Source organism: Monodelphis domestica, chromosome 2 (genome assembly GCF_027887165.1).
Source record: "Monodelphis domestica isolate mMonDom1 chromosome 2, mMonDom1.pri, whole genome shotgun sequence".
In the NCBI taxonomy this organism is placed as follows: domain Eukaryota; kingdom Metazoa; phylum Chordata; class Mammalia; order Didelphimorphia; family Didelphidae; genus Monodelphis; species Monodelphis domestica.
In genome coordinates, this window is record NC_077228.1 from 191,980,035 (window position 1) to 192,123,370 (window position 143,336).

General features: G+C 43.7%; 2 protein-coding genes, 1 long non-coding RNA gene and 1 pseudogene across 47 annotated transcripts in view; 1 reads left to right on the plus strand and 3 right to left on the minus strand.

Annotated features, from left to right (window-relative positions):
• Window positions 1–1,387: 1,387 nt before the first annotated feature.
• ABCC3 (ATP binding cassette subfamily C member 3) lies at window positions 1,388–85,800 on the minus strand. Of its 2 annotated transcripts, XM_056816605.1 has the most exons (31): window positions 85,594–85,800; window positions 52,645–52,821; window positions 51,909–52,034; window positions 51,453–51,590; window positions 50,726–50,854; window positions 50,326–50,387; window positions 49,277–49,408; window positions 47,238–47,465; window positions 45,754–45,931; window positions 45,424–45,585; window positions 43,279–43,371; window positions 42,351–42,554; window positions 39,757–39,903; window positions 39,146–39,233; window positions 36,766–36,832; window positions 36,359–36,485; window positions 35,984–36,160; window positions 30,873–31,040; window positions 26,886–27,075; window positions 21,608–21,713; window positions 21,069–21,225; window positions 20,609–20,816; window positions 18,980–19,290; window positions 18,449–18,648; window positions 18,118–18,244; window positions 16,709–16,810; window positions 12,745–12,891; window positions 12,317–12,475; window positions 9,848–10,014; window positions 6,243–6,437; window positions 1,388–2,199 (listed from the first exon to the last, which is right to left on the minus strand). In XM_056816605.1, exons 1-31 carry the CDS (start codon window positions 85,636–85,638, stop codon window positions 2,091–2,093), a joined length of 4,626 nt encoding a protein of 1,541 aa, XP_056672583.1. In that variant the 5' UTR covers window positions 85,639–85,800; the 3' UTR covers window positions 1,388–2,090. The 2 variants fall into 2 exon arrangements, with proteins under 2 accessions (XP_056672583.1, XP_056672582.1); XM_056816604.1 differs by lacking the exon at window positions 85,594–85,800 and having other exon boundaries at window positions 51,909–52,030; window positions 52,645–52,765.
• Window positions 37,486–37,585, minus strand: LOC130457690 (U6 spliceosomal RNA; annotated as a pseudogene).
• On the plus strand, window positions 83,601–86,718 carry LOC130457214 (uncharacterized). The gene is made up of 4 exons (XR_008916349.1): window positions 83,601–83,839; window positions 84,248–84,330; window positions 84,765–84,964; window positions 86,553–86,718. It is a non-coding gene; the product is annotated as an uncharacterized LOC130457214 (long non-coding RNA).
• Window positions 86,719–124,972: 38,254 nt separating this feature from the next.
• CACNA1G (calcium voltage-gated channel subunit alpha1 G) overlaps window positions 124,973–143,336 on the minus strand; it is a 94,917-nt gene continuing 76,553 nt past the window's right edge. For 14 of the 44 annotated variants that reach the window (XM_056816626.1, XM_056816620.1, XM_056816624.1 and 11 more), the window contains 12 exons: window positions 141,285–141,436; window positions 140,344–140,453; window positions 138,767–138,900; window positions 138,160–138,230; window positions 137,888–137,966; window positions 137,634–137,755; window positions 135,905–136,261; window positions 134,603–134,746; window positions 131,016–131,150; window positions 128,881–129,076; window positions 128,431–128,603; window positions 124,973–126,047 (listed from right to left, as the gene is read on the minus strand). In XM_056816626.1, the coding sequence (XP_056672604.1) occupies window positions 125,292–126,047; window positions 128,431–128,603; window positions 128,881–129,076; window positions 131,016–131,150; window positions 134,603–134,746; window positions 135,905–136,261; window positions 137,634–137,755; window positions 137,888–137,966; window positions 138,160–138,230; window positions 138,767–138,900; window positions 140,344–140,453; window positions 141,285–141,436 (2,429 nt within the window). In that variant the 3' untranslated portion in view covers window positions 124,973–125,291. The remainder of the gene's footprint in view (window positions 126,048–128,430; window positions 128,604–128,880; window positions 129,077–131,015; window positions 131,151–134,602; window positions 134,747–135,904; window positions 136,262–137,633; window positions 137,756–137,887; window positions 137,967–138,159; window positions 138,231–138,766; window positions 138,901–140,343; window positions 140,454–141,284; window positions 141,437–143,336) is intronic. The other 30 variants (XM_056816646.1, XM_056816635.1, XM_056816640.1 and 27 more) reach the window with 6 other exon arrangements.

Sequence of the window (143,336 nt, forward strand, 5' to 3'; positions counted from 1 at the left end):
AAGATATAAAGGCCTTTCCTAGTGAACCAAATTTTGTGATAATCCCATTTACATCATAGAACAGAGACTGAATTGGGCTGACAGCTTCTGCCATGGCACCAATACTAGTCCAGAAGCCTCTAAGGACAGGAAAGGAAGTGCTAGCTTACACCTTCAGGTCTTTGCCATAGAAAGATGTAGAATTTATGTTGGTTTAAGGAAGCCAGGGCCTCAAAAAGCAGGCCTCATTCCAAATTGGCCTAATAAATCAGAATGCATCACTGAGACCTTTTCTTAGCACCATCAAGTGGCAGAATAATTTGGACATGTGTGCTCTCCTACTTGCTTTATCATAAGGATGGAAGTCTGCCCCATGCCCATAAAGATCTGGAGAGAAGCAGCCTGCCAAAAAAAAGCGTGATTAACCTTTTAACAAATGGTTCTGCAGCAGAGATTCTGACCCAGAGTATGTGGAAAAACTAGACCAAAGAAGATGTATCTGTACACCTGCGCAAATTAAAGCAAACCCAGAAGCAAAGAAGTCATAATATATTGAGAAGAAAAGAAGATGTGATGTAGGGCAAGGATTCTCCCCCTACTCTCCTCACCCCCCCACCAAAAGCAAGGAAGCCTTAACTAACAGCAGATGTATGGTATGCAAGGTATTTGAGGTGAATTTTGCCCCAAAGAAGATAAGCCTATTTTCATTCCTCCGAATAAAGATTTAGGATTTAATTTGTAGCCCTGACACCTTGTTTACCAACCTGAAATTGTTTAGTTGTATATAGGCAGAGGTATCAGCACATCCATGCTACATTTGGCTTCTAGAAATAAGAAGGAAGGATGTAGAGACCATATCAAAGCATCCCTCAACTCCCAGCCTCAGTGAAAAGAGAGCAGCAGGCTGGCTTGAGAAGATGATTGTAGGAATCCTTATGGCAGTCTGTCCCCAGGGTCAGATGTTTTCCTAAGTCCTTGCAGTCCAGGTTTCAGCTAGTTACTTTTAACTAGCTGAAAGGATCTTAAGATCCTTGTTCTTTACCTTTTTCCAGAATCTGCACAGGATAGCAGATGCTTTTGAGCTGGGTAGTCACATAAGCCAAAAGCTTCAGTATTTTAAATTTCCACACATTTGCAATCAAGTGGATGTGTTTGTGGCTCCCTCCCCTTTTTTTAAACCTTTACCTTCTGTCTTAGAAGTGATACTAAGTATCAGTTCCAAGGCAGAAGGGTGGTAAAGGCTAGGTCATTGGGGTAAAGTGATTTCCCCAGGGACACACAACCAGGAAGTGTCTGACGCCAAATCTGAACCCAGGTTCTCTATCCACCAAGCCACCTCACTTCCCCTTTACCCCTACCTTGAACCATTACACCCCACCCCAAATAAATAGCTCTTGAGTACAGTGGCTACCATATATCTTTTATTTCATCAGTGCTCTGTTCTTAAAAGCTTCACATCATCATTCCAAAGTGTAGGACTAGCTACCTGAGCTCATGGTTTTGGGTTCAATGTTCTTCCCAGTAGAAAAATTTTATTTTTAAATACTTTTGTATAGAAAATATGAGGGGAAAAAAAGCTTTTTAGGAAGGATGGGTTTGGGGGCATACACGGTTGTCATTCTAGGTTTCTTTTTTAATACTTTTGTATAAAAATTATGAGAATAAAAGTTTGAGGCTAGGTCTGAGGGCATTCAGGGGTATCATCCTGGCACGTGTTTATGTTGAAGGAGAGGTACTAGGGGAAAAAAACCACAGGACTGGGAATGAGGAGACCCATATTCTAATTCTGACATTGTCAATAAGCTCTGTGAGGGGGCTAAGTCCTTCCTGAGCTCCATTTCCAGGTGAATGACTTGCCACAGATTCCCCAGCTAGTGTTAGGATCTAGACCTTCTGACTCCCAGGCTGGCATTTTCTCCCATACCAAACTGCCTCCCTTTAAAACAAGGGGATTGGATTAAATGAACTATCAAGTTCTCTTTCTCCTCCCAAGTTCTGAAATTCTTTGCACAGTATTTTTTTTAAAATTGTGTTTTAAAAAGTCCATTCTGTGTTCTTTTCTCCTGCAAAGGAAGGCCAGTGATGACCAGAATAAAACGTGGAGAGTCAGTTTAGGCAAGCCCAGCATCTTTTGCCATCCCATAGAAGATGCCTCTGGCCGCGATGAGATTTGCTGGAGAATCAAATTCCGCTATCATCCCTTTGTCCAGAACCAGGACCCTGTGCCGGAGAAGGGAAAAGTCAGCCACTGATTCCTGGCCTAAATTCTCCACAAATCCCGGGGGGTGGGGGTGGTAAAAAATAAATCTACCCCCCTCCCCCCCACACACACACCTGCCCGCGGGCACGCCGGTCTGGAAAAAAAGATCCCATACACCATTCCCCCTCTCACAGAAAGCAGTGTGGAGAAGGCACGTCCTGTGCGCATGTGCGCATCGGAGAGCCTTTTTCTTTCCCTGTAAATGGGGTGATTTCAGGGATAAAGCACAAGGCCGATTCATCTCTGCCCGCTTAGCAGCTGCAATCTTCCCTAATGAGTCCTCCCCCTGCCCGGCTCCTTTCTGAACAGTCACATGGTACCACAGGGGACGGGGAGAGGCTGCCCAGGTCGGTAGCTGCAAACCCCAGCCCGGTTTTGCTTTTGGAGCTTGCTTTCTAAAGGCACACACAAAGGCGGAGGGATCGCTAACGAAGCTAACGAAGCCCGTACGGTTTCTTCTTCCCCGCGGGGAGGGAGGCCAGCCGGCTGCAGCGGGAGGCCGGGCTGACGACGTGTGCAGCGGTACCCGCAGGGGTCGTCTCTCTAACTAGACGGGGAGGTTGTGGCTGTGATCCCACAAGCAGCAGCAAAGTTCACCCCAACACCCACCGGGAGCGATCCCTCCGCCTCTCCCGGCTCCCGCAGCTCTTCCCAGTCCGCCTGCTACATTCTCTTTTTCTCCCTGTTACCAGCCAGCTTTGTTCTGCCTCGGGCACATGAATGGCACAGCCTGGCTCGCAAAGAAGCTGCCCGGGGACAAAGGCAGCGGAATCGCTGCCACTGTCCACCTGTGGCCGCAGCCTGGGTCCCCGAGGAAAGAGCTGGGGCGGGAGGTGGAGCAGGAAGGAAAAGTAGCTTCTCTCTGGGGGAGGAGAATCCTGAGCTGTGGCTTTTGTTCCTTTCAGAGGATGGAGGGATGAGGAGGAATCTGAATGTGGTTTTTGGTTCTCCGTTTAATCAGAAACACATCCCTGTTATCTTTTTAAAAAAATTTAAACCCTTACTTTCTGTCGGTATCAATTCTATGGTAGAAGAGCCGGAAGGCCTAGGCAGTTCAGGTTAAGTGACTTGTCCAAGGTCACACAGCTAGGAGGCACCAGAGGCCACATTTGAACCCAAATCCCCCTGACTCCAGGCCTTGAGCTCTATCCACTGTGTTACCTAGCAGCCCCTATATCTCTACTGTCTTAAGTTTGGAAGAACATGCTTCTCTGTGTAGGCATCCCACTCTCCACCACTACCAACCCTCACCTTGACTAAAGGGGATAGAGATTCCCCAGGCCCAGGGCTTTCAAATGATATCTGAAAGGTGGTCACTCTTGATTCTGCCACTCATTTACTATGTGACCTCAGGCAAGCCCCTTAATCCTCCCTGGGCCTCAGTTTCCTTCTCTGTAAAATGAGGTCAGATTAGATATTCTCTCAGCTCCTTTCCAGCTCCAAACCTAGGGTCTTTTGACCAGAGCCTGGACTGTTTAAGAAGCTGCTGTAGCCGCCAGGTGCATCCCACCACTTAGCTTCTGCTAAGGGGCACTCCTTATCTACAGCCCTGGCTGGTCAAGGGACTTCTCATGTGTTGGGGCTCCTTTGCTGGCCCCCCAAATTCACCACCCATGGAGCGTGGAGAATCATGGCTTTCCATTCTGGGGAAACCCCAGAACAATCCGATCCTCTTCCTAAAAGAACCCTCAGATCCAATGAAACTGGTGACTCAGAACATTCCTGCCTTTGAACCCTGGCTCACACACTCCTCTTCTTTCCAGAACGTAACGGGGAAGCATTTATTAAGCATTTACTGTATTCCAAGCACTGGACTAAGTGCTAGGGATACAAACAGAAGAGAGACAGACACTGTTCCCAGGGAGCTCACACTTGGAGTGAGATAACATAGGTTTCATTTCATGGCAGATGGGAAGGACTTAGGGTCTTCCAGGCAAGCAGTTGGGCCTCAAGGATCTCAGAAAGCAATGGCAAAGGCAGAGGGTTCCCCACTACCATACCTTTCCACTCTGCCGCCATTTCCTCCTATCTGTCTCTGTCTCTCTTTTTCCTTCTCTCTCCTCTCGCTTCTCCTCTTTCCTTCTCTCTCTCCTGTTTTTCTCGCCCCCCCCCACCCTCTCTGTCTCTCTCTCTCCTTTTCCCTCTTTGTCTCTTTGTCTCTGACTCTCCCCCACTCTCCGTCTCTCTTTCTCTCTCTGTCTCTGTCTCTCTCTTTCTCTCTGTCTCTGTCTCTCTCTCTCCTTTTCCCTCTTTGTCTCTCTCTCTGTCTCTGTCTCTCTCTTTCTCTCTGTCTCTCTCTCTCCTTTTCCCTCTCTGTCTCTCTCTCTGTCTCCCTCTCTCTGTCTCTCTCTCTCTCCCCCTCTCTCTGTCTCTCTCTCCTTTTCCCTCTTTGCCTTTTTCTCTCTCTGTTTTCTGTCCCTCTATCTCTGTCTCTGTCTCTGTCCTTCCTCCCCTTTCCCCAGCGGTAACCTTTCTCTACCCACTCCTAAGTCTGGAACCAAGAACCCTGATCACTACTCTGCCGGAGTTCCTGGTGTCTTCCCCTATGGCCTCACCGCTGTCCATCACTCTTTTTTTTTTAAATGTGTTCTCTTCCTCTTGGTTAGCTTTTGGAGAGCAGATACTGTCATTGTTTTTCCATTTGCATTTCCAGTGCTTAACTGAGAGCTTGGCATACAGTAATCAATCACTGAAATGCTTATTCATTCATTCATTGTTGGGAAAAGGGCAGTGGATCCAAGAGTTGGAGTAGAATGGGGTACTGAGTTACCTTTTTTTTTTTAACCCTTACTTTTTGTTTTTGTAAATCACCAAGACAGAAGAACAAGGGTCAGGCAAATGGGGGTTAAGGGACTTGCCCAGAGTCACACAAATAAAATGTGTCTGATGTTGGATTTGAACCCAGGACCTCTGATCTTCAGATATGGCTCTCTATTCACTGAGCCACCTAGCTACCCCAGCACCTGTGGCTTTTTAACGTGTGTATATATGTGTGTGTGTGTGTCCCTCTTCAACCATCCTCCAATTAACTAGACCCACTCAGCCTTCCCAGTGGCTGCTGCTTCCTCTGAATTCCTACCTCACTTATTGCCTGTATTACTCATTGGACACTTAGCATAATAAGTGCATTACACTGTAATTTATCTTTTCGTGCATGTGTCCCATCTTTACAAAGACAATGAAGACTCTCTAAGGGCAGAGACTGCATTTTTCTATAAATTCTTTATGCTCCCTCCTTGCAGGCCTTGCACATAGTAGGTGCTCAATAAATGGATATGGGTATGATGATAGCAAACTGAGACCCTCATTAAGATCTAACCCCGCCCCCTTGTGTTTTTCATGATAATACACATATATCCCAGCTCGAATTGCCAGCCAGCTCCAGGAGTGGGGAGGGAAGAAAGGAGGGAGGTAATCTGGATCAGATGACTTCAGAAAACATATGTAGATATTTATTATTATGTGTAATTGTTAAAAAAAATCTATCCAACCTTGGGGCAGGTGGGTGACTTAGTAGATGGAAAGCCAGGTCTGGGGTTGGGAAGACCCACGTTCAAATCTGGCCTCAGATCTTCCTAGCTGTATGACCCTGGGCAAGTCACTTCACCCCCATTTCTTAGCCTGTACTGCTCTTCTGCCTTGGAACCAATACATAGTATTTATTCTAAGGAAGGAGGGAAGGGTTTAAAAAGAAAAGAAATGTATGACCCTGGGCAAGTCACTTCACCTTCCCCCCCACTGCCTAGCCCTTACTGCTCTCCTGCCTTGGAACTAATACTTAGTAATGATTCTGAGACAGAAAGTGAGGGCTTAAAAAAAAAAAAGAAATCTATTCTCCACCCCCCACCCCAAGCCTCTACTCAATACAAACCTCTGTCATGTTTTGTTCATATTTTCAAGTTCAAATGTTCATTCATTTGTTCATATAATCCCCAATATTACCAAGTCAAAATAAAGCCAAATCAGAATCCCCTCATCTAAGTTATTGTCATGAGCCTCTCACCTGGTGTAGTCCATGATGGTGTTGAGTCTGTGGGCGATGGTCAACACTGTACACGCCTCAAACTGGGTCCGGATGGTGGTCTGGATGAGGTCATCCGTCTCCAGGTCGATGGCCGCTGTGGCCTCGTCCAACACCAGAATCTGACTCTTCCGGAGCAGGGCCCTGGCTAGGCACACCAGCTGCCGCTGGCCCACACTGGGAAAAGAGAGAGCATGTCAGGATATAGCGCAGCCCCCTCTGGCCAAGCCCCTTCTCTGTTCCCAATACCAGTGCAATAATCCAAAGGCCTGGCCCTTGGACCTCGTATTTTCCAAGTAACAACATGTCTCTCCCTTCCATTCTTGCCTACTCTTGATTCGATCCTGTAACTCAAGCTGGTTGGGGCCTGGAAGTCAGTCAACAAACATATTTTTTTAAACCCTCACCTTCCGTCTTGGAGTCAATATTGTGTATTGGTTCCAAGGCTGAAAAGTGGTAAGGACTAAGCCATGGGAGTGGGTGAAGTGACTTGCTGGGAAGTGTCTGAGGCCAGATTTGAACCCAGGATCTCTCGTCTCTAGGCCTGGCTCTCCATCCACTGAGCCACTCAGCTGCCCCCCACCCCCACCCAGCATTTTATCAGGCATTTGCTATGGGTCAGGCACTGTCCTAAGGACTACAGATCCAAAGAAAGGAGAAAAAAAAATCAGCCCCTCTTCTCAAGGAGCATCTATTCAAAGAGGAGGTGCCATATGAAAGTCGTGTTCCTGTGGCTAACTGTGGAGCCAGAAGGTTTGTGGCTGGGACAAATCCATTTTTTTCCCGTTAGAATCTAAGCTCCTTGACAGGCAGGGACTATTTTGCTTTTGGTCTTTGCCTCCCTGGTGCTTAGCACAATGCCTGGCACATGGGAATTGCTTAATAAATGTCTATTGATTAATTGATTGCCGTCATATTCTCTCCTTTCTCTGATCAAAGCCTACTTTCTGGGAAAGTCAGGTTTCCTAGTCATTTACAGCTTCATCTAAGCAAGTGGAAGTCAATTGCCTTAGATGTGTTTTATTCAGCCTACTTTCTATAGAATGAAGAACGAAGGGTCCCTTCTTAAAGAAACTGCCTACATCACCAGATCTGTAACGTATTTGGGGGGTCAGGAAAGGCTGGAGGTCCCTGAAACCCTGGCCTAAGAGGAAAGGCTGATGGGAGCTGTGGCTGTGTGTGTGTGTGTGTGTGTGTGTGTGTGTGTGTGTGTGTGGCAGCTGCAGGGGTAAGACCACAGGACTCTGGATCTGCCATCGTGCTCTGGGGACACATAAAGGTAGGACTGGCCATCTGTCTGAAAACTAGGCCACAGCAACCTTTGACCTTGGACGCTGAAGCCTGAGGAGGAAAGAAGCCTCTCTCTGTCCCCGAGGAGGCTCTTTCCCTGCCTGCCTGCCCAAGAGGACATTTCTCTTCTGTCTCTCGACTTGGGTGAGTCATTAGTACTTGAAAGAGAGCCAAGTCTCCTCTCTCTGTTGGCTGACCTCACCCCCAACTAATGAAGATTTTGGCTAGGGGTGACAAATTGTGTACAGAATGGGGCTGATTTATAGGTGGAAGATGGAGAAGGGCTGGCATAGGGCTTGAGCTGAATTTGCAGCATCTAAAATCTCAGGCGAAAGGGCGGGACATCTCAAAGGGACAGCACCGATTTCTTCAAATGTCCCCTGGAAACTCCCCTAGGGGAGGATTAGCTCAGGGTTACTAGTCCAACCTGCACTAATAATAACAACCACCACCATTTTATATAGTACCTACTATGTGCTAAGCACTGTGCTGAGTTCCTTACAGATATCTCATTCAGTCCTTAAAACACCTCCCCCCCTCCCAGAGGTAGGAGCTAATAATATACCCATTTTACAGTTAAGGAAACAGAAGCTGTGACTTGCTCAAGGTCACACAAAATATCCAAGGCACTGGCTTTGAACGTTTTACAGATTTTACCCTTAAAACAACCCTGAGAAGTAGGTGCCATCAATATACCCATTTAACAGTTAAGAAAAGAGAGGCTGAACCTTGTCCAAGGTCCCATACAAGATATCTAAGGCTAGATTTGAACTCAGATCTTACTGATTTCAGACCCAGTGTTCTAGACGCTTTGTTGCCTCTGCCCTAAGAGCAGCCCTAGAAGGAGTAATCTCAGAATATTATTATTACTAAAACAGTAAATAGTGTCTGGCACATAGTAGCACTATATAATGTTATATTATTATGAACAAAGTGATCGCAATATAACTAATGTTTCAATGGTAATTTTTTTTTTGGCTTACAGAGTTCTTTCTTTCTTTCTTTGTTTTTAAACCCTTACCTTCCATCTTGTGTCACCCCAGACAAGTTAATTAACCTCTGGAGCATCATATTTTTCATCTATAAAATAGGGATGACACCTGTATTCCCTATCTCTACAGTCATTATGAGAGAAGGCTTAGCAAATGTAACTTAAAGAACTATCTACATCACTGTGAGCTTTCATCCTTATCCAAGACATAAACTAACCACACCAGGGATATGTGTGATAGCTACTTCTTGGGGGGAAGGAAAGAGAAGAGGGGAAGGAAGATGAGAAAGAAAGTATCCCTCTGCAGAGACTGGGACTGATATGATGACATTTTATTTTATTTTATTTTTTATAAAAACCCTTACCTTTCGTCTTGGAGTCAATACTGTGTATTGGCTCCAAGGCAGAAGAATGGTAAGGGCTAGGCAATGGGTGTCAAGTGACTTGCCCAAGGTCACACAGCTGGGAAGTATCTGAGGTCAGATTTGAACCCAGGACCTCCTGTCTCTAGGTCTGGCTCTCAATCCACTGAGCTACCCAGCTGCCCCCTCCAACATTATATTTTAATGGAGGAAACAAGAAGTTCCTCTTTAAGTCTATAAAGGACAAATATAAGGTCTACTAAGTAGCACAGTGAATAGAGCATCTGGCCTAGAGTTTAGAGAACCTGTGTTCAAATCTAGCCTCAGACACTTCCTAGCTGTATGACCCTGGGCAAATCACTTAACCCTATTTGCCTGGCCCTTGTCCTTCTGTTACTAAAACAAAAAGTAAAGGTTTAAAAAAAAAAGAACAAATATAAACATAATATCTCAATTCACTCAACCACCCAGCTGCTCCCTCTAAAGCACTTTGTAGGGAGCAGCTGGGTAGCTCAATAGATTGAGAGCCAGGCCTAGAGACAGGAGGTCCTGGGTTCAAATCTGACCCCAGATACTTCCCAGCTGGGTGACCCTGGGCAAGTCATTTAACCCCCATTGCGTAGCCCTTACCACTCTTCTGCCTTTGAACCTATACACAGTGGTGATCCTAAGGGGGAAGGAAAAGGTTTAAAAAACAAATAAACCCATGACCATCAAGGTAAAAGGTCAAAACTCTGAAATAGTCTTGAGCAGACATGGTCCCTCCCCTGCCACTGAGGGATAGAGACCTGGAGGGAGAGAGCAAGTAATCACTTAAGCATATTGGGGTGAGCAACTATCCTCGACTTATCAAGCCTTGGGGGAGGAGGGAAGGGGAAGCTCTGTTTCAGATCCCAGAGAATCAAGGTTCCAGATTATTTCTCCTAGGGTCCCAGCTTTGTTACCTAAGGTTCTCTCCACCCTCAGAGCATTCAAAATTGAGGCCTTCTGGTTGCGAGCTCACAAACTTGTGCAGGTTGGAGAGTTCCAGGGCTTGCCACATTTCCTCCTCAGAATAATTGCCGAAAGGATCCAGGTTCATTCTGAGGGTCCCTGAGAACAGGACTGGGTCCTAGGGGGAGAGAGGAACATCAGTGAGGAACAATAATAGCTCACACTGACACGGCCCTTTAAGGTTTGCAAAGTATTTTACACACATTGTCATCCTCTGACCATCATAAGGAATTGCTAGGTAGATGCTATTATTATTATCATCCCTATTTTACAGATGAGGAAACTGAGGCTTGGAGAAGTTGAATTATTTGGTTAGTTAGCTTATTTGATTTATTAAGCTTATTGGTTTTTTTGGTTGTTCAATTGTTTCAGTTTTGTTCAATTCTTCATGACCCCATTTGGCGTTTTCTTGGCAAAGATATTGGAGTGGTTTGCCATTTCCTTCTCCAGCTCACTCTGCAGATGAGAAAACTGAGGCAAACAGGGTTAAGGGACTTGGCCAGAGTCACACAGCTAGGAAGTATCTGAGGTTGGATTTAAACTCATGTATTACTGACTAGAACAAGCATGCTGACATCTAGTTGACCTATTATTTTTTTATTATTACCTGCCTACTATGTATCAGCCAGGGCAGGTAGGTTGTCAGATAGTGTCAGATTCAGAGGCAAGAAGAGTTCAAATCCAGCCCTGGACACTTCTTAGCTGTGTGCCTCTGTCCAAGTCACTTAACCCTGTTTGCCTCAGTTTCCTCCTCTGCAAAATGAGTTGGAGAAGGAAATGGCAAACCACTCCAGTATCATTGCCAGGAAAACCCCAAATGAGTTCATGAAAAGACAGACAGGACTGGACAAACAAAAAACTACATGCTAGACACTGCTAAGTGCTTTACAAATATTATCTAATTGGGTCCTCAAAACAACCCCTGAGAGGTAGGTGCTATTATTATTGCTATTTTACAGATGAAGAAATTAAGACAAATAGAGGTTAAGTGACTTGCCCAGGGTCACACAGCGAATATATGACCAAGGCAAAATTCAAAACTACGTCTCCCTGACTTCAGGTCTCTAACACTTTATTCATTACACTATGCTACCCCTAGGAATAAGAGCAGGTCTGGGGCCCCACCAAGTCCAAAACAAGAGCCAAAGACGGGGAAGGAGAGAGAAAATGAGGTCAGAGCAATCCCATCTTCAGAGAACTGAAGAAGCAGCCAGCCCAATAGAAAATCTCCCAATGAATCCTGGCCCCCCACACCCTGCACAGCTGCGATAAACCCCAACAGGAACATCCCTTGCCAATCAGAAAGTCTTCTTGTTAACCAGGAACCACGAGCTGCCTAATCTGACTCCAAAATGTCCAGTCGGCAGAAAACAAATCCCAGGAAAGCCAGAGGGGAACCAAACAGGTTATACAGATGTTAAATCCCTAAGATGGAGAGACAGAGACTGCCTGGGCAGAGAGACGAGGGAAGTAGAGGGACCCACAGTCCTCCTCCCGGGAAATGCACTCCTCAGTCCTCTGAGCCAGGGCCCTGGATGGCAGCATCCAGACCCACAACCCTTCTTGTTCCTCAGCCTTTTCCGTCAGCAGCTTCCTATTGCCTATTGCTTCGTACCCTCAGGACTGAGCTACAGGGTCTGTTTGACACCCTATGACTGTGAATGCAGGAACAGATTAGAAGGGATCTTGGTCAGGCCCTTGGACCGTGGTCAGTGCCCTAAGCTTACAGAATCTAGGCTCAGCACAATATGGTAAAATTTGTTCAGTGGTTTCACTTGTGTCCAATTCTTTGTGACCCCATTTGGGATTTTTTGGGGGGGCAAAGATTCTGGAGTGGTTTGCCAATGTCCTTCTCCAGCTCATTTGACAGATGAGGAAACTGAGGCAAACAGGATGAAGTGACTTACCCAGGGTCACTGTGTTTGAAGCTAGATTTGAACTAGCAAAGATAAATCTTCCCGATCCCAGGGTGGATACCCTACTCACAGTGCCACCTTGCTGCCCTGCCCTAAATGTGAAATATCTACTGGATTTTGGAAAGAACCTAGGTCCAAATCCCAATTCTGCCACTTACTAGCCGTGAGACCTTGGGTTAGCCATACAAACTCTGTTTCTTCATCTGTAGCATAAGGGACCTTAAGATCCTTCCTGTCTCAAAATCTAGGATCATTCCAATCTGGCCTTAGCTATGTGACCCTGGGCAAGTCACTTCACCCGGATTTCCTAGCTCTTACCCTTCTTCTGCCTCGGAATCAATACTAGTATCAATTCTAAGACGGAAGGTAGGGGTTACGTCTTTGTTTTGTTTTGTTTTGTTTTAATTTTGGAAATGAAGATCTATGATCGTGTGTTGGTGTCAAGTCTTTCCAGTCTTCCAGCAGGAAAAGAACACGATCCCAGCTAGGAAGGAAGCCTTGTACCTGGGGGATGATGGTCAGCTTGGAGCGTAGGTCATGAAGGCCGATGGTTGCGATGTTGACTCCATCAATGTGGATCTCCCCTTTAGCTGCCTCCAGGATACGAAACAGACAAAGGGTCATGGATGACTTGCCGGCCCCGGTGCGGCCCACGATGCCCACCTGGGAGATGGGTGTGAAGGAGATGCAGAATGGTGAGAGAGGAATGCTGTACTGGGGAAAGGCAAGGAGGGCGTCCCAGAAGCCTCAGCAGCTGGAACCTCAGGGCACTAGCAGAGGGGAAGAGCAAGAATCGGAGCAGGAGCATTGAGTCTACAGGCATTACCTTTTCCGGAGCGGCATTCACAGGGGATGCGTTATGTAACTTTGGTTGCACATCCTCTGCATTCAACTAAGAACGGCATCATGCTGGACCCAGAGACCTCACTTACCTTTTCTCCACCCTTCACTTGCAGACTCAAATTCTTCAACACCAGCTCCAAGCCGTCCCGATAACGCACCGAATAGTTCACAAACTCCACCTTTCCTTGATGGGGCCAGCTAGGGGGTGGGCGGCTGCCCTCTATCACCCATGGGGCCTGGGGGGAGATGGGGAGAGGGAGAGACAGCAATGACCGTGGCAGGCAGGCACCTTCGTGTGCTCGTGGGGTCCCTGGACGCCTCGCTGCTTTCCCAGGGCACCAGCCACTTTCTGGTTTGCTGGACTTTCCCAGCCTGGATGACTTCTAAACAGTCATTTTAATGCAACCCAAATATGCTAGAATTTCTCATTCACTTGCCCTTCTGCTGGACTTGACATACCTCAATGTTCCATTCCCCTGCTCGACAACAGACTGCTCGACTGAGCGCTGCTGGGGGAAATTATAAAAAGATGCTGACTGAGGCTGCTATAAATTCAGGCTCTCCAGTCTGAACTGGACCCTCAATGCTGTTTGGAAATCCATTTAGGCATCTCTTATTAAGTAAGTTCCTATCCCCATTTCCCCACAACAGCTGCTCCAAACTCTCCTTCATCTCCCTCCCAGATGACCTTATTTTGGGAAGACAGAGACCATCCAGTGCAGTCTATTTGATATTCTAGGCAGCTGGTTGGTACAGTGGAATCAAATCCAGCCTTGGGCACTTACTAGCTGTACAGCCCTGGGCAAGTCACTTAACTTCTGTTTGCCTCAGTTTCCTCAACTGTAAAATGGGGTTACCTTCCCCTCAGGATTGTTGTGATGATCAAATGAGATAATATTTGGAAAGTAGTTAGCACAGTGCTTGGTCTATTATGGGTCCAATTTGAATATTTGTTCCCAGCCCTCTAACCTTTCTACCTGTCACCACATCCTTCTTTATACCTCAACAATTTTCTTTATTCTTGTCTCAAAGAAGAAAATGTTTCTTCTCCATGCTAAGTCTAAGCCCTCATCACTTCCTCTCTTCCTCAGACCTTAATCTCTCTACTACCCCCTCTTTCATTTCTTTTATCTTCTATTTTATAAAAAATTCTTTACTTAAACACCAAATAAATTGATCATTTCCATATATATGTAATATATATGGTAGGAGAGAAAAAGCAAATTCCACATGAAATTGAAAGTCTCTTTCCTGGATAGTTTTTTTTTCTTTTTAAGTATATATGTTCAACCTTTCTAAGCTATCCTGCTTGTCTATGTTTCTTTTTGGCCTTCCTTGCATTGTTTAAAAAAGATGTCTCAATAGTCCTCTTTTCTCCCCTGCCCCCACTTTGAACTCCCACCTGTCATAAGAAAAAAGAAAAAAAAAGAAAGCCTTTGTAATACATATGCATAGTCCAGAAAAACAAATTCCCCCACTGGCTAGGTCCAAAAAGGGCAGCATGTGTCTTCATTGGGCTTCTAGAATTACGATTGGACATTGCATTATTTCAAGTTCTCAAGTCTTTCAAAATTTCATTTCAACATTTATGAAGTGTCTGCTAGATGTCGGGCACCATACTAGACAAGGAAGACACAAAGGCAAGTTCCTACCCTTGAGAAGCTTATATTCTACTGGAAGGCTATGACAGGTCACACCAATAGTAACACTAATAAGTAAATTGAAGGCTATTTCAGGAATGAAAAAGGACTACTTCATGTAATGAAGAAAATTAGGGATTCTAGACTCGGAGGTGAAGCAGGCATGGGAGAAAGACACAGTTACAGAATGTTTGCTTCGGGGAGCCATCGGTTGCCTGGAATATGAAAAATTCAAAGATAAATAATATTAAATAAGACTATAAAGGTAGGTAGGAGTCAGATAGTAGTACAGGACTTTTAAGTTGCAAACTGATGAGTTTGTATTTTATCTGAGATGCAAAATAGAGCCACTGATTTTTGAGTAAAGGAATGATATGGTCAGAAATGTCTTAGGAATACTAATTTGTTGTAGTTTGGCTTTCATAGTTGAAGAGGATTAATGTTGGGTTGTGGGTGATGTCTTGACTTTCAAGTTAATTAGACTGAAGTGAGGCAGATTTGCACAAAGTCATTAGCCTCACTCTCTTCCAGAGTCATCAAAGGAAGTCCAGTGGCAAGACAAAAATCAAGATGACTGGTGATGGGCTGGGATGCAGTAGAAGGCCTTGTCATCTTTGGTGCCTGACTAAGCATTAAATACTTCACAACACTCATTTCAGCTGCCTTCATGGCTTTTGGAACAAATTATTCTCATCCTGCTGGAAGAAGGCTTCATGTTTGGGGAAGATATTCCCCTAATTTCACTGGCAGGTTTGAAAGTCTGGGTTGCTTAGAGAAGACTAGCTCTTCTGGTGTGAAGGTTTGGGGGGCCCTCTGGGGTCCACCTTTCACCCAACTCTCACCTATGGCTGAGAAGCAATAGCATGCAAAGCAGCCCCATCCCAGTAAAACCAGTTCCCCCAGTCCCATAAAGGCACTCAATTCCTTAAACTTCTTCCATGAATAAACATTTGCAAGTACCAGAAAGTTCTTAAGCTGAACTGAACTTTGATTTCCAACAATTTCCTCCGAGCCACAGAGAACACAATGTACTACCCTCTCTTCCACAGAAACCCTTTAAACATTTGAATATACCTATTATTTTTCCACAAGTGGTCCAACCAGTGTGACACACAATGGCATTATCACTTCCCATCACTGACTTCTATTAGGGTACCCCTCAAGGGTGTGGATTTGATTTCTTTTAGTAGCTACCTTCATTCATTTATTTATTCCTTTACTTAATCACTCACTTAGCATTCTATTCATTTGATACAAAAAAATCAACAATACTAAGTTGCCATCCTTGGTACAAGTTTGTTGCTTTGTCACATTGTTGGCTCATTACAATACAAGTCAATAAATATTTGTCACTTTGCTGTGTACAAAAACCTTCCCAAAGCACAAAAGAAGATGTAAAATGTAGATAAAATTAGCCTCTGAGGAACTCGGCCTTTCACAATGTAAGCCTGTGGGTAACAAAAACAACCAGATCTTCATCTTATCAACTTGGGGCCAAGTTATGTCTCTTCCATTCTCTACTTGTGAGATTGTTTGGTTTTTCTTTAACTTAAAGGAAAGTCTTTATGTGAAACCTGAAAATATTTTGTTTCATCAACTTCAATTAGCTTTGACTTCCTTCTTCAGCAGCTATTACCGCCACCGTCTTAGTTTCTCAGATGCATAACCTCTGACTTTTCTCCTTGCCCCTTTTTCACATCCAAGCTCTGCCCTCACAGTGTCTAGCCCGTTCATCTTTTCCTTATCATGCCTTCTGCCTTCAGGAGGCTTTCCCACCTCAGTATCCTTGATCCTGCTGTTTCCTTTCTTGGTGATGCCCTCTCCCTTCTAGCTTTGTCTACTGAAATTTCAGCCATCCTTCAAAGCCCATCTGAAATGCTACCACCTTGAGGACACCTTCAGTGACCACCCAAGTCAGAAGTAAGCCTTTTCTCATAATTCCTACAGGACTGCATCCTTTAAGCAGCACTCAACTCATTCTATTTTGTATTATAAATAATTGTGCATTGAACCCGGCAGGTTATCCCTCATAGTAAAGTGTAAGCTCCTCGGGGCAGGGACCACATCTTCTTGTACAACTTCATTTAACTGGCTCAGTGACTAAAGAGTGCCAGGCCTAGAGTCGGGAGTACCTGGGTTCAATTCTGGTCTCAGATACTTCCTGTTTGTGTGACCCTGGGCAAGTCACTTAACCCTAGTTGCCTTGCCTTTACCACTCTTTCTACTTTGGAACTGATACTTGTATTGGTTTTAAGAAGATAAGGATTTAAATTTCCTATTTTTTCTTCTTCCAAACCTACTTTGTTTAACCCCATGGCATGTAGCATGGAGCCTTGGACATAGGGAAATAGAAGGTAGTTGTGAACTCCAACTTGGGGTCCCTTATGGAGTGTAGCGCGCTCAAAGCCCCCACCTCAGTCTTGGTCTCTGAGTACTCTCTAACTCTCTCCACAGCCACAATGTTGCTTTCCAGGTCTGATACCATCCGGACCATCCAGTTAAGAGCCATTGTGACCTGAGGGAAAGAGGAAGTGAGGTTGAAGAACAGACTCAAACAGCATCCCAGACCCTTCTCAGACTCCTTCCTATTTCAAATTCCCAGCCATGACAGACACCTGAAAGTAAATATATCTCTTGATGTGTAAATCTAGAGATCAACGCACAACTTTAAAAATAGGTGGTTAAAAATAAAAATAAAAATCTGGAATCAGGAAGACCCAAGTTCAAATCCAGCCTTAGAAACTTCCTAGCTGTGTTACCCTGGGCAAGTTACTTCACCTTGTTTGCCTCAGTTTCCTCATCTATAAAATGAGCTGGAGAAGGAAATGACAAACTACTCTAGGATCTTTGCCAAGAAAACCCCAAATGGGGTCAAGAAGAGTCAGACATGATGGAAACTACTGAATAACAATAACCACTACCACCACAGCAAAATATGATTTAAATAAAGACTCCCTGATCATCTGGATTGGTCATGGACCAATTAGAAATTTTTATTTTATCAAAGAATTCATAAGAGTCCTCAAAAATGAAAGCATATGTCAAACATTTATTTTTTTAAATTTTTTAATAAAACCCTTTACCTTCCATCTTGGAATCAATACTATGTACTGGTTCCAAGGCAGAAGAGTGGTAAGGGTTAGGCAATGGGGGTTAAGTGACTTGCCCAGGGTCACCTAGCTAGGAAGTATCTGAGCCTAGGACTTCCCATTTATTGGCTTGGCTCTCAATCCACTGAGCTACCCCAGCTGCCCCCATATGTCAATCATTTAAAATATCCACTTGAAAAAAAAACAAACATCATTAGCCCTTAGCTTTTCTTTCTTTCTTTTTTAAACCCTTACCTTCCATCTTGGAATCAATACTGTGTATTAAAAAAAACACTCTTGTCTTCCATCTTAGAATCAATACTATGTATTGGTTTCAAGGTATAAAAGTGGTAAGTGCTAAGCATTTGGAGTTAAGTGACTTGTCTGGGGTCATATTGCTAGGAAGTATCTGAGGCCAGATTTGAACCCAAGACCTCCTGTCTCCAGAGCTGGCTCTCTATCCACTGAGCCAGTTAGCCGTCCCCTGCCCTTGCCCTTTCAATGGCACATGTGTTATATAAAGCAAGTCCTATCTGTACAAGCACAGGCAGGTACATCCATCCACTCTGAATACTTCTGGTGCAAGCGCTTGTGTATGAGCATGCAATTCTGTCCATGTGGGAAGGTGGGGACCTGGGCCATGCGTGGCGATGTGTGTGCATGGATGGTACATGGTAGTCCTTGCTCTGTGGCTGTGGCCTCCAAACTCCGCAGGACTGAAGAATGCGCCCACCTGTAGTGCGTAGGACACAGAGAGGCCGACTAATCCAGCATTTAAGCTGTTTCTGCTGATCACGGCAAAAAGGGCAGCAAAAAGCACCACACAGGAACCCACAAACTCGACGCGGATCCCCAGCCACCTAGGAAGGGATTCATAAATGGGGAGGTCAAAAATCAAGATGGCCTTCGACACGATCCAGAGTCAGAGATGGTCCGGGGCTGGGGGGGGGGGGTCGGAGGTGATGGGGTGTCACGGTAAGGAGCCCTGGAGGGGGAGGGGACAGGGTGTCAGAGGTCATAGGGCAGATGGAGCAGGAGTGAGGGGAGCTGGGAGCACTTCTGACCGGTTAGAAATGATGGTGGTATAGTAGCTCTTCTGATTGATGTCCACCTTTGCATCGCTGAGAGCCGTGAAATCGTGAGCTCGTCCAAAGGCACGAATGATACTGGCCCCTGTCACAGACTCCGTGAAGTGAGAATAGATGGGTGATCGGCTGATGGATTCCAGGCGCTTCAGCTGCCTTGAAGTGGCCACATAGAACCGCTGACCGGGTTGGAGAGAAACATTAGAAAGAGGGCCGACAGAGAGCTCATCAAACTCTCTCAGGGACCTACTTGGCCCTCTGGCCATGCCCTGAAACTCCATTTCTGAAATGCCATGTTGGAAGCTTAAATGTCAAGGTGGACAGCAACAGAGCTCCTTCCCCGTCCTCCAGACCCACAGACCAACCCAGAAGCGTCATCGGACGTCAAACAAAACCTCAGTGTAGAGCCACTGAATACCCTCCCTGCTCCATCCCTGAGACACAGTCTCCTTTCTTCCAGCCTGTGTCCGCCGTAATTGTCTTGTCCTTCTCCCCAGCAGTCCCAGGTACCTGTACAAATAAGTAGAGTGCAGCCAAGGGTATGACAACCACAGCAAAGAGTGGGGTGCTAGCTATGATGACCACAAGCGTGGATGTGGAATTGAAAAAGGTCCCGAGTAGCATCAGAATGCTGGCGGGGATGACTTCATCAATAACGTAAATGTCCTTGGAGAACCGATTGAGAATCCGCCCAATCGGGGTTGTGTCATAGAAGGCCTGGGGTGAATGCATCTTGTTGGTCAGTAGCTTGCTATGGAGGGTCTGGGCAGCCTGGATGCCGCCTATGGCCAGTGTGAAAGCCGACATCATCACCAGGAGACCTGGCAAGGAGGAAGAGAAGGGGGGTACCTATCAGAACTGGGCTGCTATGCTTTGTTTGATCATATGCATGTAGAATCCAAATAATAATATAGTCCTGCTAGTGCCAGAAGTGGGGAGGGAAGAGAGGGAGGGAGATAAGTTTGATCATATAACTTAGGAAACCTTATGGGATAAAAAATATATATTTTAAACCTTTACCTTCTGCTTTAGAGTCACTACTGTGTATTGGTTCTAAGACAGAAGAGCAGAAAGGACTAGGCAATGGAGGTTAGGTGACTTGCCCAGGGTCACACAGCTAGGAAGTGTCTGAGGCCAGGTTTGAACCCACTCTCATCTCTAGGCCTGGCTCTCAATCCACTGAGCCACCCAGCTGCCTATATATATATATATATATATATATATATATATATATATATATATATATATATATATATATATATATATATATATGAATCTTTTTAAAATATTTATATATAGATTAAAAATAGGGGAACTGGGGGAAAGGCTTCTGCCCTCCCCAAGCAGAAATATGTCATTTCTTATCTTTGTTTCCCTAGCAGTTAGAACGATGTTATGTAAGCTGCCAAGATAAGGTTTGGTGGTTAACCTTTTTCTGTGGACCCCACATGAAGCCTATTCTTCTCAGAATAATGATTTTCTTTTCATTTCTTTTTCATTTTTTTCTAATTTCCATATTATTCATTTTTGTAAGTGAGTCATCTTATAAAACCCAAACCATAAGCTCAAATAAACCACTAAAAAAAAATCATATGCTTTCATCTGCAACAGAGGAATGATTTTAAGTTCGCCAAACATAAGGGATTACGAAGTTAAGTCAGTTATATTGAAATACTATTATCCAAACACATACTTTTAAAAAAAATTTGTGCACCCCTATCAATCTATTAGGAAGAAGTAAATAGCATGTGACCTACACTGTATTAAATGAATTCTCCACTCGGATTCTTAATAGCTTTTTTTTTTTAAAGAAATTGTGTCCTAATGATTTTAAAAAGTGATTTTTGAGGATGGAAAGGATTTGACGTGTTTGTAAGTCATAGGAATAATATAGAAATAGTTGCATATACAATAAAAACATTTTACTAAGATTAAAAAAATAATCAATGGCAACAGAGTCCCCTTGTTGAGAAGCCCTGTAGCAAATAAATGTTTGTTAAATGAAAATGAATTGGTTTGGGATTGGGAAAGGGATGGGATGGCTTCCTTGCCCCTCCCTACAATCCCACCACCCCAGGGACAACCACAAAGTGATTCCCTCCCCTCCTGAGAAGAGACTATGGAGGCTTGTCTCTTTACCCTGCAACAGTCCTAGGGCCCCATACACGCCCAGGTACATGCTTGTGTTGCCTTGTGTGCCGTTAATTACAGGCTCATTAGTCCAGTCACTGAGCCATATACTGGCCCCAATGGCAGCCGCGCTTTGGCATGAGTAGAGAATGCAGACGGTGGCAGAGATGCAGAGCCCCACAGCTTTGGCATAGGACCAGTACACGCTAAGCTTCACCTGTCGTGTGGCAAGGGGAAAAGGTTAATATTTATCAGCATCCAGAGAAATAGGCTCCCCCAGGAGCTTAAGTTGCCCCTTCTCACCTCCCACCACCACATGACCCCAAGATCAGGTCCAATCTCCCCAGGTTCCGGATTGCTGGCCCAGCCCTTCCCACCGCAGCTTCTCTCTGCCTCCCAAAGCCTACCACAGTGGTCCTCCCCCTGCCCCAAGCATCCTCATCCTTGTCACTCCCCGGTCCCCTCTCACAGTGCCAGTCTTTGCTGTCTCCGCCTGGATCAGCTCTCCATGGGCCATGGCGGGCTCCAGGACCTTCTCCAGGACCTTCTTCTCCATAGACCCCAGGCGTCTCCGAATGGAGTGTCGACCAGAGCCCTCTCCTTCTGACGAGACCACGCTCAGATGCCTAAAGACAACAGTGTCTGAGTCGGGGTGGGGAAGGGGGCAGGGAACAGCCCTCGTCGGTCCCCAGAGAAGATATTTTGACTTTCCCCACCTGATCCCTAACCCAGGAAACTGGGACCTTCTGAAGAACTCAGAGGGACTCGGGTGAAAGCCCAGCCCAGAGACAGAGATAAGGCCACACCGCAGCAGGAATGAAAGGGAAGCAGATGTCTAAGAGAACTGCCCAGCAGCCCCGCACTGTCCCTCCTCCCCATCTGGGTGCCAGGGAGTCCCCCTTTGTGCAGAGATGCGGCCAGGTGGTTTTACTGTGCCCAAGGAGAGGAGCATCAGAGGTCCGATCTGCTTGCACGGGGGAGTCGGAAAAGGAGCTCCCTTTTGCTCACCTCAAGAATTGTTTTCGGACCTCATTAGTAACTGGCTCCTTATCTGTCAGGTCTATGAGACTACTGAGCGTGTCCTCGATCAACATGATCTCTTCATCGTCCAAGACTGCGGCAGGCAGGGAGGGAGGGCGGGAGGGAGAGAGAGAGATGTGTGCTCAGATGCCATGACTAACCTGACCTCAAAACACCATCTTTGCCAGCAAGGAGGAGAAAAAAGCTGGTGACAGGAGCTCGAGGAAGATGGGAAGGACTAAGCCAGCAAAGAGAAAACTGGGATTAGTGGGCTAAAAGTATAGCAAGGGAAATTTAGGTTACTCCGCTTTAGAGCTAGAAGGAACCTGAGAGCTTAGCTAGTTCAGCTCCATCATTTTCTGATAAGGAAACTGAAGCCCAGATATTTGTCTCGAGCTGCTGTTGCCTTCCCCACTAAGTCTACTTTCCGTCTACTCAATTTATCTTGTATTTACTGATTTATGTGTATGATGATTCACCAATTAAAATATAAACTCCTAAAGTGGCAGAAAAGAAGCTTGGTGGATTGAGGGCCAAGCCTAGAGATAAGAGGTCCTGGGTTCAAATTTGATGTCAGATACTTCCTAGCTGTGTGACCCTGGGCAAGTCACTTAACCCTCATTGCATAGCCCTTACTATTCTTCTGCCTGAGAATCAATACTTAGTATGGAAAACAGTTTAATTTTTTTTTTTAAATGCTCCTTGAAGGCAGGAGCTGTTTTCACCTTTTTTTTTTAAATTCCTAACACTTAGCATTGAGTCTTATACATAGTGAACATTTAATAAATGCTTGATTGCTTAAAGATTACACAGGCAATATGTCAGAGGTTGGATGCGAACACTCCTGACTCCAAATCATTACTCTTTTCCATTGTAGCAGGCTATCTTTAGGATAAGGCTAAGATAAAGAAGGCTGACACCCTGGAATGGACAGGTAAGCTTCTTCATAAATAGAAAGATTTCCTCTGAATGAGTGACTTAGGGGAAGGTGTTAGAAGCTATTTAATCCAATGACTTCAATTTGTAGATGAAAAAAAGAAGGCCACAAGAGATCAAGTGATTTTTGTAAGGTCATTCAGGTGGGAGAGAGGCAGAATATGGACTCAGAGTAACTAACTCCAAGGCCATTATTCTTTCCGCTGTATTGAATGCTAAATCAAAAAATATAAAACTATAGAAGAAAAAAATTTTAAAATGTGTATGTAAAATACTCTATGCATAATATATAGAAAATAAAATTTAAAAATAAAATATCACTAAAATATATATATGAAATACAAATTTGTAACAAAAAATCTGTTTCATTTTATTCTGAAGAGTGGAGCGAATCTCTCAACCACATCTCTAATACTGCCTCATAATTGTTGTTCAGTCATTTCAGTCATATCCTATTTTTCATGACTCCCCTTGGGGTTTTCTTGGCAAAAATTTTAGAGTGGTTTGCCACTGCCTTCTGCTGCTCATTTTACAAATGAGGAAACTGAGGCAAACAGAGCTAAGTGACTTGTCCAGGGTCCTATAGTGTATAAGTGTCTGAGGTCAGATTGGAATAGGTAGAAGAGGCTTCCTGATTCCAGGCCTGACACTCTAGCCACTGTGCCAGCTCCTAATTAGTCTCAGGAATTATAAAAGCATCAATTGGCAATTTTGTTTTTTGGGGGGGGTTTACCAGTCAACATTCCACTTATTTTTTTTGGGGGGGGGTGGTTTGTTTCTTTTATTTTTTTCCCTTAAGATTTTACAGATGAAAAGCAAACTCAGATTCCCTATAGGGAAAGGGGAAATCACTTCTTTATCTTTATGCAAACAATAGGAACAGGATACAAAAGTATAGCAACTAGGAATTAGGAAAAAGCTTCAGAGCAGCACAAGCGTTTTTTGTTTTTTGTTTTTTGGTCCTGCCACACGTGTATTCTTACTTGACTTGGCATTTTCTTTTTATTTTCTTTTATTTTATTAGATGATTTAGAATATTTTTCCATGGTTACAAGACTCATGTTTTTTCCCTTCCCTCCTTCCTGTATCTGACGTACAATTCCACTGGGTTTAACATGTGTCATTGTAACTTTGTTTTTCTAAAGGGGTCTCTGAAAGAGTTCAGTTCAGGAAATATGAAAACAAGTTTTTTATTCTGTGATAAATACCAGAAACTTCTTTGGCTTTTGGCTACCTAGATTGAGTGACAGAATATTACAGGAGAGGAGGAGAGATGGTAAGCTAAATAAGCTTGACCTTCAGGTTTTCTGGCAAAAAAGGAAGATACCCTTTCCCATTTGTAAACTTAAAAAATAGTCCCCTTCTAGAGCGATCAGTCCTCAGATAAAGAGGTTAAGCCTGATAACACCTATAGTTGAGGATTAGGAGGGGGTAATGAGAGCAAGATAGAGATAAGGAGAAAGACTCTAGAGTTTGCTTCCTAAAACTAACACTCCCATCTTTCTTCTCTTCTTCTTTCAGTTTTATTTAAAAAGGGTGGGTTTATTGCCTCTATTGCCCCCACCTTCTTCATTTCCACATTCCTTTAAGTCCTTGGAGTCTGGTTTCTGATTCCCCTTCCCACGGTTACTAGTACTCTGGCTTCCAAATTAATTTGTATTTAATTACTTTGTATTTATTATCTTTATATTTGTTCTTTTTTTTTTCAAACCCTTACTTTTTGTTTTAGTAACAGAAGGACAAGGGCCAGGCAAATGGGGTTAAGTGACTTGCCCAGGGTCATACAGCTAGGAAGTGTCTAAGGCCACATTTGAACACAGGTCCTCTAGACTCCAGGCCAGATGCTCTATCCACTGTGCTACTTAGTCAACCTTATATTTGTCCTTTATAGTCTTAAATAGGAACTTCATGTTTCCTCCATTAAAATATAATGTACAAGAATATTCATAGCTGCGCGCTTTGTGGTGGCAAAAAATTGGAAAATGAGGGGATGCCCTTCAATTGGGGAATGGCTGAACAAATTGTGGTATATGTTGGTGATGGAATACTACTGTGCTCAAAGGAATAATAAAGTAGAATAATTTCATGGAAACTGGAACAACCTCCAGGAAGTGATGCAGAGCGAGAGGAGCAGAACCAGGAGAACATTGTACACAGAGACTGATACACTGTGGTACAATCGAAGGTGATGGACTTCTCCATTAGTGTCAATGCAATGTCCCTGAACAATCTGCAGGGATCAAGGAGAAAAAAACACTATCCTCAAGCAGAAGACAAATGGTGAGAATAAAAACACCGAGGAAAGGCAACAACTTGACTACAGGAATGGAGGGGATATGATTGAGAAAAGACTCTAAATGAACACCCTAATGCAAAAACCAATAACATGGAAATGAGCTCGGATCGAGGACACATGTGATACCCAGAGGAATCACGCATCAACAATGGGAGGGGTGGTGGGAGCTGGGGGGGGGAGGGAGGAGGAAAAGAAAAAGGATCTTTGTACCTAATGAATAATGTCTGAAAATGACCAAATAAAATAATGTTAAAAAAATAAAATATAATGTAGGAGGGGGCAGCTGGGTAGCTCAGTGGATTGAGAGCCAAGTCTAGAGATGGGAGGCCCTAAGTTCAAATCTGGTCTCAGACACTTCCTAGCTGTGTGACTCTGGACAAGTCACAAGACAGAAGGTAAGGGCTTAAAAAAATGTAATGTAGGGATCCTTGAATGTAGGGATTATTTTGCTCATGGTATTGGCATCCTCAGGACTAAGTAACATGTATGACATATAAATTACTTAATAAATTACTTGTTGGTTGGTTCCATACCACTGACTTACTCTGAAACTGCTATCATCGAAGTTCTCAAAGACCTTTATAGTTAGGGCACAGTGGATAGAGTATTGGGCCTGAAATCAGGAAGACTCATCTTTTGGAATTAAAATCTAGCCTCTGACACAATCGCTGTGTGACCTCAGGCAAGTCACTTAACCCTGTTTTCCTCTATTTCCTCATCGGTAAAATGAGTGAAGGAAATGACAAACCACTCCAGTATATCTGCCAAGAAAACCCCAAATAGGTTCATGAAGAGTATGACACAATGGAACAACAATACCACTTCTCAATAAGCAGAAACATAAGAGGATAAGATTTAGGGCTGGACCTTTAGAAGAGATAAGATTCCTGAGGAAGAGGTTACAAAGAAGAGAAGGCCAAGGATAGAGCTTTGGGAGATGTGCATATTTAATGGGAGAGGAGAAAGAAAGGAGGCAGGGAAAGGGCAATCAGAGGTTGGTCTGGAGAGGCTGCTGCATGAGTGCTGCTGCCTGCACACACACTGGATCCTTTCAAAAGGGACTTTAGAACTAAACAGCTAGTCTCAACCCCATCCCTCAGCACAGTGCCTGGCACATAGCAAATGCTTAATAAATGCCTGCTGACTGACTGCCGATGGACTTGATATATTAAGTGACTTGAATAAGATCTTACAACCAATGGATGGAGGATGTACCTTTTACTCAGTCTTATCCTCCTTTACCTCTTGGAAGAGCTAACACTGTCAACAACCTTTCCCCTCATTGATGGCATTCCTCTTTTGCCTTCTGAGGCATCACACTTATGTGAGAATTAAAATTAATATACAATAACTCAAGTATTATACTTAGAAGATTAAAATAAAAACTAGAGTTAAAAGGGAGCTAAATAACTTAAGCCACAGTCTCAATAAAGAAGAGAAAGAGGGAGGAGCCATAGAAAGTTATAAACAATCACTAACAACACAGACATGAGGATGCAGGGAAAGGGATGCTGGGAGATACAAAAGAAATTCTGAGGAGCCTAGTCCAAAGGTAGAAAATTCCCATTTATACCCTTATCATTCTACACCAAATTTTCTGCATCTTTTGGGGGCCTTTCTATCTTTTCTCTCCCTAAGTTATCATCCCTCTTCTCTTTTTCTTCTACATTCTTTTTCTTATAAATCTCATCCACTCCCAAAGCTTCAATTGTCACCTCTATGTGGATGACCCCCAAACCAAGCCTCTCTTTAGAAATTCAGATCTATCTGCTGGACAGCTCCCCTCTGTGTCCCACAGACACTTCCAGCTCAGAGGAGCCAAAATGACACACATGGAATAAATGCTTGTCAAGTCAAGTTATTGAGACACATGGAAGTATGGAGAGAGTGAGAGATGTGGAGAAAGAGGCAGGGAGGATTGAAGAGAGACATGGAGAAGGAGGCAGGGAGGATTGAAGAGAGACACGGAGAAAGAGGCAGCAGTATGGAGCAAAAGGGAAAGGAGTCCCAATGAGACAAGAGAAGGGGTGATACCAGTGGCACTGTCCTCTTCATGAAAGTTCTCATCATCGGGAGCATAATTATGAAGAAATTCGGCAAAAGCACCCTCCTGCTGGAGCAACGTGGAGAAGGAGCCAACTTCAGACACTTGCCCGTCACCCAACACAATGATGAGGTCTACCTGGGACAGGAAGCTCACTCCATGTGTCACCAGGACCCTTGTCTGGAAGGAAGAGGAGCCATTATAGGCTTTGTTCCATGTTCATATTTTGCTATTATTATCATCGTTGTCATTGTCATCATCAGAAGTAATACTAGGAGGAGGAGTAGCAGCAGTAGTGGCAATAGTAGTAATAGTAGCAGTTGTGGCAGTAGTAGTAGTAGTAGCCATATTAGTGTAAGTAGTAGTAATGGTAGTAGTAGTAGCAGTAGTAGTGATAGTGGCAGTAGTAGTAGTAGTAATAGTCATACTAGTGGCACAGTAGTGGCAGAGGTAGTCATAGTAGTAGCAGCAGTAGTAGTAGTAATAGTAGTAGCAGCAGCAATAATAGTAGTAGTAGTAGCAGCAGTAGTAGTAGTAATAGTAGTAGCAGCAGCAATAATAGTAGTAGTAGTAGCAGCAGCAGCAGCAGCAGCAGCAGTAGTAGTAGTAGTAGCAGCAGCAGTAGTCGTAGTAGTGGAAGTAGTAATAGTGATAGAAGTAGTAGCAGTAGTTGTAGTAGTAGTAGTAGAATTAGTAATAGTGATAGAAGTAGTAGTAGCAGCAGTAGTAGTAGTGGAAGTAGTAATAGTGATAGAAGTAGTAGTACTAGTTGTAGTAGTAGTAGTAGTAGAAGTAGTAATAGTGATAGAAGTAGTAGTAGCAGCAGTAGTAGTAGTAATGGAAGTAGTAGTAGTAGCAGCAGCAGCAGCAGTAGTAGTAGTAGCAGCAGCAGCAGTAGTAGTAGTAGTAGTAGCAGCAGCAGCAGCAGCAGTAGTAGTAGTAGCAGCAGCAGCAGCAGTAGTAGTAGTAGTGGAAGTAGTAATAGTGATAGAAGTAGTAGTAGCAGCAGCAATAATAGTAGTAGTAGTAGTAGCAGCAGCAGCAGCAGCAGCAGCAGTAGTAGTAGTAGCAGCAGCAGTAGTAGTAGTAGTGGAAGTAGTAATAGTGATAGAAGTAGTAGCAGCAGTAGTAGTAGTAGTGGAAGTAGTAATAGTGATAGAAGTAGTAGTAGCAGCAGTAGTAGTAGTAGTGGAAGTAGTAATAGTGATAGAAGTAGTAGTACTAGTTGTAGTAGTAGTAGAATTAGTAATAGTGATAGAACTAGTAGTAGCAGCAGCAATAATAGTAGTAGTAGTAGTAGCAGCAGCAGCAGCAGCAGCAGTAGTAGTAGTAGCAGCAGCAGTAATAGTAGTAGTGGAAGTAGTAATAGTGATAGAAGTAGTAGTAGTAGTTGTAGTAGTAGTAGTAGAAGTAGTAATAGTGATAGAAGTAGTAGTAGCAGCAGTAGTAGTAGTAGTGGAAGTAGTAATAGTGATAGAAGTAGTAGTAGTAGTTGTAGTAGTAGAAGTAGTAATAGTGATAGAAGTAGTAGTAGCAGCAGTAGTAGTAGTAGTGGAAGTAGTAATAGTGATAGAAGTAGTAGCAGCAGTAGTAGTAGTAGTGGAAGTAGTAATAGTGATAGAAGTAGTAGTAGTAGTTGTAGTAGTAGTAGTAGAATTAGTAATAGTGATAGAAGTAGTAGTAGCAGCAGCAATAATAGTAGTAGTAGTAGTAGCAGCAGCAGCAGCAGCAGTAGTAGTAGTAGTAGCAGCAGCAGTAGTAGTAGTAGTGGAAGTAGTAATAGTGATAGAAGTAGTAGTAGCAGCAGCAATAATAGTAGTAGTAGTAGTAGCAGCAGCAGCAGCAGCAGCAGCAGTAGTAGTAGTAGCAGCAGCAGTAGTAGTAGTAGTGGAAGTAGTAATAGTGATAGAAGTAGTAGTAGTAGTTGTAGTAGTAGAAGTAGTAATAGTGATAGAAGTAGTAGTAGCAGCAGTAGTAGTAGTAGTGGAAGTAGTAATAGTGATAGAAGTAGTAGCAGCAGTAGTAGTAGTAGTGGAAGTAGTAATAGTGATAGAAGTAGTAGTAGTAGTTGTAGTAGTAGTAGTAGAATTAGTAATAGTGATAGAAGTAGTAGTAGCAGCAGCAATAATAGTAGTAGTAGTAGTAGCAGCAGCAGCAGCAGTAGTAGTAGTAGCAGCAGCAGTAGTAGTAGTAGTGGAAGTAGTAATAGTGATAGAAGTAGTAGTAGTAGTAGTTGTAGTAGTAGTAGTGGAAGTAGTAATAGTGATAGAAGTAGTAGTAGTAGTTGTAGTAGTAGTAGTAGAAGTAGTAATAGTGATAGAAGTAGTAGTAGCAGCAGTAGTAGTAGTAGTGGAAGTAGTAGCAGCAGCAATAATAGTAGTAGTAGTAGCAGCAGTAGTAGTAGTAGTAGTGGAAGTAGTAGCAGTAGTAGTAGTAGTAGTGGAAGTAGTAATAGTGATAGAAGTAGTAGTACTAGTTGTAGTAGTAGTAGTGGAAGTAGTAATAGTGATAGAAGTAGTAGTAGCAGCAGTAGTAGTAGTAGTGGAAGTAGTAATAGTGATAGAAGTAGTAGCAGCAGTAGTAGTAGTAGTGGAAGTAGTAATAGTGATAGAAGTAGTAGTAGCAGCAGCAATAATAGTAGTAGTAGTAGTAGCAGCAGCAGCAGCAGCAGTAGTAGTAGTAGTAGTGGAAGTAGTAGCAGTAGTAGTAGTAGTAGTGGAAGTAGTAATAGTGATAGAAGTAGTAGCAGCAGTAGTAGTAGTAGTGGAAGTAGTAATAGTGATAGAAGTAGTAGTAGCAGCAGTAGTAGTAGTAGTGGAAGTAGTAATAGTGATAGAAGTAGTAGTACTAGTTGTAGTAGTAGTAGAATTAGTAATAGTGATAGAACTAGTAGTAGCAGCAGCAATAATAGTAGTAGTAGTAGTAGCAGCAGCAGCAGCAGCAGTAGTAGTAGTAGTAGCAGCAGTAATAGTGATAGAAGTAGTAGTAGTAGTTGTAGTAGTAGTAGTAGAAGTAGTAATAGTGATAGAAGTAGTAGTAGCAGCAGTAGTAGTAGTAGTGGAAGTAGTAATAGTGATAGAAGTAGTAGTAGTAGTTGTAGTAGTAGAAGTAGTAATAGTGATAGAAGTAGTAGTAGCAGCAGTAGTAGTAGTAGTGGAAGTAGTAATAGTGATAGAAGTAGTAGCAGCAGTAGTAGTAGTAGTGGAAGTAGTAATAGTGATAGAAGTAGTAGTAGTAGTTGTAGTAGTAGTAGTAGAATTAGTAATAGTGATAGAAGTAGTAGTAGCAGCAGCAATAATAGTAGTAGTAGTAGTAGCAGCAGCAGCAGCAGCAGTAGTAGTAGTAGTAGCAGCAGCAGTAGTAGTAGTAGTGGAAGTAGTAATAGTGATAGAAGTAGTAGTAGTAGTTGTAGTAGTAGTAGTAGAAGTAGTAATAGTGATAGAAGTAGTAGTAGCAGCAGTAGTAGTAGTAGTGGAAGTAGTAGCAGCAGCAATAATAGTAGTAGTAGTAGCAGCAGTAGTAGTAGTAGTAGTAGTAGTGGAAGTAGTAGCAGCAGCAGCAGCAGCAGTAGTAGTAGTAGTAGCAGCAGTAGTAGTAGTGGCAGCAGGAGGAGGAGGAAGAGGAGTAGCAATAGTGATAGTAATGCACACACAACTGGATGGGGCAGATGATTTTAATTCTAAAATTTCCCCCCATTGCCTGGGGGTGTCTGCCAGGGGAGGGTCTGCCCCCACAGTAAGAGGCGCCCCTGGCTTGAGGTCCTGCCGTCGGGGCTGGTCGCCCCATCTTGATTTTGGGTTCTAGGATCTGGGACTGCACACTCAGAGCAGCCTGCAGCAAATTGGAGATGAGGTACAGATGGACGCAGCCGTTTGGCCGGGGTGCCTCTCTCTTCAGGCCAGGGGCCTTTCCTTACAGAGTCCTTACATGGACTGACCGTCTTCAGGTCTTGCCATCTCCTCCTCCTGGGCGCTTACCTTGCTTCCTAGCATCCCGTCTGGCCCGATGACACGATCGAAGATGTGCTTAGCCACGTGAGAGTCCACGGCAGAGAGCGGATCGTCCAGGAGGAAGATGTCAGCATCATTGTAGACGGCTCGAGCCAGGCTGACTCGCTGCCGCTGACCCCCAGACAAGTTAATGCCCTAGAAGCAAGATAACAACAAGAGTGAACGCTCACTTTGCCAAGTGCTTTAAAAAGATCTCATTTGAGCCTCACAACCACCCTGGGGTGTGGAAAAGGAAGAAGCATTTAAATACTACTTCCTGCATGCCAGGCACTATGCCAAGTACTTGTTTTTTTTTTTAAACCATTTTTAGCTCATTTGGTCCTTACAAAAACTCTAGCAGGTTGAGATACTATGATTATCCCAATATTTCAGAGGAAGAAACTGAAACAGAGTTAAGTGACTTATATAACAAGCATCTGAGGGCTGGACTTGAATTCAAGTTTTCCTGATTCCAAGCCCTGAGCTCTACACTGTGTTCCCAGGAGCCCCAAGGTGCATGGCCAGTAGAGAGATACTCTCTAAATTTAAGAAGTATACTGTATTTGGCAGTTAGTGTAATAGATATATTTCTCTCTGTGTGTGTGTGTGTGTGTGTGTGTGTGTGTGTGTGTGTGTGTGTGTGTGTGTGTGTGTGTGTATGTAAGATAGAGTTCAAGGCCTAGAGTCTGGAGGCTTTGGGTTCACTTCAGACACTTTCTAACTGTGTAACCTTAGCCCAGTCACTTAAGCCTGATTGCCTAGTCCTTGCTACTCTTCTGTCTTAGAATTGATGCTAAGACAGAAGGCTTACCTTCTTTTTTTTTAAAAAAAAGAAGCTTTTTTTTTTTTAAAGAAGTCTATTTGTATGCATGTGGGGTGGGGTGGAGAAGGTGGAAGATAAAGGAGATCATAAAGGGGAGCATGAAATAGAACAGTAACCAACTCATCGTCACAAAAAAGAGGCGACAGACTCAGAGAAAGTGTCCTGTAAACTCTGTGCTGGAGTTAAAGGACCTAAACATCCAGGATGGTGGACAGAGAACTGGACTTGATAGCAGGAACAAAGACCTTGGTTCAGATTCCATCTCAGATCCTTGTTGGCCCTGTAACTGGTGGGCAAGTCACTTACCCCGTCTAGGTCTCAATTTCTTCATCAGTTAAATGAGGAGGATGGACTTAATGACCTGTCTGACCATCCATCCCCTTCTAGCCCTGTCTATGAGGCCAAACTGACCCAAGGAGCCTCTGGGCTCTTTCCTCCCCTACTCAGAGGTCATGGCTGGTACCTTCTTTCCCATGTCACACTGTTCCCAGCCCTCTTACTCCCCCAGTGCCAAGATCTAAGCCTAGACCTTTTATGTCATGGGAACCAGAAGCCTCTAAAGAGCCTCTCACTAACATCAAAGCCCTGTAATCCATCATCCCTTGACACCCTGGCCAAGGGTCATTGGAAGGCTCAGTGGGAAGGCAGGGGCTGGGTCCAGGTCTCAAATCAGGAAGCTGTTCCTGTGGTCCCTTCAGCATCCTTCCTGTTTTCAGGGAAAGAAGACTGACAACTCCCCCCTTCCCCCCCCACCCCCGCCACCATATTCCCTATCTCTCGCTCAGCCTGAGGGGAGCACCAGAGCCTCACCCCTTTGGGGGACTAGATACAGTCAGGGGTGGGCAGCAGGAGAGGAGACCACCTGCTCTAGAAATCTTCAGCTGTGGCATCTGAGACAGGAAGGGGAGTTGAAGGTTAATGTGTGACCAGAGGTCTGAGGGACTCGATGTGTGTCCCGGCAGCCTAGAAGGACATTCGTTGCTTTGGGAAGCTGAATGAGTTTTGAAGGGGGTAGAGGAAACATCAGTACATCCATTGATGTCATTGACATCCTTTGCCAAAGTGTCTCAAGAGTAATGTTGGATAGAGAAGAGTCAGGTTATTGGCCCAAAGTCTTCTCTCTGGTTCCTAATAGTTACCTCTCTTTTAGCATTATTAAACCCATCAGCTCAAGGGCTACCTACTGCCTGAGGCCCTTCCTGATCTCCTAGAGGTGGATCATGGCATAGTAGGTGATTCTGAGCCTGGAATTAGGGAGATCTGAATTCAAATCTAGTCCTTAGACACTTACTCGCTAGGTGATCTTGGGATAGTCACTTAACCTGTCTATCTTGGACTGCTATGAAGATCAAATGATATCCTATTTATAAAAAGTGCTTGGCACTTGGGGGCAGCTAAGTGGCTCAGTGGATTGAGAATCAGGTCTAGAGAGCGGCGGGGGGGGGGGGACGGGGACTGGTATGCTAGGGGCTGTCCTGGGTTCAAATCTGGCCTAGGACACTTCCCTAGCTGTGTGATTCTGGGCAAAGCACTTAACTACCTAGTCCTTACTGCTCTTCTGCTTTGGGACCAATATAGAGTGTTGATTCTATGAGGGAAGGTAGTTAGCACAGTGTCTGACACATAATAGATTCTTTTGTTGTTGTTTTTAAATACTTATTTTCTATCTTAGGAACAACTCTAACACAGAAGAGCAAGGGCTAGGCAAATGAGATTAAGTGACTTGACCAGGGTCACAAAGCTAGAAAGTATCTAAGGCCAAATTTGAACCCAAGCCCTCCCAATTCCAGGTCTGGTGTTGCATCTACCGTGCCCCAGCTGTCCCAATAATAGTGTTGTTTGGTTTTTTTTTTTCTTAAACCCGTACCTTCTGTCTTAGAATCAAGGCAGAAGAGCTGGGGCATGGGGGCTAAGTGACCAACCAGGGTCACACATCTAGGAAGTATCTGAGGTCAGACTGGAACCCAGGGCTTCTCATCTCTGGGCCTGGCTCTCAATCCACTGAACCACCCAGCTCCCCCTCCAATAATAGGTTCTTGATAAATGCTTCTTTCTCACCTCCCTCCCTCCCTTCCTTGTTACTCTTTCCTCTTTCCTGCCTTCTTCCTCTAGCTAAAAATCACTCCCTACAAATAACCTTGTAATTTATCTTACAGGAGCTGTCCCAGGAGTCTTCACACAGTTTAAGTTGCTAAAGCTAAACCTGCACTGGGACTTTAGGGACATGCTGAATCTCCTTAGGGGTGCATCTGCCCTCTCCCCTGATTGAATGTTAAGTTCTTTGATGGCAAGAGTGGTTTGATTTTTTTCCTCGGATCACCTAGACTCAGGGTCTGGAACATAGTAGAGACTTAATAACTGCTTGTTGATTAGTCATTATTATTGTTGAGAATAAGATTGTTATGATAATATTATATTATTATCCTTTAATAAGATATCATGATGATGTTATCATTTTATAATATTGTGATGTTAAAATGTTATTACTTAAAATATGATAGTTACTGTTTTATCATATGATATTAAATTTATATTTTTAATAAGATATTACATTCAATTTATATTCTTAAATAAGATATGAAATTGATATTCTTTAATGAGACATTAAATTGTCATTCTTTAGTAAGATACTATGATGTCCTTTTTATAATATATTGACATTGTTTCATAAGATATTATGCTAATGTATTATTTTATAATATGATATTAAGTTGCTATTCTTTAATAAGATATTATGCTAATGTTTTCATTTTACAATATTATGATATTAAGTTATTACTTAGTAAGATATTACGGTTACTGTTTTATCATATGATATTAAGTTACTATTACCTCATAAGATAGCATGATATTGAATTCATATTCTTTAATAAGATTTCATATTCAATTTATATTCTTAAATAAGATATGATATGAAATTCATATTCTTTAATAAGACATTAAATTGCTATTCTTTAATAAGTTAGCTATGATCTGAAACTGACATTGTTTAATAAGATATGATAATGCATTATTTTATGATATTAAATTGTTCTTTAATAAGATGTTATGATATTAAATTGGAATTCTTTAATAAAATATATTAAATTTATATTCTTTAATATGACATATTAAATTAATCTTTAATAAGATACTATGATTCCATTATTTCACAATGGTATTAAATTGATTTTGGTTAAAAATAACAACAATAATAACTGTATTAAGTCCTGCCACTGGCATATATTATGTGACTCTGGGCAAGTCATTTCCCCTCCCATTGCTCTAGGCAACTCTCTAAGACTAGAAGTTTCAGAAAAGGTACCAACTTGCACCAATGGAGTGAGTTTCCTATCCTGAGAGTTCCCAGCGTCAGTAGAATCACCCATAGGGTCCAGTCCCTATCTCTGACCTATTAATAATGGATGGTTATAACACACTCCTGGTCTTGTTTTTGTTTTTATAACCCATACCTTCTGTCTTAGTATTGATCTAAGACAGAGGAGTGGTAAGGGCTAGGCAAATGGAGGTTAAGTGACTTGCTCAGGGTCACACAGGTAGGAAATATTGAGGCCAGATTTGAACCCAAGTCCTTGTTTCCAGTACCTGCCACCCCCCCCCCCCAAACAAAAACAAAAACAAATTGGGTCACTCACAATGAGCCACAATCAATTGACTGAACTACAACCAAAAAATGAGCCAGGATGTGAGAATGGAAAGGGTGATGGACTTGGAGTTTGGCTCTGGATTTGAATCACGCCATTGACACTTGGGAGTCCAGCTGAGTGATCCCAAGGCAAGTCACTCCATATATCAGTTTCCCTTACAGGGCTATGGTGGCACAGCACTCTGTAAGCTTCAAGGTGCTCCAAAATGGTGAGCTATTGATATTCTCACTGAGGGCTCAGGACACAGGCTGGGTCGGGATCCCTGTGTGCAGGAGGCTGGGCTCCAGGGAAGCGTGTTAGGGAATTTTTTGAGAGGGCTGGTTACCATGGGGATCAGGGAGAGATGTGCATGATGATCATGGCGGCCCTTCCATGTGGTTATATATACCTTCTCTCATTGGATCCTCACAAGAACCCTGATACAGGTGCTTTGATGATTCCCCAGACTTAGAAACTGAGACTCAGAGACAGATAAAGGGGTATGCTGGAAGTCATACAGCTAGGAAGGAACTGAGGCAAGATGGGAACACGGGCTCTCCTCTACACCTTACTGCTGGATATAGAGGGTGAGGGGCTTGGGTGGTACCCAGAAGGTAAAAGAATGTGTCTGGGAAGGGAGTGTGTCCCACCTTCTCCCCAATCTCCGTCTGATCTCCTGCGGGCAGCACATCCAGGTCGGTGAGCAGGGCACAGGCATCAAGGATGTCTTGGTATCGCTTCCTGTCCATGGACTTGCCGAACAGGATGTTGTCCTGGAGTGTGACGTTCTGTATCCATGCCTGCTGCGGCACGTAGGCCACGGAGCCCTGGCCATGGCACTCGGAGTCACCGCAGGAACACAGGGCTCAGGAGGGGGGACTTGGGATGAGACCTAGCCAGGGCTTATTCACTATCCCCCCTCCGAGCCTCTCTTCCCATTGGGCCACAGGTACTCCCACCTTTGCCCTCCCACCAATCCCCCTGCTTATCTCAGCCTCCCATCATCCCTAGTCCATGTCACTGACCTTGACAGCCACTCTGCCCTCCAGTTTATCCATCTCCCCAAGCAGGGCGGATATCAGGGAGGACTTCCCACAGCCCACTGGCCCCACGACGGCCACCAGGGCCCCTTTTGGCACTTGGAGACTCAGGCTGGTTGAGGGGAGGGAGAAGCAGAAGGCCAGAGTGAGCTGGGATATGTGGGAGGAGAAGAACCCTAATTCTCTTCTCCCGGGGAGATCCAACACTTCCCCCACTCCAGACAGCCCCTCCTTCTGTCAGAAATCACCTGTCCCCAGGTCTGCCTGCCTGGAGTTAAACACCAAAGCTTCTGGAAGAGGAACAATTAAGTTGATCTGCCTCGCTGAACCTCTTGGTCAGGAGAGGAGGGAAAGAAGGGCTCAGGATGGTTGAGAAGGAGAACAGTTTTTACCTGTGCAGAGCTGGGGGCTGGTTGTGGGCCCAGGTAAAGCTGCCATTTTCTATGGTGATAGCATAGCCTGTAGGCAGAGGGGGGGGGTTTGCCCTGGTGAGAGAGTGTACAGACAGGTGGGAGGGGGGGAGTGATGGGAAAGAGGGGGAGCCCTGAGGGGGGTGGGAGGAAGGGAAGCAATAAGGACTTGGGGAAGCACCAAGAGCCCAGGGGGATAACAGATGGGGCAATGAGGAGGAAGGCAGGGAGTGGGAGAGGATTAAGAGTGGACAAGATTTAGAGGGGGCAAAGAATTCTAGAAGGGAATAAGGAGGGCTCAGAGAATGATAGGGAGTAATGGAGATAAGGAGAAACAGAAATCCAGCTTGATTAAAGGTAGAAAGTAAGAGAGTTGGCAGCTAAGTGGCACGGTGATAGAGTGCCAGGACTGGAGTCAGAAGACTCATCTTCCTCAGTTCAAATCTAGCCTCAGACACTTACTAGCTGGGTAACCCTGGACAAGTCACTTCACCCTGTTTGCCTCAGTTTCCTCATCTGTCAAATGAGCCGGAGAAGGAAATGGAAAACATCTCCAGGATCTTTGGCAAGAAAACACCAAAGGGGGTCAGACATGACTGAATGAGAGTAACAAAATAGGGAGTCATGGGAGGGGCAGGGGATCAGGGACCCCTGGAGGATGTAAAGAACAATGAAGTACCGTGGAATTTTCTGGTTTTTTTTTTTAATATGAAATGTCTCACGAATTTGCATGTCACCCTTGCGCAGGGGCCATGCTAATCTCGGTATTGTTCCAATTGTAGTATATATGCCGTAGAAGCAAGCCTACCATGGAATTTTCAAGGCATTTTGTACTGGGGGTGGGGGGTGGGAATGTGTGAGTTATTGGGGAATTGTAATTGGGGAAGTCAGGGGATTAAGGATGGGTCAGGAATTATAGGAGTTAATAAAATTTTCTTTGTTGTTGATTAATTGTTTATATTCTTGTCTGATTCTTCATGACCCCATTTGGGATTTTCTTGTATTGGAGTGGTTTGCCTTTTCCTTCTTCAGCCCATTTTACCAATGAGGATACTGAGGCAAACAAGGTTCAGTGACTTGCGAGGGTCACCCATCTGGGGTCAGATTTGAACTCAGGAAGCTGAATCTTCTTGACCTCAGGCCAGGTACTCTAGCCTCTTAGCTGCCTTGCTACCCTAATAAAATCCTAGGAAGACTTAATGTAGGCTTAGGAAATGGTAGGGAATGATGGGAGTGGAAGTCCATGCAGAATATTAGAAGGAAAAGATTAAGGAAAGGAAGGGAATAATAGGAAGAGATTTGAGGGCAGGGGGCCGTGAATGTGGAACCAAGGGGAAAGAAGTGCCAGGATACCATGGATTGATTCCTCAGGGCATATGTGGTGGGTGGTATGGGGGCATCCAGGGCACAATATAAAATAATGGAGAAAACAGGGAGTCTGGGGACATTAAGATGAAGTGTACTGTCCACTCTGTATGAGGTTGTAAAAAATGGTGCTAAACTTGAAGTTGGAAGATTTGGATTTGAAATTGCTTTAGATTCTTACTAGCCTCAGTTTCCTAATCTGTAAAACAGAATAGGGGGCAGCTGGGTAGCTCAGTGGATTGAGAACCATACCTAGAGACGGGAGGTCCTAGGTTCAAATCTGGCCTCAGCCACTTCCTAGCTGTGTGACCCTGGGCAAGTCGCTTGACCCCCATTGCCTAGCCCTTACCACTCTTCTGCCTTGGAGCCAATACACAGTATTGACTCCAAGACGGAAGGTAAGGGTTTAAAAAAAAAAAACAGAATAATACTTGTGTTACCTATCTTGTGGGGTTGTTATGAGGAAAAAACCTGTAAACTTTAAGGCTATATTAACCTGAGTCATTGTTATTTCAGGGCTTTGCAGTAGAAGATAGCCCTTATTATGGGCATGTGGCCATATTTTAGTTATGTGGGAGAACTAATTAATAAAGATTTCTGTTTGTTTGTTTTTTAAATGGATCAGGAGTTATAGGGAGAAGAGAATCCTAAGAGTGGGTTAAGTGAGACTCAGTCTGGGAGTGATGTGTGAACAGGAAGACAGCATACCCCATTTGGGGAGGGAACAGGGTGTGGAGGGGAGAAGTGGAGATTTAGAGAATGATGGAATAAAGAGATCAGGGAGGAAGGGAGATGGAGGCAGGGGCAGGGGACTGTGTGGGCAGGAAACCTTGGGAACACCAAAGCAGAAGGGGAAAGAGGAAGAGGAGGAGCTAATGGAGAAAAATAAGGAAACTGCAGATTAAAGGATTTTTTGTAGGAAAGGGAGAGCCTGGAGGAAAATGTGCCAAATAGAAGAGGAGAGGAGGGGAGTGAGCAGGAAAAAGAATTTATGGACCTGGAGAAATGGTCTTTTTGTCCACACACTGGGTATCGAGTTCTTCATGGTTCAAGAAATGCTGGATCCGTTTCAGAGACACACTGGTCTGAGGAGAAGGAGGGTGCATTAAGGCCTGTCCATTAAGGCCATGTCCCTGTCCCCTTTGTCCCATTTCCCAACCAGGAAGAAAGTATAGAGAACCCACAGTTCTGTGCTGGGGCATTGCAACCTCTCCCTGCTCTGTTCCACATGGCTAAGTTAGGATACCTTCTTCCCTGCCCTCCAGATCATTTCAAGTTTGGGCTGCATTGCACATAACCTACGCCAGAAATCTAGTAACCAGAGGTTTGGCCATCTGCAAGCAACCCTGGGATCCCGATGAGACTATTTTTTTCCCCTAAACCCTTACCTTCTTAGAATCAATACTGTGTATTGGTTCTAAGGCAGAAGAGTGGGAAGGGCTAGGCAAGGGGGTATCCCCCTTATCAGTGACCCAGGACCACCCACCTCCAAGCCTGACTTTCTATCCATTGAGCCCCCTAGTTGTTCCTTTCCTATGAGACTACTGCCTGATTCTCAAATGATATCTCCTTCCACCAACCCCGAGTGACTTTCTGAGAAGCTGTTACCTGAGCCAGGTTGCTGATGACTTGGGGCAACATGTTAAGAGGAAACCTCAGGATGTTGAAAAGTGACAAGGATACAAAAGCCTTTTCTGCATCCAGGATGTTCTTCTCATCCACCAGCACGTAGACGGCAAAGGTTGTCAAGGACACCTGGGACACAGATTAGCCCTCAGGGCCAGAAGGAGGGCCCAGGAAATCCCCGAAGAACACTCACGAACTTGAGAGGTTAAGCTGCGTTTCTGTATGTGGGGGCTGAGGAAGTGGGGCATCAGGCCCAAATGACTTTTCCAGAGATGGATGGGGAGGTGAGTGGAGGGCTGGGGAAGCAGGAGTCGCTCTCCATTTCCTGGAGAAGGTGCATCCGGGGGACAAGTTTGGAAGAAGGGGAAGCGAGAACAAGTCTAGAGTTGTCTGGGGCATTATGAACATGAGTGCAAATCCCCTGAGGCGGTTTCATGTTTTGCAGCTGGCATTCTTCAGAGCAATAATTATGTAAAATATGTCATTGGTCCTAGCCTGATGGAAATATGCAATGTAAATTCTAATATTGCAGCCACTTGGGGAAATATTTTATTTACACTAATGGGCACTTAGTCGTAGAGTTGGTATTTCATAAATGTTTTTTCTTTCTTTTTTTTTAAACTTTACCTTCTGTCTTAGTATCAGTTCTGAGACAGAAGAGCAGCAAGGGCTAGGCAATGGGGGTTAAGAGGCTTGTCTAGAGCCACACAGCTAGGAAGAATCCGAGGTTAGATCTGAATCCAGATCTTCCAGAGTCCAAGAATGGCGCTCTATCCACTGTGCTACCTAGCAGCCCCTCAATAAGTGCTTGTTGAAATCAGCACCATAAGTAGGTTTTGCTCCAGGAACTAACATTCGTGGAGCATATTGCCTCCATGATGATGGGCTGATATTTCTCTGCAGAGCAGTTTCTACCCCTTGAAGTTCTTAGCAGTCATTGTTAGGGTGGACCCAGTGAGGAAGAGAGGAAGAGTTAGGACCCAGGGAAAGTCCAGTAGGAGACAGACCATGCCTCTTCCTTAATGATTAGTTTAGTCAGTCAGTCAATTAACATAACGCTTACTATGTGCCAAGCACAGGGCTAAGTCCAGGGGCTATACAAAAAGGGTAAAAGGCAATCTCTGCCCACAAGGAATTCACCATCCAGTTGGGGAGAGAAGAAAAGAAAACAGACAAATGTGTAGGAATAAGCTACCTGGAGGATAAATAGGAAATAATTAAGAGGGAAGGAAGGCACTATTAGAAGTAAGAAGAATGGGGAAAGGCTTCCTACAGAAAGGCGGAATTTGAGTTAGAGCTTGAAAGAAGGGAGGGAAGCCAGGAAGCAGAGATGAGGAGGGAGAGCATTCCAGCACAGGAAACCAAGAAAATGCCAGGAACCAAGAGACAGACTCTTAAAATAACATGAATATGTACATAAATTATGTGTAATGTTATAGATGTATAATAATTATAGAAATCATATATATACAGGACATGATATTAATATATTGTATATTTATAATAATAATAATAAGATAGTTTTATTCATGGAACTGCAAGGAGACCAATGTCACTAGATCAAAGAGTATATGGGGGGGTTGGGGTATGTAATGTCTAAGAGGGCAGAAGCAGGTAGGTAGCACTGTGGGTAGAGTGCCAGGCCTGGAGTCAAGAAGATCTGGGTTCAAATCTGGCCTCAGATGCTTAATAGCTGTGTGATCCTGCTCAAGTCACTTAATTCCAATTGCCTAGCCTTTACTGATGATATGATTCATTGATGAAACTAAACAAAACAAAAAACTGCAAAAGGGTCAGAAGAGCTCTTTGACAGCTATATCTCGTCAAACTTTCATTGTACAGATGAGGAAACTGAGGCCCAGTGAGATTAAATGACTTGCTCATGGTCACTGGAGTAGTAGCAGAAGTAGAACTGGAACGCTGATCCTCTGAGGGCAAGCCCAGCACTTTTTCCCCCACTGAATCTAGAGTTGAATGAGCAAATCTCCCCAAATAGGCTATGGCTGGGAACACCTCCTCAGAGATACTGGACATTGGTAACTCTGGAAGAGAGTGAGGATAACCACTTTGTGCCATGCTATCTCACTTAAGTCCAGTTTACATACAAGTGAAGACATTGACCTGTAACGTGATTGGTCCTCTCTGAAAACAAAGGATGAGAGGGCAGCTAGGTGATTCAGTGGCTAGAGATGGGAGGTCCTGGGTTCCAATCTGACCTCAGACACTTCCTAGCTGTGTGACCCTGGGCAAGTCACTTGACCCCCATTGCCTAGCTCTTACCACTCTTCTGCCTAGGAACCAATACACAATATTAAATCTAAGATGGAAGGTAAGAGTTTAAAAAAGAAAAGAAAATGAAGGATGAACAACAACACCAGATCCTATACCCCAAACTGTGCCAACCTACCTCTTCCCCCAATCCCAACCCAAGAATCATTCTTGGGGAGGAAAAAGAGAAATTGAGCTAAAGGCTTAACCAGAGGCTTCTGACTTTGGAAACATGACTCCATCAGGGTCTCAGGGTTTGGGGCAGCCATCCCCCCCAGGGGACCCTCCCCCACTTCCCGCCATCATACCAGGAAGGGGGCACTGAACCAGGTGAAGGTAGACACTGCATTGAGGAATGCCGACTGGCGCAGCACTTGGAGCTCTCCCAGGCGGATTTTCTCTATCATCTTAGAGAAGCTAGGCTCCCAAGCGTACAGTTTCAGAACCTTGATTCCACTCAGGATCTCATTCATCAGCTTGATTCGGGAGTCCTTGTACCCCATCTGTTTCACCTGGATGTGTTTTAGGGGAAAGACCACATTCATTCAGTTTTTGCATAAGCATCTAGCATGTGCCAGTCGTTGGACTGGGCACTGGATATACAAAATGTGAAACAATGCCTGCCCTCCACTCAAGGAGCTTACATTCTGCAGAGTGGAAATAAATAGAAAAAGAAATAGAAATACTTAAATAGAAGAGAAAATAGACACACAGTATTCTTGGAGGTGGGATGGAAGGGATGGATACTCCTATTTCCATGAATAGGACTAAAAGAAAGGGACCGCGTCAACCCACCCCATCCCATACCACCTCTTATCTGACTCAGAAACCTAAGAACTTTTTCTTCTAGAAGGGCAATTTTGCTGAGGCCAGGAGTTATATAAGGGAAAGGACCCAGAATAGTGTTCAATGGAACAGAAATTTTTTTTTTAGCCCTTTCCTTCTATCTTAAAATCAACACTAAATATCCATTTTAAGGCAGAAGAGTGGTCAGGGTTAGGCAAGTGGGGTGAAGTGACTTGCCCAGGGTCACACAGCTAAGAAGTGTCTGAAGCTAGATTTAAACACAGCTCCTTCAGACTCCCAGCCTGGTACTCCATCCACTGTGCTACCTAACTTTTCCAACTGGGCCTGAATGCTCACTCCAGCTCCATGACCCTCTTCCCCAAATCAGAGCAAGTTGTACTCCCATTTTCCCACTCCAATTGACTCCCAGGGCTGGGGCATGGCACCCACCTGCAATGCCCGAGTCTTCATGGCAATGACCCCATTCAGAGGGACCAATAAAATCATCACACCAACTCCAGCCAGAACAGAGGGACCCAGTTTCTGAGGCAGAGAGCAAAGCCAGTGAGAGACAGAAGCAGTTTAAGAGGCACAGGGGAGATGTCAATGGATTCAAAACCAAAGGACTTGAGTTCAAGGCTTGGAAATCTATTATATGTTACCTGTGGAACTCTGGACTTGTTTCCTCATCTGTTAAATGAGGGAGCTGCCCTAGATGGTCTCAAAGATTTCTTCTACCTCTAAAACCAAGACCATATCAGTAATAATAATAAAAATGGCCAGCAGTTATATAGAGCCTATTATGTGTCCGGCCCTGTGCTAAGTGCTTTGCAAATGTTATCTCATTTGATTCTTATAACAACCCTGGAAGAAAAATAGGTGTTGTTATCATCTTTATTTTATAATCAAGGAAACTGAGGCAAACAGAGATTTAAGTGGCTTGCCCAAGGTCATACAGCTAGTAAGTATATGAGGCTGGATTTGAACTTAGGTCTTCCTGATTCTAGGGAGAGTGGGGAGAGAGAGGGAGAGACAGAGACAGAGAAGGAGAGAGGGAAAGAAGAAAAAAGGAAGACAGAGACAGAGAAAGACAGAGAGTGGGGAGAAGGAGAGACATAGAGAGTGAAGAAGGGAGAGAGGGGGAGAGAGAGGGAGGGAGAGACAGACAGAGGAGAGAGGGAGAGAGGAAAAAATGGAGAGAGAGAAAGATAAAGAGAGTGAGAGAGGAGAGAGAGAGAGAAGGGAAAGAGAGAGACAGAGACAGAGAAGGAGAGAGGGAAAGAGGAAAAATGGAGAGAGGAGAGAGAGAAGGGAAAGAGAGAGACAGAGGAGAGGGAAAGAGGAAAAATGGAGAGAAGAGAGAGTGAGAGAGGAGAGAGAGAGAAGGGAAAGAGAGAGACAATGAGGAAGGAGAGAGACAGAGCCAGAAGAAGGGAGGGAAAGAGGAAAAATGGAGAGAGAGAGAGGAGAGAGGGGGAAAGAGGGAGAGACAGAGACAGAGAGAGGAAAGAGGGGGAAAGGGAGAGGGAGAGAGAGGAAGAGAGAAGGCTGGACAGATAGAGATAAAGACAGACTAAGAAGAACAAGCAGAAAGGAACAGGAAAAGCTGGCTAGATATAAAGGGCTAGATAAAAACACAGAAAAACAAGAAAGTCCAGAGAGAAAGGATCAGTTAGAGAAAAACAAGGTAAATAAACACATAAGGCCAGGAAGAGCCATGCAGACAGAAAGGATGAATTATAAAGCATTTAGATGGTACAATGGGGAGAACTCTAGGTCAGGAAGACTTGAATTCAAATCCAGCCTTGGGTAATATTGACTGTGTGTTCTTAGCCAAGTCATTTAAATTCTGTTTGCCTCAGTTTCCTCCAGTGTAAAATTACTATAGTGATAGTACCTGCTCTCCCAGGGCTGTTGTGCAGTTCAAATGAGATAATAGCTATGAAGCAAATAGTCACACAGAAGACCCTATATATATAAATGCTAGCTATTATTTTTTTCTTTTAAATACTTTTTTAAAATTTCCATGTATTCATTAGCTATTATCATTTAAGACAGACAAATGAAGACAAAAAGAGCCAGACAAAGAAGGTCAGGAAGATGGACAGAAAGAGACTGATAGAGAGACAGACCAAAGAAGACGAGATAAAGAGAGACAGACAAAACATCTACTCAGAAAAAGGCAAGCAGTCAGGGAGGGCCAGGCAGAGAGGACCAGACAGATCCAAACAGACAGTGCCAGACTGAGTCAGGCAGGTCATAACAGACCTAGACAAGCTGGAAGAGGGAAGAGAGAGAAATACAAAGATGCCACATATTCCAGGACCCCCTTCCTCAAGCCAGGGAACAGCTGCTGAGATACTCCCTGGCCCTCCTCATCCTGACCATTCTAATTCTACATTTGGTTCCTGGGAGGAGGGAAGGGAATGTGAAATGTGGGGGGGCCTGGGGTCAGGGTGCCCAGTGGGTTCAAGCTCACCCTAATCCTGGCCCCCAAAGTCAGAGATAATGTTGATTTCTTTCCTGTTACTGCAGTGAGCGTGAGGGGATGGAGGCTGTGAGAGCAGGGCAGTAGAAGGGTCAGGGGTGACTCACTTGCCACAGGAAGTAGATGGCCAGGATGATCTGCAGGGGGGCTGACCACAGCATGTTGAGGAAGGACACCAAATCTGAGAATCGCTGGGCATCTACAGACATCAGGTTGGCAATCTCCCCCACGGTGGAAGAGCGCTTGGCTGAATTGCTGATTACCAGGGCCTAGAAGCAGCCGGAAAAGAACAGAGCAGAGGGATGGGTGGGACCCGGGATCGGGGGTGGGGGTGGGGACTGTACCCCAAAGGCCCCCAGGACCTATAACCAAGGTTTGGTCGTGATGGACTCCTTCATTCTACCCAGGCCTTCCCCTCTTCCCCTCTTCCAGCTGACCTTCCGATAGATGACACCAATGATTCCTGTGCGAACCCGCATCCCGGTCACAAAGACATACTGGAAATTTTGGTGCAGAATGAGAATCTGTAGAACTGAGCATCCAAACATCAGCCCAGCTATGAAGAAACCCCACCAGGCTGGGGCTTTGGGGTTGGAAATGAACCTGATCAGAACGCTGCAGGAAGATTGGGGAAGAATAGCATCCATTTAGTGCCTATTCATTGGGGCAATCAGGTGGTGTAATGGATAGAGAGCTGGGCCTGGAGTCAGGAAGACTCTTCCTGAGTTCTAATCTGTTCTCAGAGACTTCCTAGCTGTGAGACCCTGGGCAAGTCATTTAACACTAATTGCCTAGCTCTTGCTGTTCTTCTTCTGTCTTAGAATTGGTACTAAGACAGAAGGTAAGGGTTTTATAAAGAAAAGAAGAAAAATTTTTGTATCAATTTTTTGGGAATTCTCAAAAAGGAAAATTCTATCAAGGCAGATTGGCACTCATTCAACAACGAACTGCTTGGGGCACAAAGATTTTAAATTATTTGCCCAGGATTATGTAATCTGCATGTTTTAAGGGCAAGATTTAAACCTAAGACTTCCCAACTCCCAAGGCCAGTTTTTGTTTTAAACCCTTTCCTCCTGTCTTAGAATCAATAGTGTTTATTGGTTCTAAGGCATAAGAGTGGTAAGGACTAGGCAGTCAGGGTTAAGGGACTTGCCCAAAGTTGCCCAGCTAGGAAGGGTCTGAGGCCAGATTTGAACCCAACCTGGGACCTCCATCTTTAAGCCTGGCTCTTAATCCACTGAGCCCCCTAGCTACCCCCAAAGCCAATTCTTTATCTTCTAGGGTTCCTTGATTCTCCAATCAACTCATTTTACAGGGGAAGAAAGTGATGTCAGAAGTGACTTTCCCAAGATTACATAGCAAATTCAGAGAGCCAGAACCCTGACTCTTCAAATTTATTTATTTATTTTTCAAACTTGAAAATTTTATTTAATGACTTAATTTAGAATACTTTTCCATGGTTACAAGATTCATGTTCTTTCCCTCCCTTCCCCCACCCCCTCCCATAGCTGAGGCTCAATTCCTCCGGGTTTTACATGTATCATTGTTCAAGACCTATTTCCATATTATTGATAATTGTACTAGGGTGACTGTTTAGTGACTCTTCTCATTTAAAGCTTTTTTTTTTCTCACCCCCTTGCCCTCTGTGTTGCCCTCTGACCTGGAGTAAGTTCTCTGCATTAGTATTGGCTAAAGACAGTGTAAGTTTTAATCTTCCTCCAGATGGGGAAACTGAGGTTAAGAAGGACCAGAAAGCTTGCTCATGCTCCCAGAACTGATAGAATACATATCAGAGACGGGTCTCCTGACTCTATTGATCTTTTCACCAAAACAAGAAATGATTCCATTCATCCCCATTCAATCTTGCCCCATGGTAATGATGCCCAAAGGAACCCACAGCCTGAAGGAATAAGAGTCAGACCTGAGTAGTTGGGGGTTCACAAAGGACAGTAAATCTTGGATTAATTTGTAGAAAGAGCTGATGAGGAAGTAGGGTCCGAAAGTGATCAGCAGGGCCCGGAGAAAGGATGGCTCTTTCTTCTTGGAAGGGTCAGAGAGCAGAATTTCACCTTCCCCGGCCTCTTCCTTGAGAACCCTCCCCTTGGAGACCTTTTCACTGGTGCTCTTTGTAAATGCCACACTTTTGGACCTGGGTAAGAAGGAAGCGGAGAGATCAGAAAGTCTGCATGGAGGAGCTAAATAGGTATGGGGGTTGATTTGGGGGTGTTTTTTGGGGGGGGGTAGGGTTCTTCCCTGAGGTTCTCTCAAATCCAGATCCTCAAGCAGAAGGTGACTGTTAATTCTCCAATTCACAAGAATGCACTAGATTTGGGGCCCCCCAGCTGTTGATATATCAGGGATGGAATTCTATCTCCACCATACACTCTCACACCAACTTTCCTTCTCCCCACCATTTCCAAAATGGGAGGCCCCAATTCCCTGCCATTCCTGCAGTTCTCTGGGCCTGAGATGAGATGGGATGGAGAAAGTTGGGGGAAGAATTAGCTCTATTCCCTTCCTACACATCCAGCTGGCTCTGGGAGGTTGCTGCACCAGCCAGTAGCACACATTCTAAATGGTTTCCTAATCACAAGGGAAGATAAGAAGACCTGGTTTCAGCTCATTTGCTGACGCCCCAAAGAGGCAGATTTGCAGCTGTGAAAGGGGAAGTTGTGATGGAGGGTGGTGTGGGGGGAAACCAAAGCAGGAAGGGTGACCATTTGTGGAAATGGGGGGAGGGTGCAGGCAGGGAGTGATGTTCAGGAGCCTTGGAAACACAGGAGCTGGGATTCTGCTGACAATCCTGTATTTCAGGCTAGGCCAACAGCCAATCAACAGAAGGCAGTTTTGAGTTTAAAAGGCTTCCAGCCCCCAGGCCTAATGAGAGGAAAAGGGGGTGTGGGGGAGGAGGCAGAGAGAAGAGCGTGAGACCCACAGCTGTGTTTGGGATGGGAGAGATGGGGAATATATACAATCCTGAGATGAAAAAGGGTCAGAGGAAAGGGGAGGTCTATGGCCTCTTATCTTTTCTGCCTGACAGGTTGGCCGAGACAAGTATTTCAGGGGCAGACACCTCCTGATTTCCTTGTGACCCATCTGATTTCCTCTTTGGCCTAGACTGGGAGCTCTTAATATGGATTCCACAGACACCCCCACCTCCCCCCAATCAAGGACTCCATGGATAGATTTCTGGGGTTCCAGAAACATGAACAGGGGGGAAAATCACCTTTTTATTTTCACTAACATCTACCTGAAACATGCTATTTCAAAATATGATTCTGAAAAGAGGTGCCTCGGTTTTACCAGACTGCTTTTCAAAGGGGTCCAGGAAACAAAAAAGGCTAGAACCCTTGTCCTATGGAGTCATCTTATCCACTTACTTGTTTCCAGATCATGTGATCAGAGTATTTAAAGACTGGAACCAGGGAATTTTAGAGTATTTTCTTCATTTTACAAATGGAGAAACTGAGACCCCGAAATAGGACAAAAAGTATAGATCAGTGAAGAGAGGTGGGGAGCCTTCCTCTTTCCCCTATTTTTGGGACTCATCTTTCCCTCTGAGGGAGTTTTTAGAGTCTAGCCTTCCTCCCTGACCTGAGGTCATTGGGAATTCAGGTTTAGGGGGGGTCATGGGCAGGGACTCTTCTTAGAGGCGTTGGGGGGCCTTTGACTCAGGAGAGCAACCAATACATTCTATTTGAAATGACTATGAAGAACTGGCTTAAGAAGGAATAGGTGTTTAGAAATGCAACAGGCCTCCTGATGGATACTTAAGGAAGGAATGGAAGCAGACGCTAGTATCAAAGGATTTCCTAAAGGCAGAGACTAGGTTCCCCCACCATTTCCCCCCTATATTTAGCACTGCTTCACATAAAGTGTGAAAAAATAAAGTTTATAAATGCTTTCAAATAGTCTGTTGACTACTGACTTCAACTTCTCAAGAGAAAAGGATTTTCTCACTGTTTGGCCTGAATTCTCTGCTTTTCCCATTCCTTGAGTAGTCGAGGCACCACAATTCTTGAGGAATTTTCCTCATTCAGAGACCACAGGTCCTTGTCCTCCAGAGGCTGGCGGTACCCAAGGATAGCCAAACTAGAGAGAAGGGGAAGGAGAAGAAAGGAATATAGTTACTCACAGAGAGACACCCTGATGGAATTCTGCCCTTGCTCAGTGGTAGTTCACTAAGAGAGTATTTTAGGTTTCTGGAGAAAATGTTTGAATGGTAGACCTAAGAACTTGTCATAGGGCCATGGGGGGGGGGGGGGAGGGCAGGCTGGTCATCTAATCCTCAATCCTTTTTCCTGGTCTCTCATCTTACCTCACTTCTATTGTAACAGTTAAATTAGTTTCTCTACTAAAAAATATAACACTCTTTAGTAGAGAAACTAATTTAACTGTCACAGTTAAAAAAGTACCAAGGACTTCTGGGGATTGAAGTCTGGGGTTCAAATCTCCATTTTTACACCACCTAACAGAAATGAATTTGGCCAACTCTCAATCTGATTCAACCTTTAGTGATGGTTCCTTGGGCCCAATATCCAGGTTAAGAGTTGTCAAATATGTTGGGTCTAGAGTTCAGGATTCGCTTCTATAAATCAGGGACAATGAACTACCAGTGCTGGTGTCAAAGGCAGAATTATGTTTTGTTGATCTGTCTCTAAGGCTCCAACCAAGAAAGATCACAACCAGCCCTATTGGTTAAAGGCTGCTGTACCTACTTCTGGTGCCCTTGTCAGGCTAAGTATATCCATACATCTGGTTCCAAGGGCATATTCTACCTCTAGCCAGGTAACTGGCCCTGAAAATTGGGCTTGAAGGTTGGCAATTAGCCCTGGTAACAAACACGATTCTCTAAGTTAGATTCTATCTTATATTTGGAGTAGGGGAAGGTTGGGGACAAACAAAACACATGGCTCCCAAGCCAAAGAGACCAAATCAGCTCCATGGGTTTCCAACCCCTGACCTACCCCCTACCCTCAAAAGATCAATGGCAGGAGAAGTTAACTCACTCAGTGAACCACCAGAAGGTCAGACGAGAGAGGAAACCAGCATTGGCCTCTGGGCAAGGGTTCTGCCAAGTTTGAGCAAATAGAGATGGAGGTCATGATAAAGGAATTAGCACAGACCTAATGGCTCCTGCCCCCTTGTTTCCACAGAAGCAGCCATCACCACCAAATCCCATAATCTCTACCTTTTGGGTCCCTCAGTGCCTTCTTCCTTCTAATTTTAAGGAGTTAGTGACAAATTCCTTATTTTCTACTACCCCCTACTATGGAAGGCCTTTAGCCAAGCACCCAAGAAAGGAGCATCCTGGGGAAAACTCAATGAACTCAAGAGAAAAAGATTCCGTGAACCCAAAGTATAACTTCCCAACCTTCCCTCCCAACACCATCCCTCTCAGTCACTTACAGGGTCCACACTGACAGAAGGGGTAAAAAAAGGTGGTCTGTCCTTGAGGCAGGAAAGGATGAGTGAGAAGAGGATGAGAGCAAAATATATGTAGAAAGTGGTGAAACGGAATTTGTCTTTGATTTCACCCTGGGGAGGAGAAGAGGTAAGGGGTAGTAATATTATGGTGGGGAGAAAGATTGTCTATCAGTATGCCTGTGGCTATATATTCATTAGAGCCGGATCCCAACCCTTCCTTCCTCCCCCTCTTCCTTCCTTCCTTCCTTCCTTCCTTCCTTCCTCCCTTCCTTCCTTCCTTCCTTCCTTCCTTCCTTCCTTCCTTCCTTCCTTCCCTTCCTTCCTTCCTTTCTTCCTTCCCTGCTTCCTTCCTTTCCCCTTACCTTCAGTCTCAGAATCAATAATGCATATTGGTTCCTAGACAAAAGAGTGGTAAGGGCTAGATAGAGATGTGATTTCCCACGGTCACATAGCTAGGAAGTGTCTGGGGCTTAATCTCAGGACCTCCCACCTCCTGATCCACTGAGCCACCTCGCTGCCCAATCTGCTTTCTTCTCCCCCATTCTATTTTTTTTCTATTCGTACCCCCTATTCTGCTTTTTTTTTACCACTCCCTGAATATATGAAAGGAGTCCCCAAGTGAGGAATCACTGTGATGGTGCCACAGGGTCACTCTCCAGGGAACTTGGACTTGACCAACCTGTTCCCCTTACACAGTTCCACACAGTACCTCTGCCAAGGCAGTGAGGATCTTGGAGCGAAAAGGAACGATGGCACAGAAACAAGACAAGAACCAAAAGATGATCAAGATGCCGGAGGATCGAACACCCCGAAGCCGTTCGTACTGGATCAGCAGAGTGGCCAGAAGCTGAGGGGGAGGAGAATCCAGAGCAGAGACGTGGACTAGCTGCCAGAGGGCGTCCAGATCACCCCTACCCCCTTACCCCCAGTGATCTCCCAGCCCTCTCTTGGAGTTATGGGCAAGAGAGGCTACATCAGTCACCCAGCAATCATGGATTAGGTACTGCCTGTGTGTCAATGTGAGACTGGAGAGCTGGATACAAAAATGAAAAAGTCCCCAGCCTCCATGAGCGGTCACTACCACCCCTCCAGGGGCACTAGATGCTCCCCAACTCCAAAGCCTGCCTACCTCCCTTCTCCCCAGCTTCCCGAGTCCCACACTAACCATGGTGATCCCCATGATGAGGGGAGTCACAAAGTAGATGGGGGCTGGGATGGAGCCCTTCACCAGGCCGGAGAAGGAATAGAAGAGGTCGGCCCATGTCACACACCAGAGCAGGATGCCAACTGCCTACCAAGAGATGAAGGCACTGTGGAGAGGGGCAGGGGCAGACCAGGGAGCCGGCGTGGGGGGGAGGGGGAGGGTGGGGGGGGGGGTGGACACCTTCCTTTGGGTCAGCGGGGTCCAGGGAAAGAAGGCCTCCATGAATGCTAGGAAATTGCTGCTGACCCAGAGGAGAGTCTCCTGGCAGCAGCCAACCACCAAGTCGGTGCACAGCTCAAGAATTACACGCTTATGTTTTAGAATTATTATGACCATGTTCATGCCATTCAATGACATCAAATCTTTGTTCTAATGTAATAAAAGCCTCTTCTTTTTTGGAAAAAAAAAGAATTACAGGCTTAAGAAAACCCAGGTTTGAGGTGAAACATTGAGGAACTTGGTTCAGCTTCCTCAGAGAGGGAGTTTCCCAATTGGCTACGGGCTTAAAAGGCATCTTGTCAGCGGTGTGGGCTGAGAGGGAGCATCGGGGTGGGGGAGAGTAGGGGGGACCCAGGGAGACGGAGCCAGCACCTGGGGAACGTAGGGGCTGGGACAGAATGTATGCCCCAGTCTGAGACAGCAGCAGCCAGACAATGACTTTACCCCGCGCAGGGGCACCCTCAACTAAATCACTGACCGTCTTGAGCCTACAGAGGCCAGAAAGGATGATATAGCCTTGGTTTTGGTGCCGGAGGTAGAGTAGGTAACAGGGCAGGGAGATCCAGAGGTAGATGGAAGGGACCCAAGCAAGCAGAGAGTTCTGGAAGCAGGGAGTGAGGTCCGGCTTGTCTGTGTACAACGACAGGTTGGAGTCCTGGAGAAAGAGAAGATACATTAGTCCATAAGACAGAAAGGAAAGATAATTATACTTCCATAAAATAATGTATTTTTTTCATTCATTTATTCAATGAGCTAGGGAGCACAGTGGATAGAGAGTGGGGCTTAGAGGCAGGAAGAACTGAATCTGAGGGCCCAGCTGGGTAGCTCATTGGTTTGAGAGTCAAGCCTAGAGATGGGAGATCCTAGGTTCAAATCTAGCCTCAGACACTTCTCAGCTGTGTGACCCTGGGCAAGTCACTTAACCCCCATTGCCTAGCCCTTACCACTCTTCTGCCTTAGAACCAATACACAGTATTGACTCCAAGGTAAGGGTTTAAAAAAAAAAAAGAACTGAATTTGAATCCTGATGCCTGTTGCCTGTGTGACCCTCGGCAAATTTATTTTTTATTTATTTAAATTATTTAATTTCTCTTATTTAAGATTCTCTTCCTTAAATTCTTTTTAATTAAGTTCTTATTTTTGTATTTAAATTCTTTTTTAAAATTAAAATTTATTATTTTAAATTCTTATTCTTACTTTGAATGGGGCAAAGTGGATAGCATGCCCAGCCCTGAATCAGGAAGATTCATCTTCTTGAGTTCAAAATTGGTTTCAGCCACTTGGGAATTGTGTGACCCTGAGCAAGTCACTTAACCTTGTTTGCCTCAGTTTCCTCATCCTTGTAAATGAGCTGGAGAAGGAAATAGCAAACTACTTCAATATCTTTGCCAAGAAAATCCTAATGGGGTCATGAAGAGCCAGACATGACTAACATAACTGAATAACAACAAATCTTCAGTTTTCTCACCTACAAAATGAAGAGTTGGGCTTGATGGTCTCTAAAGCTTCCTTCTAGCTCTGAATCTGTGATCTCTAAACCATAGCAATTAGTAAAGGTCTGTTATATTTCAGGAACTGAGGAATACTAAGATGAAAATGAAGTTTTCTTTATTGCTGAAGAATTTATATTAATAATAATAATAGTAGCTAGTATTTATGTGGCACTTCAAGGTTTGCAAAGTGCCCCACCAAATATTATTTCTTTTGATCTTCACAACAATTCTCCAATGTAGGTGCTATTATCTCCATTTGACATATGAGGAAACTGAGGCTGAGGTTAAGTGACTTGTTTAGTTTCATAGCTAATAAGTGTCAGAGGTATGACTTGAATTCTAGTCTTTCTGACTTCAAGTTCAACATTTAGGTGTCTACTAATTGTCCATTAAAAGAAATCATCTAGTCCAACCCCATTTGCCTCTGTTTACTCCTCTGTAAAACGAGAGGCTTAGACTTCATGGTCTGTAATATAAGGTCCTTTCCAACTCAAAATCCTTAATCCTGTTATCTTATAAGGAAAAAGGAAAAGGAAGGAAGGAAAAGAGGAAAAGGGGAGAAAAAAACATTAGGGAGAATCTATCTAGTCAGAAAGAGAAGAGCTCAGACAAGAGAACTTTTCAACTTATTCTTAATTTTGCTGTCCAGGTCATCTTCCTACTGAAACCCTCTAATCTTGTTATTTTTCTCTTCACAGTTTCTCTATTCAAAATCCATCGATTGCCCCCTCCCTTGCCTACAAAATAAATTTAATGTCTCTTCCTGTCATTTAAGGCCTTTCAAAATAAGATTCCAACTTACTTTTCCATTGCTTTTCTTTTTTAAAAACCTTTACCTTCTATTTTAGAATTAATATTTAGTATTGGTTCCAAGGCAGAAAAGCAGCAGTAGATAGGCAGAGTTTAAGTGACTTGCCCAGAATCACATAGCCTAGGAAGAATCTGAGGCCAAATTTGAACCCAGGACCTCTCCAACTCCAGACCTGGCACTCTATCCACTGAGCCACCTACTTGCCCCAAAGAGTTTTCAGATCCTTTCCAGCTCTGATAGTCCATGTTCTTTTTTTTTTTTTTAAACCTTTACCTTCTGTCTTAGTATCAATTTCAAAGACAGAGAAGAGCAACAAGGGCTAAGGAAACTGGATTCCTCTCTATGCCCTTTGTACGCCTAGGGTTTAGCAGAGTGCCTTGTTTATAGTGTGTCCTAAATAAATGTTTGTGGAATGAATGAATGGCGATATTCAAGGATAGCCACAAAAATCCTTGGCATCCTCAAATGGTTCAACATCAGAAAGAGATACAGTTTTACTCTTGTAAATGACCATAAAGATGCATTACCGGCTGCTTTGTTGCTGTATCATAAGGACCATTGGGTCCCACTATTCTCCCGGCAAATATTTCTCTCCCTCTTTAGACTGTGAGCTCTTTGAGCACAGGAGACTCTTTATTTTTTTAATTTATATCCCTAGCACATAGCAGAGTATCTGGCATATGCTGTTGTTCAGTGATTTAAGTTGGGACCAACTCTTGGAATTTTCTTGGCAAAGGTACTGAGGTGGTTTACCTTCTTCAGCCCATTTTCCAGATGAGGAAACTGAGGCAAAGAGGGTTAACTGACTTGCCCAGAGTCACACAGCTAGGAAGTGTCTGAAGCTGAAGATGAGTCTTCCTTATTCCAGGCCCTTCACTCTATACACTGGGCTATCCAGCTGCCCATCTGGCATCTAGGAAGAGCTCAATAAATGCGTTTCCATTCATTCATTCATGCCTACGACATCTCTGAGGTCCCTCTGGCACATTAATCAATAACAAGACCACCCCATCCCCAAGAGAGCTGAGCTGCTGGGGGGAAGAAAGGATCACTAAATAACAGGAAGATTTTCCAGTGGAGAATCTATGTTGGAGGGAGCTGTTTGTTAATGTTCAATGAGTGTGTGAGAGAATTGGAATGTGGTGAGTATACAAATGAATTTATAAGTGGGAGTGAGAGCTTCCCCTTCTTCCTACTCATCTACTCACTCCCAAACTCTTTATAATAGCTTTCTCCGATGATTTCCTAGTTGCCAAATCCAATGGTCCTTTCTTAGTCCTCTCCCTCTGGGGACTTTCTTACCTTTTGATATTTCCTGCCCTGTCCCTTCCCACCCTTGCTGACATTCTCTCCTCCTTTCACTTGTGGCCTTCATCCATCTCTCCCTTATTCCTTTTGTCATCTTCACTTTCTCCTTCTTGCTTCCACCCAGAGGGAGTTTAGACTTCTGAGGTCCTTCCCAGCCCTAAGGACCATCCTAGGATGCTGTGACTCCTGAATTTCTAGTTCTAATCTTCTGAATGAATGAATATTTCTCTGCCTCCACTGAAAAGAGAATGTGGATTTTGTTGTTGTTCATTCATCTTCAATCATTTCTGACTCTGTGACACGAGTTGGAGTTTTCTTGATATTGCAGTAGTTTGCCATTTCTTCTCCAGTTCATTTTATAGATAAAGAAACTGAGGCAGAGTTAAATGACTTGTCAAGGGTCACCTAGCTAATGTTTAAGGCCAGATTAGAGCTCAGGAAGATCAATCTTTCTGACTCCAGGACTGGCACAACATCTAGCTGCCAGCTAGGTCCTGGAGCCAGGAAGATCTGAATTCAAATTTGGCCTCAGTCACTTATTAGATGTGTGACCTCTTAAATAATTAATAAATGACTTAATCCCATTTGCCTCAGGTTCTTCATCTAGAAAATGAGCTGGAAAAGGAAACAGCAAACCACTCTACATCTTTGTAAAAAAAGTGGGGGTCACAAAAGAGTTGGAATCACAAGAGCAAGATTCAAAACCCAACTCTGCCTTAGGCCTTAGTTAGCTCATTTATAAAATTAGGGGGTTGGTCTAGAAGATAATGTTTAAGGTTCCTTCTGGTTCTAAATCTATATGTTTGGTTAAAAACTCAATCTGTTTAAAACTAAATACACCAGAGACAACTATTGAAGCTCTCACCCAAGCTTCCCTATTTCTGCCAATGACATCATCATCCCCTCATCTCCCAGGCTTAGATACTTCAAAGTTATATTATCTCCTTCCTCTCCCAGGCCTCCAATTTAATCAGTCACTAATGCCTATTGATTTTTCCTTCTAATCCATTCCACCCTGAATAGCTGTCTAACTAGTCATCTTGCCTCTTATTCCTCTCTTACCCTCCAAGGTGGCCTTGCACAGTACTACTAAATTAATCTTCCTGAAATACCCAACTGCTATCCTTTCCTGTTCAAAAACCTTGAGAAACATTCTGGAACAAATCCTTACCCTGGCATTCAGAGCTTTGCATTCATTCCTTTGAGAACATGGATTGTTTAAGTCATAGTCAAATTAATTGAGTCCACTGCCTCCTGGCTAAAATACAAAGTCTTCATTTAGCATCTAAAAGCACTATTGCTGTCTGCTTCCAGCCTTCTGGCTGATTTTTTTGTCTCTCCCCCTTACCTGCTCTTTGGTCCAGACAACTGGCCTCCTTGCTGTCCATAATAGTGAAATATCCTGTCTCTGTGCCCTCTGCCTACAATGCACTCCCTTCTTGCCTTTTTATCTTATAATCCTGAGCTCCCTCCAAAATTCTGATTATGAGTCAACCCCCTTAGAAAAGGGCTACTTATACAAGAATATTTATAGCAGCTCTTTTTGTGGTAGCAAAGAAAGAATTGGAAGGGATTTCCAGCAATTGGGGAATGGCTAAACAGGTTGCTGTAAACGGTTGTAATGGAATATTATTATGTTGTAAGAAATGATGAATAGGATTATTCCAGAAAAACATGGAAAGATTTCTATGAACTAATGCAAAGTGAAATGAGCAGAACCAGCACCATCGGTGGTGATTGCATGGTGATCAACTGTGAATGCCTTAGCTCTTATCAGCAATGCAAAGATCCAAGGCAACTCCAAGAGACCCTTGATGAAAAAGGTTATCATAGAAGGAACTTTTGGAGTCTGAATGCAGATGGAAGCATTCCATTTTTCACTTTATTTCCTTCGTGAATTTTTTTTTGAATGTGATATGTGTCTTTTTTTCACAACACAACAAAAAAGGAACTACATATTACATGACAAAACATGTATAAATTATATTGCCTTCTGCTAAAGGAAGGTGGGGGGGGAGAGAGAATTTGCATTGCAAAATTTTAAATATTTTAAATTTTGTTAAAAAAATTTTTTTCAGGGGGGCAGCTAGGTGGCTCAGTGGACTGAGAGCCAGGCCTAGAGATGAGAAGTCTTGGGTTCAAATCTGGATTCAGACACTTATTACCTGGGTGACCCTGGGCAAGTCACTTAATCCCCAATGCCTAGCCATTACCATTCTTTGATTCTAAGATGGAATGTAAGGGTTTTAAGAAAAAGAATTGTTTCTGTACAATGAAAAAAAAGATAAAGGACTCCTACAAGGGGCTTTTCTCAATCCTCTCCATTTGTTATCAATTCTCTCCTTCAAATAACTGCATTTATTTTATAGCTACTCAATATTTATTGATCTGTTTGCACGTTATTTCCCCCCCTTTGTCAGTACAATGTAAGTTTCCTGGGGGCAAGTCCTTGTATCTCCAGTTTCTGGCAAAAAAAATAGGAGTTCAATAAATGCTGGTTGATTGGAATGGTGACTATAAACACAAATTGTAGTGAAAGAGAGCTGGATCTGGAGTTAGGACCTGGGTAGTAAAACCTCTGAAACTTACCTAAGTGATATTAAGCAAGACATTTGGGCCTCCGTTTCTTCAAACTAGGTAAGCAACTCAGTGAGCATGAAGTCAGGAAGACCTGAGTTCAAATGTGGCCTTGGACACCTATTACTTGTGTGACTTTAGGCAAATCACTTAACTTCTGTTTGCCTTAATCCATTGGAGAAGGAAATGGCAAACCACTTTAGTATCTTTGCCAAAAATACTCCATGGGCAGTATAGCCCACAGGGTCATGAAGAGCTGGACATGACTAAAGGGCAATTTCTTTCAACTACTAAGCTTTCCTCCTTATTTTTACCACCAAGCTTCTCAGACAAGTCGCCAAAAAGAAAAAAAAGAGGAAGGCTAGAAAGAATTCTGAAAATTATATGTTCAATTTAAAAGAAAAGTAAGTTGTATATAGTAGAGACCCAGAGTTTTATATATACAATCTTCTTCTATCATACTATGTATTTGGAAGTGGCCATTTTATTTGGTTTGCTAAGTTTAGAGGTTGTTGGGTTTTATTTTGTTTTGTTTTGTTTTTGAGAGTAGTCAAGGCTAAATTCTTCCATGGCCTTAGTAATCATTTATTCCATGACAATTTATAAACTGTCTCCCTCCCTCCATCTTGCTGCCTCACCCCCACCTTTCAAATCTCTCTAATCTCTCTCATCTACCATTTCCAAATCTGACTTAATACTTCCCTTATAATGTCATCTGCCTGCTCAAAGCCATTGATGGCATCCTCCTTTTCCTTGATGAAGCCAATCTTTCCATATACATCTTTTCTTTTTAAACCCTTACCTTCTGTCTTAGAATTATCACGAAGTATTGGTTCCAAGACAGAAGAACAGTAAAAACTAGGCAATGGGAGTTAAGTGACTTACCCACGGTCACACAGCTAGGAAATATCTAAGGCCAGATTTGAACCCAGGACTTCCCATCTCAAGGCCCGACTCACATCCACTGAGCCACCCAGCTCGTCTAGGCCTCTGTAATTTGGCTCCTGACTTATATTCAACTGAAATACTGTCTCCAAATTTGCCAGTAATCTCTTGATTGCCAAGTCTAATGGCTATTTCTCAATTTTCATCCTCCTAGTCCTCTCTAGGGTATTTGACACTGTTGTTCTTCATATGACTACCTCATATGGTTACATGCCATGAGCTGACCATAAATATATATGGCTTTCATATAATTGCTCTTTTGGGGTTCTCCTCCTAGCTGTCTGACCACTTCTTAGTTTTCTTTGCAAGGTTAAATCTACTAATTGTGAATGCCCCACAAGGATCTTTCCTGGTTCCACTTTTTTTTATCTCTACAATCTCTCTCTCTTAGTGATATCAGCAGCTCCCATGAGTTATTACCATCTCTATGCAGATAATTCCCAGATCTATAAATCTTTCCTTAGTCTCTGCTGAGCCACAGTCATACATCTCCAAATGGCCCTTGGACATCTTAAATTGGATATCCCACAAAGATTTCAAACTCAATGCAGACCCTTCCTTCCTTTCTTTCTTCCCTTTTTCTTCTTTCCCTCCCTCTTCTCCCCTCCCTCCTTCCCCTCTCTCTTTCCTTCTTTCATTCCTTTCTTTTTCTTTCTTCTCTTCCTTCCTTCCTTCCTTCCTTCCTCTCTTTCCCTCTTTCTTTCTTTTTCTTCCTTCCTTTCTCTTTCTTTCCTTCTTCCTTCCTTCGTTCCTTTCTTTCATTCTTCCTTCCTTTCTTCCTTTCTTTCTTTCTCTTCCTCCATGAGACTTTCCTCCACCTCTTAACACCCCCAGATAAAAATGATCACTTGCTTTTCTTTTTTAAAATACTGTTATTTTTTAAATTTAAAGACATTTTATTTCCCAATTATATGTAATAATATTTTTGTAAAAATGAAAAACCCTTACCTTCTGTCGTAGAATCAACACTGCGTTTTGGTTCCAAGGCAGAAGAACAGTAAGGGCTAGGCAATGGGGGTTAAGTGACTTGCCCAGGGTCACACAGCTGGCAAGTGTCTGAGGCCAGATTCTAACCAGGACTTCCCATCTCTAGGCCTGACTCCCAATCCACTCAGACACCCAGTGGCCCCCGTAATAATATTTTCCAACATACATTTCCCAGCATTATAGGATCTAAACCATCTCCCTCCTCCCCTTTCTTCCAAATTGGAGATGGTAAGATCACTTGCTTTTCTATGATACTATTTATGGACTTCACCTGGCACTAAGGACATGCCACACTAGGTTGTTAGTAATCTTTATTCTAACTAGAACATAAATCCCTTGAAGGTAAGGGTTGCTTCACTACTCCGTGCACTGAGCACAGCAGATGTTTATTGAACCAAACTTAGGGGCTGCTGCTAACAGCCTGACCCCAGCCTACATCTCCAGCTCACCTCACCTTCCACACATGGGCCCCCTTAAGCCAGAGAGACCGATTTACTGTGCCTGGTGGAGCCACACCTGCCCCTTTGCCAGTAATGCAGTTTATTCCACTCTCCTCACCCGGAAAGACTTCTTTGTTAAAACTAAGCTCTTTAAGGTTGATTAACCTTTACAAAATGTATTATAACAGGCCTGTGAAGGAAGTATAGTTAGAATTCCATAATTATTATTCTCATTATACAAGTAAAGAAACCCAGATACAAAGAGTTTGTTCAGTTGCTGAGCTAGTAAAAGTTCAGTCATTTCAGTCTTGACTTAACTCTTTGTGACCCCATTTGGGATTTTCTTGGCAAAGATATTAGAATGATTTGCCATTTCCTTCTCCTGTTCATTCATAGATGAAGAAACTGAGAAAAACAAGGTTAAGTGACTTGCCCAGGATCACACAGCTAATAAGTGTCTAAAACCAGATGGGAAGCCAGGAAGATGAGTGTTCCTGACTCCAGGCTGGGCGTGCTTTCCACTGTACCATCCAGCTGCCCTAGGACTCACAGGACCATTGATTGAGATCTGAAAGGAATATGATTGTTCTAGTCCAACCCACTCATTTTTCAGATGAGGAAACTGAGCCTCAGAGAGTTTAATGAACTTTTCCACAGAGCTAGGAGGGGATGGATTTGAATCTAAGGCTTTGGAATCTTTTAAAAACTCTTACCTTCCATCTTAGAATCCATACTGTGTATTGGTTCCAAGGCAGAAGAGTAGTAAGGACAAAGGCAATGGGGATGAAGTGACTTGCCCAGGATCCTGCAGCTAGGAAGTGTCTGAGGCCACATTTGAACCCAGGATTTCCCATCTCTAGGCCTGGCTCTCAATCCACTGAGCCACCCAGCTGCCCCCTGTAATATATTTTCTACTCAACTACTCTGCCTCCCATGCAGGTTTCTTGATCTTAATCTCAGGTCAATGTCTCCTCTCCTTGATCTTATCTTATGAATTCTTTCCATCCTTCAAGGCCCAGATCAGATTATAACTGAGCAGCTCTCTGTAGTCTCTCCCGATCCTCCAAATCCTTTATTCGTTGTGCCACTTTGCCTCTTTTTGTTGCTAACTTTTCTAAAGTACCAAGAGATTTGTGAGGACATACATTATCTCATTGGATCTTTACAATAAGGCTGTGAAGTAGGTGCTGTTGTTATCGATCTCACTTTACAACTGGGGAAACTGGGGGACAACAGGAGCTAAGTGATTTGTCTAGGGTCATTCAGTGTCTTCCTGACCCCAAGATGAGTTGTCCTTGTTCAGTCATTTCCGATTCTTCCTGATCTAATGGGTTTCCATCCATGGAGTTTTCTTGGCAAAGACAGTGGAGTAGTTTGCCATTCCCTTCTCCAGTAGCAAACAGCAGTTAAGTGACTTGCCCAAGAACACACAACTAAGAGGCCTCTGAGGCTGGATTTGAACTCAGGTCTTCCTGGCTCCAAGCCCAGCACTCTATCCACTTTTCCACCTTCAGTGAGTCAAAAGGAAAGTAAGATTAAACCTATCTCCCCGTTTTCTCTCCATCCCACAGACTACTTTAACCTGTCTGTCACATCCATCTCCAGTATTAACCCTGGGGGCATTAGCCCATTGGCTCTGGGGAACTGAATGACTAAGGAGCCCAGGGTCACTTCCTAACCTGCTCTACAAGAATTGTCAGATAATTGGGCCAGGACTGCTGTCTCCCCCCACCCCCAGCCCCCATCTCCAGCCACAATTCCAGGGAGAGCCAGCTGACTACCTCTCACACACACAGTTTCCACAGCAACGGCCAGCTCCATCCTAAGGCGATTAAACAGCTGGATGGGGCTGATAAGGCCCTGAGGTCTGGTCATTCAGAGCCATCTCTCCAGAAAGACCTTTCCTCTGCACCAGGAATGAAATTTCTGCCAGTCCCATGGAGCCCACTGGGAATCCACCTGAGCTCTGCCAGTGACTTTCCCTGGTCTTAGACAATCCTCCGTGCATACCCTGGACCTCAGTCTACACTTAACTGGGAGAGGTCCTTATGGCATGAGCCCTCCCTGAAACTGGACACTGAGTGGCTTCTATAGATAATCATAGACTCCTATGATCTTAGGACTTAGGACTAGAAAGGATCTTTAGAGATCATTTGTCCCTCACCTTCATTTTATTGATGAGGAAACTGAGTTCCACAGAGCGACAGCAGGGTCATAGATTTAGTGCTACGAGGACTTTGAAGATCATCTAGCTCAACCTGCTCATTTTACAGATGGTTAAACTGAGGCCCAGGAAGATGAGGGAGAATTGTAAATTTGAGTAGGAAAGGATCTGGGAGGTCATCTAGTCCAACTCTCTCATTTTACAGATGGGAAAACTGAGGCCCAGAAAGAGAAAGTAGAATCATAGATTTGAGGTACAAAGGACCTTGGAGATAATCTAGCCCAATGCCCTCAGTTTACAGATGGGAAAACTGAGAGCTAGTGAGGTTAAGTGACTTAACCCATTTCACAGAACTACAAAGTAAGAGCTAGAATTTGGAGTCTCTTGATTCTAGATCTAGATTTTCTTTCTTTTATTTTTAAACCTTTACATTCTGTCTTAGAATCAATACTGTGTATCGGTTCTAAGGTAGAAGATCGGTAAGGGCTAGGCAATGGGGGTTAAGTGTCTTGTCCAGATTTATCAACTAGGAATTGTCTGAAGCCACATTTGAACCCAGGACCTTCCATCTCCGGGCTTGGCTCTCAATCCCCTGAGCCACCTAGTTTCCCTCAAGTCAACATTTTCCCAACCAATATCAAACAGCTAGGATGTAGCACAGGTGGGAACAGAAAGCAAGTGTCCTGATTCCCAGTTTGATGGTCCTTCTATCCCAGTATCTCCTTGTGCAGAATCACAGTCATGGAGAATGGGATGTGAAGCAGGGGGTGGGAGGCTCACTTCTATTCTATCTTAGACCAAGAAGGGATTTCTCCTCTGGGCAGCCTCCAGAGGTACTTTTCTGGGAAGTTTTCTGCTCCCACCATCTAGAAAATGGAGAGGAATCAACCAGATATGGGGTTTGGGGAGAGGGCTCTTACTCCAAAGCAGGAATTCCCTAGGATTAAATTCTTTCCTTGATTTAGTTCTCTTGTACCAACCCACTTGTCCCATTCTCTGCCCAAAGAATCAGATGATTCTCTAAAGTTAAAAGGAGTCTGTTGTGCTCAAAGGAATAATGAACTGGAGGAATTCCATGGGGACTGATTGCAGATTGAAAGGAGCAGAACCAGGAGAACATTGTACACAGAGACTGATACACTGTAGTAAAATCAAATGTAATGGACTTCTCTGCTAGCAGCAATGCAATGATCCAGGACAATTCTGAGGGACTTATGAGAAAGAAGCTATCCACATCCAGAGATAGAACTGTGGGAGCGGAAACACAGAAGAAAAATAACTGCTTGATCACATGGGTTGATGGGGATATGATTGGGAATATAGATTCTAAATGACCACTCTAGAGCAAATATCAATAATATGGAAATAGATCTTGATCAATGACACAAGTAAAACCCAGTGGAATTGCCCATCAGCTATGGGAGGGAGTAGAGGGAGGAGAGGGAAAGAACATGAATCATGTAACCATGGGAAAACATTCTAAATTAACTAATTAAATAAAATCCCCCCCCAAAAGGAGTCTATTATTCAGTCATCGATGACTCTTTGTGACTCCTTGTGACTCCGTTTGAGGTTTCCTTGGCAAAGATACTTTAGTGCTTTGCCCGTTCCTTTTTGGGATCATTTTACAAATGAGGAAACTGAAGTTAAAAGGGTTAAGTAATTTGCCCAGGGCCACATTGTTAGTAAGTCCTGACTCCAGGCCTGTTCCTCTACTTACTTTGTCACCTTGCTGCCCAAAGGAATCTGAGGGAATAGAAATCATGTGGAGGTTAAGGTGATTAAAATTTCATGTCACTCAGCTAGACTTCAGGGACCATGTCTTGTATTCAAATCAATTCAACAAGCATTTTACAAGTCCCTATTATGTGCCAGGTGCTATGCACTTGGGAATACAAAGAAAACAAAACTGAACTCAAAGAACTTACATTTTCCTGGGGTGCTGGGTGGGTATGGGAATGAATAAGTAATATGAATAACTAATATTTATATAACCCCTAAAAGTTATTGGTGTTATAGGATTTGTTCTTCACATTAGCCCTAGTACTGTGTTGGGGAACCTATGGCATGTGTGCCAGAGTGTGCCATAGGGGGATGCTCCCTTTCCCCTCTCCATGAATGTCTGAGGACATTTCTCCCTTCACCTACCCCTCTGCCCAGCAGCCCAATGGGAGTGCTTCCTCCCTCCCCTGTCTGGGGTAAGGTGGGTGGCTCACATGCAGAGTGAAGGTTGCAGTTTGGACACTTGGTCTCTAAAAGGTTTTCCATCACTGCCCTAGAAGGTAAGTGTTATTATTATCCCCATTTTGCAGATGAAGAAACTGAGGCTGTGACTTAATCAGAGTCATACAACTAATAAATGCCTGAAACAAGATTTCAACTCAAGTTTTCCAGACTCCAAGGGCCGCTAAGTGGCTTTGTGGATAAAGTGTTGGTCAGGAAGATGAGTCTTCCTGAGTTCAAATCTGCCCTCAGATACTTATTAGCTGTGTGACCTCAGGCAAATCACTTCACCCTGTTTGCCTCAGTTTCCTCGTCTGTCAAATGATCTAGAGAAAAAAATGGCAAACTGTTCTAGTATCTTTGCCAAGAAAACCCCAAATGGGGTCATGAAGAATTGTATATGACTGAAAATGACTAATCAACTGCTTCCAGACTTCAGAGCCCTAACCATTACATCACCTAGCTTCCTCTCTATATAAAAAAATAAGGAGAGATTCTATGTGAGGAAGAAAAAAAAATACAGTGAGATTCTCTAATCTTATCCATTACTAGGCAAGTCCTTGGGAGAGTTGGGAAAATAAAACCTGAATATCCAGTTAAGAGGAAAAATTCAAGCTGAGTTTCAGCAGGTTCCCTTTTATCCCCACACTGGTTTTCTATTCTCCTTTCTTTTAGAGATAGGAATACCACATAGCCCAGGGAGAGAGGAGCCATCCTCTAGACCCCTTTCTTGTGGAGATCAGAATACCACATGTCCCATCGGAAGAAGAACCATTCTCTAGACTCCTTTCTCACAGAGATGGGAATATCACATAGTCCATGGAGAGAGAAGCCATCCTCTAGGCCAGTGATGGTAAACCTTTTAGAGATGGAGTACCAGGCCCTGACCCTATCCTACCCCCCAGATGACAATGCCATGCCCTCTCCCACATTGAGTGTTCAGTGTGCCCTGCCCCCACCCTTACCCCACACAGGGGAGGGAGGAAGCACTCCCATTGGGCTGCTGATGTGAAAAAATATCATCAGCTACAATGCAGAGGGGGAAGAGAGCAGCTCCACCCAAGTCCCTCTGCTTTTCTAGTAAGGAATTCTGTGGGGTATGGGGAAAGGTGGCCACATGCCCACAGAGAGTACTCTGTGTGCCATCTTTGGCATCTGTGCCATAGGTTTGCCATCAGTGCTCTAGGCCCTTTCTCTTAGAGAAAGGCCTACTACATAGCCCATGGAAAGAGGAGTCATTCTCTTCACCCCTTTCTCATGGAGACAGGTATACTATGGAGTCCATGGAGAAAGGAACCACTCTCTAGGATGTTGTCCCCATGCTCTCTACTAACCCTTGCCCTTTGTCTACTCAGACCTGCCTTTATCATGCCCCCAGCCCCAATCCCATTCACTTATCCTTTCCCTCAAACCTTTTATGAAAGCAAATCAGGCCATATTTTCAGGACAGGTGACCTCAGAAAGTTGGTCATTCATTTTCATACTCCCCCACAATTCCTGGGAGGGGAGTAGCCTGAAGGCAGATTTCCCTAACTGGAAGGTAGGGAGCTAACACTGATTCAATTAAAAAAATTCCTTTCAACAAAGCATTTTTAAAATGTCTACTATACTAAGCAAAATACTGCTGGTTAGGTTTGGGGGATACAAGTCCAAAATGCAACTTCTTGCTTTCAAAGAGCTTATATATATATATATATATATATATATATATATATATATATATATATTTTTTTTTTTTTTTAAACCCCTACCTTCCGTCTTGGAGTCAATACTGTGTATTGGCTCCAAGGCAGAAGAGTGGTAAGGGCTAGGCAATGGGGGTCAAGTGACTTGCCCAGGGTCACACAGCTAGGAAGTGGCTGAGGCCGGATTTGAACCTAGGACCTCCCGTCTCTAGCCCTGGCTCTCAATCCACTGAGCTACCCAGCTGCCCCCTCAAAGAGCTTATATTTTAATAAAATATGCCTATAAAGGGCAGCTAACGGGCACAGTGGATAGAGTGCTAGGTCTGAAGTCAGGAAGAGTCATCATTGCCCCACCTATTTTATGAAATCTCAGAAACTTCTAAGGGGCACTAATTGGTACTAGTTGATACAGTGGAAAGCTCCCTGGGCTTGGACTTGGGAAAACTCCTCTTTCTGAGTTCAAATCTGGCCTCAGATACTTAGCTGTCTGACTCTGGGCAAGTCACAATCCTTTTTGCTTCACTTTCCTCATCTGTCAAATGACCCAGAGAAGGAAATGGCAAAACCACTCTAGTATATCTTTGCCCCAAATGGGGTCACGAGGAGTCAGACATGACCAAAAAAATGACTGAACAACAACAGTATCTATAGTTAAATAATGTTAATATATTTATTCATTTTCTTAAATCCTTATCTTCTGTCCCAGAATCATTACTAAGTATCAGTTCCAAGGCAGAAGAGCAGTACGGGCTAGGCAATGGGGATACATTGCTAGGAAGTGTCTGAAGACAAATTTGAACCCAGGACCTTCCTTCTCTAGGCCTGCCCACCTATCCACTGAGCCACCCAACTGTCCCCTGCAATGCAGTCTTAAAGGGAAGCAGGAATTCTAAGAGACCAAGGGAGAGAGGAATTTTGTGTACAAAATTTGGCTGAGCCATAGGAGAGGATGAGGGGAATTCATCAGAAGCCCTCCAAACACCAGTAGGATGTTGTCTTTTATCATAGAGGTAAGAGGGAGCCATTGCAGCTCCCTGAGAAGGTTAGAGATACAGTCAGACCTGTGTTTTAGGAATATCTATTTGGCAGCTTGGTGGAAGAAGAGGGATTGGAGGGGAGAAGATTTAAGTTAGAAAACTTGTATAATTTATTTAACATACCAGTTCCCTGACTCATTTCCTTCCCTGGTGCAAAAAAAAAAAGAGCAGAGGAGGAGAAAGAAGGAAGAGTAGAACACTGAACCAAATCTGCTTAAGGCAGAAACCAGGGCCCACTTGTAATTTCCCTCTGTCCCAGGGGTACCTGGAACTCTCAATCAATAAGAACGCATGGCCCTGGGGGCAGCTGGGTGGCTCCACTTAACCCTGCACTGCCTAGCCCTAAGTACTTTTCTGCTTGGAGCCAATACACAATATTAATAAGGGTTTGCAAAAGAGAATGGATCATCTGTTCCCTAGGAGCCAAGCACTATGTTGGGTGATGGATATACAAAGATGAAATAGAAAGAACCTTTGTCCTCAAGATGCTCATATCTATAGGAGTGGGGGGGGGGAATGCAAAAGATTAGCAGGTAAATCAATACAGATTAGGAGCCAGACTTGTGATTTGTTACTATAGGGAATTTCCAGGTAAGGAAACTCCCACTACAAAGGCAAATTGACACCTGCTCTGTAACTATAGCCTTTTCTGTTGTTGAGCCATTTCAGCTGTGCCTGACTTTCCATGACTCCATCTGTGGTTTTCTTGACAAGGATACTGGAATGGTTTGTCATTTCCATCTCCAGCTCATTTTACAGATGAGGAAACTGAGGCAAACAGGGTTAAGGACTTATGTAGGGTCATACAGCTAGTAAGTGTCTAAGGCTACATTTGAACTCAGATCATCTTGATCTAGCTGCATTTTATTAAGCATTTACTATATGCCAAATACTGTGCAAAGTCCAAGAAATGAGAAAGGAAAGAACTTTTTCAGTTCATAAATTAACCACTCATTCAAAGCCAAATTGGACCACTGGCTGTAGCATGGAATGTATCATGATAGAAATGCATTATCAGCCTAGAAAGCAAGGTTAGAAGCACACTGTTAAAGGGCCTTAAATGCCAAGAGAAGGGGTTGTTTGATATTATTATTATTGTTATTTATTATTAATAATAATAGTAGGTAGTGTGGAGGTTTGTTTTATGGGACTTCATATGTATAATGGGTATTGTATTTCTTGCCTTCTCAATAGGGAGGGAGAGAATAGAAGGAGGGAGAGCATTTGGACCTGGAAATATAAATAAAATGAAAAAACCCCAACAATAGCTATCATTTATATAGGACTTTAAGGTTTGCAAAAATATTGTCATTTGATCCTCACAACCAAGCACCTTGGGATTTGGGAGCTAAGGTTATCTTAATTTGGCAGATGAGAAAACAGGTGCAAAGAGATTAAGTGACTTGTCCTGGGTCATATAGCTAGTATACATCAGAGGTAAGGGTTGAACTCACTCCAGGTCCAGCTTTCTATCTACTGCCCCATCTATTTTATGGAACCATCTTGGGGGCAGCTAAGGTGACACAGTGGATAGAGCACTGGGCTTAGAATCAGGAGGTTTCATCTTTCTGAGTTCAACTCTAGCCTCAAACAGTTACTAAATTGTGTGTGATCCTGGGTGAGTTGCTTAACTTTGTCTCACTTTTCTCATTTATAGAAACGCTGGAGAAGGAAATTGTAAATTATTCTAGTGTCTGTCAAGAAAAACATAAATGGGGTCACTGAAGTCACCCACAAGAGAAGCCTGGGAATGGCATGGATAGACACATGCTTTAGCTTCAAAATTGGTGGAGGATAGATTAGTGAGAAGAGAGACTGCCCACAGGGCTACCTACTAGGAGATTATTGCCACAGAATAGACCAGATCTGTTTTGGTGAACCTATGGCACACATGCTGACGCATGCCAGAAGGGGCTGTTTTCTTCCCCTCTCCATATACCCGAAGACATTTCTCCCATGACCCACCCCTCTGCCCAGCAGCCCAATGGGAGTGCCTCCTCCCTTCCCTGTCTGGGGTAAGGCAGGGGGCTCACATGGGGTATGAGGATGCAGTTTGGGCACTAAGTCTCTAAGGTCTCAAAAAGGTTCACCATCAACAGATTAGGTGATGAAGTCCTGAGCAAGAGTGGTTGTGAGGGGAGTAGAGAGAAGGATAGAGATGCAAGAGATTTGGAGGAGACCTGATAAAATCCACTCTCCAGGCCAAGATCCCCACTCCAGTTTTCTTCCATTCAACTGCCAAAGTGATCTTCCTGAAATGCAAGTTTATGTCACACCCATGTATCTTCTCCCTCAATAAACTGCAGACTATTACTTACAATAAAGAGCTCCCTATTACTTCCAGGATCAAATATACAATTCTCTGCCTAGCTTTGAAAGTCCTTCACAACTTGTTTCCTTTCTACCCTACCAGGCATCCTGCATTTTATTCCCTTTTACATCCTCTACCATATAGCTTCCTTCATCCTCATTCACATGAAACACTCCATTTCTTCATTATACTTTTTTTTAAACCCTTACTTTCTATCTTAATATCAATTCTAAAACAGAAGAGCAGTAAGGGCTGAGCAATTAGGGTTAAGTGACTCACCCAGGATCACACAGCTAGGAAGTGTCTGAAGCTGGATTTGAACCCAGTTCTTCCTTCCCCACTCCAGGTCAGGGTCTCTATCCACTGTGCCATATGCCTTCTTCTTATTGTCCATGTAAACCTGGAATATTCTCCCTCCTTACTGCTTCTTCCTGGCTTCCTATAAGACTCAGTTCAAGTGGCAGCTGGGTGGTTCAAGTCTGGGCTCAGATACTTCCTACCTGTGTGACCTTGGGCAAGTCACTTAACCCCCACTGCCTAGCCTTTGCTACTCTTCTGCCTTCGAACTGATATTCAGTATTGATTCTAAGAGAGAAGGTAAAGGTTAAAAAAAAGACAGCTCAAATTTCACTTTCTATAGGAGGCCTTTCTTGGGCCTTCTCCTCTAACTTTTTTCCCACATGCCTTCTCTCTGAGATTACTTTTCATTTACACCATCTATATATTGCATGCACAAATTTTTTTGCAAGTTTTCTCTTCCATTAAAATGCAAACTCCTTCAGGGCATCAGGGACTATTTTTTAAAAATTCTTTTTATTATTTCATTCTTTTTATTTCCAGTTCTTAAAACAGTGTTTGACAGACTATTTTATGGAGAATTTACACAAGGGTAACACATAGAGGTCAGAAGAAGTGATACAAGGATACTCTAAAGACTCCAAAGGTCTCTTTGAAGAACTTTGATATTGGAAGCAGTTAAGTAGCATAGTGGATCGAGTACCAGAGTCAGGAGGACCTGGGTTCCAAACTGGCCTGAGACATTTCCTACATGTGTGACCCTTGGCAACTAACTCCCACAACCCCAGTTGGCTATCCCTTACTGCACTTATCTTAGAATCCATACTTAATATCAATTCTAAGACAGAGGAGAAGAGTTAAAAAAAAAGAACTTTTGTACCAATTATGAGGGATGGGAGACACTGGCACAGGATGGTCCAGGATGCAGTGCTGTGCATCACTGTGCTCTGTGAGTAAAGCAGAATTGCAGTAACTCAAAAGAAATGTGAAAAAAGCAAATTTAGGGACATGTTCACATGGGCTATTTGTGCCCAACATGTGGGAGACCTTTTTGAGATTCCATTGGTCTGAGCAGCCAGACACACTGTACATTGACCCCAATCCTGTGGTATTGTTTTGATTCTTTTCAGCAACCAACCAACCAGTCAACTCATTGTTTAATAAATGTTTGTTGAATGATTGATTAACAACTAACTGAAGGGTATAGAGAGGGAGAGGAAGAATTTGGGCTGATCCCTGGATTGTGAACCTGGAAGGACGGTAGTACCTTTGGCAAAAACAGAGAAGTTAGGAAGATGATGAGTTCAGGAGCAAAGATAGTGAGTTGTGTTTTGGCCGTGACATCCATTTGGAGATGTCCAGCAGGTGTCTGGTGATGTAGGATTGGAGCTCAGATGTTGATTGGAGATTATCTGCATAGAAATGGAAACTGAACCCATGACTGCTGATAAGATCATTAAGAAAAAGAGGGAGCATCCAGATGGCTCTTTGGATAGAGATCCTGGCTTAGAGACAGAAAATTCTGGGTTCAAACTTGGCCTAAGATACTTCCTAGCTGGGTGACCCTGGGCAAGTCACTTAACCCCTAATTGTCTAGTCCTTATTGCTCTTCTGCCTTGGAACCAAATACACAGTACTGATTCTCAGATGAAAGGTAAGGGGAGAGAGAGAGAGAGAGAGAGAGAGAGAGAGAGAGAGAGAGAGAGAGAGAGAGAGAGAGAGAGAGAGAGAGAGAGAGAGACTTCAGGACTCTATCCACTGTGCCATATGGGTCAGACATTTTCATTTAACCCCATTTGTCTAGCCCTTACCATTTTATTGCCTTGGAACCGATGATTCTAAGTCAAAAGATAAAGGTTTAAAAAAAATAAGAAAAGAAAGTGAGCCTGGAGAGAAAAGAGAGCCCATGACAGAATCAAGACTATAGGGCAAGAGATATGGATGATAATGCAGAGGACACCATAAAAGATCAGTAGGATAGGTAAAAGGCAAACAAATTCTGGAGTGTGGAGTAGGAGAGCATAATTTGAACCAGATTCACAGGTTTCCTCCAGGTTGTAATGAAGGGGCAGACTGTGCTAAAGCAAGGGTGAGCACAGGGCAGGACTCAGTCTCCTTCCCACTGATCTACTGTGTCCAAAGCCAGAATTCCTAGGAACAAAGGAGGGGTTAAACATTACTTTGCATACCACTGGTATTCAATTCATTCTGAAGTTAAAATACAGAGAAACCAGAGGCTCCAGCCTCCCTATCTACATTATCAATATATTTTTATAGTCATCCATCCATTTGATATAGAATCATACACCAACAGGTAGTGGAAAGGACCTCAGAGGCCATCTTATCAAAGTCTTAGCATTTTATACGATGAGAAGATTGAATTAAAAGTTTCCAAAATAGTATTTTAAAAACCAGGTCTTGTGGTTCTAAAGCTTATATTCTTTACACTCTATCAAGCTGCTTCCCATGGTTATATAGTCAATATGTGTAATAGCTAACGTGGTGTATAATAGAAGATAATGAATAGTATTACCTTATAAAACTACAGGAAGAAGAGATTGGAAAAAGAATCTACAGAAAGACCTAATTAAGTCAAATCATCAAAGAAAGTGGATAGGTGAAACTGTGACCGGAAGGACAACAAATCAACTCAAAATGGAACAGATCTGCCAGTGTTTCTGACTTGTATCACTGAGAGAAAAATCATATCTCCAACTGCCTTTCAGACATCTTCTAATGGAAGTGCAAAAGACATCTTAAACTCAGTATATCCATAACAGAACTATTCTTTCCATCCTAAATCCTACCCCAATCCTCCTACCTTTCCTATTACTATAGAGGGCAACACTATCCTCCCAAACTTTCAGATTTACAACCTAGGAACATCCTGGATTCCTCACGATCTCTCTCTCCCATATCCAAGCAATTGCCAAGGCCTGTTGATTTCACCTCTGAAACATCTCTTAAATATGTCCCCTTCCCTCTTCTGACATTGCCACCACTCTAGTGTAAGCCCTCATCACCTCATTACCATTTTAATGAACTACTGAAATAGCCTGTTGGTGGTTCTATTTGCCTCAAATTTCTCCCCACTCTAGTCCAACCTCCATTTGACCATTAATGTGATTTTCCTTAAGTGAAGGTCTGATCAGGCTATCCCAGTACTTAATAAACTCCACTGGATAAAAAATTCATATTGTGCAGATGGGCACATGCATTGGGATGCAATGGGTTGTGCATAGGGATGAGCAGTGCATTAAGTTACTCCATCAACACTTTTTTGTGGGTGGAAACCACAGATAGATGGTGATCTGGGCTCAAAATGAAATGGTTGCATGGGAGCTTCTTCCCATGCCTTCTTTAGACTCTATTACAAAATAATATTAGGTATCTGTGTGTCCCTGTACTTAACCCCAACTGCCTAACCCTTACTGATCTTCTGCCTTGGAACTGATACTCAGTATTGATTCTGAGGCAGAAGGTAAGGTTTTAAAAAAAAGTTAGGAAAGTCTTCAAGTCTGAAATCCTTATTCTAATCTGAATGAGAAACTCTTAGTCTGTCTTTATGTCAAAAAATGTCTTATTAGTCTAACCAGTTTATAAATAGAAAGAACTGATCAGCCCAGGAAAGACTCAGTCCTCTCTGAAGTGATTAATATAAAAGAAAGAAGAAGGATTAATTCTATTAATAGAAGAGTCTTTTCAGTTCATCTGTGACCAGGTAGAAAATGGGTAAAAGTAGAGAGAATAGTTAAAGAGGGAATGAATGGAACTGATACGACCACTCTGGAGAGCAATCCGGAACCATGCCCAAAAGACCATAAAGCTATGACCCTTTTGATCCAGCAATACCCACTACTAGATCTGTATTGCAAAGAGATCAAAGGAAAAGGAAAAAGATAGATATGTACAAAAATATTTATAGCAGCTCTTTTTTTTAGTGATAAAGAAGTGGAATCCAAGGAGGGGGTACCCATTAATTGGGGAATGGCTGAAAAAATTGTGGCATATGGTTGTCACGGAATATATCATGACGTAAGAAATGACTTCAAAAAAATCTGGGAAAACTTATATGAACTGAGGCAAAGAGAAGTGAACAGAACCTGGAGAACAGTAACAGTAATATTGCATGATGATCAACTGTGAAGGACCAGACTCTTATGAACAATGCAAGGAAGATAACCCCAAGGGACTCATGATGAAAACCCTTTCCACAGCCATAGAAGGAGAAGTTGGATTCTGAAGGGAAATTGAAGCATACCATTTTCATTTTATTTCCTTCATAAAATTTTTCTTGTTAAAAAGACAGACAGATAGACAGATAGACAGAGACTGAGGGACAGGGGGAAGGAGGAAAGGGAGAGAAAGAGGAAAAGAGAGAGACAGATAGAGAGAGAGTCAGAGACTGAAAGGTCTTAGGAAAATAGGTATCAAAATTGACAATTATAGTCATGGCTGCTATAATGAACTAGTTACTAAGTCACTAATTGGAGAACATTAATTACTTAGTTACATAGTCAATTTTTTTATAAAGCAACTTTTTTTTTAAAAGACTAGGACTCACTAAGTCAGCCAGGAGAGAGGAACAGCAACCACACACAAACCCAATCTCACAGATGAAAGGCTCAGAAATTTTGATCTGCTCAGTGTTCAACCTGGGTCAGTTCATCTTCTTAGGTGGCCTGGTGACACCCCCTACTCCAAAGGGTTCACCATATTGGTCCTGCACTTATGGACCTTTGTTTGTTTTTTCCCCTAATGGAGCTCAAAATTCTTGAGCTCAGGAGAACAATCAGTCACAGGCTCTCTAGTAGCCAGGATTCCAGGTGTGTGCCACCACGTCTGGCTCTAAAACATACTAGTAACTGAACTTTCACTGAAGCTCTTTTAAGTTTTCTCTTTTGGCAGAATTTTATCTTTGTGTGTAATTGTAATTCCAAAATGACTTGGGGATAGTGGCAAAGATTTTCTTTTCTTTTCTTTCTTTAAAAAAATCCTTATCATCTGTCTTAGAATCAATATAAGTATTGGTTCCAAGGTAAAAGATCAGTAAGGACTAGGCAATGGGGGTTAAGTGACTTGCCTTGGGTCAGATAGCTAAGAAGTATCTGAGGTCAAATTTGAACCCAGAACTAGTGATTTTGATTTTCAAAAGCAAGGTAGAATTTTTACCTTTCATTTTTTTTTCTTTCACTCTCAGCAAAGGCAAGCAGCTGGGTGGTGCAGTGGATGGAGGGCCAGGCCTGGAGTCAGGGAGACTTATCTTCTTGAGTTCAAATCAAGCCTCATACACTAACTAGCTATCTCAACCCTGCTTGCCTTAGTTTCCTCATCTGTAAAATGAGTTGGAAAAGAAAATGGCAAACCACTCCAGTATCTTTGCCAAAAAAAGCCCAACAAACCCCTCCAAAAGAGAACACAAAGAATTGGACCCAATTGAAGACAACAACTGCCCAACAAAAGGCATATTTAAAAAGAGATATTTAGAATTAGAATAATTTGATGAAAAGTATTCTTTGGTAAGCTTATGCTCCAAATAGGAAATACAGAATTAAGAAAGGAATCTAGATAACACTAACAGGCTCTAATCACTCCTTGTCTAGACTATTATAATTACAATAGCCTTGTAATTGCCTCCTATATCCAGAATATGGATATATTCAGTCAATTTACTCTTTTTTTTTTTAATCTTGCCATCTGTCTTAGAATTAGTAAATTCCAAGGCAGAAGAGTGGTAAGGGGTAGGCAATGGGGATGAAGTGACTTGCCCAGGGTCACACAGCTAGGAAGTGTCTGGGGCCAAATTTGAACCCAGGACCCCCCATCTTCAGGCCTGGATCTTTATCTACTGAGTCACCTAGCGGTCCTTAGTCATGTTACTCTTTAATCCATTCTTTCCACTGCTGCCAAATTTATATTATTAGTAAAGCAAATATCTGATGGTGTCATTTTCTGCTTCAAGGAGCTTCTCTATTACCTTTGGCCTAAAATGCAAATGTTTCTGATGGTGTTTAAAGCCAGACTGTAAATATAACCCCAGCCTATTTTCCCTGGTTGATTGCACATTACAGCCCCTTGGGTACTTGGTCCTGTAGACAAAATGGCCTCCCTGGTCTTCCTTTACAGCACATTCTATCTCATTATCTCTGATTCTTGTAACCCACGAGCCCCTTCCTGGCTCAACCCATCACCTCCTTCAAGAGGATTTTCTGGGGCAGCTGGGTGGTTCAGTGGATTGAGAGCCAGGCCTGGAGACGGGAGGTCCTTGGTTCAAATCCAGCCTCAGACATTTCCTAGCTATGTGACCCTGAGCAAGTCACTTAACCCCCATTGCCTAGCCCTTACCACTCTTCTGCCTTGGAGCCAGTACCCAGCATTGATTCTAAGATAATTCTAAGATAAGGTAAAGGTTTAAAATAAAGAAAAGAAAACCTGAAATGGGGTCATGAAAAGTTAGACACAACTGAAATGCTGGAACAACAACACGATATGAAAGTTAATTAACCTCTGTCTGCCTCAGTTTCCTCATCTGTAAAATGGGGATAATAATAGTACCTACTTTCTAAGGTTGTTATAAGGGTAAAATAAAACAGCATTTGTAAAGTACTTTGCAAACCTTAAAAAAGTTTTATACATGCAAGCATTATTATTTATTGTCATCATTATTTATATCTTCTAGCTCCCAAATAAAATGTAAGATCCCTGAAAGTAGTTAATGCTTCTCATTTACATTCCTCACACATTCGAAGTGCTTCATAAATGATTGCTGATTGATCTGGCAAAGAGCAAAGTGTTCTCAAGTTGCTCCCTGACCAAAACAAGCACAAAACTCTACCCTTCAACCGTAGAAAAAGTATATTTTTCAACACAGCTAGTATTCTCCTAGCGATGATGCTAAATGGTTACAAATCATGGAACAACAAAAATGATGGGCATCCCCAAAGACAAAGGAGAGACCCACAGTAGGTACAGGCGGATAAGCTGATGCAGGGCACCAACGAAGACATAAGAAATGGATCTGAGAGCTATCTCTTACTATGGAAACATTTGCTAGGGAAAGAAGCCAAGCTGCTCGTGATGCGTAACCAGACCCCAGGAGGAGAGCTGGCTCGCCAAGAGCTCCAGTCCCATGAGAAGCCCCTAGCAGGATAACAGATGGCTTTCCCAAGAGCCTCTGGGACCCATGAAACCATGAGGAATGCCTTGAATACATTGGGTCTCCTCTGTGGAGGATTTACAGGAAGACAAGGGCAAGAATTGCGCAGAGAGAGCCAGTCTGGCCAGGTTCTGATTCATACTGACAGAGGGAGTTCGCCCACTGATAAGGTCATGGATCCTCTGCAGCTTTATGAAGGATCTGTTTGTTTTGATGCTTCTACCCAGGTGGAGCAGCAAGTAAACCATCCTATTCAATGGGCTTTGGTTCCCTCCAAAAGTGGTCTGTAGGAGGTACAAACCTTCTATTAATCTAGGAATTGGGGGAGAGGTCATTATATGAGAGAGCCTTGGCATCCCCAAGCCATTCTTCTCTTCTTTCTCTTCTCCCTCCCCATCTCTTCTTTCCCTTCCTCTATCCCATTTCTTCTCCCCATTCCAACATCCTTTCTCTCCCTTTCTGTCTCTGTTCTCTTCTCCCTCCCCAATCCCTTCACCACCTTCCTCTCTTCTCCTTCTCCATTCCTTCCTTCTCTTTGCTCTCCTCTCATTTCTTCTCCCCTTCCTCTTTCCCTTCTCTTCCTCACCTCCACACTTTTCCCTTTTTGTCTTTAGCCATATGCCATTTTGGTGCATTAGCTCAAAAGAGCCTTTTTCCATCAGCAGGGAAAGATTCCTTGTAAGGGGATTTGATTTCATTCATTCATTGCATTTGTATCTCCAGAATCTAGTACTGTTCTTAGCATATAGCAAGTGCTTGAAAAAAATACTTGTTGATCACTTGGTTGATATTGATGATGACTGGGGAAGTGATAGGGAACAAGATTCCTATGGGGTATTTTTATGGATCCAGCCATAACCCCATACTTTCTAGATAGTTCGTGACAGATGGTAAAGAGGGAGCACCCAACCACATTCCAGTTAATCAAAATACCTGTAGTCAGAGGCTGGAGAATAGCTGATTTGCATGTTGCTTTGCATTTCATTTGCATAGTACAGTTATTCCCTGTCCTCATGCAAAAAGACTTATCTCACAGGACCTCTTTCTGGTCCTTTTTCCAGGGAAATGCGATAAGGATGTCAATCAATACTGAGCATCTTCTTTGTAATTAGCAACAACTCCCCATTAAGGGAGAGGATCAGGGATCCTAATACAGAGCTTTATAGTAACACAGAACAATGGAATATAAAGGCTGGAGATTTGAAGGCAGAGGATGTTGTTTCAAATTCTGCCTTTTCTGTTGTGTGACAAAAGGTTGATTACTTAACCTCCTTGGGCCTCAGTTTCTTCATCTGTAAAATGAGTGGGTTGGACTAAATGGCCTCTAAGATCCCTTTTGGGCAGCTACATGGGGCAGTGGATAGAGTATCCCAGCCTGGAGTCAGGAAGCCCTGAGTTAAATCCTGCCTCAAACACTTACCAGCTATGTGAGCCTGGGCAAGTCACTTAACCCTGTTTACCTCAGTTTCCTCATTATAAAATGAGCTGGAAAAGGAAATGGCAAACCACTCTAGTATTTTTGTCAAGAAAACGCTGAATGGAATCATGGAGAGATGAACACAACTGAAATGACCAAAAAACAAAGGTTCCTTTCAATTCAAAACCTATGCCTGAAACAAATACAGGGTGTCCCAAAAGTCTTTTTTTTTTAAGAATTGAAAATTTTTATTTAATTAATTGATTTAGAATATTTTTTCTATGAAATAGGTTCTGATCAAGGATACATATAATACCCAGGGGAATTAGGCATCGGCTATGGGAAGGGTAGGGGGAGGGGAGGGAGGAATAGAATATAATTTTTGTAACCAAGGAATAACGTTTGAAATTGACCAAATAAAAAAAAAGAATATTTTTCCATGGTTCCATGATTCATATTCTTTCCCTCCCTTCCTCCCTCCCCCATCCATAGCCAAGGAACAATTCCACTGGATTTTACATGTTTCATTGATCAAGACCCATTTCCATACTATTGATAATTGCACTAGGGTGATCATGCAGTGGTTCTCAACCTTTCTAATGCTGTGACCCCGCAATACAGCTCCTCATGTTGCAGTGACACCAAACCAAAAAATTATTTTGGTGGCTACTTCAAAATTGTAATTTTGCTACAGTTATGATTCGGAATGTAAATACCTGATATGCATTATGTATTCTCATTGCTACAAATTGAGAGGTTGAGAACCACTGATTTAGAGTCTACATCCTCAATCATACCCCCATCAACCCATGTGATAAAGCAGTTGTTTTTCTTCTGTGTTTCTACTTCCACAGTTCCAAAAGTCTTAATGTTATAATAGTTTAAAACTGTCGGGGGCAGCTGGGTAGCTCAGTGGATTGAGAACCAGTCCTAGAGATGGGAGGTCCTAGGTTCAAATCTGGCTTCAGCCACTTCCCAGCTGTGTGACCCTGGGCAAGTCACTTGACCCCCATTGCCTAGCCCTTACCACTCTTCTGCCTTGGAGCCAATATACAGTATTGACTCCAAGACGGAAGGTAAGGGTTTAAAAAAAACTGTCCTGAGACTTTGGGGATACCCTGTATGTAGGAATCAATATTTCCATGATTTTATCATTGTGGGTATTCCTTCCACTAACACAAATTTAACACCTTTTTAGAACCCAATAGATGATCTTGTTAGTCAATTTTGAGGTCCACCCTTGAGTCCTTCTAGCTGGGTAGAAGATATTACAATTGTGCTTAAATGCCATAGCCTTCAATAACCCTGAGTCACCCAACATACTGTTCTGTAGGGAAGGGGAAGACTTAGTTGGTAATGCTTTAAAAGTGATGAAGTGCTTTCTTCACAATCCTGTAAGACACACGTATTATTATGCCCTCTTTATAGACAAGTAAACTGAGGCTCAGGGGTGGTTACATGATTTGCCCGTGGTCACACAACCTATACACAATAAGTTTGAGGTTATCATCATAAGGCCAAATTGATTCTTGGCACCTGTTTCTCCAGTTCTGACTCCATTCCCTTTGGCACACTCAAGACCTCACAGGCAAGTTGACCTTTCCTGAAAATTCATATGGTCAACCCCTCACCTCCTAGAAATTTATTTGTGTTAGATCTTTCCAAGGCCAGAAGCTCAACCTTGAGAAATGGCAATAAACTAAGCTGTTAAAGCAATCTAAGTTAATAAATCCCCAGAGTCTGGATTGTTTAGCTCTTCTCAGGTCTCAGTAGACCTAGCCTTGGGCATGGTCTTCTGTACCCTCATACTCCTCCAATGCCACCTTGGCCCCATACCAAGTCCATTATATCCTGTCAGTTGCCTGCACAGCTCTCCCACCCTTTCCCTAGAAAGAACAGAAGAGGACTTCTTTCCTTACAATAACCCAACAAAATGGACTCATCCTAGGGCTCATTCCTTCAGGACTCTTGGATGGGTCAAACAACAATGGGAGAATAAGATAAATTAGAGGCATCTGAGTAGCAAGATGGATAGAGCTCTGCCTCAGACACTTACTACCTATGTGATCTGGGCAAGTCACTTGTGCTTTCTCAACCTCTGTTTCCATATCTGTAAAATGTGGATAATAATAGCACTTACCTCCCCAGCTTGCTGTGAAAATCAAGTGAGATAAAATATGTAAAGAACTTTGCAAATTCTAAGGTACGATAGCTATTATTTTATTATTAACAAATCATCTCATGTACAGGTTTAGGTAGGAGTTGAACTAGATGGACTCTAAGGTACCCTTCAATTCTGATATTCTGAGACTATGTCAATCCCTTCTATGTCTTTACTTTTAAACCCTTACCTTCTGTCTTAGAATCAATACTGTGTATTGGTTCCAAGGCAGAAGAGTGGTAAGGGCTAGGCAATGGGGGTCAAGTGACTTGCCCAGGGTCACACAGCTGAGAAGTGGCTGAGGCCAGATTTGAACCTAGGGCCTCCTGTCTCTAGTTCTGGCTCTCAATTCACCACCCAGCTGCCCCCGATTCTATGTCCTTTTGATATCCCGTTAGGCACAAAAATCTAGTTAAGTTGTAGTCTAAGGGCAGCCAGTTAACATAGTGGATAGAGTTCCAGGCCTGGAATCAGGAGGACCTAGGTTCAAATCTCACCTTAGGCATTTCCTAGCTGGAAATCTTGGGCAAGTCATTTAGCTCTGATTGCCTAGTCCTTGCCACTGTTCTATGCCTAGTCCTTGCCACTGTTCTATCATAGAACTGATACTAAGACAGAAGGTAAGAGTTTAAAAAAATGTAGTCTACAAGAAGAGCCTCTTATAATACAAAATTTAGGCAAGAACACAAATTAGCAGGTGAAATGGTCAGATGATTATGTGGTTCTGTCCATGGTCCTGACTGGGGTGGGGGAGTATTCAAGGGGTCTGGGATCCACCTCATAAAGGAATTGCCATACCAGGCCCTACAAGGAATATGGAGGTAGTTACTCTGGAAAAGAAAAGAGCTCTTTTACTGATGACCTCCAACCCCCCACCATCCCCATAAATGAACTCAAGCTCTCATTTGCCACGCCCTCTAAATCTGTTCTTTTTCATCCTAGGCCACAAAACGGGGAGAGTCAGAGAGCTCTAGCACTTTTAGAGCTGCCACTTCACTTTCAGGCCCAGTCTAGTTCTTGAGGTTGACAGGCAATATGACCTAACTGGCAGAGTTGTTATAAGAGCCCTTATCAAGCCTTCTTCAGTCTACCCTCTTTTCTTCTTCCTTCCCAAGTCCTGGGGTTAGTCCTATCGAGGTTTCCAATCTTTTCCAGGGGAAAAGAGGTATCAGAGCCCAAACTAGTGAGTTCACAAACAAGTTTGGAAAGCATTTGTTCCTCTTTTCTACGCTTCATCAAAGAAAGGAATGGTGCTGGGAGGTGTTTAAATCACCCTCAATTGTTAAAATACACCTTCCCCCAGCTCCCAAATCACTGGGCAAAAATAATATATAATTCACGGCATATAATCCACAAAACAGGAACTGTTATCAAGGAAATCTGCATGTGGGTACACAAAGAGGCAGCTGGCACTGGGATTCCAGAAAAGGTTAAAACCTATTTAAACAGTGTAAAGAGAGGGCGACCTCTCTAACATCTCTTTCCAGGTGCTTCTTAGAGCCTGGAGGTGACTTAAGGGCTCTGAGGCAGCTTGGGCTAAAGATTCCAACAAACCTAAAAAGTACCCGAAGGGGTCTTCCTGTTAAAGGACCAACCTAGCTGTATCCAAAGGAGCTCATTTCCAGGCTGCAGCAAAGGAGGAATTTTTTGTTTGTTTGTTTGTTTTTGTCCATAGAAACTCTCCCAAACTCTCCATTTCAAGACTTTTTAACCTTTGGGTGTGTCATATAAAATCAAATACATAACATTACGGAGGGAATCAATTATACTGGTATACAGTTGTCAAAATATATTTTTTAAAAAAAGTAAATGAACCCCAGAGTAAGAACCTCTGCTCTTTTGTATCGTAGGGGAGCTGCCATTGGTGTTGGCCAGGGAATCCCGGGTCCTCAAAATCCGGAAGTATATAGAGGGGGAAAGGGATGGGCATAGCTAATGATAATGGATGCTAGAGCCCAGGGCAAGTTAGAATTCCCATCAATCTGCAATCAAGTCAGTCCTCAGCATCCCCTAGCACACATTCCCTTTCTCAAGGATTTAGTTCCTTATCCAGAAGGACTTGTATTTTAATTTTTTCAACCCTTATTTTCTGTCTTAGTAACAACTCTTAGGGAAGGGCTAGGTAAAAGGGGTTAAGTAGTTTGCCCAGGGTCTAGGAAGTGTGTGAGGCCAGGTTTTCCTTGACTCCAGGCCAGGTGCTTTCCTCACTGTGCTACCAAGCTGCCCACCCTGCACTTTCATTTAAGCAAAAATTTCCAGCCATATTGGGCAAGGTTGTGGTTGCTAATAATAACAATAATGACATTTACATTGTGCTTTAAGGTTTGAGATATGATGCAGTTTGATTCTCACAATCACCGTGAGGTGTGTGCTATGACCCTCCCTATGTCGAAATTTGGTTTCCTCATCTGTTAAACAGAGATAACAAGAGCTGCACTCTCTACTTTATTGGGCTGCTGTGAGGAAGGGGTTAAAGAACTCTACAGCTTTCGTTATTAGGTCCTAGTTCCCTAAACTTCTATTCTTGACTGTCTCAGTGGATGGCTTCGCTTCTTCATGACGCAGGGGGAAAGAAAGACAGGTAATGAGTTAATTAATATTAATTAACTCCAAATGCCAATTTCTGGACCCTGCTGAGTGAACAATCCTGACCAAGATTGGGTGAGTGGATGACAAATCAGGGTGTCTCTGGATACTGGAGCTTTATTAATACTTCAGGGATGGGATTGAAGAGCACAAAGTGTCTTCTGCCTTATGAAACTTTTGACTAGTGCAGAGACAGTCAGAGGGGTCAGAGAAAAACTGGGACCAGTTTCACCTACCCCCACACCAGCCAAAGTAGGCATGTGGCACTCTGTCAGCCCATGCACTTCCCTCAGAGCTCAGCTCTTGATCAATCAGGAAAACACCTAGATGGTCAATTGACTAATCCAGATTAGCACAAAAGGAATACTGTTACCAAACCGGAGAGCCTAGCCCACACTCCAAGACTCTTATTTGGGAAAGAAGAGAATGAGGAATTGAGGGAGGGCACAACCATCTTTTTTTTTTTACTTTTTTGAATGGCAGTAATGATCACCAAGTATATCTCAGTGAAGCAAGCAGGTGCCTGTTCTCATCCTGTCAGCATCCCATCCACATCTTACATCCAGGTACTAGAAAAGAATGGGTTGGAACTGTGTGTGTATGTTTCTTTTCTAGCCTGGGATGTTCTCTCTCTCTCTCCTTTCCACTGCTTCTTGGATCTTTAGTGTCCTTCAGTGCTCAGATGCTGCCTCCTCCTAGAAGTCTTTCCTGATTGTTGCCCTTAATAGTTACTACAGCTCTCTTCAACTTATTTTGTTACCTATGTTCATGCTCTATTCTCTCAGCAGATTATAATAACTTGTAGTGTCCTTTAAAAAAAAATTACTCCCATTGAGAATAAGAAGATCTGAATTCGAGTTCTGACTCGACACACTGTGGCTGTGTGACTGGGCAGGTTATTTCGCCACCGAGTTGCTAGATATTGCCTATAAAGGTTAGAGAATCTGAATGATCCCTAGATCAGTGAAATCAAAGGTTCGGTCCCTCTCCCCATGTCTAGCACTTGAGTGGCTAAATGAAAGCGTGTCGAATTGAGCCGGCTTCTCCTTAAATATGGACTTGCTGAGGTGGGAGTCATGGAGGCAAGTAAGCGAGCAAGGACATCTGAAAAGCCCCCAGAGAAACAAGCCATCCACATGCGATTTGAGGAATGGGGAGTGGGGAACTCTCTCCTTCCCCGATCCTGGGAGTCTCTGAAATGTGAGTTAAAGTGCAGAGCTCACGCCCCAGGAGGGGGGAGGATTTCCTTAAGGTAACGTCGTTTGTTGTTGCTACTTTTCAACTAGTTGTTGCCCCTCTCATAAAGAACTGGTGAAGTTCTCTGCCGGGAGCTCGAGGCTTGGCTTCCTCTTTTCCACGTGCCTCCTCCTTGCCCGCAACACCGTCCAAAACAAAACAAAACAAACCCTCCCCCCGCAAATCTATGTGCTGGATGGAATGGAGGCACGCACCGAGAGAGCCTAGGGTTCGGGCACTCAGCGAGGACCTCCCTGGCCCAAGCACCGGCTCTTTCCAGAGGCACTCACTATCACACATGGACCTGACTGCCCGTCCCCTCGGCTGGGCATTCAGTCTTCACACTGAGCTCTGTGCCGGGGAGATCCCACACCAACTCCCTTAACTGTACAGTGCACCCCCCCTCTCCCAGAGGATTCCCCTCTTGAAGGGCAACCAGAAAGCCACAGCACTAGCCCCTTCCTTCCCGGACTAGGAGTCCTTTCTTCCCTGTCTACGTCCTTCCCTCAGGCCCAGGGAGAATTGACTCCCCACTCTCTCAGCGCCTCCCGATCTCCCGGCCAGGCAGTGACCCTGAGCTTCCCGCGCCTTACCCAGAATTTGGAGCCGAGCTCCCCCGAACCGCACAGGGAGTCCATGGGGCAGAACGGAGCCGAGTCGAGCCACGCAGAGCCTGGAGCACCCGCCGAGAGAGGGGAGGGTGTAACCGCCGTAGAACCGCCCCGACCCACCCCTTCCTCACCCCCTTCGCCCACAGAAGCGCCCCGCCCGTCCCCCCCAGCACGTTCTTCCCTGCGGTCCCCTGCTCAGACTTCTTGCGAAAGCAGTCCCTGAGGAACTTGGCCTGGCACGCTAGGGGGGAAAGCGGGAGGGTGACCCTGGGACTTGGGATGGTTTCTTCAAGGGACTCCGACTCCCCAGTACTCCACCGAGAGAGAGAAGAGAGAGAGAGAGAGAGAGAGAGAGAGAGAGAGAGAGAGAGAGAGAGAGAGAGAGAGACAGAGAGACAGAGAGACAGAGAGACAGAGAGACAGAGAGACAGAGACAGAGACAGAGACAGAGACAGAGAGACAGAGAGACAGAGAGACAGAGAGAGACAGAGAGAGACAGAGACAGAGACAGAGATAGAGACAGAGACAGAGACACAGAGAGAGATAGAGACACAGAGAGAGAGACAGACACAGAGACACAGAGAGAGATAGAGACACAGAGAGAGAGACAGAGACAGAGAGAGACAGAGAGACAGAGACAGAGAGACAGAGAAAGAGGGATAGAGAGAGAAATAGGGAAGGAGGGAGGGAGGGAGAGGAGGAGAGAGAGGGAAAGAGAAAGAGAAAGTCCAGAAGAAACGAGGATACCCACAAATAAAGACCCTTCCCTTAAATCATAAGACACTTATTCCCTTCCATTCCCTCACAAAATAAGGCAGCAATCCAACCTTTAAAAGCCCACCTTGGCTAGCTAACTGGAGGATTAAATCCTCTGACTCTTCTCACCCAAGAAAAACCCAATGTTTCCAAGTTCTAAAGCCTAAATCTATTTAACCCTCCAGTGCCCGGGGCCTTTATTGTCCTGAGTGATGGATCCAGGTGAACCAGGACCAATCTGCCAGAGACTGCAGGTGGAGAAAAACTGAGGAAAGGAGTTTTGTGCCTGTTATCCAAGTGATTGTGATGCCAAGTCTGGAGCTGATGAAAGCAATTGGATGAACCCCAGAATGAATGTCTACTAAGTTACTGACAAAGGCTATCATCAGGGTGGGTGCTGGGGCCAGTAAGGGTGGGAAGCAAGTTTTCAGTGCTAGCTGCTTTATTCAACAGGGCCTCGAAGCAGGTCCCAGTATTCCATTTCCAGAGTGCTCTCTGTCTCTGTTTTACATCCCCCTTCTCTCCTTCCTTCCCCCTTTCTCTCCCCATCTCCTTTCACTCCTTTCTTCTCTCTGTCTCTCTCTTTCCAGATCCCCCTCTGTCTCTCTGTCTGCCTGTCTCTCTGTCTCTGTCTCTCTGTCTGCCTGTCTCTCTCTCTCTCTCTCTCTCTCTCTCTCTCTGTGTGTGTGTGTGTGTGTGTGTCTCTGTCTCTGTCTCTCTCTGTCTGCCTGTCTCTCTGTCTCTGTCTCTCTCTGTCTGCCTGTCTGTCTCTCTCTGTCTCTGTTTGTCTCTGTCTCTGTCTGTCTCTGTCTCTCTCCCTCTGTCTCTGTCTGTCTCTCTGCCTCTTTGTCCCACCCTCTCTGTCTCTGTCTCTCTTTGTATCTTTTTCTCTTTATGAGAAGAACAGAATTACAAGGTTAGTAGCCTTGATGGCCTCCTGCCTGCTCCTAGTTCTTCATTCTTCCCCAAATCTGAGGGCTGGGATAGCTATTCTTCCTTGCCCTTGCCTAGCTCTTTGGTTCTGGCACATGTTCTAAGGCAAAGGTGTTTTTCTTCTTTGGCTCTTTCATGGACTTCTCTGCAGTGGAGGGCGGGCAACAGCCACAGAGATAAAGCAAAAGCAGCCAAAAAACTCTGCCTCTCCTTTTTTCCCCCTTTCATTCTTTCTTCCCACCTCTCTTGCACCAATGTTGCTCCCAGCTCACCAGAGTACACTCACTTAGGCCTTTGTTTGCCTTGGCAACAAAAGAGCAGGCCATAGGTGAAGCCAAGGCAATCTATACAGAAACTAGACCTGGCCTGCCCTGAAGGACATGTTGGGATAAGGATAAAGCCTGAGTAGACATCGCAGATTTTTTTTGCCCTCCCTTCCCCTGTGGCTGATTGAACCTTAAAGAATTCCCCAAAGGGCCAAACTTTCTAATCTAGGTTAGTTTCTTTGGGATTTGGGGGGGGGGGTGCCTTTGGGAGAAGTTAATTCCTTGGCCTGCCTCATCACATTCCCCTAATCTTCTGAGAGCTTAAGTTTCTCCTCTTCCATTTTCTTCCATCAGTGGCTCTTAGGTCCCTACCTTAGGACCAGGGGCTTAAAATGAAAAAAAAGGAAGATAAAATAAAAAAATCTTCACAAGTTTAAAAGTTCCCACCGCAGTGACTAGATCCTCCTTCCCCTTCACTCCCTTGTATTTAAAATATCATCATAGGGGGCAGCTGGGTGGCTCAGTGGATTGAGAGTCAAGCCTAGAGATGGGAGGTCCTAGGTCTGAATCTGACCTCAGACATTTCCCAGCTGTGTGACCCTGGGCAAGTCTTTTAACCCCCATTGCCTAGCCCTTACCACTCTTCTGTCTTGGAGCCAATACACAGTACTGACTCCAAGACAGAAGGTAGGGGTTTTTATAAAAAATAAAATAAAATAAAATAAATGTCATATCAGTCCCAGTCTCTGCAGAGCGATACTTTCTTTCTCATCTTCCTTCCCCTCTCCTCTTTCCTTCCCTTTCCTGTCCTCCCCCTTTTTTTCCCAATTTAAACATTATTTTATTTGGTTATTTTCAAACAATATTCCTCCCCCCTTCCCACCGACCCACCCCTAGCCAACACAGGATTCCACTGGGTATCACATGTGTCCTTGCTTCAAACCCATTTCCATGTTGTTGGTATTTGTATTAGGGTGTTCATTTAGAACCTCTCCTCATTCCTGTCCCTTCCACCCCTGTAGTCAAGCAGTTGCTTCTCTTCGGTGTTTTTACTCCCACCATTTGTCCTCTGCTTGTGGATAGTGTTTTTTTCTCCTGGATCCCTGCAGAATGTTCAGGGACATAGGGACATTGCATTGACACTAATGGAGAAGTCCATTATGTTCTCTTGTACCACAGTGTATTAGTCTCTGTGTACAATGTTTTCCTGGTTCTGCTCCTTTCACTCTGCATCACTTCCTGGAGGTTGTTCCAGACTCCATGGAATTCCTCCACTTTATTATTCCTTTGAGCACAATAGTATTCCATCACTAACATATACCACAATTTGTTCAGCCATTCCCCAATTGAAGGGCATCCTCTCATTTTCCAATTTTTGGCCACCACAAAGAGCGCAGCTATGAATATTCTGGTACAAGTCTTTTTCCTTATTATCTCTTTGGGGTACAAGCCCAGCAGTGCTATGGCTAGATCATAGGGCAGACAGTCTTTTATTGACCTTTGGGCATAGTTCCAAATTGCCTTCCAGAATGGTTGGATCAATTCACAACTCCACCAGCAATGAATTAATGTCCTGACTTTGTCACATCCCTTCCAGCATTCAGTACTTTCCTTTGCTGTCATGTTAGCCAATCTGCTAGGTTTGAGGTGATAGCTCAAAGTTGTTTTGATTTGTATCTCTCTGATTATAAGAGATGTAGAATACTTTTTCATGTGCTTATTAATGGTATCAATTTCTTTGGCTGAAAACTGCCTGTTCATGTCCCTTGCCCATTTATCAATTGGAGGATGGCTTGATTTTTTGTACAATTGATTTAGCTCTTTATAAATTTGAGTAATTAGACCTTTGTCAGAGGATTTTGTTATGGAAACTGTTTCCCAATTTGTTGCTTCCTTTCTCAATTTGGTTGCATTGGTTTACCTTGTACAAAAACTTTTTAATTTGATGTAATCAAAATTGTTTATTTTACATTTTGTGACTCTTTCTATGTCTTGCTTGGTTTTAAAGTCTTTCCTTTCCCACAGGTCTGACATGTATATTATTCTGTGATCACCTAATTTACTTACAGTTTCCTTCTTTATGTTCAAGTCATTCACCCATTCTGAGTTTATCTTGGTGTAGGGTGTGAGGTGTTGATCCAAATCTAATCTCTCCCACACTGTCTTCCAGTTTTTCCAGCAGTTTTTGTCAAATAGTGAGGTTTTGTCCCAGAAGCTGGGCTCTTTGGGTTTGTCATATACTGTCTTACTGGGGTCACTTACCCCAAGTCTATTCCACTGATCTTCCTTTCTGTCTCTTAGCCAGTACCAAATTGTTTTGATGACCAATGCTTTATAATAGAGTTTGAGATCTGGGACTGCAAGGCCACCATCCTTTGTATTTTTTTTTTCATTATTTCCCTGGATATCCTTGATCCTTTGTTCTTCCAAATGAACTTTGTTATGGTTTTTTCTAAGTCAGTAAAAAAATTTTTGGAAGTTCAATGGGTATAACACTAAGTAGATAAATAAGCTTGGATAGGATGGTCATTTTTATTATATTGGCTCATCCTATCCATGAGCAGTTAATATTTTTCCAATTGCTCAAGTCTAGTTTTAGTTGCGTGGAGAGTGTTTTGTAGTTGTGTTCATATAGTTCCTATGTTTATCTTGGGAGATAGATTCCTAAGTATTTTATTTTGTCTAAGGTGATTTTGAATGGGATTTCTTTCTAATTCTTGCCACTGAACTGTGTTGGAAATATATAGAAATGCTGATGACTTATGTGGGTTTATTTTGTAAACTGCAACTTTGCTAAAGTTGTTGATTATTTTGACTAGCTTTTTGGTTGATTCTCTAGGATTCTTTAAGCAGACCATCATATCATCTGCAAAGAGCAATAACTTGGTCTCCTCCTTGCCTGTTTTGATGCCTTCAATTTCTTTTTCTTCTCTAATTGCTACTGCTAGTGTTTCTAATACAATGTCAAATAATAGAGGTGATAATGAGCATCCTTGTTTCACTCCTGATCTTACTGGGAATGCATCTAGTTTATCTCCATTGCAGATGATGTTAGTTAATGGTTTTAGATATATACTGTTTATTATTTTTAGGAAAGACCCTTCTATTCCTATGCTTTCTAGTGTTTTTAATAGGAATGGGTGTTGTATTTTATCAAAGGCTTTTTCTGCATCTATTGAGATAATCGTGTGATTTTGTCGGTTTATTCATTAGGGAGATTGGTCTATAGTTTTCTTTCTCCATTTTTGACCTGCCTGGCTTTGGAATCAGTACCATGTTTGTGTCATAAAAGGAATTTGGTAGAACTCCCTCTTTGCTTATTATGTCAAATAGTTTGTATAGTATTGGGATTAGCTGTTCTGTGAAAGTCTGATAGAATTCACTTGTGAATCCATCAGGCCCTGGGGATTTTTTCTTAGGGAGTTCTTTGATGGCCTGTTGGATTTCTTTTCTTGATATGAGATTATTTAAGAATTATATTTCTTCTTCTGTTAGTCTAGGCAATTTATATTTTCATAAATATTCATCCATATCACCTAGGTTGGTATATTTATTGCCATATAGTTGGGCAAAATAGTTTTTAATGATTGCCTTAATTTCCTCTTCATTGGAGGTGAGGTCTCCCTTTTCATCTTTGATGCTGTTAATTTGCCTTTCTTCTTTCCTTTTTTAAATTAGATTGACCATATTTTGTCTATTTTGTCTGTTTTTTCAAAGTGCCAGCTTCTAGTCTTGCTTATTAGTTTAATAGTTCTATCACCTTTGATTTTATTAATTTCTCCTTTAATTTTTAGGATCTCTAGTTTGATTTTCTTCTGGGGGGTTTTAATTTGTTTGCTTTCAAGTTTTTTGATTTGAATTTCCAATTCATTGATCTCTGCCCTCCCTAATTTGCTAATATATGCACTCAAGGATATGAATTTTCCTCTGAGTACTGCTTTGGCTGCATCCCATAAGGTTTGAAAGGAATGTCTCACCATTGTAATTTTCCTCAATGAAATTATTAATTGTTTCTATGATTTCTTCTCTAATTAACTGATTTTGGAGTATCATGTTATTTAATTTCCAATTAATTTTTGATTTGGCTCTCCATGTACCCTTACTTATCATTATTTTTATTGCCTTATGATCTGAAAAGGTTGCATTTATTATTTCTGCTTTTCTGCATTTGTATGCCATGTTTCTGTGACCTAGTGTATTATCTATCTTTGTGAATGTGCCATGTGGTGCTGAGAAGAAGGTGTATTCCTTTTTGTCCCTATTTATTTTTCTCCACATGTCTATTAACTATTTTTTCTAAGCTTTCATTCACATCTTTTGCCTCTTTCCTATTTGTTTTTTTTTTCATTTGATTTATCCAAATTTGATAGTGGTTGGGTCAAGTTTCCCACTAATATGGTTTTACTGTCTATTTCCTCCTTCAATTCTTCTAGTTTCCCCATTAGAAATTTAGGTGCTATACCATTTGGTGCATACATGTTGATTAGTGATAATTCCTCCATGTCTATACTCCCTTTTAACAGAATATATTTACCTTCCCTAACCCTTTTGATCTGGTCTATTTTTGCTTTGGCTTTGTCAGATATCATGATTGCAAGTCCTGCCTTCTTTCTATCAGCTGAGGCCCAGAAGGTCTTACTCCATCCTTTAATTCTAACCTTGTGAGTATCAACCTGCCTCATATGTGTTTCTTGAAGACAACATATGGTAGGGTTTTGATTTCTAATCCATTCTGCTGTTCATCTACGTTTTATGGGTGAGTTCATCCCATTCACATTCAAAGTTACGATTGTCACTTTTCCCCACATATTAATATATATAATTTGATATAAATGTAGTCCTTATAGAAGAGAGTTTGAATAAAAGTAAAAGATAACATTTTTCTCCTTTTCCCTTTCCTTCATATTTACCTTTTCAAGTTTTCCTTGCTCTTTGTGTTTGGATGTCAAACTTTGCACAGAGCCCTGGTCTTTTCTCTACAAAAACTTGGAAATCTTCTATTTTGTTGAATGCCCATACTTTCCCCTGGAAGTATATAGTCAGTTTTGATGGATAGCTGATTCTTGATTGAAGACCTAGCTCTCTTGCCTTTCTGAAAATCATGTTCCATGCCTTACGGTCATTCAGAGTGGAACTTGCAAGGTCTTGTATGACCCTGATTGGCATTCCTTTATATCTAAGTTGTCTTTTTCTGGCTTCTTGTAAGATTTTTTCTTTTGCTTGAAAGCTTTGGAATTTGGCAATTACATTCCTGGGAGTTGTCTTTGGGGATTTAGTGTAGAGGTTGTTCTGTGAACTCTTTCAATGCCTGTATTGCCCCCTTGTTCTAGAATCTTTGGGCCATTTTCTTTGATGATATCTTGTATTATGATGTCGAGATTACTATTTATTTCTGGCTTTTTTGGTAGGCCAATTATTCTCATATTGTCTCTCCTTCCTCTATTTTCCAGGTCTGTCACCTTGTCAGTGAGATATTTTATGTTATCTTCTAATTTCTTAGTTTTTTGTCTTTGCTTTATTAATTCTTGCTCTTTTGCAACATCATGGTCTTCCAGTTGCCTGATTCTGACCTTTAAAGCCTGGTTTTCCTTTTCAGTTTGTTCTATCCTGCCATTTGAGGCTTCAAGCTGTTTCTGTAGTTGTGTTTTTTTTTTTTGTGCTTCTAATTGCTGAGTTCCTTTTGCATTATTTCCCATTTTTCCTGCCAGAAGGCTTCCATCTTTTTGATAACTTCCAATTTAAATTCTTCAAGAGCTTGTGGACAATTTCCATTTATTTTGGAAGGTTTTGGAGCATTTGTTTGTCCTTCCTCTTCTGCTATTTCCTCTGTTTTTTGTGTTTAACCTCCATAAAACATATCCAAAGTCACCCCCTTCTTCTTGCTTTTCTTGGTGTTGGGATGTTGGGTTCTTGGGTACAGTTTGCCATCTCTGTGTTTTGTTTGTTTTTTTTACTCTTTCCTCCCCTTTCCAGTCAGAAATCTGAATAAGTAGTACTTGCCCTCAGTATAAGGGTCTAATAGTCAAGGCTTTAGTCTCAGGCGAATTCTAGGTTCTCTGCACCTGTGCTGTCTTCCTGGGGGGGCCCAAGGACTGCCCTCCCCTGCCTGCTGGCATTTTGGGAGTTAGTGCTCTCAGGTGAAAGTCTTTGAGGTCTTAGCTAACTCCCAAGACCTTTAGGTGCCCCTTGCTCACGTCAGGGGATCCCTTCGCACACTCGGTGATTACAGCGCACTAGTTCTGGTCACCTGAGATCTGTGCTCCCCTAGCCCGCCTGCCAGGGTTTTGGGTGTTAGTACTCTCAGGAGAAGGACCTTATCTTATTCAGGTCCCCAGACCTGGGGCTACCCGTTGTTCAGTCCTCCCTCACTTGTTGATTATGGCCAGTGCTGACTATAACTCTGGCTCTGGCTGTTTGGTGGGGGAGGGGAGGGTGGGTCAGCTTTTTGTTCCCTTATATTGTGGAGGTGCCGGAATCCCACCTACCTTCAGAGCTTCACCTTGTTGTGGGGTCTTTCTGTTCTCATGAGGATGGTTGTTTTTTATTTTGGGAGGGTCTTTTGCAGTTGTCTGAGTCATTGGGTCTGAGGAGAGGAAGCAAGCCGTGTCTACTCTGCAGCCATGCTTACCCGGAAGTCCTCCTCCCCCTTTTATACCCCCCCCCCCCCAAGAAGTAGCTATCACACATATCCCTGGTGTGGTTAGTTTATGTCTTGGATAAGGATGAAAGCTCACAGTGATGTAGATAGTTCTTTAAGTTACATTTGTTAAGCCTTCTCTCATAATGACTGTAGAGATAGGGAATACAGGTGTCATCCCTATTTTATAGATGAAAAATATGATGATCCAGAGGTTAATTAACTTGTCTGGGGTGACAGGGGTTGTTAAGGGTGGAAACCAGGATCCAAATTTAGGATTAACAATTTCAGGACCTCTATTCATTCTGTCATCAAAACTTGAAGATCAGTGGTTCAAAGAAAAATGTTCAGAGATAATTACTGATAAGATTCAGACCTAGAGATTTCCCCTATTCCCCATCTTCAGGTATTTTGAGAGTGGGTTGAAAGGATAAGGACAGAGTCTCACTGAGAAAAAAGGCCCTTTATACTTTCAGAGAAAATAAAGGATACTATGTCTAATATTCATCTCTTTTATAGTCTCAAGTCTGCTCTTGGAACTACTTGGTTCTAGATAGTATTGATAATAATATCTTTGATGATAATACTATCATCATTACTATTAGAAGGGGAGTAGTTGGTTGAGATAAAAATCTTTATATCAAGTTTCCCAAATAAGGGTCTAGATGTATAGACAACTGGCAGAAATCCAAATTATCAAAAGCCATTCCCCAATAGATAAATAGTCAAAGGATGGGAACAAGCAGTTCACAAAGAACTGTAAACTATTAATGAAAGAATGCTCCAAATCCCTAAAATAAGAAATGCAAATAAAAACAAGCTTATTTAGCAAATTGGGAAAGATGACAAAAGATGAAAAGTTGGAGGGATTGTAGAATGATAGGCACACAGTGGCAGAGATGTACATAGGGCAATCATTTTGGAAAGTCACTTTATATTATGCAAATAAAGTGACTAAAATTTCCCTACCATTTTGACTTAGAGATTTCACTATGAGGAATATATCTGTATGATGATCATCGATAAAAAGAAAGTCCTTCCACACCACAAGATATTTATAGCAGCCCTTTTTGTGTTAGCAAAGAAATGGACACAAACTACATGACCATTGATTGGGAAATGGCTAAATAGATTCTGGATCATCATGATAGCTATGTAGGACTATATAAGGTTTTGTAAATCATTTTACAATGATAATCCCACTTGATCCTCACAGCAGTCCTGGACTATTAACGTTATTACCCCCATTTTACATTTGAGGAAACAGAAACAAACAGAATTAAGTGACTTGCCCAGGGTTACACAATTAGCAAATGTCTGAGGACAGACTTGAATTCAGAACTTCAGATTCCAGGCCCAACCTAGTTGAATGCCATGTTCTATATGATAATTATGATAAATAGAAGCATGGAAAGTCATAAACTGATGAAAAATAAAGTAATTAGAGCCATGAGAACAATACACAGAAAGACTACCATATTGTGAATGGTGGGGGGAATAGCAACAAAACAGAAAAGTGATTGCAAAATTACAAAAAACAAACTGGGTCCAAAAGAAGAGATATGGGAATACATCTTCCTCCCTCTCCTCCTTTACAGAGGGGGAAGTCCATATGGGTAAACCACTATATATATTTTCAGATTTTTTTTCAATGCATTGATTGATTTTATTGATCTTTCTCTTTCCTCTTTTGAAAAAATGTTTAAACCTTTACTGTCTGTCTTAGAATACTGTGTATTCATTCTATGGCAGAAAAGCAGTAAAAGCCAGGCAATGGGAATTAAGAGTCTGAGGCCAAATTTGAATCCTGGACTTCCCATCCCTAGGCCTTGTTCTCAATCCATTGAGCCACCTAGCTGGCCCTTTATATTTTTTTAAATAACTTTTAAAAATTTTATAAGTAACAAGCATGTAAAAATTAATTTATCTCTCACTGAGTAAAAGCTTTTAAGAGTCTTGAAAAACAAATCTGTCAGAATACAGCTGCATAGTCCAACAAAACAAATTCCCACATTAGCCCTGTCCGAAAGCATCTGTTTTTTAAAATTCATCACCTCTTTGGGAGGAGGTGAATGTGTTTTATCTTCATTCTTTCTGACTTGTAGTTTATCATTGTATTGGTCAAAGTTCTAAAGACTTCCAAAGTTGTTTTTCTCTATAATGTTGTAGTCATTATATAATTGTTTTCTTAGTGCTGCTCACTTGAGTCTGCATCATTTTGTAGATGTCTTCCCAATTTACTCTAAAATTATCCTTTCCATCATTTCTTATGGCACAATAATATTCTATTACATTCATATATCACAGTTTGTTTAGTCATTCTCCAATAGGACACTTCTCCCCTTAGTTTCCAATTTAGAGCTGCCACAAAAGAGCTGCTATACATATTTTGTTCTTATAGGCTCTTTTCCTTTGTCTTTGATTTCTTTAAGGTATAGGCCTAGCAGTGATATAGTTGGATCAAAGGGCTGTTGGCTAGAATAATTTGCATCCCCTGCTCTTAACATAGTGCCTGGTCGGAGCTTGGTCAGACATCAAAGATGCCAAGGTCATCTACTGTATCCCAGATCATTGTCAGCTGTCCTGATGTTTGTCTTGCCACTGGACTTGGATGTCTTCTGGTAGAGAGAATGAAGCTGATGACTTTGTGCAAGCTCTGCCTCCATTAAAGCTACTTCATGAAGAAGTCAAAACATCACCCTACGATGTCATTGGTCTTCATCCAAAGTGAAAGACAAACAACCACAGCTTGGTGCATAGTAAACACTCTATCTATCTCTGTCTGTTTACCTACTTTATCTATCAATATATCTATCTATCTTTCTCCATCTCTCCATCTAGCTAATCTTCTACCTATTGCTTTCTCTCCCCCCCCACTCTCTCTATTCTCTCTCTCTCTCTCTCTCTCCCCCTCTCTTCCTCTCTTTCCCCTTCTCTCTGTCTCTGTCTGTCTGTCTGTCTCTCTCCCCTCTTCCCTCTCTCTTTTCATCCTTCTACTTCTTTCTCTCAGTTCAGGACTGGGACAAAGACCTCTGGATTCTGGTTTCAGCCATGAGACTTTAATCTCATTGCATATCTCCATGCTTCCATTTCTTTATCTGTATAGCAAAGGAGAGTGTGGCTTAGTGAATAGAAAGCTGACTCCAGAGTCAGCTGAGGACCAAGCTTCTAGTCCTGCCCTCCACATGCATTGGCTATGTAGCCTAGGGGGTGTTACTTAATCCCTCAAGGCTCTGGGCAGCTCTCTTTCAGGGAGAGAAGGTACCAATCTCCATTGGTAGAGGGAGTTTTCTCATCTGTGAAATCACAGGACCCATCTCTATCCTTATAATCTGGCATCATTTTGAGCTGCTTATGTTTGATAGGTACAATTGAGATAATGATGAAAGGTCTTGCAGTTTCAAAGAAGAACTTGAACATGATTAGAGATCCTGGTAGAAACCTTTGCTGTCCTCTGTTCTCCCTCCTTCCCCTATATAAAGATTAAGGAATAAATTTAGTACTTTTTCTTCTGCTGTGGTCCATGTAAATTAGTCAACACTTTAGGCTTCTTATCTATAGTTAGTCCTATAACATAGAGTCACAGGCATGTTAGCATTGGGTGCTAGCTCTGGGGACCCAATTGTTTCTTTTTTCTTGTTTTTTTTTCTTTTCTTTTTAAGCCCTTACCTTCTGTCTTAGAATTGATACTATAAGTTCCAAGACAGAAGAGCAGTAGGGCCTAGACAGTTGGGTTACATGTCTTGTTCAAGGTGTATAAATGGAGATTTTGAAACTTTGACTTCATTTCCCAGAAGTCCTTAGTATTTCCCAAAATTCCCTATAATCTCTCCTGCATCTTTACATTGGTGGGAATCATGTTATTGGTATTTAACTGGTGGTAACTCCTCCCACTCTCTTTTCTGGGCATCAGCAGTGATGGTGGTGAGTGGGGATGGCTGAAAACGGCTAACCAGCCATGGGCACATGGTTTTTATTTTGTATCCTCTTTATTCCTTGATTTTTAATGATCCTTAATAAACCTCATAAAATATAATAATTTTATTATTAGAGATTATAATTTAATTTTTACAAAGGTCACATAGCCAGGAAGTATTTGAGGCAAGATTTGAACTCAGGATTCCTTGTGTGTCTGTTTTCTCTATCTGAAGAAATTGGATATTTCCAACTTTGAGGTTCGTGAGAATTGTAAATGTTTTCATTTACCCAGCTGGGCCAACCCATCACTGGATGAGATGGCTGATGGTCAGTTTGGCTGTTTTTCATTGTTGAGATGTTGGCCACAGCTATGAGGCTCAATGGAATCAGTAAGTGGAATGAGACTCAAATATAGAGAAATAAACAACAACTGTGCCGATTTCTAGTTCTTCACCTTTCTCTTCCTCTCTGAGGAGGTAGAGTTCAAATTCCCTTATATTCAGTCTTTTTCCTACACTAATTACAGCCCTTCCTGCAGTGCTCAGGAAATCAGTGAAGGGAGACAGACAGGATGAGAGTGTGCATGTTTCCCAGATAAGGTCTCAGGAAAACCAAGCAAGAGAGATTTTGAAAAAGAAGATAGATGAAGAGTGTAAACCTTGAAATTTCTCAGACTTGTGAATGTTAAAAATGTCCCCATTGGACTGGGAACATTCCCCATTTTGATGAGAAAACTCCTTGCTATGGGAGGACCTCTACTCCACCCATACTTAAGACTGCTTTAGGGGAGAAAAATCCTTGCTATGGGAGGACCCCTACTCTAACCATACTTAAGACTGCTTTAGAGGAGAAAACTCCTTGCTAAACAATGAAAGTACTTGGACCCATGCTTATAATAAGGCAAGGAATTCTTTGAGCCATGCCTGTTTTTTAGGATTGATACAATGAGATGCTAGGTACCTAAAAGGGTCGGGCAAGTTTTCTCTTAATGAGATTAGTTGACTCAGCTGTGTTTTCACTGGTTCAGACTTACTGAGGAGATTTGTCGACTTGTCAAGAATTCAGATGGGCAGTCCTTTGGAAAACATCTACAGTGATTGGTAGATGTAAGGACTTAGGGGAGGTGACATAGGAGAAAAACCTCCTATATAAGAAGCAGAATCTCTTGAGGAAAAGGATCCTTTTGGAGGATCTCTGATGAGGATCGCTTGGGAAGAATCTCTTGAGAGAGGCTCCGGAGAAGGGAAGCTCTTGGAAGACAATCTCTAAGGAGATCTCGCTGGAGCTCCTCTGAGGGGACTCTGTCCCTCTGGAGGCTCTGGAGAGAGGCCCTTTGGAACTCTCTCTGGTGAAGTCAGCTGAGATGGAGCTGGCCTGGTGTCACTAGAATCCTTGCTTAGACAGACCTTGTGGTGAGTGTTAAAAGACTGACTGATTGATCTCTCTCTCTTAAGACTCAGGTCTAGGCCATGTTGGCTTAAGGCCCTTCATACTTATTTCCTTTTTCTCTCTTTCTCTCTTTTCTTTAATTCCAAATTTGTATTAATTAAAATCTCTATAAACCCAGTTGACTTGGATATTTGAATAATTGGGAATATTTCTCTGGCGAACACCTTATATTTGATTTAAAAACCAAGACACTGTAGTGAAACATATTTCTGTGGTCAAATTTACTCACCCTCTCTTATATCTATCACAATTTATATCGTCCACTATTTTAATCACTACAGTTTAAGACCTCAACCATTTAAAATCTAATAGTTTATGGCTGATCACGAAATTGGTGATAAAACCCTCAAAAGACTTCTGTGAAATCTCTTTCCTTTATCTCTTTGCTTTATTACTTGCCTGACCCTTTTAGGTACCTAGCATCTCACTGTATCAATCCTAAAAAACAGGCATGGCTCAAAGAACTCCTTGCCTTATTATAAGCATGGGTCCAAGTACTTTCATTGTTTAGCAAGGATTTTTCTCCCCTAAAGCAGTCTTAAGTATGGGTGGAGTAGAGGTCCTCCCATAGCAAGGAGTTTTCTCATCAAAATGGGGAATGTTCCCAGTCCAATGGGGAAATTTTTAACATTCACAAGTCTGAGAAATTTCAAGGTTTATAAGAGATAAGATCACTACAAGGCAATATGGAGAGCAGACATACCAATACTAAGGGAAAAGAGAACAGATTAGGAGGAGAAAAAGGGAAGGGTAGCTGAGAAATAGGAGAGAATCAGAGAGATGAGAGTGACAATAGGTGAGAGGAGAAGCACAGAGGAAGATGAAAGGACAAGAGAGAAAAAGGAAAGGTAGTTGAAGGACCAAAAATAAGAGGAGAAATAGAAAAAGGAGTTTTGTCCTTGATTTAGACTTAGAAGGGACCTCAGAGGCCATCTAGTTCCATGATTTCATACCTATGGTACAGGTACCAAAGTTGGCATGCAGAACACTCTCTGTGGGCACATGGCTATCCTTCCCATCCCATAGAGTTTGTTACTAGAAAGGCAGAGGGACTCAGATGGAATTGCTTCCTTTCCTCTCTTCACCATGCCTGATGACATTTTTTGACATCACCTGCCCCTCCACCCAGCAGTCCTTCCTCCCTCCCAAGTATGGGGTTATGGTGGGGGGCACAGCATGTGGCCTCTGGGTGGGGCACAGCAGTTCATCTCTAGAAGGTTCACTATCACTTTTCTAGTTAAACTTCATTTTACAGATAAGAAAACTGTCTTGTCACCTGGCAGATGATATGGCTCATCCAGGGTCACACAGCAACTATTCAATTAATCAACAAGCATTTATTAAGCACTGACAGCTAAATGGCAAAATGGATAGGGGACCAGACCTAAATTCAAGAAGACCTGAGTTCAAATTTGACCTCAGATACTAGCTGTGTGATCCTGAGCAAATCGCTTAACCCTGTTTGCCTCAGCTTCCTCATCTGTAAAATAAGCTAGAAAAGGAAATGGCAAATTACTCTAGCACCTTTTGCCAAGAAAATCCCAAATAGGGTCATGAAGAATCAGACATGACCAATAAAATGACTGAACAACAATAATTCATTAAGCACCTTTTATGTGCCAGGTACCCTGAAGTCCTGGTGCTACAAAGGACAATATTGAAGCTGTTTCTGACCTCAAGGCTCTTATATTCTAGGGGGAGACATCATGTACATATATAATATATACCAAATGTCTACTTTCTAATATATGCCAAGGTGGTTTGGGGAGGGAATAGAGTAATAGTTACTGGAATCAATAAAGACTTCTTGTAGGAAATGGAGTTTGAGATGAATTTTGAAGAAAAGTAGGGATAGGGATTCCAAGAGGTAATAAGGGAGAACACTTCAGGAATAGGAGAACCAGGTGGTGGAGTCAAGATGGCAGCTTAGAAACAGCAAAAGTTGAACCCTCTGTCAAGGAATAGGAGAGCCAATCTAGAAAGAAAGAGAAGGGAGATGGCTCCATGGCCAGTAATAGGGAAATTTAAATACCAAACGAAAGTTTTTCTTTGATCTTAGGGATAACAGGGAACCAATAGAAATTATAGAGTAGGGGAATGATATGGTCAGGGCTGTTCTTTAGAAAATTTACTTTAACTTATGATGGGAATGCTCTCCACCTCCAGAGAATGAACTGTTGGGGTTGGTTGGATATAGATCAAAGCTTACTATCTTTTACATCAGTATATTTATGGTCTTATTTTGGGGTTTGGGGTTTGTAGGCGTGTGTTCTTTCAACAATGACCAATATAGAGATGTGTTTGAATGATAATTAAAAAAAGAAAATGTACTTTGTTGGCCTTGTAGAGAAAGAATTGGAGTGGGAAGAAGCTTGAGGAGGGGACACCAAACCAGAGACTGTCTCAGTAGTCCAGGTGAGAGGTGCTGAAATCCAGAACTAGTATGGAGGCTACGTGAGAGAAGAGGAGGCAGCCTTTGCAAGAGAAGTCATTTAAGGAAAATGACAAGATTTAGCAACTGACTGGAATGAGTCAGAATGAAGAGTTGAGTATAGTCCTGAAGTTGTGTACCTGGCTACCTGGAACACTAGTGGCTCCATGGCCAGTAATAGGGAAATTCTGAAGAAGAGAAGGTTTGAAGGGAAGGATATTGGTTCTATTATAAATATGTTGCATTCAAGATGGCACTAGGATATCCTAAGGAAGTTTGTGATGAGGGGCTAGAGGTCAGGAGAAGAGACTAGGGCTGGATATAGAGTTTTGTGAGTGACCTACACTGAGGTGGTTATTGATCCCAAGAAAGCTGATGAGGTTACCAAGTGAGCAAGTATGGAAGGAAAAGAGAAGGTTGGAGACAGAGCTGGTGTAAACCCATAATTAATGGATATGACATGAATGATGAACTCAAATAAGGAGGAGAGATTGGTATCATGAAAATACAGAGCATCCAAAAGGAGAAGAGTAGTTCCAAGTATTAATTACTGTAGAAAGGTCAAGAAGGATGAGGATCGAGAAGACAGTAGATTGGGTGATTAAGAGAACTTTAGCTTTGTTCCACATCCAGCAAATTGGCAAAGATGATGAAAGATGGGAATAGTCAATGTTGGAGGAGTTATGGAAAGACAGGAACACCGATTTGTTGTTGGTAGAGCTGTGAATTGTTCCATACATTCTGGAAAGTAATCTGGAAGGTGATTAAAATATTCACTCTTCAGGGCAGCTGAGTAGCTCAGTGGATTGAGAGCCAGGTCTAGAGACAAGAGGTCCTGGGTTCAAATCTGGTATCACACACTTCCTAGCTATGTGACCCTAGGCAAGTCATTTTACCCCCATTGTCTAATCTTTACCTAATAAGGAAGGTAAGAATTTTTTAAAAATTTACTCTCAGGGACATTTAGGTAATACATTGGTTAGAGTGTCAGGCCTGAAGTCAGAAGGACCTGGGTTCAAATCTGGCCTTAGACAATCCCTAGCTGTGTGATCATGGACAAGTCACTTAACCCCAATTGCCTCTAGCCCTTCCTCTTCTTTTTAGAATTGATACTAAGGCAGAAGGTAAGGGATTTAAATATATATATTTGACCCAAGCATGCATGCACTTCAAGAAGGTTAATGTCACATAAAGGCACATAAATGCCAAAGGTCACATAAATACCAAAATATTTAAGGCAGGTCTTTCTTTGGTAGCAAAGAACTGGAAGAAAGTCAGCATAGCATAGTGGATAGAAAACTACCCTTTAAATTAAAAAGCTTTTTAAAAACAAAACTAATCTATTTTTTATTAGAAGGGAATTATTAGAAGGGAAACGACAAACTAAGAAAAATATTTATAACAAATGTCTCTGATAAAGGTCTAATTTTGCAAATTTATAAAGAACCAAGTCAAATTTATAAGAATACAAGCCATTCCCCTGTTGACAAATGGTCAAAGAATATGAACAAGCAATTTTCAGATGAAGAAATCAAAGTCATCAATAATCATATGAAAAAATGTTCTAAATCACTCTTGATTAGAGAAATGCAACTTAAAACATTGAGGTACCACTTCATATCTATCAGATTGGCCCATATGGAAGTAAAGGAAAGTGGTAAATGTTGGAGGGGATATGGCAAAATTGAGACCCTAATGCATTGTTGATGGAGTTGTGAACTGATCCAACCATTTTGGAAGGCAATTTTGAACTATACCCAAAGGGCTATAAAACTCTACATACCCTTTGATCTTCTAATACTGCTACTGGGTCTGTATCCCAAAGAGATAATAAAAAAGGGGAAAGAAGGTACTTCTACAAAAATATTTTAGTAGCTCTTTTTGTGGTAGCAAAGAATTGGAAATCAAAGGGACGTCCATCAATTGGGGAATGGCTGAACAAATTGTGGTACATGTTGGTGATGGAATGCTATTGTGCTATTATTAGAAATAAGCAAGATGATTTCTGAAAAATCTGGAAAGATCTGTGTGAATTGATGCAGAGCAAAAAAAGCAGAACTGAGAGAACATTGTACACAATAACAGCAATATTGGACCACGCTTAACTGTGAAAATTTGACTCCTCTCAGCAATGGAGTGATCTGGGACAGTCCTGAAACACTTATGAGGGGGAATGTTCTCCACCTCCAGAGAAAGAACTGTTGGAGTTGTCCTTCACATCATTGTATTTGGGTTTTTATTTTGGGGTTTTGGTTATATATGACTTTGCTCTTACAACAATGATCAATATAGAAGTATGTTTTGCATGACAAAAAATAAAGACTAAGAAATATGAAAAAAGGGGGTGGGAGGTGGGGAAGAAAACTAGCCTTAAAATCAGAATGACTTAAGTTCAAATTCTGCCTCTGGCACATGTAACCCTGGGTAAGTAAAGAAATCTCTAAATGTTCTAAACATCTATCCCAGAAAGAGTTAATCTGCACTGGTAGAGAGGTTTCTTCATAGGGAGCTCCTTACACCAGTGAATTCACAGGTCTAGTCCCTCCCTATGACCAAGTCAGTCTAACAGATGAGGGAATGACTAAGCAATAATGGACTATTATACTTGGCAGGGGGGATGCTGGGAAATGATACACTGTTAATTTAACCTGAGTCATTAACATTTTCTGCTTTTCTTATGGCTATAGAATAAACAAAACAATGAATCAAGCTCTGATCTGTGTGGTCTCCAGCTTCCAAGTTATAAATGCTTACATTAGCTTTAACAATTGGCTTGAGACATTTGGATGGAGCTGGCTCCAGCACATCCCTGCTAGGGGTGAAGGACACACCTAGTCCACAGTTTCAGGTAGGCCCCAGTCATGATTTAACTTCTTATAGCCCTGCCTTCATCTTACCGCCTGGCTTGCCAACCTTGTGAATAAGGGCCCCACACTTCGACCTTTTCCATTCTACCTTTTTTCCAAATCAATATTGCCATTGCTCCCAGAAAGAATGTGTCAATCCACTCCTCTATAGGTCAGTTAGTCAGCCAATAAACGTTCCAAGTACTAAAATAAGTGCTGGGAATTAAAAAAAAAGAGTGCCTGCCCTCCAAGAGCTCACAATCTAATGAGATAGATGACAGGCAAACCACCATGTTCAAGCAAACCATATTAAGGATTAATAGGAAGTAATAAACAAAAGGAAGATGTTGGATTTAAGTGAGATTGGGAAAGGCTTCTTATGGTACAAGGTGAGATTTTAGCTGAAACTTGAAGGAAACCAGGGAAGCCAAGAAGTGGAGGGGAGGAGAGAAAGCACTTCAGACATGATGGAGGCAGCCATCAAAAATGCCCCAAGTCTGGGGGCAGCTAGGTAGCTCAGTGGATGGAAATCCAGGCCTAGAGATGGGAGGTCCTAGGTTCAAATCTGGCCTCAGACACTTCCCAGCTGTATGACCCTGGGCAAGTCCCTTGACCTCCATTGCCTAGCCCTTACCACTCTTCTGCCTTGGAGCCAATACACAGTATTGACTCCAAGACGGAAGGTAAGGGTTTAAAAAAACGCCCCAAGTCAACAGATGGAGTGTCTTATGGGAGGAACAGCACACCATCCAGTATTACTGGATCCAAGAGTAAGATTGGGGGAATATAAAATATAAGAAGACTGGAAAGGTGGTATTGAGAGGTGGGATTAGATTATGAAGAACTTTGAATACCGAAGAGAAGATTGTCTGTTTGGTCCTGGAAGTGATAAGGAGCCACCCGAGTTTACTGAGTAGGGAGGTGATATGTTCAATATCTGCATTAGCACCAGCACTTTGGCAACTCAGTGAAGGATGGACTGAAGTGAGAAGAGACTGGTGTGACAGGCAGATCAGCTAGCAGACTATTGCAATGTTCCAGTCTGGTCCAGAGCAGTGGCAGCAGCAGGAGAGAAGGGACAATAATCAAGAGAGTTTAGATGGGAGAGATGAAAGATGGTGAGGAGTGATGGATGATCCAGGGTGGCACCCTAGGGGACTAGGAGAATGGTGGTGCCTTGGAGAGTAATACGGAAGTTTGGAAGGTGGGAGGAAGATAATGAGTTTGGTTTAGGGCATGTTAAGTTTAAGATGTCTAAAAAGAGGTAGTAGATTTGAGAATCATCAGCATAGAGATGACCATTGAATCCATGGGAGCTGACAAGATCATTACGTAAACTAATATAGAGGTAGAAAAAAAGAGGACCTAGGACAGAACCCTGTGGGATACCCATGATAGGACCTGGATGAAAATCCAGCAATAGTAACTGAGGAACACTCTATGGGGAGTAGGGGCAGTATTGATTTGAATAGAACTAGAAAAGGTAGTAAAAGGGTGGGTCACTTTACACAAGGTTGGCTAGGCAGCAGGCAAGATGATGGCAGGGTTATTGGAATTGAGGAGTAGATAAGCAGAAGAATCAGAAGAAAATAGTGTCCCAAATACAGAGAGAGAAGAGAATTCCAAAGAATGTGAAACAGTTTCAAAGACTACATAAGAGATCCACTCACCAACTCTGTATCTATCAAAGTACTCCTCCCTTGTTGAAATTCCACAGATATATTTTTTAAATTAGAATATAATTTCCTTGTAGGTGAGAAGTGTTTTCACTATTGTTTGTATCTCTAGCATTTGGCATAGGTCTTGGCACATGGTAATTGCTTAATATTTATTTTTTCATTCATTCATACCTATAATTATCCGGCAATAAACAACAAATATGATGAACTTAGAGAAGCATGGGAACTGACATGAAGTATATATTTACATATGTAATACATATTTCCATTTCCATTGTTTTAAACAACATTCAAGAGTTGAGACTAAATGCTAGAAAATTATAATGACCAAGAGATAGGAGAAGACCCCCTCCCCAATTCTTTGCAGAAGTCGTAGACTGTCATAATGTCAGTCTTCTCTGATATGTTGGTTACTTTTGCTGAACTGTTTTTACCCCTCTTTTTCAATTCTTTGTCATAAGGCATGGCACTCTGGGATGGGGAAGGAGAAGGATACATTTGGAAATATAGACGGTATTTTAAAAGATATTAACAAAAATGTATGTCAAAGAAAAAATTTATACTAGCTCACTGGGAAAGGGAGCAGATTTAGTTGAATGATGAAATCAGCAGTCATATTGCAGGAGATTTAGAGAAGAGTGAGAGAAGAAGCAGGGACACTAAAAATAGGTGGCTTTTCCAAGAAGTTTGAGAAAGGGAGGTGAGATAGTATGGATGGTGGGATCTAGTAAGGATGTTTTAAGGATAAGGAGGTGTGTATGTGTGGGCAACAGGGAAGGTACCCCTTGGGGAGAGATTGAAGGGAGTGGGGATTAAACTGGAATGAAGGAGATGAGATGAAGGGTAGATATGGAGAGAGGGTGGCCTTGAAAATCAGAAACAATAGTAAAGAAGGAAGGCGTTGTTAGGAGATGAAGAAGAGTCAGGGTTATGAAAGAAAGGGAGAAGAAGGATGTTAAGTGACCTCCACCTTTTTTTTTCCCAAAAAGGATGAGGTGAGGATCCCATTTAAGAGAATGAGGTCTTGTAGGAAGCTTAAGGAGAAAAGATTATGAACTGATGTTATGGAGAATAGGTTAAAGGTTGTTCAGTCACGACCACTTTGAGAGTTTTCTTGTCAAAGATCCTGGAGTGGTTTACCATTCTTTCTCTAGTACATTTTACAGATGAGGAACTGAGGCAAACAGGGTCAAGTGACTTGCCCTGAGTCACACAGCTATCAAGTGTCAGAGGCCAGATTTGAACTCAGGAAGACAAGTCTGACTGAAGTCTAAGCCTAGCTATCTAGCTATCTTGAAGAATATCAATTGGGGGTGCCTCAGTGGAGGTCCTGGATTCAAAACTGGCTTTCAAACACTTAGCTGTGTGAGCCTGGACAAACCACCTAATCTCCATTGCCTCACCCTTATGGCTCTTCTGCCTTGGAACCAATACACAGTATTGACTCCAAGACAGAAGGTTGGGGTTTTAAAAAAGAAAAAGAATCAATTAGGGATACATAAAAGATTGTCTTGCTGTAATTGTTAGAGATTAGATAACAAAAATTTATAGTGGATTCCAGTTAGGACTGTGGAGTGACTTTTTTTTTTTCATGACTGTTCAGTAGTGAGTAGGAGTAGGGGAAGCTAATGTTGTGAGTCATTCAGGGTTGGGATTTGGCAAAGTCTCAGTGGTGATAGAACAAGGAAATAAAGGGTTCCAGTTTAGAAGAGAACAGAGCTTCACCAAGTGGATTAATATTGGGAAGTAAAGAGATTCTATTTAGAACTGGGTGATGAACTGGCAACATACTGAAGGGCAAGAGAGGTCATGGAGTAGACAGGGACAAGGAATAGGTTTTGGGAGGAAGAAGGCATTGGGAAAGATAGAATGGTCGGAGATTATGATTGAATTTAGGAGAAGGTGAAATTTGAACTTGGATCCTCTGACTAGACAGTGCTCTTTCTATTATATCATGAGATCTCTCAAGAGGAGAAAGAAGGTAGGGAAAGATGAAGACAACTAGAAGGAGAGAGAAGTGCAGGAAGGAGAGATAGGAGAGATAGAAGAAGAGAAGTCAATTAGGTAAAGAGGAGGGAAGGCATTAGGGGGCAGGGAGATTAAGAGGTAAGAGAGAGAGAGAGTGAGAAAATAGGTGACAGAGAAACAGATAGAGACAGTCAAAGACAAAGCTAACAGTGAGAGAGAGACATATTTGAAGAGAAGAGTAGAAGACTCTTCTTCTGTGGGGGTGGGGTTCTATCCATGCTCTTGAGTGGAATAGAAAGCCTGACATCAATTCTCTCCTCTCCCCTCTTCCTCTCTCTGTCTCTCTGTCTCTGTCTCTGTCTCTGTCTCTGTCTCTGTCTCTGTCTCTGTCTCTCTGTGTCTCTGTCTCTGTCTCTGTCTCTGTCTCTGTCTCTGTCTCTGTCTCTGTCTCTGTCTCTCTCTCTCTCTCTCTCAACAGTTAATGGGGGAACTGGTGGGACAAACCTGATTAAAAATCAATTAAAGGGATTAAAGATTAAAAAAAAATCTAATCAAATACTTTGCTTGAATCCCTCAAGTTCCAAATTGAATTAGGCTGTCTTCTCTCTTGGGTTCTCAAAGGGCAGGGTGCAGAGTTTCTCCCGGCTACCCCTCAATGATCTTTCCCTGTCACTTTCCTCCCCTACCAAACCCCCACTTTGTTCAACTAATTGCTTTGGTTTCTCTCTTCTTCCCTCTACTAGCTCTGACACCCACACACATTTCCCCACCCCCACCCCCACCCCCAAATCCATTCGGAGAGGCCAATACTAAGGTCCTTCCTTGGCAAATCTTGATTAGCCCTTCTGCATAATCAAAAAGAGAGACTACCAGAGACCTCTGCGTCAAATCTTCATTTGCATCCTATTTTGTATTCATCTACTTGCAAGCCTCCTCAGCCCCGAAGACCGAGTTTACAAAATAAAACAAATTAATTAGCAAGCTCAACGTCATCAACATTTCGGGAACATCTGGAAAGAACAGGAAATGCCGAGAAGACCTCAAAGCAAGCCTCTTAGTTCAGTCCTTGGAGGTACCTCACTGCAGGATATTGCCTTTTGGTCCTGGCCAGCTTAAGGCTCCGGGGGCTCTCCCTGCCCTCCCCCCTCCCTGCTTGCCCCCACAATTCCTCCAGTCAATGATCTAGGCCACTCAGCATTTGCTTTCGATGGGTGAGCCCAATTGGGTGCTCCCAATTCTCATTTGTCACCGGTACCCAAGGAATAAAGACCTTTGAGGCTCCAGGGCCAGAGTTTCCAGAAGACATGGAGTTGGCATGGGGCCAGGGATGTGGAGGTGGGGTGATGGGGGTGATGCCTCATACTGCCACCTGGTGACTCATGCCCTTACTAACATCCCCCCCAATCTCACACAAACGACCCCAGTTTCTGCCTCTGTAAAGTGAGGGAGTTGGACTAGATGACTTCAGATATCCCTTACGCCTCTAAATCTAGGATGCTGCAATAACAATGGCCTTTAAGACCCTCCTAACTTTCCTTTTATAGTTCTCTAGAAGTCTAGAGAAGATGCTGATAGAAAAAATGGTCTGTAGCCAGGCCTGATTCAGTTCAGCCTGGCAGTTCAGGTTTGAGACTGAAACAAAATGAGATGCTCGTGGACCTGTTAAAAGGATAGCAAAAAGCTGGCAGGTGGCTCAGTGGATAGAGGGCCAGGCCTGGAGATGGGAGGTCCTGAGTTCAAATTTGACCTCAGATACTTCCTAGCTGTGTGACCCTGGGCAAGCTGTGTGACCCTGGGCAAGCCGCTTAACCCCAGTTGCCTACCTCTTACTGATTTCTCTGCCTTAGAGTGGATACTTAGTATTGATTCTAAGACAAGGTAAGGATTTAGAAAATAAGTTAACAAGAGACTACTGAGCTATAGCATAGAAAGGGGTATTCAGCAAGGACATCATATTGACTCAGAGGCAGCCCCCCTCATCTCTATAGAGAGAGGGCCTTGCCCTCAATTTTTCATCATTGCCTAGAGTGATTTGCAAAATGGTGTTCAGTCATTTCAGTTGTGTCCAGCTCTTCACAATGATCCCATATGGGGCTTTCTTTGCAAGGATACTGAAATGGGTTGTCATTTTCTTCTCCAGTTCATTTTACAGTTGAGGAAACCAAGGCAAAGAAGGTTAAGTGACTTGCCCAGGGTCACCCAGCTAGTAAGTGTCTGAGGCCAGATTTGAATTTAGAAAGAGGAGTATTCCTAACTCTAGGCCTGGCTCTCTATCTATTGTGTCCCCAGCTTAGTAGCTAACAAGTCTTACACAACTTACTAGTCTTATATGCAATCTGTCCTAGGATCTGAATTAATGCTAAGACTTACCCTAGACCATTAATCATTCAGTTTTCCCTGGTCAACTAATTAAAAGCTGCCCCTTCTTTGGTGTTCTACCAAGGAGATGGTAATCTTTGCTCCTTTAGAGGCCTCTAATGAGGAGTTATCTTCTTATTCTACAGAGAGTCTGTCTGTCTGTCTCTGTCTTCTTTATCCAGGGGCTCAGGAACACCACCAAGTCTGTTATCTTTCTTCTAGAGAAATTCAAAATCAATATGATTATGCAGAAATAGATTCAGCTCTCCATGTCATTAGAAAGCAAGGCACTTTTCAACAATTCTATCTCATGCTTCCCCAAGGCCTTTCTGGGAAGGAATTATCTCAATTCTCCATAGAAAAGGATCATTGAAGGGAACCTGAGCCATTTCTCCAGAGAATCTTCTAAGAGGGCAGGGACTTTGGAGTTCATGTGATAGGGGATGAATAAAGAGGGGTCTGGGAGAGTCAACTAATTAAAAAAATCCATCCAAATCAGGTAATACTTCCTGAAATATGGATTCAAGAAACTGTTAAATGGAGAGCCTTCCCCCTTCCTGAGGATAGTATAGGAGGTGGAAAACCAAGTAGATATGATGGAAAGAGCCCAACTTCAGGCCTACTTTGAAATAAAGTAGGTCCCCTGATCAGAGGCAATAATTCAGGAGGATCCATAAAGAAGAAGGATATATTTATTCCAAGGGAACTTTGATGATAGCTGCCATAATGGTAGGCTTGACTGTCATAGCAATGATTTATATTGAATAGATATCATGTGTAATGAGGGCAAATCTCTTTCTCTGAGATGGGAGAAAGGGGCCAGTATAATGAATTTTCCAATCAGGGCCCGTGTAGAATCATGCCATATTGGTCTTTCATATATGAGAGTTCTGATAGACTTGAGGAACACCACTGGGTAGAAGCCAGTGCTTCAAACTTGGCTGCAGGTCTAAATGATCCCACACCTAATTCAAGATGGCATCATAGCCACCATGTCCATATTGGTGATGGTGATGGGATGATCCCCACAACCTCTCTTATTTTCATAAGGAAATCAATTTGGTTGCTCACTTTAACAGAAAAAATATGCTGTCTCTAATGGGCACAGACATGTTCCACAAACAACTGTATGTGGGAGAAGCATCAGAAAAATATCTCCAATAGTCTTTACTCCAAATGAGAGCCTTCAATTGTTTTCTCTGGTTCTCCAATGCCCAAAGCTTTGTAATATAAAGGAAGGTCTTATCTGACTCATCCTTCAAGGCTCTCTCATGGCAGGGAAGTGGCCTGAGGCTCAGCCTACTGTGACTCCCAAGATATCCTCTGTTATTGGGTTAATGGCTTCACAGACTTATCTTTTAGCAGGTGACTTTGCCAGTGAATTCAGCAAAATGGCATTTGTGGGGACTCCTGTCCTCCTAGGCAGAAGCCCATTAGGCTAGTGGAAGAGACAGGGCACTGAGGCTTAGACTACAGGTCTCAGTCTCTGGCAGAGATACAACCTGTTCATGAAGGACACTAACTCTTGAAGGGCCTGGGGGAGTTAGATCTTAAATGTACTGTTTCCATTCAATATCGGGGCCTCTTGTATCCTACTCACTTCATTAAAGGGCCAGTCTTGCATTGCTCCACTCATAATAGGAAACTGTGGACAAAGGATGAGAGGATGACCGTGAGCCATCTTTTTAAGACCAACTTGAGCTCAGTAACACAGGTAACTCTATTTCAAACGGGACTGTTTTGAGAGCTTGGAATACCAGAAGTATAGCATTCCTTTGGGCACCAGACCAAACGTTGCTTGCCAAAGACTCTCCTTTTGTTGTTGGTCAGTATTTTTTAGTCATATCTGACTCTTCATGACTCTATTTGGCATTTTCTTGACAGGGACACTGGAGTGGTTTGTCATTTCCTTCTCCAACTCATTTTATGGATGAGGAAACTGAGGAAATGTGGTGAAGTGACTTGACCAGATTCACACAACTAGTAGGTGTTTGAGGTTCAATTTGGAACTCAATAAGATGAGTCTTCCTAATTCCAAGCCTGTGCCACCCTAGCTGCCCCTCATAGGCTCTTAGGCATCTCCAAGTAGTTATCTCATACATTTTTTACCTGGATGCCTTCAATATTCATCTTAAATGCAACAAATCTGAGACAGAACTGTCTATCTTTCTTTTTTCTAGATAACTGGGGCTAAGTGACATGCCTAGGATCAAACATCTAGGAAGTATCTGAGGCCATATTTGAACCCAGGACCTTTCATCTTCAGGCCTGGTTGTCTCCCACTGAACCACCTACCTAGCTGCTCCTCCCCTGCTCAGTCTTCTTGTTCAGTCATTTTAGTCTGACTTTCCATGACCCCATTTGGGTTGTTTTTTGTTTTTGTTTTTTACAAAGATGTGGTTTGTCATTTTTGTTTTTACAGATGAGGAACTGGGGTAAGCAGGATGAAGTGACTTGCCCAGGGTCTCACAGCTAATAAGCAGTTCCTCAGATGTTGTACTCTATCTCCATGCCTTTGAGCTAGTTGTCTCCCATGCCTGTAATGTTCTGACCCTTCAGGTCACGACTTAATTTCCCTAGCTTCAAGATTCATCTTGGGGCCCATCTTCATAAAACCCTTTCTAGTGCCCCCAGCTGCTAAATGTCTGCCCTTCCTAGCTTACCTTCCTCTACTCTGTATACATCCTTGTGGGTATGGGGTATATGGGATATTCTGGGAGGACCAGCAGCTATGGTGTGAGGACTTGCCAAGTCCTTTTTAGAGCTGCTCATTCCACCTTTGGTGTTCACCATTTACCCAGTTCTCTCCTGTGGCTCCAAAAAGTTGTAGCACAGTGACCACACCTCATTTAGCAGACAAGGTAACCAATAGGCTTCAAACCCATTAGTGAAATAGGAGAGTGTCTACCCCAGCCATGTGAAAATTTTCCCTGGTGGAGGTGGCTGAAGCAAGCACTGTGGAGTGCTAAGAGCCTGCTCAAACACTGAAGATATCAAGGTCATCCACTGCATCCTGGGCCATCGCCAGTTGTCTTGACTTTTGTCTTGCCACTGGACTTGGATGACTCTGGAAGAGAGAGTGAGGGTGATAGTTTTGTTTATTTTTTTGAGTGTGTATGCACATGGTTTTCATTTTTTATTAAAAGATTTGTTTTCCCAATTGCATGTAATAATAGTTTTCAACATACATTTTCCAAAATGATAAGATCCAATTGTCTCCCTCCTTTCTCTCCTCTCAGAGATGGCAAGCAATTTGATCTGGGTTATACATGTATTATCCTGCAAAACATACTTCTGATTTGGTCATTGTTGTAAGAGAACACTCCTATAAAACCAACCCCTCAAAACCCCAAACCTCAAATTAAAACCATAAATAAACTATTGTGGAAGATAGTATGCTTTGATCTGCTCTGAACTCCAACACATCTTTCTTTGAAGGTGTATTGCAAGTCCTTCAGAATTGTCCTGGATCTTTGTATTGTTGAGAGTACCCAAGTCTCACAACTTATCATCATACACTATTGCTGTTAACAGTGTACAACATTTTCCTGGTTCTGTTTATTTCATTCTGCATCAGTTCATGCAAATCTTTCCATTTTTTTCCTGAAATCATATTGCTGCTCATCCTTTACAATAGCATTCCATCGCCATCATATACCACAATTTATTTAGCTATCTCCAATTGATGGGCATTCCCTTGGTTCCCAATTCTCTGCCACCACAAAAAGAGCTGCTTTAAATATTTTAATACAAGTAGGGCTTGAGGGTGATGATTTTGTGCAATTCTGCTTCATTTAAACCCAATTCACTCAAAAATCAAGACATCACTCACTGTGTGATGTCATTAATTCTCTTTAAAAAATGAATGTTGAACAACAATATATTCTTGTATGTGTCTTATTATTCACATGTGGTCTCCCCCATTAGAATGTAAGCTCTTTAAGAGTAGGGACTGGGTTATTGGGGGAAGGTTGTTGTTGTTTTTTTGTATCCCCAGTGCTTAGCATGGTGCCTGGCATACAGTAGATACTCAATAAATGTTTGTTCACTAATTAATAATGTCCTACTTTCTGTCTCTCAGAGCTGAAGTTGGTTCTAGGATCTACTTGAAAGAAGACTTGCGGGTAACTTGGTAAATGGGGGCTACCAGATCCCCAAGTGGGAAACACAGGTTCTTCAAAACCCAACAGGCCCAGTAAGCTTCTGTGTTTCCTTTTTTAGATTGTAAAGAAGAAAATATCAGTAGCTATTTCTAGATTGGGTCCAGAATTATCTAGGCTCTTAAAAAAAAAAAAAACCCAACACTTATTTTCATCTTAGAATAGTTCCACGGCTTCAGAAGAGCAGTAAAGACTTGGTAATGGGGGTTAAGCGACTTGCCCAGGGTCACATAGCTAGGAAGTATCTGAAATAAAATTTTAACCCAGGACCTCCTGCCTTTAGGCCTGAATCTCAGTCTGCTAAGCCACTGAGCTACCAAGCTGCCCCCCTATTTATTTTTGCAACGGCATCACTGTCAGTACCATCCTTCCTTCTTAATGGTCACACAGGGTTCTTGTACAGGGAATTATTATAGCAAAGTATTATAGCCTTCATCATCTCCATCAATAAAGAAGAAATATCTTTTACTTCCCAGGAGCCTCATTATTATTTGGTATTAACTACACAGAATATCTTGAGCAACTTCAAGGGTTTTCATTTGGCCCTACCCAACCAGCATAAAGGATGTCCATATATGAACAGATTCCCTAAAGCTTATAATGTCCATTCCCATAAAGCACTCATTCTGATTAGCTATCACAACTGTGCCCTAGACAAGGAGTTTCCCACCTACTTTCTCCTAGACAAGGATCCTACTCGCCTCTGAGTCCTTAAAATCAGACACACCTGGGATTGGCTCCCTCCTCGGACACTCTCTAGCCCTGTAAACTCTGGGCAAGTCAACCAACAACTCTTGGCCTCGGTTTTCTAATGTGTAAAATTGGGGATGATAATAGTTTCCCAGGGTTGTTGAGGCTCAGATGGGACAGTTATGTAAAGCCCTTTGCAAACTTTAAAACACTATTTAGATGCTTATGGGACTGGCACCTCTGGTCTGAGGGCTTGTCTTCTTCCACCTTCAGTGCCCAATTTTCACCCAACCTTTCACCTGTGGCTCTGTGAAACAGCCACATTCCTGTAAAACTGTCTTGGCCAATGGGCTAAACCATGTTGAGGATAACCAACAGGCCTCAAAACTTGTTGGGGAGTGAGGGGGTGTCTACCCCAAGCATGTGAAGGCTTTGCCTGGCAGAACGGGCAGATGACAGCAGCCATGAAGATAGCTGAAGCAGGCACTGGGGCACTGGGAAGATGTCAAGGTCATCTGCTACATCCTGGGTCATTGCTAGTTCCCTGGCTTTTGTCTCACCACTGGCCTTGGGTGACTTCTGGAAGAGAGAGTGAGGCTGATGACTTTGGGTGACTCTGCCTCACATCAATTCACTCACAAGTGAAGATATCACTCATCATTGGTATTCTTTGAATGAACAACATTTTTACCTGCCTTCTAAACCCATTGGGGGCCTTCTATTATGAGTCACCTGGCTTCTAGGGTCTTGTGGCCCCTTGTATAATTAGTATCTCTCCTCTCTCATTCCCAGTCCCCTGTAACTTGGGAATATAGGAATTGACTTGTGGTCCTTTAATTAGGATAACTCAGCTTTGGTAGAACTTGGGCCTTTGGCCTGGGGGAACTAGTTCCTAATATCTGAATACAGAGACTTGGGTAGCTCAGCATTTCCAACTAGGGTGGGAGCTTTAATGGATGCCTTAAACCTGGTAAAGTACTTTACTGATCTAATCATAGATGACCATACAGCTTTACTAGCTTTCCTCTCCTCCCTTCCATAGCTGGTGGATTCCATATTTCAGGAGACATACTCAAAGCTCCTTCTGAGAAGGGGTACCCTCACCCTCCACTTGTGGTCATGAATGCTATGCCTCCTCCCTCCATCCCCAGAGTAACTATTTACATTGATAGCCACAATTGCTGAGACCGTCATTGTTATTCAAATTTTCCATTCAGTTTCCATCAGTTGATCTGTCCATATCTGTATGGTGATGTGGTAGGTAGGCCTTTAGCCTGATGCAATTTGGGTGGAGATCCTCCTAGAAGGCAGAATCTAATTGCTTTTGGGATGACTGAATAGAGTAGGTGGTTGGCCACAGAGATGGGGGTGGGACACCCCATACAATCTGCCAGACTGATCTCTTTTTAACATTTAGGTCCTCCCCTTGAAGACCCACTTGGAGAACCAGCAGCAAAAGGAATTCATTCATCTATACGGGGATTAGGTATATATGACTCCTCATCTCAGCCACCTAGAAAGGTTCAAAGGACAATCTCCATCTGAGGCCTCTAACTTATTTAAGTGGCTTTTCTAAAGCAAATATGAGAACTCCCCAAGCCAATAGAACTCTGCAGCAAAGCTCTCCACTTTGCACCAGGCCCTCTGCAGCCAGTGACTCATCCTCAGATTGCTGCTTAAACTTCTGCAACTCCCCAGATTTTAGTGGTAAAAGTCCAACCCCTAGGTAGAACAAATCATAGGCTCATAAAAGGATAGATATGAGTCTTTATTACCGCCAGTGAAAGTTCTCATTTCTCACTTCTCATATCTCAATTCTCATTCTTACTCCTGTTCTCATTCTCCCTCCCTTTAGCCCCGATATCAGTGGAATTTGACACATTTTTCCAGCAAAACTCCTGGATAGAGACACTGATTCCATCCTAGGGTTTGTCAATTCCTACCTGTCGCTTGTCAGTCCCCACCCACATCAGCATCACCTCTTTGATTTGTGATGTTGCTGAGTTCATCCTCGGACTTTCTGCCATCGTGGAACTGTAGCACTTACAGCAACACACCCTGGTAAAACCATCTCAGCAGATGGGTTAAGGGTAACAAGGCCATGGGTGAAGTCTACCACTCTACCATGCCAGTACTGTCTGTGGGTTGGCAAAGATACTGGAGTGATCTGCCATTTCCTTCCCCAGAGGCTTAAGGCAAACATATATATATATATATATATATATATATATATATATATATATATATATATAATATATACATATATATATTATATATATGTAAATATATTCCTTTTTTGGGCTATCTAGCTTCTCTAGAACTGAAGACAAAAATTAGGGAATGCTTGATTTGGTAGTATATTCATTTTTTTTTTTGTCAGACTCCTTTAACACCCATTGAGCTAATCAATATATAGATAAAGTGCTGGGATTAGAGTCAGGAAGACTTGAGTTCAAATTTGACCTCAGAAATGTCCTAGCTGCCTGACTCTGGGTAAATCACTTAGCCTCTGTCTGCTTCAATTTCCTCAACTGTAAAATGTAGATCATAATATATCGCACCTACCTCCCAAGGTAGTTGTGAGGACTAAATGAGATAATATTTGTAAAACTCTTGGCATAGTGCCTGACATCTAGTAGATGTTGAACAGATGTTTATTCACCCCCCCCCCCCATTGATGGGGCCTTCTTCCCCCTTTCCACTGAAAGGCCCTCCCATATGCTACCAAAACAGCTCTTGCCACACATATGGGCCATTCTCTCACTCCATCTTTCTCATTTATGATGTCCTTCCCATATTTCAGCCACAATCTGCCATGATCCATCCTGCCTTCTGTACCAAATTGTGGGAAATGAGTCCTGGCTCAGGCTTATCTGATGATTCTTATTCAAGACAGGAACAAAACGAGATAGATAGCCACGGACCATTGAACAGCTCTGTTTGCTTACCTCTCTTTCAGAAAGAAACTCAAGCAGGACCAGAGTCTGGGGGATCAGTGACTTCTCCTGGCTAGCTTCTTTTATGCTAGAAGACTAGGAGATCACAATTAAGTCTAAACCATCCCCTGCTCCCCGGATCGAGCCTTTAAGATAATTTCCTTGCCTGTTTGGGGAAAAAAAGCAAAAAGCAAAAAACGTAGCCTGTGCCAGATGGCAGGAAACTTTTATAATTATTGTTCCTACCATAGGTGAGGGAAGGGAATAGGAAACTTCTGTAGGGCAGGAGTGGAATTCCCAGGCTTAAATGGAGGGTATACAATAAATAGCAGGTGGAAGGTGAGGCTGTTTGGAGAGAGGGTGAGGTCTGGAATTTGTTCCAGGGTGGGGCAGAGGGTGGAGGCAATTATGTAGCTTAGTGGATAGAGAGTTGGGTCTTAAGTCAGGAAGACCTGAGTTCAAATCTAACCTCAAGATACTTCTTAGCTATGTAACTCTGAGCAAGTCACTTAACTTTTATTTGCCTCAATCCACTGGAAAAGGAAATGGTAAACCATTCCAGCATCTTTACTAAGAAAACCTCATGGACAGCACTGGTGTGCTATGGTCCACAGGGTCATGGAGAGTCATAGATGATGGAAGAAGTCAAGAAGGGCAGAAGATAAATGAGGAGAAAGGAGTTCTCTCCTACAGGGTAGGGTTAGGGTTAAAGGTAGGTTGGTGTTAAAGGTCACTGACATGAATTTGTACCATGCATGGAGGGTAAGGGGGACCGAGAAGAGAAGAGAAGAGGTTTCTAGAATCAGTTTTTCCTAGCATGGGGAACTTCCTCTAGGAATGCAGAGAGAGCTGGCTTTTAGATTTGGGGGCTGCCTGACTTCTCTTCTGTCTTCATTCTCTCTCTTTTCTGCCTCCATATCTGTGATGCTCAAGATAGGGCTAATTGTGTACCTACAAGTACATACGCATTGTACTCTCTTTTTTTTGTAACAAATTGATTTTATTCAATGGATATCCCTGACCTTTTTTTAAAAATGATTTTAATTTTTTTGAGAATTGAAAATTTTTATTTCATTAATTTAGAATATTTTTCCGTGGTTACATGATTCATGTTCTTTCCCTCCTCTTCTCCCAACCCCCCCTCCCATAGCCAACATTTAATTCCACTGGGTTTTACATGTGTCATTGATCAAGACCTATTTCCATATTATTAATTTTTGCACCAGGGTGATTATTTAGAGTCTACATCCCCAATCATATCCCCATCGAACCTTGTGATTTTTCTTCTGTGTTTCTGTTCCCACAGTTCTTGCTCTGAATGTGAACAGTGTTCTTTCTCATAAGTCCTTCAGAATTGTCCTGGATCATTGCATTATACACATTGTATTCTTAATGGAGCTCAGCTATGTGGGGCAGGAGCATTGTGCATTTCCATGTGTTTCTAGGATTATTGTGTGTAGAGATTTGCAATCCTTACCAGTATATCATTTTCAAGACAGTTATAGGATTTTTTAAAAACTCATCCTTAAAAACTTTAACAATAAGGGTCAGCTAGATGGTTCAGGTAGATTGAGAGCTAGGCAGAAGGTCCTGGGTTTAAATCTGGCCTCAGACACTTCCTAAACTCTGTGACCCTGGGCAAGTCACTTAAGTCCCATTGCCTAGCCCTTGTCACTCTTCTGCTTTGAAACCAATACACGATATTGAGTCTAAGATGGAAGGTGAGTATTCAAAACAAAATTGAGAGGCTCCCCAGAATCTATGTTGATCTCAGGACAGGGAAGTGGGGGTTGGTGGTGGTAAGGAGGGGTAGGAAAGGGTGGGAAAGGTAGCCCCATAAATGCACTCAGAATCAGGATAAGGTATTTGTGTGACAAAGAAAATGAAAGAGTGGGAAGGGGAAGAAGGAAGAAGAGAATCTGGAACTCAATATTTTTAGAAATGAATGTTAAAAGTTGTTTTTACATGTAATTGGGAAAAATAAAATGTATTTTTAAGAAAGAAAGTTGTGCCTTCTGTGTGTGACCGGACATTAAAGACTTTCAGCTTTTACTGTAACATGCGTGCTTGGACTTATCTCAAAAGAAATGCCTTTAGGCCACAGAGAATGGAATTTTTTAGCATTCAAAAACATGCATTTATAAAGAGCAATATTCAAATGTGCCCCTCATTCCATTCCATCCCCCAGTGCCATGTCGAATCTCTCTTGACTGCCTACCTTCCTACCCTTGGTCTTCACTCTGATTATAGGGTTGGTCCTTCAGTGGGGAAAAGTAGTCTGTGTATGGGGTAGGGGAATGGGAGGGTAGACACCTTAGGACACTGTGTCTATCACTTTCTATTGTATGTGGGAAGATGCTCTTGTCCATCATAGAGAGGGCCATCCTACCCGGTCTCCAAACTCATTCAAAAGCAATCCATTCTCTAACCTCCCTCTTCCAGTGCCCAGCCCCATCTTCAGTGCCTCTGTTTCCCCATTACCTCCATTCCAGCCTCTTACAGATACAGAGATGAGCAAGAAAAAGGATGGTGACCCAGGACTCAGGAGAGATCTGAGGTCACAACCCAGTGGCCTCTGATACTTACTAGCTCTGTGACTTTGGACAAGTTAATTTCATCTTTCCAAGACTCAGTTTTCTCATCTGTAAAGTAGGGGTAGTTGGGGGATTGAGAGCCAAACCCAGAAATGGGAGGTCCTGGATTCAAATCTAGCCTCAGACACTTCCCAGCTGTGTGACCCTGGGCAAGTCACTTAATCCCCATTGCCTGTCCCTTACCACTCTTCTGCCTTAGAACCAATACAAAGTATTGATTCCAAGATGGAAGGTAAGGGTTTCAAAAAAAATGGGGGTAGCAACATCTACCTCCCAAGGTCCTTGAGTAAATCAAATGAGATGATGGTGGTCAAGCACTGTTACCAAACTTAAGAGTATTATGAACATCACCCAGTGACCTCATTACACTCCTCCCTCTCCCCAGCCCCAGGACGGCCGAAGCAAATAATCACCCAGACAGACAATGTGAGATTATTTATCATCATCATCATCATTATTATTATTACTATTATTGTTAATATTATTCAGAGCCATCATGAGTTTCATTTCCAAAGCCCTTCAAGAGTCACACTAGATTTCCATCATTTGTACAAGTTTCATACTTATTTGTAGTCGTTCTTTTTTCTTTTGTAATTCCTTGTGACCCCACAATTTCCATATTACTGCATTTTTCTCCTGCACTGCCCCCTCCGGGCTTGAGGCGTAATTACAAGAAAGCAGAGAATTCCAGAGAATCCTGTCTTACCACAGCCTTCCGGCTGGAGCCCAGGGGAGGAAGAGCCCCCCACCCCCCCTTCACCTGGAATACATCTTCAGCTTTTTGGCCTCCCAGCAACCTCATCTCACGCAACTAACCGTACAAGCTATTTTGGCCCCTGCGGGGGAGGAGAGGGTGCGAGGGGGAGAAGGGTCTTTGAATTGCTTGGAACCCGTGACTCTTCCCTTTTCTGTCTCCCCTTCCCCCAGGGTCCCCTAAAGAGAGACTCTGGCACCCCCAAAAAATAAAGTAAGAAACTCCACAGTTGTAAAGTGCTGGTGTGCTAAGGATAGGCTGGGGGAGGAAGTGACAGGGAATCCAAGGGAAGGCTGGGGGCAGGGGAATAAGGGAGGCTGTCGATCAAAGGAAGAGGAGTGGGCTGACCTTAGGTCCCAGCCTCTGGCCAGAGAGTGGGGCATCCTGGGATCTAGAGCAGAGCGCCCCAACCCACTGGGGAGAAAGATCCCCATCCTTGCTCCCCTCCCCCTCCCATACCCTTCCAGGGAAAGAATACAGACAAACAACTAGGAGAATTCTACAAAAATATAAAAATTCTATCAACGGAACCAGGTGATGGAACCCCAGGGGCTCTGTACAGTTTTGCTTTAAAAAAAAAGGAAAAAGAAAACAAAGATCCTATAAACCCGCCCCTCCCGAGACATCCCAAGAAAACAAGCCCAACATTATTGCACACCCCAGAATGATACAAACCAGGTTTTTGCTTTAAGGATTAGCACTGTTTTTCTCCAAAAGGGTGACTAGAAAAGCTTGCCGCAGCTTAGAAAATACACAATTTTACAAAGTGGCCAGGCCCTGAGTGCCCCCATCCCATCCTATCCCCCACCCCATCAGGTCTGATCTCCTGTTGGGCTGACAAAAACAGGTCCTATAGTTTCCCAGGCCCTGGAGTACAGAAATCTCAACCCTGGGGGCACGTAGATGTTACTGGGATGAGGAGGTGGGATGGCCAAGAGAGCAGAAAGGAGTGGAAGTGAGGAAGGGATAAAGAGGAAGAGGAGAGGAACAAGGGGTGACTGGATTAGGGAGCAGGTGTCTGGAAGGATGAGAAGCAGACCTGAGCTCTATTTGGATCAGATGCTGCCGCCTCCTTGCACCAGGTTTCAGACAGAAATATTGCATATTATAGCACCAGGAAGGTAGCTCTTCCCTGTCCCCTATCTCTCCCTCTCCTCCTCGATACTTTCTGCCCATCCTCCACTTGCCTTCCTCCCTTTGGCTCTCCCTCCCATCTTTCTCACTTTCCTCTTCTCTGTTGGCTGTATGGAAAGCTGTTCCCCTTGGCAGGCAGCATCAGACCATGTAAACACCTAGATGTTGCTCATTCATCACCCTCCTAGGGGGCCTTGCTAGGCTCTCCCAGTGTCCCCCCCCTTCCCCTCCCAAGCCCAAATTCTACCAGATGGTCCACCCTGTGTTCACTCTGGGCCCACACTGTAGCCTACACCCCCCACTGCTGCCTAGAAAGGAGAAGCTCAGCTTTAATCAACCCTAATTCCATTGTTTCCCTCCATCCTGTCCAAAGCAACATCGTGATGGAACAGTCACCAATGGTGCCAGCTCTAATGGCATTATCATCAAGGCTGGAGGCCGAGTGATTAGATAGAATGTTTGCCCCATGGAGAGCCCCCACCGCCCTCTGCTGCTGAAACAGTCAATAATGCTTCCCCAGGCTTTAGGGGAAGAGCATCTTCAGGTGATGGATTACAGAGATCTCACCATAAACCACCCACTCCTACAAGAAACATACCACTCAAGAACAAGTTAAAATGGCCACTCTGGGGAAAACGGAAAAACAGTTTTAAGTTCATATACCTCAATTCCCATATCCAGTTCCTTACCAGACTCCCCCAGCATTCTGCCAATCCCTTAAAAATGAAAAAGCTGAAGAAACCATAATCATTAGCTAAAACTCTTCTATTCATTCACATCCATTTCTATCAATGGACCACTAATGGCTGTCAGAAGAAACAAGAGTTAATCTAAAATTAAAGACATTTAAGGCAGAGCCCACCGACCAAGAGACAACCCTCAGCCTTTGGGGAAATTCAAATTGCTCCTCCCTCACAAACCTCTCCTGAGACTTCTCCATTGGGAGGAAGCTCTTTCTTTATTCAGTGATGAGTTTGGTAGTGCAGCTCACACACACTCAGCATTCAGACTCTTCAAACATTTTAGGGTAACTACCTCTATTTAGTGCAACACACACATACACCCACACCCCACTCATCCTCTTCAAACATTTTAGGGCAACTACCTCTCTCTAGTGCATCACACACACACACACACACACACACACACACACACACACACACACACACACACACACACCCCACTCAGCCTCTTCAGACATTTTGGGGCAACTACCTCTATTTAGTGTAACACACACACATTCATACTCTCCAAACACATCAGGACAACAACTTCTATTTCCCTGGCATCTCTCCCTCGCTGCCTGAACAGTTCTCCCCCTTGCTTTTATTCTGAATTGTGATTAACTTTTATTTTGGAAAATAATTTTTATTATATATGTGCATATATATGTGTGTCTATATATAAAGGTTTCCATTGCATTTGTAAAATCTCCAAATGACTTCTTTTTCTCTTCCTTCCAAAAACGATGACGAGATTAAGAGAAAATAAGTTACATTACAAATGATTCTGCCTGTCTGTCTTTGTTTCTGAATGCCTCTCTCTCTCTCTCTCTCTCTCTCTCTCTCTCTCTCTCTCTCTCTCTCTCTCTCTCTCTCTCTCTCTCTGTCTCTGTCTGTCTGTCTGTCTCTCTCTTTTTCTCTCTCTGCCGAAGGTGGGACACAGTTGGGGATTTAATGCACTCAAGGTCACAGCTTGTGCTTTGTAAGAAGAGGGACTATCACTAGTCTGGTTATCCTAAGTTAAAATAGCCAAGAGATAGATGCCTTCTTGGAAATATTAGGAGACACATAAAAAGAAGAGGAAAACCAAAATCTCTTTAAGTCACAAAATGTCGTACATCCCGCAAATACTAGATTCAATTAATTTAATAAAATAGAATATACATAGAGATTCTGCACAGACATATTGCTTTCTCCCAATAGCTCCTGGGCACCTGGAAGAACTTCCGGGCTGGCCCCTCACTCTGTGTGGTGCCCCTCAGCCACCATCAAGACCCCAAACGGCTGTATTGAAACTGTCTTTGGAAGTTGTATTTGTTCATTTACCCAGTGCCAGTTAGGATGATAGGAGTGATTTCCTCCTTGGTCTATACTGAACTTTTTCAAGGATATAGCTCAGAAGGAGAGACTTGGCACCCAGTGGAGCCCGGTGAGGAAGGGGAAGGTGATTCAGGGTTCCAGATCTAACTGATCAGAGGAGAAACTAGAGAGCATCAGCAAGTCTTTCTTTGGGGGGGGCGAGGAGATGGCCATGCTGTCAGGGGCCAAAGGGTCCTTGGAGTCACTGGACGGAGCCCTGCGCCGGAGGCAGACGCCTGGGTTGGGCAAGGGCCGGGGACCCTGGCTCTCGGGTGGTTCTATGGAGATGCAAGGAGGGCTCAGTTTTTTCTTGGGCCAGCTTTTGGGCTCTATCCCTGGCCTGTTCCGCTCCTGGTCCCCGAGGCTCAAGGCACCGGGGGCTGGGCAGGCTTGGGAACAGCTGTCCAGAGAGCTGACTGCGATGGAGTGTCTCCTCTGTTCATCGGGCCACAAGGCTGGCCGGTGAGGGCGGCCCTGGGTCTCCGCACTGTAACATTTCTTGAGGTCCCTCAGATGTTCTCCCCCCTTTGGAGTCGGGGGATGCTGGGGCCTGGAGCTTGAGCCCCAGCTTGGCTGAGCATGCAGCTCCAAGAAGCTGATGGTCTCCGATGCCTCGTGGCCTGGGTGGCCGCTGTCCTGGGGGAGGTCTCTGCCCGGGCAGGGGGCTGCTGGCATGGGCTTGGATTTCTTGCACTGGTTCCGAGGGCGTTGCTGGACCCTGATGCTGGAACGGCCCCAGCCCGGAGCGTCTTGGGGAGGCATGGTAGGGGGCACACTCACCTCAGTCACAACATCCTCCCTGCTGCCCAAACCCTGCATGTCCAGAGAGTCGGTCCTTATTGCTGCCTGGATTTGGTGAGGGAGAAGAGGAAGAAGAGAGAGGGTACAAGGGAAGAAAATGGGATGGACCTAGGAGACATCTCTGAGAAGGGGAAGGGAGCAAGAGCAAGGCCTTTAGCCCTTCTCTTTCCAATTTTATATGGGAATATACATTGGAATAAATATAGCTACATATTGGATAAATTCCAAATTGAGGCAGTCGAACCATCTTAAGTTTGATTTATCCCCCCAAACATGGAGATCGGTGACAGCAGTCCCAATAAGAGCCTGAATGCTAGAGGGCAGATTTTACAATGCAAAAAACCCAGTGGGAAGTAGGGATGGGGCTGACCTAGACTCTGGCCCTGATTTCTAGCCCCAGAATTCTAGAACTAGAATTGTAAAATGCCCAGGAAGAAGTTTCTGGAGGTTCTCCTCTCTAGGGGGCACACTGGATGGAGTGGTGACTTTGGAATCTCGAACAAATCCTGTCTTAGATGCGAACTAGTTGTGTAACCCTGGGCAAGTCACTCATTGTCCCTCAGACTCAGTTTCTTTATCTGTAAAATGGGATTAATAATAGCATCCACTGGGGGCAGCTGGGTGGCTCAGTGGATTAAGAACCAGGCCTGGAGATGGGAGGGTTCAAATCTGACTGCAGACACTTCCTAGCTGTGTGACCCTGGGCAAGTCACTTAACTTCCATTGCCTAGCCCTTACTGCTCTTCTGGCTTAGATTCCAAGATGGAAGATAATAGCACCTACTTCACAAGGATCTTTTGATATCAAATAAGATAATAAGGGTAAAATGCTTTATCAACCTCAATGAATGATTTAAATGTGAGTAATTATTATTATTGGGGCAGCTAGGTGGTACAATTGATAAGTGCCAGGCCTGGAGTCAGGAAGACCTGAGTTTAAATCCAGTCTTAGACATTAGCTGTTTGACTGGACAAATCATTCCATCCTGCTTGCCTCAGTTTCCTCATCTGCAAAATGAGCTGGAGAAGGAAATGGCAAACCACTCAAATGTCTTTGCCAAGAAATCCCCAAATGGGGTCATGAAGCTTTGGACCCAATCAAAAATAGCTGAACAGTGACAATAATAATATTATTATATCTGTAGTAGGAATAAGAATGATCTGATCATAAAACCTGGATATTATTATTATTATCATTTTGGGATTATGGAGCTGGAAGGGACCACAGAAACCATCTAGCCTAGCCGTGATATACACTGTCTTTGCTCTTCATTTTAGAGAGAATGAAACTGAGACACAGAAGGGGAAAAGACTCACATGAAGTTAAGCAGCAAAACTGGAATTTGAACTCAGATCAGGCCAGGAATCAAGAAGACTCAACTTTGTGAGTTCCAATCTGGCCTCAGACACTGACTAGCTGTGTGACCCTAGACAAGTCACTTCACCCTATTTGCCTCAGTTTCCTCATCTATAAGATGAACTGCGATAAGAAATGGAAAACCATTCTGGTCTCTCTTTGAAGAAAACCCCAAACAGGGTCAGGAAGAGTCAGATACTAATGAAAAATGACAACAACACAGAATTGTGAGATTATAATATGGGAGCAAAGAAATCAGACCTAGAAGGGGCCTGATAAATCATCTAGTCTACTCCCCTCATCTTGCAGCTGGGAAATTAAGGGCCAGTGGAAGATTCAATGACTTGCCCAAGGTCATACAGGCAGTAACACCTGGATCCAATGCTCAGCCCACGGAGGGCCCTGGTATAGGGAACCTGTGCCCAGATTAGACTCTTCTCTCTCTCATCCCTTGTGTTCATTCTTATACACCAATGCAGATCCCCAGGGGCTTTGGGTGGCTCCACTGATAGAGTGCCAGGCCTGGAGATGGGTGGTCCTGGATTCAAATCTCACCTTAGACACTTCCCAGCTGTGTGACCCTGAGCAAGTCACTTAACCCCCATTGCCTAGCTCTAACCAACCTTCTGCCTTGGAACTGATACTCAGAATTGATTCTAAGAGGGAAGGTAAATGTTTAAAACAACAACAACCAAATGCAGACTCCCTGTGTGCTCCCACATGGGTACATGCATGCACAAACACTGAAACCGAGGCTCCAGTTTAGTCACTTGCCCAAGGTAACAATCACACTTTCAAAAACTCACCTATGATGCATGTGGAATCAAGGGAGCTTGAGTTCAAATCCTGCCTCAGGTACTCAGTACAAAGCATTGCTCTCTGCCTCAGTTTCCTCATCCATAAAATGAGGGGGTCCCACTAGATGCTTGCCAAGCTTCCCCCCAATGGAGATAGTTCATCCTTCCTAGACCTGTCCCTGTGCAGAGCCCAGACCCCCAATGCTCCCACACACCTCCTCCCCAAACCTTTCCGTTCTCCCATGTGACAAAGGAAAAACAGAGTCCTCCCTCACCTGGCGCCGAAGCTGCCTCTGTACAGAAGGGGAGCACCCTGGCGGTGGGAGTTTGGGGATCACGCCCCAGTGGGAGAGGTCACGAGGCTGGAGCTGGTGGGACCCATCTTTGGGAAGTTGCAGGAGGGCTCTGGCGTCTACTGGCTGGGAGTGGACGGAAGTGGTTGAGCCTGCTGTGGAGTTGTTAGGAAGGTCAGCGTCCTCGGTAAGGTCTGCCCTGAAATCGACCTTCCCTGGATTCCCCCACACACACACACACACTCCCATGAGCCTCTCTTCTCTGTCTCCATCTCCATCCCTGCTCCTGAACCGCACCTTCTTCAGCATCCTGGCCAGCTTCCCCTGCCAGCTCTGGCCCTCCCGTTAAATCAGAACCTCTCCCCGGGCCAATCCGTCTTTCCCCGCAGGCTAGACACTTCTGGGGTGTCCAGCACAAGGCTGAGCTCCTACCTGATTGAGATTTGGGGAAGGTCCAGATCCTCTGCCCCGGGGAGCCCTGATAGGAGCCCCCATCTCGGAACATGTAGCTGTCGTTGGGCAGGGAGTGGGTCCTGCTGACCCCCGACTTGCGGACAGCTAGCAGACTGGGCTGGAGGGCAGAGAGCCCGGGACCCAGAGCCTCCTCAGGGTGGGGAAGGCTCACCGTCTGAAAGAGAGAATGGGACGAGAGGGAGGAAGAGGAGATACACGGTGTTGGCTCCTGAAGTACAACTAGGCAGCTGGAAGCCAGATCCCCACCCCAGCAGTAGGAACAATGGGCATGCAGACTGTCAGGGATTGGGGGAAAGGAACACCAAGGGACACAGAGACACAGAAGTGAGACAAATGAGCTTTCAGAGGAGGCGGGGAGGGAGGGAACTTCGCCCCAGTTTGATGTAGTTTATATCATTAGCAAGACAATTTTATCGATAGCACCACATGGGGAAGGGGTGTCTAAGTCAGGGTGAATGAGTGTGTGTGTGTGTAAGAATGGTGGAGTCTATTTTAGGGACGCTCAGATATTGCCATCTGTAGATTATAAAAGGGGGCCACACAGGGCTTATAGGATCCGAACCCCAAGTGCTTCTGGGGACGGGCCTTTCTAAATGAAGATACTAGACTGTATTTCCTTGAACATCCCTTGACATTCCCCTCCTAGGGTTGGAATGATTTTAAATTGTCTCCTTTCAAGGTTTTGTGTCACTTCCATTTCCTGCCCCTACCTTGCCACCCTTATCTCCTGGCGGAGGTACAGTATGTGGACTAATTTCAAGGAAAATCAGTGCCTCCTCTGAATCAGAGGGCACTGAGCCGTGGCAAAGAAGCCCCCCAGCTCCTTCCTCACCAGTTTTGTGGTCTGGGGGTTTTAGCACTAGGGGACAGGTGGCAGGAGAGCTGGGAGCAGGAAAAGGGGAGACCAGGGAGGCCAGGGGAAGAGGAGGTATTTTAGTTTTAATTCCAGCACTAGATCAGTCATCAGCTTCAGAGGGCAGCAGGATGGAAGCTGGCTTCCCAGGATCAAGAAGCATAACGATGATCTTTCTCCTTCCTCTGCCCTATCTTTGGTGCCCAATTTTGCTCTCCTCACTCCCAGGTCAGCAGTCTAATGAGAACATGACTCGGGGCTCCCATTGAGGCTGTCTGAGCCTGGAATAGGGCTGTATCCTTAGCCTTGGGCTTTACCGAAGTCAATCTCCCTCCATCCCCTCGGGACCACCCACCAGTGGCTGTGGGGCTGCCTCAGTGCATGTCAGCTGGTGCAGCTGGGCCTCACTGGAAAAAGGAAGGTTTCTTTGGGAACTAGCTTCCCCTCCCTTCCCTCCCCCAGCAAGTGAGTCCCAAGGGCCCGCTGAGGCCTCTTCTGTCTTCTGCACCATGACCATGGGAAACCTGATTCCGGAGAGTCTTGGGATGGGAAAGGGGGGAAGTGGGCTCTGAGTCATAGAGGGCTAGAGAGGCAAGGGAGGTTGGAGAATTGATCAGCAACATAAAGAAAGGCCCTCAGAAATTGGGGTGGAAGGCAAGACACATGGATAGACACAGAGAAGACAAGAATGGTCCCCTTCCAAAAGGGGGGAAAGAAATCATGTTGGTCACAGCAGAGGAGAAAGCACCGCCCCACTACACACTGTTGAATGTCTAATGTTGAGAAGGGTGGAGTGGAGGCATGGAGAAGAAAGGAAAGTGGAATGAAGGCACAGCTTGGGCAGGGCTCTCAATACGGGGGGCTGAGTCTGGGCCCCCAGGGCAGAGGTCTAGGGTCTCCAGAACACCTGGCAGAGCCAATTTGGAGGAGAGGAGGGGGGTGCGGAAGGTACCCAGGCTATTACTTTGATGCCTGCCCCCTTCCCCTGTATTCCTTGTTGACAAGGTCACACACATTCAACCTCTCTCTCTCTCTTTTTGGAAGGAGAGCTGGCGAGAGATGTTAATTTGGCAAAAAACAAGAGCTGTAACTGAATTAATGTATCTGGGGTGAAGAGCGAGAATTGGAAGCTTTGAGAGGAGGGGGATGGTGATGGGGGGCAGGGGAGGAAAAGCCCCAGTGCCAGTATTCAGAGCCCTACACAGAGCTGGGGAGAGAGTGAGTGAGTCTATGTATGTACATTTCTTTCCAGGGCATTAAGTAAAAGTGTGTGAGTGTCGTCAGGCAAAGAATCATCCGTCAGAGCTAAGGAGCAGGACTGTTCAGACAGAATATCTGACGTCAGAGACAGAGCCTCCATCTCAGCTAGAGGGATCTAAACAAGGAGAGAGATGATCAAGCATAAGAAACCAGGACAAAAAAAAATGGAAGAAAAAAGAAAATATTTTTTCTTTTTTTTTCTTTTTTAACAAAACACACCAAAAAAGAAAGAAAGAAAAGAAAACCCTCCCTTGTGTCTCCTCCCACCTGCATCAAACTGACATCCCTCAGACTTTCCTGACCCCAACACACACACACACACACACACACACACACACACACACACACACACACACACACACACACACAGCATCAGAGCATGAATTTGAAGGGTCATCACACATACAAAAGGACGGAGTGCACACATCGACAGAACCTGAATAGCAAAGCATAGGGAAACCACATGAAAAGAGATCCCTGCAGATTCTTAGACCGCCCCCCTGCCACCCTGTGTCAGGGAGGAGGGCTTTCGACACAGCATTGAAAGATGAGACCAGAAAAAGAGAGAGGGCAATAAAGAAAAGGAAAAGAAAGATGATTTTTCTCCCTTTTCTCTACAGACAGAGGCAGCAGTTTGGAGGGGGGAGAAATAGGGAGAGGGAGATGAGGGGGACAATACCACAGAGATCCTGGTTATACTCTTATTATTTTCTCTACATCTAAAAGGCTGGCAAGGCCTCAACTTCTGAATTCTCCTTCAATCCCACAGTCTGTCCTTGCCCTCCTCCATAGCTATCATACATCTCCAGGAACCTCCTGGGATAACCTCCTTCTTTCTCAGAGCCAACAAAGGCATTGGGGTACATGTATCTAAAAATATAGGGGTCTGACACAAGCACAAATATCCCTGGCTATTATCCCCTGGGATGTTACGACAATTTCCCATTTCCCCAAAAGATCTGTTCCATACAAATATTGGGTACACTCTCAACAGAGTGGTATCCTGGAAAGACCAAGAGATTTGGGTTCAGATCCCAGCCCCTCATTATTTGTGTGATTTGGGGCATGCCATTTCTCTCTCTCTCTCTTCCTTCCTTTTCTTTTCTTCCTTCCTTCCTTCCTTTCACTCTTCCTTCCTTTCCTTTTCTTTCTTTCTTCCTTTCTCCCTCCTCTCTGTCTCTATCCCTCTTTCCTTCTTTCCCTCCCTCCTTTCCTTTCTCTTTCTTTCCCTCCCTCCCCTTCCTTCCTTCTTTCCCTCCTTCCTTTCTCTCTTCTCTGTCTCTTTCCCTCTCCTTTCCTTCATCCTTCCTTCTTTTTTCCTTCCTTTCTTAAGTGACTTGCCCAGGGTCACCCAGCCAGAAAGTGTCTGAAACCAGATTTGAACCCAGGTCCTCCCAACTCTCTATCCATTGTGCAAGTTTCCTTTTCCATAAAATGAGAGGTTGGATTAGATGATGCCTATCCTTCCAGCTCTAAGCTCCAGGATCTTAAATGTGGGGTACTCGGTCCCTTACTGTCTCCTAACAACAGCCTCAGTTCAACAGCTTCCTCTGACTCTTCCTTCCCCATTCACTCCTACCTAGACTCCTTCCCTGCCCCACTACCCCCCTATTTCAAATATCTTTAAGGCTTCTGTCTTCTCAGGCTTCATGTTCCCAGCCAATGAAATATCTCACTAATGGCGCTCCTGATGTTTCCACATGCTGTTTCCCTCTTTTGGAGTAAATGCTTGACACCTGTATTCCCATTCTGAAGATGTAACACCCGGAGAAAGGTAAGCACATGAGCCCTGATTTCTTATCCTTCTCCATCCTAAAGGAGATCTGGGGTTCTGTGTTCTTATGGCTTTCATTAGAGCAAGGACTGGGGCTTGGAAGCCAATGGAAGCTAGTCAGGAAGGACAAAAGATAGAGGAGGGATGATTTAGCTAATTCCTTTGGTCCCTGAATTCCCATAGTTTCCTGCCCTAATTTAAGAAACCAATTCCTTCGAATATGGGAAAAGAGAGATGGAGGGGACTAAAAGGATTAGAGAGGGAGGGGAGGGGAGGGGAGAGATTAGGGAAAAGAAGGCACAGTAGAAGGAGGCTAGAAGGGAGCAGAACAGGGAGACCAAGGAATAGAAGGAGAGCAAGAGAACAAAGAATTATTTATAGTGGATGTCTTGAGGGGGCATGACAGAGTTGTGATGAACAGGGAAGAAAAGAGGAAAACATCCATTTCATGTTTCACATCTCGCATGTTCTTAAAGATCAGTGTCACGGCCTAATTCCTCCCTGCCCCCATTCCTCTACCAACTCCCAAATCTCTTTTTAGGATAAATTCAGGCTTAAAATAATCAGATAAATGAAGCATCTGTCGTGCCCAAACAAGAACACAATGAGAAGCCTCTATCCTGAATGACGGCAGGAGCCAGGGCTCAGGGAGAGGAATCAGCCTCTCGGTCTGGGTGGACATATACTGTCCTGATCCTGGTTCCAAGGCCAGCCATCCGGGTCCCTCCTGTGGAAATCCATCCCACACTGTCTGGCGTGTCGGGCAGCAGTGCTAACAAAATCTCTTTGCCCCTTCCCCTACCCACCTAGTCCCACGAGTGTTTGATCAGACGCTCTCCCCTCCCAATATTCCCTCCACTCCTCTAGGCCCTCTTCCTGCCTCTTTCCAGTCTCTCTTTCCTCTTCAGTGGTTTTTAGGGCCCTCAAGGCCCCCCTGTGACTTCTCTCTTCTACTACAGGGATTCATAATCATTTTTTTGTAGTTCATGGAGACCTTTGGCAGTCTGTGAAGCCCATGGATCCCCTATCACAATAAAGTTTTTAAATAATAAAGGAAATGCAAATGTAAGTTTGAGGGTATTTCCCCCCCCCCCCTTAAAATCCTCACCTTCTGTCTTAGAATTAATACTGAGTATTGGTTCCAAGGCAGAAGAATGGTAAGGGCTAGGCAATGGGGTAACATTAAGTGACTTGCCCAAGGTCACATACTTCTTTTAAAACCTTTATCTTCTGTCTTAGAATCAATCCTGTGTATTGGTTCCAGGACAGAAGAATGGTCAGGGCTAGGCAGTGGGAGTTCGGTGACAGCCAGGAATCATCTGAAGCTAGATTTGAACCCAGGACTTCTCATTTCTAGTCTTGGCTCTCAGCCCACTGGGTCACCTAGCTGCCTTCCCCCACAAGGTACTTTTTTACAACCCAATTTTCCCCACTTTGGTTCATGGACACCCTGAAATCTACTGATGGACCCTCCCTTTAGGGTCTCTAGACCCACAATTAAAAATCCCTATTATAGCATCTTTCCTGAGCCTTTACCTGCCCTTATATTCTTCTACCCATCTCAGCTTCCCAGCCCCAGTGTCTCACCAACTCTCCCTCTGATGCATTTCCAGCCTCCTACTGTATTGGTAGAATGGACCGTCCTAGCTCAAGGAAATACCTGCCAGAATATTGATTATTTCCCTACCCTACACTGTAAGTCTAGGTTTAGCTCTTTAATAGCCACCTTAACTGGTGGTAGACACAGTAATCCCCCCTCTAATAGGCAGGGCACACAACACAGGGACAGTAACCTGAGGTTCGGAGTCGCCCTGGCCAGGGGCGGGAGGGCAGGTGTAGGGCCGGCCCAAAGAGCTGGACAGCTCATCCATCAATTTCAACTCCCCCTCCAGAGACCCCTGGATCAGCAGGGAGATGGTGTCAAACAGCTGTTTGTCCTGAGTGGTGACCAGGAGAAGTTAGGGAGAAAGAAGGGGTGGGGGAAAGGGTCAGAGAGGAAGGGGAGGGCAAATAGAAGAGAACAACATTTGGAGAAAGGGTGAGGGAAGGGGAAGAGTGAGAAAAGATGAGCAGGAAACAAGAGATGGGGAGAGAGAAGAAAAAATAAGGAAGAGGGATGGTAAGGGAAGAAGGGGATGCAGGTGAGAAGATTCATGGGGGAAGAAGGAGAGGGATACAGAGGAGAGAGGGAAGAGGAGAGAGTCAGTAGATAAGGAGAGAATGGAAGAAGATAAGAAGGGGAAATCGGACAGTTTAAAGAAGGCATGGGATGAGAAGGATGAACGAAGGAAAGAGGGAAAGAGAAGAAGAGGGGCAGAGAGAAGATGAGGGGAAGGAGATAAGAGGGCACAGAGAAAGATGGGAAGAAAACAAAGAATGCTTTTCAGAAAGCTCGGTACTGCATCAAGGAAGGAGAGGCCAGATCAGTGCTGGGAATGGAACACGTTGGCTTAGAGGTGGCAGTTCTCTTATCCCTGGCGGGGAGGCTAATGCTCTGCTTCTGCCAGAGAGCACCATCCCTGGTGAGGCGTAAGGAGGCTGTTACCTCTCACATACTCCCTCCCAGCCCCCTGCGTGGTAAAGACAAAGTGCCGAAAGCAGCACCGTGGCTATTCTAGGTCAGGGCCAGTTGGCTGAGAGGATCCCATGGGTACCTGGGGACCCAGGGCTGGGGGCAATGTTTTTACTGTCACACAGTTCCCCTTGAAGGAGACACGAAGAGACAGCGAGGCTTTGCTGCTGGCAGCAGCCTTGCCGTCTCCCTTCTTGCCCCCGTTCCATGGGGAGAATGCCCTTTTCAGCTCTGGTCTTCTCCTCTAGGGAGGCAATGGATGCTTAATTGGTGGTAGACACAGTATGTCTTGGGGGGCGGTGATGAATGGCTGAGAAGTGGGGGGGACCTGGTTCTAGGGGGCAGGAAAGCAGCAGTGAATTAGTCTTCAAATAGGGTCCTGTGGCTGGCTCTCCCAGCCTGGGTTTGGTGGCTTCCTATTCCTCCCTTCTTCTGCTAGATGCATAAAGTACCCTCCCAGCCCCAGGGACAGTCTTCCCTCCTCCTTCTCTTCCCAGCCCCCTCATTCCCCACTGGGTCTCACCGTGGGGTGGGCCAAGGAGAGCTGGGAAGCCACTTTGACGTGCAAGGCCTGAGAGGCCCTGAGCTTTGGGCTGCCAGGTTGGCTGTCGGGCCCTCCCTCTCCCCGGGGCCAGGAGAAGGGATCTCCCCGGATGGAAGGCTGAGATGGGGCCAGGGTCTTCATCTCCATTTCCAGCTCTGCCTCCAGTTCTGCCTCTTCCTTTGCCTCCTTGTTGCTCTCCTCCAAGTGCTTCATCAGGACGGCGATGACCACATTCACCAGCACAAACTGGGCAGTTAGTACAAAGGACACGAAGTAGATGGGGGAGATGACGGTGTTGTAGCAGGTGGACTCCTGGTCACAGTCTCGGAGGGTGTCCTGAGTGAGGAGGTGGATGAATTAGACAAGAGCAGGGTCCATGGACAAATTTCAAGAAGTCCTGGAAGTTTTTAAAAAATTCTTTGATATTTGTTTTAATTGACTTCTCAGTGAGTGGGGAAAAGGGAGGAGAGAGGGAGAGGATTCAGAAATGAAAGTAAAATAAATTGAATTTTAAAATATTTTTATAACTATAGTTCAATAGAATTAATTTCTTTATAATCCTATGTGTTTTATTTTATATATTTCAAAACATTATTCCGAGAGGAGGCCATGGACTTTATCAGACTGCTCAAAGGATCCATGACACAGAAAAGGGTAAGAACTTTTGAGTTAGAGGAAGTCTTGGAGGAGAAAGAGAGGAGTTAAAGGGTGTCCTGAGAAGAAAGAAAATTTATAGGGTGTCCTGAGGGTAGGAGAGAATTATAGAGGAAATATAGAGTATAAAAAAAGAAAGAAGAGTTATAGGATGTTTAAGGGAAAGGGAGGAGGTATGGTGTATCTTAGTGATGGAGGAAGTTATGGGGTGATCTGGAAACTGTACTGGGTGTACTGGGCCAAGGTGAGATATAGTGTCCCAAGGAGAAAAAGGAGGGAGTTAAGGGCATCTAGGGGAGAGGCAGAAGTTATATAGGGTGTTTTGGCAATGGAGGTAAATTGTAGAGCATCCTAGGAATGGAAAAAAGTTCTAGGAATCTTAGGGACAAAGGAGAAATATAAGGTTTCTTGAGAAGGCAGAAACATTATAGGATATTATAGGGAGGAGAGTTAGTTATAGGTTGTCTTGGGGAAAAGGGGGGTTTTGGGTATGGATGAAGTTATGGGTTCTGAGGGACAGAGGGGAGTTATAGGGTATTTTGGTGTGGGGGGCCGTTATATTGAGTGTTAGGGGAAAAAAGCTTTCTTCAGACTGGATGAAGTTATAGAGTGATCTGGAGAGAAGGAAAACTTGGAGTGTCCTGGAGATATGGGGTGAGTTATATCTTGGTGAGAAAGAGAACTAGCTATAGGATGTCACAGGAAGATGGAGAAGTTATAGTGTTCTGGGGAGAGACAAGAGTTATTAGGTATCTTGAATATAGAAGAAATTATTATATCTTCTGGTGAAAAAGAATTTGGGGGATATTCTAAGGTTGAAAAAAACTCTTGGAGATATAATTTGTTCCTTTAAACAAAGGATCCATCAGAAGTGAGTTATGGGGTGCTTTGAAGGAAAGAGAGAGAAAGAATGCTATAAGATTTTACTGACCATTATTTCAACTTCCTAATGATCTTTAGTTAAGGATATGAAATCCAAATTTCTGAGAATAGACCAACTCCAGGAAGAGCCCAGAAACATGCTAGGTAGGGTAAGAGGGGGGAAGAGTCCCACCTTCATGATGCCATTCCAGTTGTCACCAGTAGAGACACGGAAAAGGGTCAAGAAGGCCATACCAAAATTCCTGAAGGTGGCATGGCGGCCCAGGCCCTCACAGGGGTGGGTTTCATCACACTCTAGGAAGAGAATATGAGAGAAAGGTAAGTCCCAAGTCAGCGACTTCCTTTGCCTCAGACCCTAGGATCCTCTAGCCTCTATTTCTTTGCTCCCAGATGAAGTTTCTACCCCACGTCCCAATCCTGACTCACCCAGGTCTCCAAAGAGCTCCACACCCAGAGCCGCAAAGATGAAGAACAATAACATGAAGAGGAGCCCCAGGTTCCCCACCTGGAAAAGAGGAAAAGAAAAGGCAAAGATGCATATACATTTCCTGACTCAGTCCCAAACTGATTTCCTCTGCCCCTTTCTCTGCCTCATGAAGGAAGAAGAATTGAACCCTTCAAAAAAAGGAAGAGTCACCAGGGGCCAGGAAAACACCAACCTACTGTCATCCCTCTCCCACCCCCGGACCCTGTGGTACCTGGGGCAGGGCCTGCATCACTGTGTCCAGCAGAGCTCGCATGCCTACTGCCATCTTCAGCAGCTTCAGCACTGAGAAAACAAAGGGACAGGGTGAGAGAGATCAGGGGCACCCAATACCCCTTCCCCTTCCTTCTTCCCAACCTCAGGGCCCCATTAACCCTGGTCCTGACTGCTGCTGGGGAGCAGGGTTGATGGGGTTCCAATGGAAGTGTTAGACTGCAAAGGGGCCAAGAACACCCCCCCCCCCCGGCAGAGAGAATGGAGGCTTGAGGGGCCTATCTACCTTCTTACTCAGCTGATTTGGGATGGGAAAGGTCAAACTGGAAGCACTGGAGAATGGTACAGTATATTGGGAGTTGGTCAGAAGTCCGAAAGCAGGCCAGATTCCCTTCCCTTCCAACCAGTTTAATATTGTACAGAAAAAAAAAATAGGTCTATTTGTTGGGTAGGGTAGACTCCAGCCCCAAAGGGATCTTATTTTCCCCATCCAACTCTAGGGTTCAAGCCTTCCTGCCCCCAGCTCTATTAGTCTCCAAAGACTAGACAGAAGAGCAATGTTAGAGACCCTGGTGTGGCTGGGGTGAGCCTGTAGGGCAGACACTGACCACGGGCAATCCGGAGCACCCTCATAATGCGGATGATGGTGGGATTGATGGGCAGTGATGCGTTGACCTCGATTTCCTCCAGAGTGATCCCCATGATGGATAGTAGTACGATGGCCAGATCTAGCTGGTTCCACCTGGAAACCCGAAACGTGTCTCCCTGGGGGGATGGAGGGATTCTGGGGTAGGGGCCAAGGGAACCCAGAAGGTGGAAGAGCTGGGTTTGTTGGGATGGAGGAGTGGGCCATGTAAGAACATTCTCTGGGACCCTGAAGTCAGAGTTGGAAGAGGCTTTAAAGATATAGAATCCATCCTCTCATTTTGTAGAGGAGGAAGGAGATGAACTGACCCAAGGTCACAAGACCAATGGCAGACCCAGCACTAGTATTCTAATCTTGTGATCTCCATTACTCAATAATAGTTTGTTCATTGCAAACCTGCTATTAAACTAGACTCTCTTTCTACCATACCATGGTGCAGGAAAGTACCCATTGAGAAATCGAGCATTGTTGGACTTTCCTTCCCCCTACTGTACAGTTTTTGTGAATTCTTAAGATCATAGATCAAAAGCCAGTAGGGAGACAGCTAGATGGCTCAGTGGATAGAGAGCCAGGTCTAAACATTGGAGATTCTAAGTTCAAGTCAGACCCCAGATGCTTCCTGGCTATGTAACCCAGGGCAAGTCACTTCACCCCCATTGCCTAGCCCTTACTGCTCTTCTACCTTGGAACCAACTCACAGTATTGATTTTAAGATAGAAGATAAGAGTTTGGGTTTTTTAAGAGTTGCAAGGGATATTAGAGGGCATCTAGCCCACCCCTCCATCATTTTACAGATGATGAAGCCAAGCTCTAAGAATGACTTGCTGAGGGTCACATAAATAGGAAATATCAAAGGTGGGATTTGAAATCCAGGTGTTTTGATTTCTCTTTCTATAATACCAGGTTGTTTCTTAATAATACCCAATATTTATACTTAGAACTTTAAGATTTGCAAAGCAATTCATAATTATTGTCTCACTCATGCCCACAATGACCTTGGGAGGTAGGTGCTTTTATTATTCTCATTTTACAGATAAGGAAACTGAGCCAAATAGAGATTAAGTGACATGCCTGGCATCATATAACTAGTAAGTATCTGAGACAAGATTTGAATTCAATTCTCTTAACCTTTAGGCCCAGAATTCTATCCACTGTATCACCTAGCTGCCTAGGTGAGTCTGATTATGGTGGGGCCTCAATCCCCCACACCAAGAGGGACTAGAACCCAGCTCTCCTGAGTGCCAGTTGAATGTCATTTTCATCCCACTAAGGAACTTTCCTGTTACTTCCTTCTCTCCACCCCTCCTTCTCACCCTCTGTTTGGCCTTTGTGTCTTGAATCTTGAGGTAAAACCATGGGCCATCTCCCTACAGGCCATCTCCCTTCCCGCCATATTGAGAAGAAGGCAGTGGGAGTCTCCAGGATCCCCCAAATCTATCTAGGTTGTCTAGAGAAGGAGAGTGATTGGGGACAGCACAAATTCTCTGGAGATTTGTCTGAAGGGGAACGTAGGCACCTCATGGTTCCAATGCCAATTACCTGTCCTGGAAGAATCGTCGGAAACCGAAGGCCACAAGCTTGAACACAGACTCCAAGACAAAGATAACCGTGAAGATGTAATTGCAGATCTTCAAAGCCTCATCCAGGATCTGGGAAGAACAGATGCAGGGGGGCTTCATTACCAATGCTGAAGGGACTAACACTCTCCTCATGGGACTGCTGGGGCAGAGTGTTGGCTTAGGGGACGAAGGGAGGGAAGGGGGATTGTTGTGTCCTTATATGAGCACCCCTGCCACTTATCTAATCATGGATGATTGTGGGTTATAAAACAAAATTGGAAGGGTTCTCAGAGATTGTCAAAACTTTATGAATAGGTAAACTGAAGCCCAGAGATGGGGAGGTACTTTTCTAAGAACACACAGTTCATAAGCAGTAGAGGTGGGATTTTAACACAACTCTAAATCTAATAATAATAGCATTTATGTAGCACTTTAGATATATTATTCTATTTAGTCCTCACTGGAGTAGGTGCTGTTATTTTCACCCCATTTTACAAGGAGGGAAACTGAGAATAAGGAGAGTGAGTGAATTGCCTGAGGTCATATAACTAACTCCATCTGAGGGGACAGCTAAGTGGCTCAGTGGATAGAGGGATAGGTCTAGAGATCAGAGCTCTTGGGTTCAAATCTGTGATCTCAAACTCAAAATTCTTCATTGTGTGACCCTAGGCAAGTCACTTCGCTCCAATCTTCGAGCCCTTATGACTCTTCTGCCTTGGAAGCAATAATTAGTGCTGATTCTAAGATGGCAGTAAGGGTTTTCAAAAAAAAGTGTTGGAGACGGGATTTGAACTTGGGTCTTCCTGACTCTAAGCCCAGTACTCTACACCCTGCGACAGGCCTCCAAAGGGGAGAAGGAGGAGGTCTCTTCTATATGTAGGGGATAAGGCTGGGTGTACAAGGGAGTGGGAGCATTCTTACCTGAGGCTGCTGATAATGCTCCATGGCCATGGTCACTACGTTGAGGCCAATGACACCCGTGATGAAGAGATCCAGGTAGTGGCTGGTACACATATGGTGGACGAGGAGACGGAACCTCGAGTAGTCTGAATAGTAGGGTTTGCACTGTGCTTCTGGTGGGGGAGAAGCCAACGACAGGGGCAGAGAGCAAAGAAACCATCAGGCAACTCCTGCCCCATCAATCTCCCCTGCCCTACCCCAACACAGGCTCCCCCAACAGCCACCAGCCCCAACACCAGAGGTGATCATTCTACTTCTATGAGCATCCCCATTGTTCCTACTCCCTCCCCAAAAGGGCCAATTGTTTTGGGGGGGAGTTGGAGTTGGGAGAGGGTATCGCAGGCATTTGCTCTCTCTAGTCTAAGCATTTCTACTGATACCTCTCCAGCTAGAGTGGGCCATTGGACATGCACAGCTCCTAATCCAGATTAGAGAACAGGTGAGACAGCTCTCTCCCCTGACATTCGGGGTCCAAAGAGCACTTGTCCCCCCCAAAAGAAAAAGAAAACCTCCTCCATCCTCCTTCACCTCTTCCTCTAGCTAGTTGAAAAAGGGGAATTAGATGAGGCTCAGTGGGGTGGGGGAGTGTGTGCAAAAAAGATTAAATGGAGCTGAGGATTTGGAATGAAAACTGGAGATTAGAATTGAGCCGTACTCCCAAGCTCCTTCCCCTCTGCACCCCCACACCCCATCCCCGTGTGCTCCTGGAGTGGAGGTGGAGGAAGGGGGTCTGGGTTCTGCTCCCATCCTAAATACAAGCTCTTGAAATCCTGGATGTTCAAGGAGACAAACTAATGTGCTCACCTAGTCTCTAATGAGGAAATGGCCAGCCTGAGACCATAAATTCAGGGCAGCGTGATAATGCATATTGGAGTGGAAGAGGCTGTCTGAGATCTAGCAAAGGCATAATATTACTCTTGTAATTAGCAGACGGGCTAGTGATTGAAATCCCTGCCCCAGGAGTACCAGTGCCCCTTCGAGGCAGTGAGGACAAATCTGGGGAGCGAGATCCAGCCCAGATCTGTGGATGGGGCAGATCTTGGGAGGGCAGAAAGGGTGACATTCTCCTCATTCTGGGGCCCTGTGTTTTGGGGACCGATCGGGCTCCCTGGCTACTCCATCAAACAGACTTGGATCTCAGACAGTCCGTCTCCCCCACCCCAGGGAGGTCGAGGAGGACATAAGCCCTTCAGCAGCAAGGACTGCACCCCAGGGGGAGGCCGGCTGGGTGCAACAGCAAGTTTTGACCCCAAACCAGCTCACACTCAGGGCTCCATTCTCATGTTGGCTATTTAACAGAGGGATAAACTGAGGCAGGATGAGGTAAGGAGGTGGGACCCAGTGGAAGGCTGAAAAACCGAATCAGCACTTGAAATTCTCTACAGGAGGATAAAACCCCAAACTAACCCAAACCAACAACCCAGCAACAATAAACAAGCTCAGCTCTCCCAGGGTCAACTCTCAGTTATCTAGACTAATGCGGAAAGGCAATGGGGAGAATAATCTCTGTCCGCCCCTCCCCACGCCCCCCACCCCAAGCATCCCAGGATTTGTCTTTTCAGTTTGGGGATCCATCCTGACTTTTGCTTTTTTTTTCAGCCACTGAAGATTGATCTTCGAAATGAATGATGGTTGACTCCACACGGTATCTCCCTGAGAACAGATATGCCAGCTCAGGGGGAAGGGGAGGCGGAGGGGGCAGGATGATCCGGGCTCTGAACAACAAAGGCCGGGCTCTTCCCGTGATGGATACCAGAGAGTTGACAGGAGCCAAGTGAGGACTCTTCCTTCCATCCCCAGCAAGAGCTGGAAGGGAGCTGAGCTCTGCAGCAGCTCTTAGGAGAGGCGGGATCTCTGGAGCTCTCCATTAATCTCCATAAAAGCTGAGAGCACCCGATCCCATTATGCTAAAATATGAATGGGGAATTAACCAAAATGTTTGAATACAATTAAGCTCGAAACACTGTCTCCTTATTAGCCCCGTTATTAGCAGAGACAATGCAGAAGGGAACT

Coding starts and splice junctions, on each gene's coding strand:
- ABCC3 (XM_056816605.1), bottom strand. CDS start 85,638: ATGGACTCCCTGTGCGGTTCGGGGGAGCTCGGCTCCAAATTCTGG. Junction 52,822..85,593: donor AGCTCGGCTCCAAATTCTGG/GTAAGGCGCGGG, acceptor CTCTTTCTCCAG/GACTCCAACCTGTCGTTGTA. Junction 20,817..21,068: donor AGACAGCAAAGACTGGCACT/GTGAGAGGGGAC, acceptor GCCACACGACAG/GTGAAGCTTAGCGTGTACTG.